The 121442-nt window shown below is 54.5% G+C and overlaps 3 protein-coding genes across 4 annotated transcripts; 2 read left to right on the forward strand and 1 right to left on the reverse strand.

The window, feature by feature from the left end:
• The first annotated feature begins 384 nt into the window (after nucleotides 1–384).
• Nucleotides 385–18277, forward strand: BSG (basigin (Ok blood group)). 2 transcript variants are annotated; one of them, XM_038772036.1, is made up of 9 exons: nucleotides 385–509; nucleotides 6741–7088; nucleotides 8926–9082; nucleotides 11235–11317; nucleotides 13408–13544; nucleotides 13682–13958; nucleotides 16494–16518; nucleotides 17246–17313; nucleotides 18171–18277. In XM_038772036.1, the coding sequence occupies exons 1-8, from the start codon at nucleotides 443–445 to the stop codon at nucleotides 17304–17306; spliced, it is 1155 nt and encodes a 384-aa protein (XP_038627964.1). In that variant the 5' UTR covers nucleotides 385–442; the 3' UTR covers nucleotides 17307–17313; nucleotides 18171–18277. The 2 variants fall into 2 exon arrangements, with proteins under 2 accessions (XP_038627964.1, XP_038627963.1); XM_038772035.1 differs by lacking the exon at nucleotides 6741–7088 and having other exon boundaries at nucleotides 391–509.
• Nucleotides 18278–19228: 951 nt separating this feature from the next.
• On the forward strand, nucleotides 19229–74307 carry HCN2 (hyperpolarization activated cyclic nucleotide gated potassium and sodium channel 2). The gene is made up of 17 exons (XM_038771813.1): nucleotides 19229–19248; nucleotides 20825–21092; nucleotides 21352–21447; nucleotides 22436–22516; nucleotides 38177–38307; nucleotides 38925–39041; nucleotides 39571–39644; nucleotides 41999–42237; nucleotides 46494–46556; nucleotides 46649–47292; nucleotides 61038–61461; nucleotides 65618–65779; nucleotides 67841–68059; nucleotides 70535–70681; nucleotides 71194–71434; nucleotides 71763–71927; nucleotides 73125–74307. The coding sequence occupies exons 1-17, from the start codon at nucleotides 19229–19231 to the stop codon at nucleotides 74030–74032; spliced, it is 3999 nt and encodes a 1332-aa protein (XP_038627741.1). The 3' UTR covers nucleotides 74033–74307.
• A 4236-nt stretch (nucleotides 74308–78543) lies between these two features.
• Nucleotides 78544–106970, reverse strand: POLRMT (RNA polymerase mitochondrial). Its single transcript, XM_038771815.1, has 21 exons — nucleotides 106862–106970; nucleotides 104702–104797; nucleotides 103616–104304; nucleotides 102565–102695; nucleotides 100021–100207; nucleotides 96700–96849; nucleotides 95871–96035; nucleotides 89572–89742; nucleotides 88702–88941; nucleotides 86190–86978; nucleotides 85884–86006; nucleotides 84919–85041; nucleotides 84622–84798; nucleotides 81920–82006; nucleotides 81064–81177; nucleotides 80918–80970; nucleotides 80611–80709; nucleotides 80454–80526; nucleotides 80043–80134; nucleotides 79730–79800; nucleotides 78544–79065 (listed from the first exon to the last, which is right to left on the reverse strand). The coding sequence occupies exons 1-21, from the start codon at nucleotides 106968–106970 to the stop codon at nucleotides 79016–79018; spliced, it is 3789 nt and encodes a 1262-aa protein (XP_038627743.1). The 3' UTR covers nucleotides 78544–79015.
• Between the last annotated feature and the right edge of the window lie 14472 nt (nucleotides 106971–121442).

Consider the following 121442-nt stretch of genomic DNA (forward strand, 5'->3'; position numbering starts at 1 on the left):
TGACAACTGGCAGAGCGGGATTTGAACCCACGACCCCTGACTCCAAAGCCCGTGGCTCTTTCCACTGAGCCACGCTGCTTCTCTACCCCGGCACTGAATACAGTGCCTGGCAACTAATCGGCGCTTAACGAACGGCATAAAAAGAAATCGAAGGATTACCGGGATCTTAAACTCGGAGGGGTGGGGGCCAAAGAGGCGCGGGCCCCAGGGGCTGCAGTGGGTGCCAGTCTGTCACGTGACCCCGACTTCGGTTTAGGCCCCTGCTGCCGCCGCCGCCGCGTGCGTGCGTACGTGCACGCACACGCGCCATTACGTCCCTCCCCCCGCCTTGTGCGTGCGCGCTCCCGCCGCTCCAGGCCGTTGGCTCTTATAGCGGCGGCGGAGGCGGGAGCCCGGAAACGGGAGCCGGGAATCGGGGCGTAACGGTCGCGGACCCGGAGAGATGGCGGCTGCGGTGTGGTGGTTGCTAGGGGCCGCTCTGCTCTGCCGGAGCGGTGTCCACGGAGCTGGTAAGGGGAAGTGGCCCCGGGCGGGGTGGCGGTGGGAAGCAAGGAGGGGGCGAGGGAGAAGCAGGCCGCAGGCCTCGGTGGGCCCCGGGCTCGTGCGGGGTCAGAGGTCAATCAGTCATATTTATTGACCACTTACTGTGTGCGGAGCGCTGTCCTAAGCGCTTGGGAAGGCCAAGTTGGCAACATCTAGAGACAATCTATAAAAAAAACCTGAGGATTGACTGTGAACCCCACGTGGGACAACCTGATCACCTTGTATCCCCACAGTGCTTTGCACATAGTAAGCGCTTAACAAGTGCCATAAAAAAAAATCCCTATCCAACAGTGGGCTTGCAGTCTAGAAAAGAAACAGGGAGTCGGGGGCGGGGGGGGGGGGGGGGGGCGTTTCCCCAAAACGATTTATTAGCGTAACAAACGTGTGAGATGGCCGCAAAGGCAAGGCCCGACCGGCGCCCCTGTGAAGAGGGGTCCCTTGTCCTTGGCGGGGCCCTGCGGTGGACCCGAGGCCTATTTAGGGGAGGGGCCCGCGAATGGGGGCGAGGAGAGCCACGGTTTTGTTCGGGGGTCTCCCCACCTCCCCGATTCGGGGCTTTAAAGTGGCCGGTGAGGGTCGGGGGGGCGCCTCGAGCGGCCCCGTTTCCCTGGAAGAGGGGCACAAGGATCGGGGTACATTTCCATTAAGCCCTCCCTCCGCCCTAAAGCCTGCTTCACCATAACAACCGAAAGTCGGAGGCTCCTTTTAGCCCTTTGGGGGAGGACAAGAAGGGAATGGCGCTTTATGTTGCCAACTTGTACTTCCCAAGCGCTTAGTACAGTGCTCTGCACACAGTAAGCGCTCAATAAATACTGCAGATTGATTGATTGATAAAAGCACTTTCAGTTGTGTTTCAGCCGCCTGCCAAGTAAGAGGCCAACATTCTGGTTCTGATCTAGGATCCGGAGAACCCTAAAGGGAAAAAAACAACAACCTGGGTTTAAAATTTATCTTTCGGGGAATAGGTGGTTGGATCCCCGCCCCCACCACCACTTTAATCAATCAATCAATCGTATTTATTGAGCGCTTACTGTGTGCAGAGCACTGTACTAAGCGCTTGGGAAGTACAAGTTGGCAACATATAGAGACAGTCCCTACCCAACAGTGGGCTCACAGTCTAAAAGGCTAAATTTTACTTCTGTGTAAAAGAAGATCATTTCCATACGTCTATCTAGAGTGAGCGTCTTTGGTTTAGAGTTAAAGATTTATGGTAACTGAAATGTAAAACGTTGCACAGACCTGAACGTGTTCTGAGGCACTTCGGGGACTGAGCCCAGTTAAAATGGTATTGACTTTAACTCTTACTTCGAGGGATCCTGATTAGCGTTTTTGACTAACATTTGGTGGGTGGTGGGCCGGGGGTGGGGGGGAATGAGTGTCTTGTTCTGTGAGGTGTGGGGTTCTTTTTCTTCAAGTTTAAAAATAAAAACGAATTAACAGTAATACAGAAACAAAATAAGAAGTAACAAGCAATGAGTGTTGCGATGGTTCCCCAACAGGAAAGCATTTATTGATGTAAAATGGTTTGTGACCTGACAATACCTTAGATCTGTGGTTTTGAATGCAATCCACCTTACTGCTTTATTCCTTTCTTCCTTAAGACCCCTCATCAACAGATATTTATTCATTTCCCCCTTAAGGAGATGGCACAGTCCTAGGCATTGTGCTGCTTCTTCAAAGAGCTAGTAGGTTAAATTCAGAGTAAACACGTTTGCTTTTCCCTACAAAGACATTCTTCATTCATCGCCTTAAGATAGTTTGAGCTCTTCAAGGATGTACGTAATCCAGTGACTAACCTATCTGACTAATCTGTAACTTTTTCAAGCATTCCAAATTTCCTTACTTGAGCCAATTTGGGAACCAAGTTGCCAAGTGACCACTTCAGTTCCGATCTTGGGAGAGGGCTCTAATCAATCAATCAATCAATCGTATTTATTGAGCACTTACTATGTGCAGAGCACTGTACTAAGCGCTTGGGAAGTACAAATTGGCAACACATAGAGACAGTCCCTACCCAACAGTGGGCTCACAGTCTAAAAGGGGGAGACAGAGAACAAAACCAAACATACCAACAAAATAAAATAAATAGGATAGATATGCACAAGTAAAATAAATAAATAGAGTAATAAATATGTACAACCATATATACATATATACAGGATATGTATATATCCTGTATATTTACAGGATATATATATATATATATATCCTGTATATATATATATATATATATATATATATATGTATATATCTAATCAATCGCACACTTGTATAGGGGACACGGGTGGACCTGTGACCCTCTGGCTTTCTCACTCATATGCCCCAAGGGACGGGCCTTTCGCTTTAGTCTACTGTACATTTTACTTCTGGGTTTCTTTGACACGATCCGTTGTGCAACTTTTCCATCCGGCTAGATCCAGGGAAGAGTCTGCCTGTCATAAACGATGCCTTGACCCCTGGCATTTTCTAAATGTCTCCTTGAAGAGCATCCGTGCTTTGGATTTGCTCAAATGTTGCTGAAATGGAGGCCCCAGGTCATTTTCCAACAGGCTTGGTGGCTGATTTAGAGGCAGCGTGGGAGGGGTGCAAGGAGCATTCCTCCTGGATTTTTTTCAATAGGATGGTATTTGCCTTCCCGTCGCTGACTGATTCTTTGGCAGATAAAGTTACTTTTTAACTATGGTATCGGGATGTGAGAAGAAAGGATGGCAGTGGGCCATCTCTCAGTGAAGATCACGGGCCTGGGAATCAGAGGACCTGGGTTCTAATCCCGGCTCTGCCACTTGTCTGCCGTGTGATCTTGAACCAAGTTGCTTAACTTCTCTGTGCCTCAGTCACCTCATCTGTAAAATGGCGATTAAAGCTGTGAGCCCCCATGTGAGACTTGGACTGCGTCCAGCCTGATTATTTTCTATCTACCCCAGCCCTTAGTACAGTGCCTGGCACATAGTAAGCGCTTAACAAATATCATTTTAAAAAAAGAAACCCCAACAAAACAGGTGGCTGTCTCTGGTAAACACTGTTTACTGTGCAATGGCCTTCTGGTTCCCTCTCCCTCCGCTCAGGGGAGGCAGTCTGTTTTTAGATGAAGGTGACTTTAGTTGAGAGAACATTGCTCGGCCAGACACGTGGCTTTCTTGGGGCAGAAGGGTCCACTGGCCCTGGAGTTCGAACTGCTCCAAGGCCGCGGCCCAGGAGAGGTATTTTACAAGTTCTCGAGCCCTCTCGGCCCTGTCGCCACACTGGTTTGTTGGATTTGGGCCCCCGGTTGTCTGGGTTGGCATCGGAGGCACATGCTGGGTGGCACCTGCAAAGCCGGGCTTGAACCAGTGTGAATTCCTGCTTAGCACTGCAGGCTCCAGTGTGCTTGTGGGCCGCCGTCTCCGGTTGCCTTGGGTATTGATCCGTTCTTAATCTTCCAGTTCAAGGGAGATTTTTATTTAACTGGTGCTAGGCCTGCATTGGTCTGCAATGCCAGGGGGAAGCTGCTTTGTGAGCGGCGGTGGACTTTTTGGACTTCATTCATTCAGTCAGTCGTATTTATTGAGCGCTTACTGTGTGCAGAACACTGTACTAAGCGCTTGGGAAGTACAAGTTGGCAACATATAGAGACGGCCCCTACCCAACAACGGGCTCACAGTCTAGAAGGGGGAGACTTAGGGGACAAAACGGACTGATTGGCGTAGCCTGGGCGGAGAGCGAATGAGGGAGTCCAAGGGCTTCCTGCAAATGGACCATACTTGGCTCTTAAAGTCCCTCCGCCCTGACCACCACCCGAACTCGCCACTCTCAGTAGTCCCCACCTCGGACAAGAGAAGACTTCGACAGAGCGGTTCTGTTGTGTTTGTGACTTGCTGCCCTTTCAGACCAAAGAGGCCGAGAATGCTCAGAGCCAGTCCATCAGTGGGTATTTATTGAGTGCTTACTTTGTGCAGAGCACTGTACTAAGTGCTTGGGGGAGTACAATACAGTTGGTAGACACGATCTCTGCGCCGCCCCCCCCCCCCCCCCCGAGTTTTTTTTTTTCCCCTCCTCCTTCTGCAACTTGTTTTGAGTCTTCTCTACTGCCTTTGCCCGGGGTAGGGGGAGGAGGGCTTTTTGACCTAGAAGAAGCTTAAATGCTAGGTTGTCTTGCCCTCTTGGGAATTAATCTTGCAGAAATGCAGTCTATATGCCACCCCTCATTCCTCCACGAGCATCTAGGATTTCTGCCCTTCCCTGCCTTGGCTCAGTCTATATAAGGGTGAATGTCACGGACATTTTGCCGCTTGAATTTGATCTCTCTTCTAGTTCACTGCGGGTCAATGGAGCCATAGGCCAAGTGAGCAAAGATCACACTTTGCAGGACTGAAGCCCGGGCGACTTCCGTTTTTATAGGACTTGCTTGCCTTTTTGGGGCCTCAGGGGAAGCGGGAGGAGCAGAGGGCTGCTGAAATGCCGTCCAGTACAGAGGAGGAATCGTTCGCTTGAAAGTAGAACTTCTGATTTTCCACCACATTGAAGGGAGCAGGCCTCTGGGCAGCCGGGTTGCAGGGGATCGATTGGCCGACCGCGTGAGTGGGTGAAGAGAGCGAGCCAGTCGTGCTGGCGGAAGGCGGCTCGCTCTCCATTAGCGACTGGGAAGACGGCACCTTCCTCGGTGATTTACGCCACCGGGGTGTGGGCCGTGTCCACCCGTGGTCTGACGATCTCTTCCCATCCAGGCCGGTGAGGCTTTCAGCTTTTAAGGTGCCAGCAACAGCCCAGATCTCCACCACCGGAGTTGCTCTGTTGCGTTCGTTCAGCAATATTGGCTCCAGAGCCACTCTGCCTGTTTCTGAATTAAGTTCGGCTCCTGACCACAAATAGCTCGCTGCCATTTGGAGCTGTTGGAAGGCCTACTGATCTTGGCGGGGAAGTGGCAGACAGCAATGCTTTTTCATTTATCATGAAGCGAGTGCAGTTGGTTAGGCTCTGGCCGGCTCATATCCTGTAAGTAGATGTGAGACTTCTGAGGACTCTGCCATCCATGTTGGGCCATCTCTCCCCATGCCAGGGCATTGGACTACTGGACTGTGTTCCTCCTCCTTCTCCCTGCGCTTCTCCCCCCACACTTTGTAATGTTCAGCCAAACCATGCCCGGTTCAGGCCTCACCTTGCCCTTTGGGCGTTTAAGCTCTAGTGGGGCCTGAGATGCCTGGAGTCATCATCCTTTTCCAGTTGGGCGGGGGTGGGGGAACACAACAACGCACCTAGGATTCACAGTAGTTCTATATCCACAGTAGTTTACAGGAAGTTTTTCATCAATTTTTAACCACCATTTTGGGTCATGGAGGATTATTTGGCAATTCCAGGCTGTAGGATAATGTGCTGAAGTCGCCAAATACCTCAGGGGTAAAAAGGGAAAAGACTGTGTGGAAGTTGGGGCGGGGGGAACTGTTTCATGCCCTTTCCCCTTGTCTGAAGTTGGTTCTCTTCATCCCCCTCTCTCCCTCTCGCCCCTCCCTCTGTGAGGGAGGTAGGGGAAGAGAGAATGAGAGAATATGAATCTGCACTAATCAAAAGGAAGCCTGGCTGGCCTCTTCTGAGCAATTTTTCATACTTCGGTGTGGAAGTCCCTGGTGCCAGCCTGTCATCCTGTTGAACAAAATGGTGGCCACCTTAATCGTGACCGCGGCATACGACTAGGGAAAGGGAATTTGGGATGACTCGCTACGTAGCAGTGGCAGGTGTGTAACCTGCTCAGGAAATGATCCGGGGGAGAAACCAGTCTTCGTGGCTTCCACTGCCTCCATCTCACTAACCAGAGTCATTCGGAAGAGAAGGGTGATTGCTCCAGCCATCGCTCCTGAAGCCTTTATGAGCTTTGAGACGGGGAAATCTGGAGCTCAAAGTCCGGTTAACTCAGTCGAGGGTATCGCCGGGGTAGGGCGGGAGCAAGCGTGACTCCCATCCGTGGGGCCGAGGGCGAGCGGGACGCCAGACCCACGCCTGGTCTCGACTCTGCTCCGGGCTCCGCCAGACGGCAACTGCAGGGGACTGACCATTTGGGGCCAGGCAGCCCTCTGCGGCTAGTTGCCACCCGCTCCTGGGCCCCTGGCTTTGAAGAGGCCGCACTGCAGAGTTGGGTGGGGAGAGAGCAGGCCCTCTCTTCTCTTGCGTGGTCCTTTTTTTCATTTAAGCACTAACACTTGCACTAATACCTCTCCGACTCCTAGCTGGCTTTATCAAATCACCACTGTCCAAAAAGAAATTGGTGGAGGACAGTGTGGATTTGCACTGCGAAGCGGTTGGCAATCCCATCCCAGAGATCCAGTGGTGGTTTGAAGGCGTCGACCCCAACGAGACCTACTCCCAGCTCTGGGATGGCGCCCGGCAGGCCCGGGTCCAAATCAACGCCACGTACAAGCAGCATTCCACCAGCACCATCTCCATCTCCCGCCTGGAGCTCCTCGACTCTGGCACCTACGAGTGCCGGGCCAGCAACGACCCTGACCGCAATCACTTGTCGAAGCGTCCCAAGGTCAAGTGGGTCCGGTCCCAGGCTAACGTTATTGTCATCGAACGTGAGTGGCCAGGCCGGAGCCCCAGGCACAGCGATGTCTGGATGTCCTCCCCCACCTGTGTCCCGTGGCTTTCCGACAGTTCACCGCTCCTCTCCTCTTCCCTCCGCCCGGCCCGATAGTCCCGAGAGACTCCTTCCCGCCTGTGAGCCCGCCCTCCACTCCCTCACCCCCGTGAGTGCTTCACCGCAGCTGGCTCTGCTCAAAAAGGGTTGTGTGACTGACTGACCAATCGACCGACTGGCCCGTGGCTCTCAATCCCGAAGCCCCAGCGTGGGCCTCTCGGCCCGAGAGGGCATGGGGTGCCACGCTCGTCCGCGGGGGCTTTCTTAGTGCCGCTGGCGAGGCCCAGCCCTTTCCTCCGGTCCCCTCCCTCTGGGAACCCCCTCTGCCCGGGCCTTTTCAGGCCGGCAGTCCAAGCTGTGTTGGGATCGAATTCAGGGTTCCAGGTGATACAACCGTTTTTGAAATGGCCGTTTGTGCGTGTGTTGCCGTTTGTAGACCCTAGCGCTCCGTGTCTTCGCAAAGCAGCAACCTTGCATACAGAGCTGAAAGGTCAGAATTTGAGGGGGCCCCCAGTGTCGGGCACTTAGAAATTGGCGGGCCGGAAGCTTTGGCCCACCCCCCCGAATTGTCAACTGATCGTGTGAGCGGGCGCTTTGACACTCGAAGCCATTGGAAGGACCTGGGCATTCTCCAATTGGATCGGACATAGTCTGGCACGCTCATCACAGCGATGAAGTGCTGCTGGCCTCTTCCTGGGATGGCCCGAACCAAGAGCATCTTTCAGCCCTGTATGAAAAGTTCTTCCAGCGGACTAGTGAGCCCTGTCTGCCTTGGTGATACAAGAGGGTGGTCGTGGTTTCGGTGATGGTGCCAGTTTCTCGTGGGCTGGGGAGGGAAACGTTTGGGTCTGGTGGTTTAGTCTCCTAGAGGAGCTGGGGCGGGGCGGGACGTCTCTTCTCAGGGGGTTCTATGGGTTTCCCTGTCGCTGTCAAACAGCTGAACGAGCCTTTCACTTGGCGGCCGCCGCCGCCATCCAACCAGGTGGGTCCGGCCCGCCACTCTGCGGCCTCGCATTCTTCAGGACTCGGCTCCTGATTTGGGCCACGGCGGCCCTCCGGGACCTCGTCTCGCCCCATGGCTGACTAGGCAGCTGAGGGCAGCCGATGTGCCAGGGCCTAGTCAGTAAGTTGGGGGTGCTGGGCTCTCTGGTTCGTCCCAGGGATTGGAACTGGGGGCAGGTGAAATCCTTCAAGGGCGACGTGACCTTCTAAGGCGATCTTGGTATGGGGCAGATTTTCTCCTCTCCTTTTTTTTTTTTCCTCTTCCTCTTCCTCCTCATTCTATACAGGTTAATTTTAAAACTGCATCATTTCAAATGAGCAGGGTCGGGGGGCGGATCTCTAACGGGGAAAATATCCAGCCCTTTTAATGGCTGATAAGAGTGCATTTCTGCCTGCCGCAAGGACCCAAATGCCACCTGTCCGGTTGCTTCTCTCCCAGAGTCTTTAAGAGGTGACGAGGAATTTTCTCTCCCAGAGTCTTTAGGAGTTGACAAGGAATGGGTTCCAGCTACTCTCTTGACTCCCTACAGCCGACTTCTCACCTCCTGCTGCCGGGGATTGGGGTGCGGGAGTGAGGGTGGGCGCCTGGGTTGTCAAAGATTTTTCTGGTAAGTGGGAAGCTGCAAAGGAGCCCACTGCAGGTTTGGGAAAGGAGTGGTGGGATTCGTGTGGATTTTATTGTTTGGACATTGGATTACTATTGTTTTATTTTCCAACCCACCCACCGCGCGTGTTCTGTACTAATCTCTGCGTCTTCTTTTGTGATGATTCAGGGGGTGAAGTTGGACACCATATAGTACCTGCTGGCACCAAGATACAGCTGTTCTGTAACCTGACCCAACCGTCGATCTCCATTGAAGGCCACCGTTGGATGAAGGAAGGCAAAGTGCTGGCGGAGGATACTACTGATGCCCTTTCCACCCAATTTGAGTAGGTTTTGGGGGCAGTGTGTGTGTGTGTGTGTGTGTGTGTGTGTGTGTGTGTGTGTTTTCATCCCTTACAGTTCTCCAATTTCTTGCGCTACCGTGCACACAGTCATAGAACGAGTGAACCGCACAGTTGCGAAAGCAAGCTGTCACAGAGTAGGGAAAAGAACCCCAAACAACCCAAATCTCCTGTCAAATGAATCATCCACTCTAATCAGAGGTTGGGGAGAGAGCCAGCCTGCTGACTTGAGGGGATAAGGCGGTTCCTTCCAAATCAGATTGAGCAAGGCCAAGGTCAGGGGTAGTCTCATCCCATCCGAAAGCAGGCCTGGCCGTCAGGCCTTTGCCGTTAAATAAGCCATTGCCCGTCGATTCCATGGAGTGGCGGAAGTAGCATTTTATTCGTGCAGGACACTGTACTAGGTGCTTGGGAAACTCAGAATCCCAAAATGACCCTTTCCCTACTCACAAGGAGCTTCCAGTCTTAACCAGGGAGATATTTGCAGCCGGAGTGGCCTTGTCTAAGCAGGAAAGTTTAGCCAGCCATTCCTGGAGTCCCCACTGGATGTTGTGGTGCAGTGGATTTTGGGAAGAGCTGGAAGCAATCCCTTATTGCCAGTGTCCTGAAAGAGGACATGTGCCTGTCAGCGGGTCCCCACAGAGGGTGACGTGCTCCTGGGGATGCCCAGAATGTTTGGATTCCGCTCTATTAGTGAGCGCTCAATGAGTGTCATAATTATTCATTATTCTTACACTATGGGAACCTGTGAGGGGGTCTTGTCTCGGTTGTGTCTCTTCCAAGAGGCCCGCAGCCTCTCCTCTGCTAGACCTACATGGCTGTCCATTGAACTGGAACAACTTTCCCACTTTCTTCCCAGTCCTCAGTTGGCACCCAGCCCCTGGGTTGGGAAGATGAGGCCTCTGTAATGGTGCAGTGAGCTTTCTGTTTTCATTCTCCTCAGTGCAGGCTGGCGCTAGCCCAGCCAGCCTCCGAGGCATCACGTCCTTTGTGTAGAGGAGCCAACGTGCCTCTCTCCCCATAGCAACGGGGGCCTGAATGAGGATTAACGTATTTATAACCCAGCGCGTTCTTGCGTGACCTCAATTCCTTAGCCTGGTGGCTTTTGTGGGAGGTGGGGGGAGCCATATCAGACCCATCCTGTCTCCCTAACAAACAAGTCATTGTTGCCAGGGAGGATCTGGGAGTTTGCCTTCAACACCGGTCACAAAGTAGCAAACGACTGGGTGGCTTTTCCATTTGACTGCAGACTGGATAACCCGCCCCTGACATCCGGGCTTGTTAAAATCTCCACAGCACGTGCTGAAGCCCCTGGTTGTCCGGGCATCGGGGAGCAGCCCCCTACCCCCGTCTGGCCACCTGCTTGAATATCAATAATGATAATAGTGGTATTTAAGCGAGTACTTTGTCCAAAGCACTGTACTAAGCGCTGGGGTGAAGACGATAATCAGGTCAGACATAGTCCCTGTCCCACGTGGGGCTTGGGGGCTTAAGGAGAGAGAACAGGTATTGGATCCCCATTTTACAGATGAGAAAACTGAGGCCCAAAGAAGTGATTTGCCCAAGGTCGCGTAGCCGACGAGTGGTGGAGCTGGGATTAGAACCCAGCTCCTCTGATTCCCAGGCCCGGGCTCTTTCCGCTAAGCCCCACTGTTTCTCGATGGGAGTTGTGCCTTCCATAAAGTACGGAGACTCACAGCCTTGGAAATTTCCCCTGGGTTTAAGCCTCTAGCAGGGGCAGCGTCGTATTTACTGAGCGTGTGCCGAGCGCAGTGCTGGGCTCTCGGGAGAGAACGATACAGTAGAGTTCCTTGAACTTCGGACTCAACCGAGAGGATGGAGGGTTTGCCACGGCCCGCTCTTCCCCTCCTTCGGAGGAGAGGCTTTGCACCGATCATGTGGCTTAACTTAATGTTCAATCCAGCCCAGGTTTTAAAGGAGTGGCTCTTGCCAGATAATGGGGCAGCCCCGCTCCCAGACTGGCCCCATTGGCCAGCGGCATTGACTGGGCATCTGTCGCGGGTAGAGCCCCAGCAGAACTGAGCGTCGAAATCCCCTGGCACGTTAAGCCTGGGGCCTCTCTGTTGGTCGAATTGCTCGTGTGGCTGACCGCTTTTCTCTGTGCTTCTTGCTGCAGGGTCAATTTAGAGGACGCCCCCGGAGAATACCACTGCATCTTCCTCCCAGAGATAGCCGGGAAGGCCGTGGTCCAAGTGAAAGGTAACATTTGGCCTTTGGATCCTAGCACAGAGGGTGGCGTGGGGGTGATGATGATAATGGTGGTATTTCTTAAATGCTTACTGTGTGCCAAGCACTGGGGTAGATACAGAATCATCAGATCAGACACAGTCCTTGTCCCATCTGGGGTTCGCAGTCAAGTAGGAGGGGGAGCAATTATTGAATCCCCGCTTTACAGATGAGGAAGGTGAGGACCAGAGACATTCAGTGACCTACCCAAGGTCACACAGCAGGTCGGTGGCAGGGAATCCCAGGTCCTCGGACTCAGGCCAGGGATCTTTCCACTAATCATCATTGATGGTATTTATTTAGTTCTAACTGTGTAGAGCACTGTACTAAGTGGTTGGGAGAGCTTGATACAAAGGTCCGTAGACGTGTACCCTACCTTCAGCGGGCTTACAGTCTCTAGAGAGCTGGTCTCAGCATTTGTTCATTTGGGCCGCCCCCGAAGCCCATTCCCTAGGGCAAACCTCCCAGCAGGGCCGTGGGCCACCGGAGACCCCTAGCCCGACTCTCCAAAGTAGGACCAAGTCTGGGTCTGTCATTATGATTGATCGAGCACTCATTCTGGGCAGGGGGCTTTCCTCGGGGCACCAGGGAGTTCAAGGAAGCTGAACGCTCTCCTTCCCCCGGACAAGCTTCCCACCCCCACGCTCCAGGGAGAGCTGCTTTTTTGTGGGAGAGAGGCTTGACTTTCGCTTGGGCCTCTTGATGCCGGTTCCGGCAGAAATGGCACCTTGAGTCAGTCGTATTTATTGAGCGCTTAAGCACTTGGGAGAGTACAATATAACAATCAACAGACAACGAGCTTACACTCTAGATGGGGAGGTAGACATTAGTATCAATAAATTAAAGATATGTATGTAAGTACTGTGGGGCTGGGAGGGGGGTGAGTAAAGGGAGCAAGTCAGAGTGACGCAGAGGATGTGGGAGAAGAGGAAAGGAGGAAAGAGTGGGCCCTGCTCTTCTGGAGCCATTTTCAGGCCTTTTGTTTGTCCTGCTCCCCCCTCCTCCCCTCTCTCCTCCTGAACAAAGTTTGCTCCAGAAGTGAGATGAGATGGCAGGTGAACTCTCTTGCTTGCTTGGCCAGCTTCCTCTCTGGCACTGTCATTCTAGGGAACCATTCGATCCATCAGGGGTATTTATTGAGCACTTACTGGGCGCAGAGCAGTGTGTCCTAAGCGCTTGGAAGAATACAGTGCAACAGAGTGTGAGCTTTGTACTAGATTAGACTGTGAGCCCGCTGTTGGGTAGGGACCGTCTCTATATGTTGCCAACTTGTACTTCCCAAGCGCTTAGTACAGTGCTCTGCACGCAGTAAGCGCTCAGTAAATACGATTGAATGAATGAATGAACAGAGTTGGTAGGCCCGTTTTCTGCCCACCAGGAGCTTCCCGTCTAAAGGAGGAGAGAGACATGCAAATAATTATGGATAAGGACATAAGTGCAGTGGGTCTGAGTGTGGGGTGAATATCAAGTGCCTCAAGGGGACAGATCCAAGTGCACGGGTGACGCAGAAGGGAGAGGGAGAAGGGGAACTGAAAGGCCTCTTGAAGGAGATGTGATTTGAATAAGGGTTTGTAAAGGGAACTGCCAGAATAGTAATAATAATTAATAATAATGGTATTTAAATGCTTACTATGTGCCAGGCACTGTACTAAGCACTGGAGTGGATACAAGCAAATCGAGTTGGACAGAGTCCCTGCCCCACATTCGTTCAATCGTATTTATTGAGCGCTTACTGTGTGCAGAGCACTGTACTAAACTAAGCGCTTGGGAAGTACAAGTTGGCAACATATAGAGACAGTCCCTACCCAACAGTGGGCTCACAGTCTCAGTCCTCATTTTACAGATGAGGCCCAGAGTAGTGAAGTGACTTGTCCAAGGTCACACAGCTGACAAGTGGCAGAGCCAGGATTAGAACTCATGAACTTCCGACTCCCGGGCCCATGATCTATCCGCTATGCCACGCTGCTTCGATCATTTGTAGTGGAGTCTGGGGGCCAGCGTTTCCTAGACCGAAGTCCAGAATAATAATAATAATGATGGCTGACCTCTCTCGCCCTCCCCAGGTTCTCCGCGGGTGCTGACTGTAAAGAAATCTGAGCATGGAAACGAGGGGGACTCGATCACTCTCGTTTGCAAGAGCAGCTCGTACCCCCCTGTCGAACAGTGGAACTGGTACAAGGAGACCAAGGAGGGGGCTTGGGTGAGTGCCTCAGCCGACTGCTTCCTTCGCACTTGGCGGGGTGGGAGTGGAGGCGACAAGGCTTGAGATGGTTCCGGCGTCACGGGCAGCAAACCCCAGTCCCCCCAACTAAATGCCACCCCTGGCTCTCTCTTCAGCCCATTGTGAACGGCACCCATGAAAGATTCTTCATGCAGCACACGGTGAACAAAACGGAGCTGCATATCATCAAGCTGGACCTCGAGGTCGACCCTGGGAAGTACTACTGCAACGCTAGCAACAGCGACGGGACCTCGGGCCTCATCCTGACTCTGCGGGTCCGCAGCCGCCTGGCCGCCCTCTGGCCTTTCCTGGGCATCGTGGCCGAGGTGCTCATTCTGGTCACCATCATCTTTATCTATGAGAAGAAGAGAAAGCCGGACGAGGTCCTGGACGGTAAGAGTAGGGCTCGGGCGCGTTCAGGCCCCGGGCTGGCTTCTAAGCTGCCAGGAACAGAGCGGTTGCTCGGTCCGTGTCTTCATTGCTGTACCCGTGTCTCCCCCTACCCCCTCTAGCCACTGTTCCCGGGCCTTCTCTCTAGACGCCTCTCCTCTCTCCCACCCAAAGGATGTTGCTTCCAGTCTATTCTCTCCAGTCTCCCGTTGGCTCAGAACACTGTTCTAAACCCTGGGTAGATACTAGTTAATCAGGTTGGACACAGTCCCTGTCCCTCATGGGGCTCACAGTCTGTGGAGGAGAGTAGGATTTAATCCCCATTGTACCGATGAGGTAACTGAGGCACAGAGAAGTTAAGCGACTTGCCCAGAGTCATGCAGCAGACACATACCAGAGCTGGGATTGGAACCCAGATCCTCTGACTCGCGGGCCTGTGCACTTTTCACTGGACCACATTGCTCCCTGCATGTACTTAAACTGCTTTCCTGGGCGTTTTGATGGGAAACAGTGAGCCGTCCTGCCTGACCCCACTATGGCCATCAACTTGCCTCGTGAGACAGCTGGGTCCTTCTCACCCAGACCCAGGGAATAGCAAAACTAAAGGGTGAATACAGAGAATTGGTAGTGCATCTTTGGAAGCTAGAAATAGCTCATCTACCACTTGTCTGCTGTATGACCTTGGGCAACTCACTTCACTTCTTTGCCTCAGTTACCTCATCTGTAAAATGGGGATTGAGACTGTGAGCCCCACGTGGGACAGGGACTAGGTCCAACCCAATTTGTTTATCTCCACCCCAGTGCTTAGTATGGTGCCTGGCACGTAAGTGCTTAACAAATACCATAATTATTATTATTATTATTATTACTATAAATAATAAGTATTTGTTACGCTCTTACTCTAGGCCAAGAAATGTGCTGAACCTTGTGGTTAATATGAGAAAATCAGTTCAGGCATAGTCCCTGTCTCACATAGGGCTCCCAGTCTGAGAGAGAGGGAGAACAGGTATTCAGTCCTCTTTTACAGAAGAGGAAACTTAAGCACAGAAAGGTTAACTGACTTGCCCAAGGCCATTCAGCAGGCCAATGGCAGAGCTGGGCCTAGAGCCCAGGTCTCCGAGGCCCACGCACTCTCCACTAGGCCATGCTGCCTCTAGTTTCCAGTTTGGCTTCTGGCAAAGAGACAGGTACTGAGGTCTGCTGACAGGTAAGGTTTGAAGCCATGGGGACAAGATACCTCCGTGGTGGCTGGAGGAAGGTTTCGTCTGCCCACGTTGCTTCATCTTTTCTTTGTTTCTCCTCCCCCACCTCCCCTCTTCTGCTGCTAGCGGGTACCTCATGTGGTAAGTGGATGCCCCTACCAGCTGTCATTCTCCTTCAGCCTTTTCGTCAGCTGCTCGCCCCCCGCCCCGGCACGGCCCCCGAGGTTTGCAGCTTGACTGGCGGGGAGGCCTTGCCTTCCCTTCTCCCTCGGAGTCCGAGGCATCAAAGTGCCAGGTCCAAGTAGCTGCCGGCCTGCTTCTCTGCTTGGCCCCCTGAAACCGTGATGATCTTGGGGCCTGAAGGAGATCATGGTTGGCTGCTTCCCGCACTCGAGCCCCGGGTGGGCGGTTTGCACTCTCCATTGGCACCTCCCAACCTGTGCTGGCCTGATGGAGTGTGCACCAGCTGGATCAAGGTCTCTCCCTCTTCTCCCCCTGCCCCCCAACTAGAGATCTCTGTTGTAAGCAGCCGCCTGCATTGGGCCATCCTCCAGCTTGGCAGTGGCACCCTTGAGCGATGCCAGGTTATCACATTGAGCACAGTCCGTGTCCCAGGTGGGGCTCACGGCCCACCTTCACCCCCATTTTACTGCTGAGGCAACTGAGGCCCAGGGAGGTGAAAGGACTTGCCCAAGGTAACCCTAGGGCGCCTGCCTCCCAGTCCCAAGCACTGTCCGCTAGACCACATCGCCTCCCCGGGGGCGGGGGTGGGTGAAGAGACACCTCGGCCCCGTAACAGGGACGGCCACCCCCACCTGGCTCCTATGGGGAGTATTGGGCACAGGCTTGGGAAGTAAAGGGGCTCACTCAAGCTACAACAAAAGCTAAGCTGCCGCAGAGGGCTGCAGAGGCCAGAGGCGAGATACCAGAGAGTGTCCAGGCCTGGACCCGAGCAGTCAGGCTGACCCCCATGGGAGCCGGTGGGCGTTTTAGGTACCAAATTGGGAGCCTGGGGGCCATTCCAGGCTGCTGTCCCCCCCCTCACGACCACTCCAGCTCCTAAGGCATCTCACAGTCAAACCCTCATCCAAAAGCATTTGCCACTGTGGGGCCGGGGCCATACACCGAGCATGCTCCATGCCTTTGGGGCCCTTTCCATCGCAGCCATTCCCTGGGCCGAGCATCAGGTCAGTCTGCTTACTGACCCAGGGGTTCCCATGCTCGTCTTCTGAGCTAGTCTCGGTCATAGTTGTTGGAGGAGGGAACGGACCACCTCGGCAGGAACCTGTTCTGATGTCTTGTCTCTGTCTCTTTCCATGTCCACCTGTGCTTGAAGATGATGATGGAGGATCTGCCCCGCTGTAAGTATTTTCTTGGCCTGAACTGCCTCCCAGGCAGGTGGGGTGCACCATGGAAGGCCCTGGGGGTTGGGCGCGACCCCAAGACAGAAGAGATGAGCTAATAAACTGTGGGCTCATTGTTTTCCCTTAACCTTGGGCTGGAGCCCTCAAGGACTAATCTGCCTCAGGGATCCTGTCCTAGGGGTTGGGGCCTGAGCAGGGAGGGAGTCCAGCCCAGTTTCAGCAGGTTCCTGGGCCTGAGGACCCATGGCAGCCGCTCGATAAATCCCATCGATCGATTGACTTGGCCAGCCCAAATCCCCCAGGGGCCTTGGGTTTAGAGAGCCCCAGAATCACCCCCAGAACCAGGCCCTTTTCTGGTCCCTCAAACTGGCCAGAGCAGCTTCGGCTACCTGTTGCCACCTCCCGGGGCAGGGAACGGGGCTTGACCCAATTAAGCTCCTCTGGAAAGCGACTGAACTGGTGGATGGTGGCATGGGCGGGCACACGTGCACCTCGCCACGACTGTCAGATGGCTTTTTTTGGGCCCTGTCTTGCGGGGGAGTGTCCTGGCTTGAGCCGGTTATAATGGCCCTGGGGGACGGCCTTGGGCTCGAGGGGCTGCCTTGGAGCCCCACGATACGGGAGGGAGCCTGTTGCCTGCCTGCACTCCCGCCCTCCACCCAGGCTGCGGCCTCCTGACAGTGCCTAGGAGGTCTCCTCATGCCTTGTGAACTTCTCCTTCCAGGAAAAGCAGCGTGCCTGCAAATGACAAGGATAAAAACGTACGTCAGAGAAATGCCACCTAGGCAAGAGGTGAGAGACCAGCCTCCCCCTCGTCTCCCCAACCCACTTCTTCCTCAGAGACCGGGATTGGCTGGACCTGCTCTCCAGCCAACTTGGGTCCGGAGGGAAATGGGGCCGGAGCTCCAGCTGCTGCTCCCTCTTGGCATCCCATCTTGTCCTCCTCCTCCTCCTCTTCCTCCTCGTGGCCATCAAAGTGCCAACTCCCCGCATGTGGCCCATTGCCGCTTGGAAGTCATTCGAAGGCAGTCGAACTCCCGTTTGGAGCTTCCGGCTGAAAGCCCTCTCTCCCCCCACGTGACGGAGGCAGAGAACGACTCCATTTATGCTGCGTTGCCTGGGCCTGGGTGGAAGTGTTTGGCGGGGAGCGTGGACCCCCAAAACTTGCTTTCCAAATCCTGAAGCAAGCGTTCCTTCCCGGCCGCCTGGGAAGAAGTGGAGCCACAGCCGGTCTGAAGGCCTCTTCCACCTGACCACTTGACCCATGAGGTTGTTGGGCTCCAGGACTGACCCATTCCAGGCTTCACCCAATCCCTCTCTCCCTCCCGAGGAGGAGGAGGAGGAATCGGTGAGCCTAGGGGAGGCGGAAAGAGCACAAACCACGCAGGTTCCGCACCTCCGCACGGGAGGTTCTCTGTGGATGGTTGGAGCGTTCCTTCGTGTCCATCGGGCGCCTCCTGCTTCCCGACTGAGTTACAGGCCCCTCCGGGCCCGGGACCCGAGTCTTTAGGCGGTACGGCCGCCCTCAGCGACTCCCCACGAGGCACAGGACCATAGAGCGGCTCCGAGGGCCCCGGAAATTCACCGCAAGCCGATGGAGTTTGGACGGCTCTTCCCACTCTTCACTGCTGTCCCCTCTTTCTTTCCAGGTGACTTCAGCTGAAGAGCTCACCCAGAGGGATGCGTGTATGTGGGTGTGTGGGTGTGTGTTGGTTTGCAATGTAGCACAGAAAATACACCAGTGTACCTTGCAAAATGTGAGTTCTCTTCACCTTTTTAAGAAAGACAAAAGCAGAATCAGTCATTCAAATTATACTTTTTTTTTTTAAAGCTGTGGGAGGGAGTTTTCTACATGCAGATTTCCACCCCTTGGCTGCCATTTTGGGTCTTCGTGTATCTTTTATATTTAAGAGAGCCTCAGTGATGTGGGCTAGGAGGAACATGCTCTACTTGTCCTCTTCTGGATTTGCACCACTCCATGTTCTTGGCAGGGAAGCTCCGAGCCAGGGTAGGAGGTGCCTCTGCTGGTGACACGTTCCTTTTTTTAGCTGGTGTCCGCCCCGCCTCCCTTCCCATTCCCCGCCACCACCCCCCCAGGTTCTTCTCCTCACCCGCTGCTCCTCAGTGGCAGCACATCCTGAAAGAAAAACCAACTGCTGTGTGTAACCAACCCGTTCCCACTTTCCCCAGCTCATATCTTTTGAAAAGGGGTGCTCTCATTTGCCCTGTGAGCCTGCCTGTCTAAAGCAAATGATGCTGTGTCTTTCTGTCTCTCTCTCCCTCTCCCCCTGTCTCTGTGTGTGTGTGTGTGTGTGTGTGTGTGTGTGTGTGTGTGTGTGTGTGTGTGTGTGTGTGTGTGTGTGTGCTGGCCATGAGTGTGGTTCAAGTGACCTCTTGATGTGATCTGACCCAGAGAGTGGGGGTTCAGCTGGTAAAGAAAGGATATGCAGGCAGCAAGTGGGGCCCTCCCGCTACCCTCCGCTGATTGTGTGCCATAATTACCACCCCTGACTGCCCCTACTCACTGCCGTGGTCTCTCTCCCTGGGAATGTTTTTCTGCCACAGACCCTTCCAATGGGCCTGGGCTGATTGTAGTGTTAACTTATTGCACAGGTAATTTTTCTTCTCAAGTGTCACTGTAATACCATTGTACACTGGGAGTTGTGTATTAGATGACAGAACTCTGTTCTTTTTTTCCCCTGACCACATGCGTGTGTCCGTCCAGCAGTGAGTCTCTGACACGTACCCCGGGAGCCGCAGAACCTTTTTACTTATCTCTTCCCCGTGAGATGGAGGCGCTTGTGGGTGGCCAGTATTGTTCCAATCTTGTGTGATACCCCACCTATCAACACTTTACAAATAAAGGCTTCACTCTCCCAGTTTTCTGTTTGCTGTCATCTCTCTCCCCACCTCTCCTGTGGAGTACCTGCTGAAAGCAAAACCCCAGCTGCTCCCCACTTTTCTGCGATCGCTCCATCAATAGTAGTTATTGAGCTCTTACTCTATGCAGAAGTATTGGACCAAGCGGAGATGAGTGTGACAGCATCAGTAGATATGATACCCGTCTCTAAGGAGCTTACAGTCTAGCAAAGGGAAACAAATGGGTGCTAAAATAAATTGCACATTAGGGAGGTAACAGTTTAAATAAATGCTGTGAAAGTTGCGGGGAGGACTCCTGTGTAAAGGTTTTGCCCGAGTGCTTGCTTCTAGCAGAGATGAAGCTGCCCTAGAGAAGGCTTTTCCTGTTCTCCCCTCCACTATTTGCAATTGGGGGGGGGGGGGGGGGGGGGGGGCAGAGGTTTAATACTGGTATTTTAAGAAGAATGTGCCATTGTACTAAGAGCAGGGGTAGACACAAGATCATCACATCAGGCACAATCTCTGTCCCACATGGGGCTCCCAGAATAAAGAGAACAGAACAGTTGCCATTATTAATAAGTGCTTACTGTGCGCCAAGCACTGTTCTAAGCATTGGGGTGGATAGAAGTTAATCAGATTGGAAAAAGCCTAAGTAGGAGGGAGAACAGGCAGCAAGTCCCCACTTTACAGGTGAGGTAAAGGGCACAGAGGAAGTGAAGCGACTTGCCCAAGGTCACATGGCAGGCAAGCGGCAGAACAGGGATTAGAACCCAGGTCCTCTGACTCCTAGCTCTTTCCACTAGACAACACTGCTTCTCGAAGGAGGAAGAACTCAGGGTAGCATCACAGCTGGTTCTCTGGATGCCAGGGAATGTGTGTGGCCAGTTCTCAGAGGACAGCCACATCTAGAAGCAGTGTGGCTCAGTGGAAAGAGCACGGGCTTGGGAGTCAGAGGTCATGGGTTCAAATCCCAGCTCTGCTGCTTGCCAGCTGGGTGACTGGGCAAGTCACTTCCCTGTGCCTCAGTTCCCTCATCTGTAGAACGGGGATTAAGACTGTGAGCCCCACGTGGGACAACCTGATCACCTTGTATCCTCCCCAGTGCTTAGAAAAGTGCTTTGCATGTAGTAAGTGCTGAACATATCCCATCATTATTACTGTTTCCAGTTGTGATGCAAACAGGCGGTGAAGACATCCATTATAAGGAACCGAATGGGGCCTGGAGTTTGGGCAGGGACAGAGCCTTGCTTGGGAAATCCTGGCTCTGAGCAGGGAAAGAAGGCGTGGGATGCACGGTGCCCACCCGTTGCTCTGATGCTGCTTTTCCAAGAATTCAGCCCCTTCCTCTCCGGCTGTTTTTCCTAAGAAGTTAAAGAGGAGGTGGGGAAGGGAAGGGAAGGGAAGAAAACAGCCCCAGGCTTCCTTCTCAGTTCCCCGGCTGCAGCCCGCTGAGCCTCTCCTCCATCCCGATCCCCTCCAAGCCTTTGGTCGAGCCGCCCTTCCTCCCGTCAGCCTCGCCCCCGTGGTCGCCCGCTGTGACTGACAATGGTCCTGCAACAAAGCCAGGAAACCCTCGCCGGGAAGCGGGGCAGGCCGAGGCCTTCCTGCTGCGCTCCCTTCCCGAGCGCCGGTGTTTGGAAAACATTCCTCCCACGGAGGCGTTTTGCCTATTTACGGAGAAGCAGCACGGCTTCGGCTCCGAAAAGTCGGCTGTCGGTGTGACTAAAAGCAAGCCCCTTCCTTCTAGGCCCGGCAGTGGAGGGGGAGGTGAAAGTGGAGGGGATTTGGTGGAACCGGAATAGGTTGGGTGGGACTGAGTCATGTCTTTTATCCCGCTAATGGATGCCTGCTGCCTCCTCGGCGCCAGGTGAGTCCCATCTGCAGAAAACTATTTCCATTTGACTTGGGCATGTGGGTGGGGAGAGCCGCCTTTACCCAAAAGCTGGCGTTGGTTGTGGGCTTTATATTCAGATCCCACCCTCCCAACTGCCCAGCCTGAATTCCAGGGGTCCCCCTCCTGCCACCTTCTGTGCCACCTTCAGTAGCCCCTCCTCTAGAGCCGCGGTGGTCTGGTGGATAGAGCACAGGCTGGAGAGTCAGAAGGACCTGGGTTCTAATCCCAGCTCTGCCACTTGTCTGCTGTGCGATCCTGGGCAGGTCATTGCACTTCTCCGGGCCTCAGTTCCCTTATCTGGAAAATGGGGATTCATAATGTGAGCCCCACGTGGGACATGGGTGGATTGGGTCCAACCCGATTTGCTTGTATCTACCCCAGCGCTTAGTACAGTGCCTGGCACATAAAGCTTAACAAATGTCATTTTTACAAAAAAAAACCCACAAAACAATCAGGAGGCCTCTGCTCCGTTCTGGCTCCCTGGCCAACATGCGGTGTGACCATGATCAATCAACCACATTTATTGAGGACTTACATATCAATTATTTATATTAACGTCTGTCTCCCCTTCTAGACTGTCAGGTCCTTGTGGGCAGAAAAGTGTCTACCAGCTCTGTTGTATTGTCCTCTTTCAAGTGCTTAATAATAATAATAATAATAATGATGGCATTTATTAAGCACTTACTATGTGCAAAGCACTGTTCTAAGCACTGGGGAGGTTACAAGGTGATCAGGTTGTCCCACAGGGGGCTCACAGCCTTAATCCCCATTTTACAGATGAGGTAACCGAGGCACAGAGAAGTTAAGTGACTTGCCCGAAGTCACCCAGCTGACAATTGGCAGAGCTGGGATTTGAACCCATGACCTCTGACTCCAAAGCCCGGACTCTTTTCCACTGAGCCATGCTGCTTCTCACTGTCACTGGCCTTTCCCTCCCTCCTTCCCTCTTGCCTACATGGGTGGGGAGTGGGATGTGATGGGGTGGGTGGGGGGCAGATGATCATCATCAATCGTATTTATTGAGCACTTACTGTGTGCAGAGCACTGTACTAAGCGCTTGGGAAGTACAAGTTGGCAACATATAGAGACAGTCCCTACCCAACAGTGGGCTCACAGTCTAGGCACTCAACTCGGAGACACGCTAAGGGTTTTGACCGGCAGAATGCAGACAGGAAGCACATTCCTCGCAACGGGAAAATGGAACCCAGAAATGGAAGCGTCTTCACGAATGCTCTGCGCACAGTAAGTGCTCAGTAAATACCACTGACTGATAAAGAGTTTATAGTCTGGTGGGGGAGACAGACGTTAAAATACTACTACTACTAATAATGGTACTTGTTAAGTGCTTACTATGTGCCCAGCACTGTTCTAAGTGCTGTGGGGCTGAGGGTGGGGTGAATAAAGGGTACAAATCCAAGGGCAAGGGTGACTCAAGAGAGGGAATAGGGGAAATGAGGGATTAGTCGGGAAAGGTCTCTTGGAGGAGATGTGATTTTCAATAAAGCTTTGAAGGTGGGGAGAGTCGTGGTCTTCCTCCCGTCAAAGCCCTACTGAGAGCTCACCTCCTCTAGGAGGTCTTCCCAGACTGAGCCCCCTTTTTCTTCTCCTCCTCCCCATCCCCCCGGCCCTACTTCCTTACCCACCCCACAGCACTTGTATATATTTGTAATAATAATAATGATGGTATTTGTTAAGCGCTTACTATGTGCAAAGCACTGTTCTAAGCGCTGGGGGGATACAAGGTGATCAGGTTGTCCCACGTGGGGCTCACAATCTTAATCCCCATTTTACAGATGAGGTCACTGAGGCACAGAGAAGTTAAGTGACTTGCCCAAAGTCACACAGCTGACAAATGGCGGAGCCGGAATTTGAACCCATGACCTCTGACTCCAAAGCCTGTGCTCTTTCCACTGAGCCACGCTGCTTCAGTGTACAGATTTGTACAGATTTATTATTCTATTTTACTTGTACATATTTACTATTCTATTTATTTTGTTAATGATGTGCACATAGCTTTAATTCTATTTGTTCTGACGATTTTAACACCTGTCTGCATGTTTTGTTTTGTTGTCTGTCTCCCCCTTCTAGACTGTGAGCCCGTTGTTGGGTAGGGACCGTCTCTATATGTTGCCGACTTGTACTTCCCAAGCGCTCAGTACAGTGCTCCGCACACAGTAAGCACTCAATAGATACGATTGATTGAATGAATGAATGAATGAATGAATGAATGAATGAAAGGGAGTTCCAGGCCAAACAGAGGATGTGGGTGAGGGGTCGGGCGGAGAGATAGACAAGATCAAAGTACAGTAGTAGGTTGGTGTTAGAGGAGTAGTGTGAGCGGGCTGGGTTGTAGTAGAAAATCATCAATCGTATTTATTGAGCGCTTACTGTGTGCAGAGCACTGTACTAAGCGCTTGGGAAGTACAAGTTGGCAACATATAGAGACAGTCCCTACCCAACAGTGGGCTCACAGTCTAAAAGACTAGGTAATCAAGGTAAGACAAGAGGGGATGAGCTGACTGAGTGCGTTAAAGCCAATGGTGAAGAGTTTCTTTTTGATGCGGAGGTGGATGGTCAGCCACTGGAGTTTCTTGAGGAGTGGGGAGGTGTGGGCTGAATTTTTTTTAGGAAAACAATCCAGGCAGCAGAGTGAAGTAGGGGCTTTAGTGGGGAAAGACCACAAGTGAGCCACTTAACATCTCTAGGCTTTGGTTCCTTGTCTACAAAATGATGTCCCCAGAAGGTCACCTCCCTTAGGTCACTCATACTGGGAGGATAGCAGAGATCAATACTATTTTTTATGGTATTTGTTAAGTGCTTACTATGTGTCCAGCACTGTTCTAAGCGCTGGGGTAGTTACAAGTTAAGCAGGCCAGATACAGTCTAAGTAGGAAGGAGAACAGGTATTGAATCCCCATTTTGCTGTTGAGGAAACTGATGCAGAGAGAAGTTAAGTGACTTGCCCAAGGTTGCACAGCAAGCAAGTGGAGGAGCTGGATTAGAACCCAGGTCCTCTGGCTCCCAGGCCCATTCTCCATCCTCTAGGCCACACTGCTTCACCTACTCTTTGCAGAGCACTACACTACTGAGAACCTGGGAGAAAAATAGAGTTGGCGGACACTGTTCCTGAAGGAGCAGCACGGCCCAGTGGGAAGAGCCCAGGCTTGGGAGTCGAAAGACCTGGGTTTTAATCCCAGCTTCCGCCACTCGACTGCTGCATGACCTTAGGCAAGTCACTTCACTTCTCTGTGTCTTGGTTCCCGATGCTATCACTTCTCCCTTCCCCGCGGGACAGGGATTGTGGATCCGATTACCTCATGTCTACTCCAGTTAGAAGCAGCATGGCGTAGTGGGAAAAGCCCGGGCTTTGGAGTCAGAGGTCATGGGTTCAAATCCCGGCTCCGCCAATTGTCAGCTGGGTGACTTTGGGCAAGTCACGTCACTTCTCTGGGCCTCAGTTCCCTCATCTGTAAAATGGATGGGGATTAAGACTGTGAGCCCCCCGTGGGACAACCTGATCACCTTGTAACCTCCCCAGCGCTTAGAACAGTGCTTGGCACATAGTAAGCGCTTAATAAATGCCATCATTATTATAATGGATAGAGCATGGGCCTAGGAGTCAGAAGGTCATGGGTTCTAATCCTAGCTCCTCCACTTGCAGGCTGTGTGAACTCGGGCAAGTCACTTCACTTCTCTCTGCCTTAGTTACCTCATCTGTGAAATAGGGATTGAGACTGTGAGCCCCACAAGGACTGTGTCCAACTCGATTTGCTTGTATCCACCCCAGCGCTTAGTACAGTGCCTGACACATAGTAGGTGATTGATACCTTCATCATCATCAGTACTTAGCATAGTGTTTGGCATATAAGTGCTGAATAAATACCATTATAATTATTACCATTATTAGTAGAATCTCACTTCTTCTGCAACCCAGCCCACATACTTGGCTCCTCTGATGCTAACCCCACTGTGCCTCCATCTCGCCTGTCTCACCACCGACCCTGGCCCACATCCCGCCTCTGGTCTGGAACGCCCTCCCTCCTCAGATGCACCAGACAATTATTCTCTCCCCAGCCCCCGTCAAAGCCTTGTCGAAGGCCCATCTCCTCCAAGAGGCCTTCCCAGACTAAGCCCCACTTTTCCTCACCTCCCACTCCCTTCTGCGTCACCCGGACTTGCTCCCTTTGCTCTCCCCCGCCCCAGCCCCACAGCACTTATGTACATATCTGTAATTTTATTTTTTGTATTGATGGCTGTTCGTTTGTATTTATGTCTGTCTCCACCGCCCTAGACTGTGAGCTTTTTGTGGGCATTCATTCAATCGTATTTATTGAACGCTTACTGTGTGCAGCGCACTATGGACCGTGGGCAGGGATTGTCACTGTTCATTGTTGTATTCTACTTTCCCAAGCGCTTAGTGCAGTGCTCTGCACACAGTAAGCACTCAATAAATATGATTGAATGAATGAATAAATGCTTTGTCCTCTCCTAACTGCCCCCCACCAATCTTCCCAAACAGAGAGTAGGAGTTTCCCATTAATCCTCTGGGGCAGGGGCAGAGGGACTCAGCCTTTGACGCAGGGGCAGAGGGACTCAGCCTTTGACAAATTCTCAACTGGCAAAGGTGTAGAGAGTTCCAAGTGAGATAATATTGCCAGTTCTGCTCTTCATCTTTGGGAAATTTCTCTTCAGTTCCCCTGGATGACCTAACTAGCAAAGAACCTGATTTTTTACAGTGGCGTTGGGAGCTGTGCTCAGTAACAGTGGACCAGGAGGACACGTGGGAATTTGCGGCCAAGGAAGGCGCGTGGAGATATACATGAGATGCACCATTGCTTAGTGGGTAGGGCGTGGGCCTCGAAGTCAGAAGGACCTGGCTTCTAATCCTGGCTCTACCTCATGTCTGCTGTGTGACCTTGGGCAAGTCACTTCTCTGGGCCTCAGTTACCTCATCTATAAAATGGGGATTAAGAGTGTGAGCCCCATGTGGGACAGGGACTTTGTCCAACCTGATTAACTTGTATCTACCCTGGTGCTTAGAACAGTGCTTGGCACATAGTAAGCGCTTAACAAGTACCATTATTATTGTTAGTATTATTAGTCTGTTCCTCCACCACAGAAGGCACCCCTCTCTCCAGCCAGCCACAGGGTCACCTGTGGAAAGAACACGGGCCTGGGCGTCAGAAGATGGGTTTTCTAAACCCAGATCCACCACTGGTCTGCTGGGTGGCTTTGGATAAAGTCACAACTTCTCTGGGCCTCAGCATCCTCACCTGTAAAAAATGAGATAATAATATGAGGTCTTCTATCCTCCTAGATTGTGGGCCCCTGCGGGCAGAAACCGTGCCTAATCAGATTACCCGTGTTTAGCACATAGTAAATGCTTAATAAATGCCACCATTATTAAGTACAGTGGGGTGGCCTGGGATCATGGTCCCTGGTTGCTGAAGACACAGCAACACCTTTCAGCATCTGACCAGCCCTATCAGGGGACGGGGTTGGAAAAGGTAGGGGTTTCAAAAACTCGCTTGCTTAAGGACGGTGGTGTGTAGGCCTAAAGCAAAAACAAGCAGAAACCTCAACCACACGGGTAAAATCTGTCTCCGTGGCGTCATCACAGAGCCCCAGAGGACAGCTGTATAACTAAAGCCTAATAAGAGCAGTAAATTCCTATGTTAATGAGCCTCAAGGGCCCCTGCCTGTGGGTTAATCTGAAAATTGGTTATACTGGAATGAGTGTCTTTGTTTAGGGACACATACCCACACACTTAGAGCCTCGCTATGGAGGTGATGGTCGATCTACCATTAACCTAAGCCAATCGATCGGAACAGTGATTAAGTGCTGTCAACGTGTGGGATGGAAATGGGAAGGAAAGCATGTTTACTGCCCTAAGGGCTGGGAAGGATATGCTCCCTGGACCACAAGGGCCACAATCGCAAAGTGTGGGTGGGGGGAGGGGACAGACAAAATTAGACCTAAAGAGAAACCACAGCAGTAAAAGGGAATATTTCATTCTTTGCTCCCTGCTCCAAACCAATCCAATTGCCCCAAGGTTCTATATGGTGTTTGGTTCTCCCCTGTGTTGAGCAGGAGAATGGGGGTGAACCAAGTCTAAGGTTGCCCTCCCCGATGGGAACCCCATTACCCCGGTCCCCTAGAAAGACAGGGGAGGGACCCACACCCCCCCCGCCCTTTGGGCAAGCGTAAAGACAGTCCTTTAGCTTGTGGCTGCGGCTGCTGGTTGGCTTCGCCTCCGGCTTGAACCTTCTAGATCTTCCTGAAGCTCAAATCCATCCATCCTGTTCCTCGCTGCTGCCTGCCAAGCTGGTCTGTCTGCTGCCGTGGCCGGCAGTGTAGAATTGACCGTCCTGATGGTGCAATTTTCCCCCGTGGCCGTGAGGCATGATCTCATTTGGGTAGGGGAGAACGTGGGGCCTCGGGAAGTTACCTTTTGGGGTTTCACAGGTCAGCAGAGAGAACAGGAACCAGAGAGGAGAAGAAAGAACCCATGGGGAAGCTGGGCCTCGAGGCTCTCAGGGATGATAATAATAATAATGGCATTTGTTAAGTGCTTACTGTGTGCAAAGCGCTGTTCTAAGCGCTGGGGAGGTTACAAGGTGATCAGGTTGTCCCACAGAGGGCTCACAGTCTTCATCCCCATTTTCCAGATGAGGGGACTGAGGCCCAGAGAAGCGAAGTGACTTGCCCAAAGTCACACAGCTGACAATTGGCAGAGCCGGGATTGGAACCCATGACCTCCGACTCCAAAGCCCGCGCTCTTCCCACTGAGCCACGCTGCTTCTTGTGCTGAGAAGGGGCCGGGGAGGGAGGAGTGTTTCTTCCCACGCCTTTCAATCAATCAATCAATCAATCAATCGTATTTATTGAGCGCTTACTGTGTGCAGAGCACTGTACTAAGCGCTTGGGAAGTCCAAGTTGGCAACATATAGAGACGGTCCCTACCCAACAGTGGGCTCACAGTCTAGAAGGGGGTGCACAGTCCTCAAGGGAGGGGATCTCCCCCAAATATGTGTTTGCATTTGTACTTCCCCAGCGCTTAGACCAGTGCTCTGCACACAGTAAGCGCTCAATAAATACGACTGAATGAAGGAATGAATGTGTGTTGGGGTTGGGGGGATCACCCCAACGCTTCAAACGGACCTCGGGGTCCCCCAATTTGGGCGGGGGGGGGAAACAGGCATTTATTGAGTTGTGCTGCCGCCTGCTGGCCGACGGCGGAATCGCCAGCACGTGGCTCTGAACTTCCCGTGACTGGAGTCCGTCTGATTATTATTATTATTATTAATAATAATAATAATAGCATTTATTAAGCGCTTACTATGTGCAAAGCCCTGTTCTAAACGCTGGGGGGGTTACAAGGTGATCAGGTTGTCCCCCGGGGGGGCTCCCAGTTTTCATCCCCGTTTTACAGATGAGGTCACTGAGGCCCAGAGAATAATAATGATGATGGCATTTGTTAAGCACTTACTATGTGCAAAGCACTGTACTAAGCGCTGGGGAGGATATAAGGTGATCAGGTTGTCCTACCTGGGGCTCACAGTCTTAATCCCCATTTTACAGATGAGGTAACTGAGGCACAGATAAGTTAAGTGACTTGCCCAAATGGCAGAGCCGGGATTCGAACCCGTGACCTCTGACTCCCAAGCCCATGGTTTTTCCACGGAGCCACGCTGCTTCTCTAAGTTAAGTGACTTGCCCAAGGTCACACAGCTGACAATTGGCGGAGCGGGGATTTGAACCCTTGACCTCCGACTCCAAAGCCCGGGCTCTTTCCACTGAGCCACACTGCTTCTCGAGCCAACCTTGTTCACTTTAAGTTTATCCTTTCCTGCCTTAACTCTGCCCTCTCCTCTGCCAGGAAAAACTATTTTTCCTCTCTTATTGACACCCACGCCCATCATCCCCGTCAGCTCTTTCGTACATTTAACTCCCTTCTCAGGCCCCCTGTCCTTTTCCCTCCTCCATCCCTCACCCGCAGCGATGTGGCCTCCTACTTCATTAGTAAAATTCACTCCATCAGGTCTGAGGTCCCCAAAGTCCCTCCTCCCCCTCCTCCATTCCCTTGCTCTCAACCCCCTCTTCTGCTTTCCCTTCCTTCCCAGCAGTATCTTCAGAGGAGAGCTCCTCCCTCCTCTCAAGTGCCACCCCCTCCACTTGCACTTCGGACCCCATTCCCTCCCACCTCAGAAGGGGGATGCTCGTGGGGAGAGCTGCATCTCCTGGAGAAGAATAAAAACTGGCCAGGCTTGTCTGTCGTCTCCCGGCATCTTCCTGGGCAAGGCCTCCCGAACCTGAATTTCCCCTTTTGAGGAATCAATCAATCAATCAATCATATTTATTGAGCGCTTACTATGTGCAGAGCAATGCGGGGAGGGCTCAACGGGGGTTTAGATAATAACGATGGCATTTGTTAAGCGCTTACTATGTGCAAAGCACTGTTCTAAGCGCCGGGAAGGTTACAAGGTGATCAGGTTGTCCCACGGGGGGGCTCACAGTCTTAATCCCCATTTTACAGATGAGGTATCTGAGGCACAGAGAAGTTATGTGACTTGCCCAAAGTCACACAGCTGAGAATTGGCGGAGCCGGGGTTTGAACCCATGACCTCTGACTCCAAAGCCCGGGCTCTTTCCACTGAACCACACTTAGTCTATTTGTTCTGATGATTTTGACACCTGTCTACATTAATTAATTAATGATGGCATTTATTAAGCGCTTACTATGTGCAAAGCACTGTTCTAAGCACTGGGGAGATTACAAGGTGATCAGGTTGTCCCACATGAGGCTCACGGTCTTAATCTCCATTTGTCCCACATGAGGCTCACAGTCTTAATCCCCATTTTACAGATGAGGTATCTGAGGCACAGAGAAGTTACGTGACTTGCCCAAAGTCACACAGCTGACAATTGGCAGAGCTGGGGTTTGAACCCATGACTTCTGACTCCAAAGCCCGGGCTCTTTCCACTGAGCCACGCTTATTCTATTTGTTCTGACGATTTTGACACCTGTCTACATGTTTTGTTTTGTTGTCTGTCTCCCCGTTCTAGGCTGTGAGCCCGTTGTTGGGTAGGGACCGTCTCTATATGTTGCCGACTTGTACTTCCCAAGCGCTTAGTACAGTGCTCTGCACACAGTTAGTGCTCAATAAACGCGATTGAATGAATGAATCAATAGTATTTATTGAGCGCTTACTTTTAGGGGACAATAATAGAGGTAGAGATACGATCCCTGCCCACAGGAGTTTACAATCTAGCAGCGGGCCGGGGGCAGGGGAGGCGGCCACAAAAACAAATTACAGCTAAGAAGAAGAAGTGCTTAGGCTGTAAGACTGTACCAAGCTCCTTGTGGGCAGGGAATGTGTCCATCAACTCTGTTGTATTCATTCATTCAATCGTATTTACTGAGCACTTCCTGTGTGCAGAGCACTGCATTAAGCACTTGGGAGAGCACAATATAACAATAAACAATACATCGCCAAGATCCGCCCTTTCCTCTCCATCCAGACCGCTACCTTGCCGGTTCAATCTCTCACCTTATCACAACTGGATTACTGCATCAGCCTCCTCTCTGATCTCCCATCCTCCTGTCTCTCCCCACTTCATTCCATACTTCACTCTGCTGCCCAGATCATCTTTGCGCAGAAACGCTCTGGGCATGTTACCCCCCTCCTCAAAAATCTCCAGTGGCTGCCTGTTAACCTACAAATCAAGCAGAAACTCCTCACTCTCGGCTTCAAGGCTCTCCGTTACCTCTCCCCCTCCGACGTCACCTTGCTTCTCTCCTTCTCCAGCCCGGCCCTCACCCTCTGCTCCTCTGCCGCTAACCTCCACACCGTGCCTTGTTCTCACCTGTCCCGCCATCGACCCCCGGCCCACGTCCTTCCCCTGGCCTGGAATGCCCTCCCTCCACATGTCTGCAAAACTAGCTCTCTTCCTCCCTTCAAAGCCCTATGGAGAGCTCACCTCCTCCAGGAGGCCTTCCCAGACTGAGCCCCCTTTTTCCTCCCCTCCTCCCCTTTCCATCACCCCCCAGCCCTACAGCACTTGTATATACTTGTACAGATTTATTACTCTATTTTACTTGTACATATTCACAACTCTATTTTATTAATGATGTGCATATAGCTATAATTCTATTTATTCTGATGCTTTTGACACCTGTCTACATGCTTTGTTTTGTTGTCTGTCTCCCCCTTCTAGACTGTGAGCCCGTTGTTGGGTAGGGACCATCTCTATATGTTGCCAACTAGTACTTCCCAAGTGCTTAGTACAGTGCTCTTCACACAGTAAGCTCTCAGTAAATACGATTGAATGAAGGAATGAAAGTCACATTCTCTGCCCATAATGAGCTCTCAAGTGCTCTGTAAATGGTACGTGCTCAATAAATACCACCGATTGATTAAATAGTAGACTATGTAAGGCAGTACGTACAAAAGTGCCGTGAGATAGAGTGAGAGCTTAAGTGGTAAATGGTACAGGAGGACTGAGATAATAGCAGGGAAGTTGTGACCTGGGGAGTAGCAGTGGGGCCTAGGGGAAAGTTCTCATCCTGGCTCTGCCACTTGCCCGTTGTGTGACTTTGGCATTTCTCTGGGCTTCAGTTTCCTCATCTGTAAAAGTGGGTTAAAATATCCTTGCTCCTCCCACTTAGACTGGGAGCCTCATATGGGACATATCTTCCCATATCTTCCCATATCCCAATCTACATCTCTGCCCCTGCTCTCTCTCCCTCCCTCCAGGCTCGTATCTCCTCCTGACTTCAGGACATCTCCATCTGGATGTCTGCCTGCCATCTAAAACTCAATATGTCCAAGACTGAACTCCTTATCTTCCCTCCCAAACCCTGCCCTCTCCCTGACTTTCCCATCACTGTAGACGGCACTACCATCCTTCCTTTCTCACAAGCCCGCAAACTTGGTGTCATCCTCAACTCCGTTCTCTCGTTCACCCCTCACATCCAATTCATCACCAAAAACTGCCAGTCTCACCTCTGCAACATCGCCAAGATCCGCCCTTTCCTCTCCATCCAAACCGCTACCCTGCTGGTTCAATCTCTCATCCTATCCCTACTGGATTACTGCATCAGCCTCCTCTCTGATCTCCCATCCTCCTGTCTCTCCCCACTTCAATCTCACTGCTGCCCGGATCATCTTTCTGCAGAAACGCTCTGGGCATGTTACTCCCCTCCTCAAAAATCTCCAGTGGCTACCAGTCAACCTATGCATCAGGCAAAAACTCCTCACTCTTGGCTTCAAGGCTCTCCATCACCTCGCCCCCTCCTACCTCACCTCCCTTCTCTCCTTCTGCAGCCCAGCCCGCACCCTCTGCTCCTCTGCCGCTAACCTCCTCACTGTGCCTCGTTCTCACCTGTCCCGCCATCGACCCCGGCCCACGTCCTCCCCTTGGCCTGGAACGCCCACCCTCCACACATGCACCAATCTAGCTCTCTTCCTCCCTTCAAAGCCCTACTGAGAGCTCACTTCCTCCAGGAAGCCTTCCCAGACTGAGCCCCCTCTTTCCTCTCCCCCTCCCCATCCCCCCCCGCCCTACCTCCTTCCCCTTCCCACAGCACCTGTATATATGTTTATACAGATTTATTACTCTATTTATTTTACTTGTACATATTTACTATTCTATTTATTTTGTTAATGATGTGCATCTAGCTTTACTTCTATTTATTCTGATGACTTGACACCTGTCCACATGTTTTGTTTTGTTGTCTGTCTCCCCCTTCTAAACTGTGAGCCCCGTTGTTGGGTAGGGACCGTCTCTATATGTTGCCAGCTTGTAGTTCCCAAGCTCTTAGTACAGTGCTCAGCACACAGTAAGCTCTCAATAAATGTGATTGAATGAATGAATGAATGAATGAATGAATATCTTCTCCAGCACTTAAAACAGTGCTTGGTACATAGTTGGCACTTAACAAATACCACAGTGATTTTTTAAAAATAAGAAAAGTATCCCTTTCCACTCTCAATATTTCTCATCCCTTGTCCCTGGGAAATGGGTCCTCATTTCTTCCATCCATTAGGTCTTGTAAAGGTACAGGATGGGGATGTCCTCTAGACTGCAAGCTCGTTGTGGGCAGGGAATGTGTCTGTTTATTGTTGTACTCTCCCAAGTGTTTAGTACAGTTCTTTGCACACAATAAGCACTCAATAAATATTATTGAATGAATGAATAAATGAGTGAAAGCTAAGAGGGAAGGGAATGGTCGGTGGTGGAGGTGGGGGGGGGGGGATGAGAAACTGGAAATCAAATGGAATAAGGAGTAAGATGACAGAAGAGGAAATGACTAGCAGGAATACCATTGACACTTATCTGGGACCCACTGTGATTTGTGCATTTTGCCCTGGAATCAGGGGACTGTTCCATATGAAGAGCCCCTTTACGACCCCAACCTGAGGTCTTGGATTCTCCCATCCAGGCATAGCTCACAGTCTCACAATCATTTCTCCTCACGCTGCAGGAAGGCCTCGATCCCCAACACTTGAATCCGGTAGGCAGTTGTCAGAGATGGGGTTCAGTCAGGTTGATTTACCAGCTAGTGAGCCTGGTGGTTAAGAAGATAGCAGCTCATCCCGTAGGCCCTCCCCTGCCTCTGATGCTCTCTGCCCTTGGCCTTACAAACACTTCACCCATGGAAGAGGGTCCTGGGCCTTTCTTCCATGGGCTGGGTCAGATTCTCCTCTTGCTGTCTCGCAACATCAGTCTTCCCTAACCTGTATAATAATAATAATGATGGCATTTATTAAGCGCTTACTATGTGCAACGCACTGTTCTAAGCGCTGAGGAGGTTACAAGGTGATCAGGTTGTCCCACGGGGGGTTCACAGTCTTAATCCCCATTTTCCAGATGAGGTAACTGAGGCACGGAGAAGTGAAGTGACTTGCCCCAAGTCACACAGCTGACAAGTGGTGGAGCCGGGATTTGAACCCATGACCTCTGACTCCAAAGCCCGGGCTCTTTCCACTGAGCCACGCTGCTCCTCTTATCTCCACTCCAGGGACAGCGTGACCTAGTGGAAAGAGCCTGGGCTTGGGAGTCAGGGGACCTGGGTTCTAATCCCAGTTCTGCCACTTGTCTGCTGTGTGACCTTAGGAAAGTCACTTCTCTGTGCTTCAGCTCCCTCATCTGCAAAATGGGAATTCACTGCCTGTTCTCCCTCCGAGTTACTCTGTGAGCCCCAGATTGTCTGACTATCCTGTATCTGCCCCAGAACTTAGTACAATACTTGGCACATAGTAAGTGTTTAACAAATAACACAATTATTATTATTATTATTATGAGTTGTACAGTCAGTCCTGGACTTTTCTCTAAGTGCTCTAGGCCACGCAGCAGTCAAGGGGCAGAGCTGGGATGAGAAACCAGTCTTTTTATGGTATTTGTTAAGTGCTTACTATGGGCCAAGCACTATACTAGGCGCTGGGGTAGGTACACGCTAATCAGATGGGATGCCGTCCCTGTCCCACAAGGAACTCACAATCTAATTAGGAGGGAGAACATGGGTTGAATCCCCATTTTACAGATGAGGAAACTGAGGCCCAGAGACGTGCCCAAGGTCACTCAGCAGACAAGTGAGGGAGCTGCGACTAGAAGCCCCAACTCCAACTTTCAACTAGGCCATGCTGCTTCCAGAGATGATTAAGTCATCAGTCAATCAATCAATCAATCAGTGGTATTAATTGAGTACTTTTCTGTGTGCAGAGCATGATATTAACGGCTTGGGAGAAAACAATAGAGTTGGTAGGAGCTTATATTTTAGTGGGAGAGACAGGCATTAAAATAAATTACAGATAGGAGAAATTCGTTCATTCAGTCATATTTATTGAGTGCTTACTGTGTGCAGAGCACTGTACTAAGCGCTTGGAATGGCAGAGTGTAAGGAGTGGACATAAATGCGGTGAGACTGGGGCGAGTTAACAAAGTGCTTAAGGAGGACAGAGCCAAGTACAATGCCGAAGGGAGAGTAAATAGGGTGGGGAAATGGGAAGTTAGTCAGGGAAGTCTTCCTGGGGCATGGGAGATTTTAGTAGGGTTTTGAAGGACTGTGGCCTAGTGGAAAGAGCCCACGCCTGGGAGTCAGATGTCCAGGGTTCTAATCCCAGTTCCAACACTTGCCTGTTTTGTAACCTTGGGCACGTCACGGGATTTGTCTGAGCCTAAGAAAAATGGGGATTAAATCCTACTCCATCCTACTTAGACTGTGAGCCCCAGGTGGGATAGGGATAATGCCCAACCTGATGGTCTAATATCTACCCCAGTGCTGAGTACAGTGCTTGGCACATAGTAAGCGCTTATTATTGTCATCATCACTATTATTGCTATTGAAGTTATCAACGTCCTGATGACTCCCAGCTCTTGACAAAGCCCCTCCTGGGAATCTGAGCTGGCCTGGAAGAGCTTCCCAGGTGTTAACAGGAGGTTTTCTGGGTGTGTGTGTCCAGTTTGGGGGTCACCGCCAGGTCATCAACAGTCCATCTTCTTGTAGGACAAAGAGCCTCCCACATCTCCACAGTCATCCACCCATCCCCCTTTGGGGCAGTCTACACTGCAGATAATAATAATAATAATGATATAATAATGGCATTTATTAAGCGCTTACTATGTGCTAAGCACTGAGGTAGATACAAGGTCATCAGGTTATCCCACGTGGGGCTCACAGTCTCAATCCCCATTTTACAGAGAAGTAAAGTGACTTGCCCAAAATCACACAGCTGACAAGTGGCGGAGCCGGGATTTGAACACATGACCTCCAACTCCAAAGCCCGGGCCCTTTCCACTGAGCCACGCTGATGGGGACTCAGACCCAGAGAGGTCAAGGGGCCTGCCCAAGGCCACACAGCACATCTGTGGAAGGGCAGGCACTAGAACCCGATTCCTCTCTCCTCCGGACAGGGCCCCCAGCTCAGGGAGGTCCCCCGGGAACTCAGACCTCCAAGGAGCTGTCTGTAACCAGGCAGCTCTGCGCTCTGAACCAGCTGTGCCCTGGGGAGGGGGAAAGCGGGCATCAGTCTGCTTGGCTGCTTCCCTCCCTGGAGACCCGAGACCCACAAGCAGAGGACCTGGGAGGGTTTGGACCGGTCATTTCAAGGACCATGGAGCCCCATCCCCAGAGGAGCCTCATGGATCTGGAGGGGACCGACTCTTTCTGGGTCCCCGGAGCCTAAACGTGGGCAATGTTCTTGCTCGATAGATAGGCCCCCTATCAGGTCAGCAGAGAGCACTGCTCACTAAGAGAGCCACAACCTGGGGGGGCAGGGAAACGGTGGAGGGGAGGGAGGGAGGAGGAAAAAGCTCAATGAAAAGAAACTTCCTGAAGCCCAAAGCAAGAGGTCTTTTGTTCCAGAGCCGAAGACCTCCTGCCCTACCTTGGATGCCTGTTCCAGGATTAAATCCCTCCAGCAATCAGAAAGTTTCTCCTTCTGTCCAACCCAACTTTCTCTGGCTTCTAATGAGGCTGAGAGCAATATTAAGGGTCCCTGCCCTCTCCCAAAGGCAACTGGGCAGATTGGGAGGAGCGGAGGGGAAGGGGGAAACTAGGAGGTCATAGTTCCTTCTCCCTATTGGACCCATAGGGTGGAAGGTAGCTTGCCCAGAGTCACCTAGGGAGGGAGGAAGGGAGGAGCAGGACTGAGATCTCCACTCCCAGGTCTGGCCCGGCTGGGTCAGACCCACAGTCCATCCAACCCGGGGTGCCTGGAGGAACCATGTGCTGGTTGCCCTCCCAGATATCCACCTTCATGGGACCCAGGAGTTCCCGTCCCCTCTGGAGAAGCCCAAGGAGCGGGAGGAAGCAGCATGGTCCATGTATCTATCTTGCCCCGGGAGAGGGGAGGGGAAGACAAGGGAAGAGAGCTCAGGAGCAGTGGATAAGAAGTTCATTCATTCCAGAATTGTGAAATCGCCTAGTTCGTGGGCCAAGCAGATTGGCTCTCTGTGGTCCCTCGCCCAGGCCAGCTGTGGCTGCTGAACTTGGCAGGGCTTAAACTCCAGAATGTATCTGAAGCCTCTTCGGGCTCCAAACCCACATCAGCCTCCCCCTCCCCTTCTCAGGATTCCTCCTGCAGTATTCTTACAGTGGTGGTGGGGGGTGGGCGGGGACAGATTCCCTGCTCTCCCCCCAGATTCCCTAACCCTCGGGGGTTTGGGGGTCCTGGATTTGCATCCTGTACGCTTCCGCCTTCCCCTTGCCTCTGCCTGGCCGCCCGGCCTGGCCCCAGGGGCTAAACAGAGAAATGGTAGCAGGCTATTTTAAAAGCTGGCTGGCGTCTGGCAGCCAAAGAGAAGGGGCCGAGGGGGCAGGCGTGCCAACGGTGCTCCAAGGCCGCGGCCGCTGGTTTAAAAATAACCTGGGTGTATAAACGGATCCCAGGCCCCCAGCTCCTCCTCAAAAGGAGGCTGAGGGAGAAGCTGTGATTGTCCTGGGGCCTCCTCAGGGATGACCCTCCTCCTACTCAGCTGTCCTTTGGAGGGGGACGGTCAGCTAACTCTGAGTGGGCAAACTGGGGTCCTGGAGGGGTAAGGGTCAGCTCTGAGTGGGCAGGCTGGGGTCCTAGAGGGGGAAGGAGGCCTTTTACCCCAAACAACAAGAGAATTTGGGCCATGTGAGAAGCCGCTGAGTGGGCGGATGAAGACAAGCACCTGTGTTGCCAAGAGTGTGTGTAAGCCTGTGAAGGAGGGTACAAGGATGACAGGATAAGTGTACACGGGTCTGGGCACATGGGTGCACATGGAAGCGTGGAGGTGATTCTGTGCATGGATGCAAAGGAGGCTCTCTAGATGGGCCTGTGCAGAACGAAGACCAAGAGGTAGAACTGAGCCTCGTGGGGATCGGACCCACTAACCCCCTCACTGGGTCAATATCTGGCTCTGACCTTCAGCCTCAGCCAGAGTTTTCCCAGCCCTCCCACCAGACGGGGCCACCTCTCCCCTGGCCCCTGACTGACCAGAACTATGGGACCCAGGCAACCAAAAGAGGAGAGAGAGTCACTGACCACTTAGAGCGCCGAATGTCAGCAGACAGAGCTCAGGACCTCCTTGTGGGCAGGGAATGTGTCTATCAAGTTTCTTATATTGTACTCTCCCAAGCTCATAGCACAGTGCTCTGCACACAGTAAGAGCTCAATAAATACCATTCATTGATTGACCGATTGGACCAGATGCGGGAGGCCCAGGTGTGAGAATAGACATGATCCCTGCCCCTGGGAAGCTATCAATCTGATCCCGATCGTCTCCATCCACATGGGCAGGCAGGCGGGCAGGCAGACCCCATCAGACAGGGATAAGCTGAGGAGGAGGGATAGGGCACAGATAGAGGTTGGGGAGAGGGTGGGGTGTTGAGGGAAGGCTTCCTGGAGGACAGAGCCTGGAGCTACGACTTAGAGGAAGGGAAGGTGTTAGAGAGAGGGGCTAACGGTAGGTCAGTCTGCCTAGGAGCCTTCAGGTGACATAGTGCAGGCCTATGGGCATGATGGAGAGTGGGGATGCTGTTATCCTTCTGGGGCAGGGGGCTGGGGAGGGGGAGTTGTGGGTGGCACATTACAGGGGGCATTAAGTGGGATAAGGGTGGGATGCTTGTTGCCATAGTGATTTTGAGTTGCCACACCAGCTCTCCTCCACATCACCCAGGAGATTCCATCCCATTCCACCACCCAGGCTGGGAAGAGAGGAGCAGCTGCAACATAAGACCCCCACAAGAACTCGGTGGCTGGTGGCTATTGGAGCAATCCCTGCGGCTATGGCTGGGTTTGGGGCTCTGAGCCATGAGGAGTATGAAATTTTTCTTCTCTAGTCACAGCACCCTACTGACTTTTGTTTTTATTTTGTGTACTTTCTGTGTTTGTCCTTGTCTTTTATCCTCTTTTAGTGTTAAATTGTTTCATCACTCCCGGTGTTTCTGTCTCTAGTCCCCTCCCTCCTATTTATATATTTAGATTATGAGCCCCTTGAGGGACAGGGACTTTGTCTAATTCTCACCACCTGTGTATTCTCTCCCAGTACCTAGTACTGTGTTCTGCACATAATAAGCACTTAATAAACACGATTACTACAGCCACACGGCCAGATGGGACAAGGGAGGGCCAAAGCTCAACCCCAGGGAGTCCGGCATCAAACACGACATCGTGAGCAGTTCCAGGAATGTCGTGTGGCAGTAGGAATGTAACCCTAGGGATGGGGTGCGTTGGGGTGGGGGGTGGAGCACCTCCTCTCTTGGACAGTCCCCCCCTCCCCACCACCGAGGTATTGGATGCTGAGCTGTGGGGGTCCCTGGCAGGGGGATGCTGGAAGATGCCAGAGTCCTGGATGGAATCAGGCCCAAGGGTCTGGACTTGAGGAATCCATCCCGTGGTGAGCTCCTTCCCCACAGGGTTCTCCACCCCAAAGTCCTGGTCATGCTCTCTCTGGTCCCTCGCTCTCCTCTGTTGGGTCTGGGGCCCTTGAAGACCACCAAGGGAGAGGGAGGGGGAGGGAGAGAGACAGTCACAGAAATAAACTACAGGGAGGAAGCCACCCAAGTTTAAGCATATGGACCTAAGTGCTACTGCCGGTGGGTGGGTGGGGGGTGACAGGGGAGTTATGTGGAGTGCTGGAGGGACAGTAGTGGGGGAAATAAGGTGAAGAGATCAGATATTCATCAGGGAGGGGCCCTGAAGGGGACAAGATTTCCGAAGGGCCTTAAAGATGGGGAGAGCAGTGGTCTGCCAGCTGAGAAGGAGGAAGGCGTTCCAGGCAGCGGGGAGGGCTGGAGTAAGGCGTCAGCGGTGAGAGAGATGAGAGTGAGGCACAGCCAGTAGGTTGACTTAAAAGGAGTAGTGTGAAAGCTGTGGTATAGTGGGAGAAGAGTGAGGATAAGTAGTGGGGAGGGAGCTGATTGAGTGTCTTAAAGCCAAAGGGTAGGAGTTTCTGCTTGATGGAAAGAGGAACTGCAGGATTTTGAGGACTGAGGAGACATGCACGCAATGATCATTTGGAAAAATGAGCCAGGCAGCAGAGTGGACTGGAGTGGGGAGAGACAGCAAGGAAGCTGATGCAGTAATCAAGACAGGGCCTGACAGATGCTCGGACTAAAGTGGTAGCCATTTGGATGGAGAGGAAGGGGAGGATTCTGGAGCTCTGTGGAAAGAGCACGGGCTTTGGAGCCGGAGGTCATGGGTTCAAATCCCGGCTCCGCCACTTGTCAGCTTGTGTGACTTTGGGCAAGTCACTTCACTTCTCTGTGCCTCAGTTAACCTCATCTGTAAAATGGGGATTAAGACTGTGAGCCCCCCCGGGACAACCTGCTCACTTGTAACCTCCCCAGTGCTTAGAACGGTGCTTTGCACATAGTAAGCGCTTAATAAATGCTATTATAAGGAAGAACCAAGAGGGTTTGATGACTGACTAACTATGGGGGTTGAAAGAGAGAGAGATGAGTCAAGGATAAAACCAAGGTTACGAGCTTGAGAGACGGGGAGGATGGCGGTGTTGTCAATAGTGATGAGAGACTCGGAAGGAGGAGATAATTTGGGAGGGACTATGAGGAGTTCTGTTTCGATTTGGACACGTAGAGCTTGAGGTGATAGTGGGACAACCAAGTAGAGATGTCCTGAGGGCAGGAGGAAATACGAGACTACAGAGGAGAGAGGACAGGGCTGGAGAAGCAGATTTGGAAGTCATCAGTATAGAAATGGCAGTTGAAGCCGTGGGAGTGAATGAGGTCTCCAAGGGAGTGGGTGTAGATGAAAAATAGAAGGGGACCCAGAACTGAACCTTGAGGGACACCCACAGTGGGTGGAAGGCAGAGGAGGAGCCTGTGAAGGAGACTGAGAATGAGCGGCCAGAGAAATAGGAGGAGAACCAGGAGAGGACAGTGTCGGTGAAGCCCAGGTTACGTAGTGTTTTCAGGAGAAGGGGGTCATCCACAGTGCCGAAGGCAGCCAAGAGGTCAAGGAGGATTAGAACCGAGTCTAATCTGTTAGATTTTGTAAATGGGAAATCACCGGTGACCTTGGAGGGAGCAGCTTCAGTCGAACAGAGGGAGCGGACACCAGATCGCAAGGGGTCAAGGAAGGAGTTGGATGGGAGGAAGTGATGGGAGCAGATATAAACAACCTGTTTGTGGAGATTGGAAAGGAATGGTAGGAGGGAGATGGTGTGACATCTTGAGGGTGCAGAGGGGTCCAGGGAAATTTTTTTAGGGAGAGGGATACATGGATGTTTGAAATCAGAGAGGAAAGAGCCATTGGAGAGTGAACAGTTGAAGATGGCAGTCAGGAAGGGAAGAAGGATGGGTCATAAGTGTTTTTAGAAGGTGTGAAGGGATGGAGGCAGAAGCTCAGGGGCAAGGAAGTAGATTTTGAAAGTGGGAGATGTCTTGGGAAATGGCTGGGCAGGAGGTAGGAAGGAGCTGGGGAGGGGAGAGGGAGATGTTGGGGAGTGGGCTCCTGATGGCTCTGATTTTGTCAACAAAGGATTGGCAAGATCAGCAGCGGTAAGAAAGGATGGAGGTGGGGCCGGCGGGGGTTTAGAAAGGGAGATAAAGGTCTGGAGTACTTGTTGTGGACAGTGGGCATGGGAATCAGGAAGGCATCAGGAGTAGTTTGGCTGAGGAGAGGAGGGGGCAGAGTTGAGCGGGTGAGGATGTGGGCCCAGCTTCTCCTTCCCTCCCTCCTTCCCCTCCTCACCGCCCGACCTGGGCTCTAGGTCTCTGGCTTCCTGCCCAGGTGACAGCCTCCCGAAGAGAGAATCAAAGGCCCCGGAACCAGACCTCCCCATCAGCCCGAGCATTAAGCTGCTCCCAGGGAGTGATAGGTCTGGGGATGCCATGTGCAGACCAGATGCCACCTCTACTCCTTCATCCCTCTCAAATGAGCTGACAGGGAAATCCCAGTGGGCAGGAACAAGGAATGGAAGGATCAACCCCCCGACCCCCGGGGCAATACATTGGAATCTGGGGGTGGGCGTGAGAGAGGAGGGGATTTCTGCCTGCCCCCCCGCCCCAGCCTGCCCCCCATCTGCCGGCCTGGCAAGGTTAGATCAACACAATCCTTGGATGTACTTTGTGCCTGGGTTAGCCCTCCTTCATTTGAGGAGATCTAGTAGGGGTTGGGCATCAGGAGAGGGCTTGCCCAGTTCCCGGAGCTGAAAAACAAAGGGTGTCTCAACCTGGGGGTGTCTGGATGTCTGGATGGGGGTCTGGATGGAGGAAGGGGGGTGATTCAGGGGAAGAGTCCGGGATCTGCTCTCCCAGCTTTGGGAGTTTTGGTGCCAATCCCCAGATTCCCAGGGCTAAAGGTAGAGGTTGAGAGAGGTAAAGGATAGAGGGGCTCCAGGGTGGGGAAGGGTGATTCCCTGGCTCAGAAGCCCTGGGTTCAGATCCCATCGGCCACTACCTTGCTATGTGACCATGGGCAAGACACTTGACCTTACTGGGCCTCGGTTTCCTCAACCGCATAATGGGAGAAGAATCCTCCCTGCCTTCTCTTTCCCTCCGAGAGGCCTCGAGAGGATCAATAAACCAATGGTATTTATTGAGTGTTTACTGTATGCAGAGTACTGTACTAAGTGCTTGGAAGAGTACCACACAACAGAGTGGGTAGACATGCTCCCTGCCCACCGTAAGCTGATGGTCTAGAGGAGAAAGGGAATCATGTCGGTGATGGGTGCGGAGCTCTTTGAAAGAGAATTTCAGCAGAGGTCGTATTGACCATGATGGTGATTTCTAAGTCGAAGAGTGATGCCCGTCCTTCAGGTCTAGGTGGAGTGCAGTACTGCCAGGAAGTAGGAGGCTGGACCGGTTGACCCCTTGAGGTCTCTTCCAGCTATACTTCCCAAGCGCTTAGTACAGTGCTCTGCACACAGTAAGCGCTCAATAAATACGATTGAATGAAAGAATGAATAAGAGACAGCGACTCCGTGCAGGGAACAGCTGCATCTCGCTCCCGATTTCTCCCTGCCCTAACGCTGGAACTGTCCGTTTCCCAGGTTTCTGGCCCACAGATTTTCCAGTGCTAGAAGGGAGATCCCACCTAAGCCCCCTGGAGACCCACAAAGCTGGAAGCCCCCAGCTGGGCCCCCTCCAATGGCAGGCGACCCCCGGCCCACGTCATCCCCCGGGCCTGGAATGCCCTCCCTCTGCCCCTCCGCCAAGCTAGCTCTCTTCCTCCCTTCAAGGCCCTGCTGAGAGCTCACCTCCTCCAGGAGGCCTTCCCAGACTGAGCCCCTTCCTTCCTCTCCCCCTCGCCCCCCTCTCCATCCCCCCATCTTACCTCCTTCCCTTCCCCACAGCACCTGTATATATGTATATATGGTTGTACATATTTATTACTCTATTTATTTATTTATTTATTTATTTTACTTGTACATTTCTATCCTATTTATTTTATTTTGTTGGTATGTTTGGTTCTGTTCTCTGTCTCCCCCTTTTAGACTGTGAGCCCACTGTTGGGTAGGGACTGTCTCTATGTGTTGCCAATTTGTACTTCCCAAGCGCTTAGTACAGTGCTCTGCACATAGTATGCGCTCAATAAATACGATTGATTGATTGATAGGTGAAGGAGACAGGGCCCAGCTGGACTCTCCCATCCCAGAAGGCCTAGGCTACTGTGCCGGATGCCTTTTAGACTGTGAGCCCACTGTTGGGTAGGGACTGTCTCTATATGTTGCCAATTTGTACTTCCCAAGCGCTTAGTACAGTGTTCTGCACATAGTAAGCGCTCAATAAATACGATTGATGATTTTCCTGCTAATCTTTCCAGTCTTGCAGGGGAATTGAAAACTTGGAGTGCCACTCCCTCTCCCCCCCCCCCCCCCCCGCCAAGGGCCTGTCAAGGGGTCTTGGCCACTGTTGGGTAGGGACCGTCTCTATATGTTGCCAACTTGTACTTCCCAAGCGCTTAGTACAGTGCTCTGCACACAGTAAGCGCTCAATAAATACGATTGATTGATTGATTGATTGGCCTGTGCGCCTAGAGCCCCCTGGTGGCCGGAAGGAGCGGCTGCGTGCCTTTCCTGCCTGCAAATTTACTAAAAAGTCCGTCCCTTCCAGAGAGCCTTCTTAGATTAGCCCTGCCTGACTCCTGCCTGACTCTTTGCCCTCCACTCACTCCAGAAATCTCCCTGGCACTTATGTTTCTATATTCAAGAGTGAGTGGCGCTTTTACCTCTGTGTGCAGGTGAAGCGGAAAAGGCTGATGCAGGGCCTGACGTTCCCATCCCCATCCCCTCCATCCAATTCAGTAAACAATGCATATCAATCAATGGGTGGAGTTTACTGAGCGCTTACCTTGTGCAGAGCACTGTACTAAGCACTGGGGAAAATACAAATACAACAGAGTTGGTAGGCACGTTCCCCCAGCTCCATAATTCAGTTTCCACAGGGACACTGCTAGTCCTGTTTTCCCTTCCCCTGCCTCCTTTCCTGCTGTCCACATTCTCTCCTCTTCTTCCACCACCCCATTGCCCTGCTCTCCTCCACCTGTTTTCTTCCCTTTCTCCTTCTTGTTCTCTAAGCCTCCCCTCCCCATCCTCCTGCCCATAACCATCTCTCTGCTCCCAGGGCCCCTAGGCCCAACTCGGCTCCTCGGTCCTCATCTTCTCCTCTCGGCCTTGTCTTCCCTCTTCTTCCACCACCCCACTGCCCTGCTCTCCTCCACCTGTTTTCTTCCCTTTCCCCTTCTTGTTCTCTAAGCCTCCCCTCCCCATCCTCCTGCCCATAACCATCTCTCTGCTCCCAGGGCCCCTAGGCCCAACTCGGCTCCTCGGTCCTCGTCTTCTCCTCTCGGCCTTGTCTTCCCTCTTCTTCCACCACCCCACTGCCCTGCTCTCCTCCACCTGTTTTCTTCCCTTTCCCCTTCTTGTTCTCTAAGCCTCCCCTCCCCATCCTCCCGCCCATAACCATCTCTCTGCTCCCAGGGCCCCTAGGCCCAACTCGGCTCCTCGGTCCTCGTCTTCTCCTCTCGGCCTTGTCTTCCCTCTTCTTCCACCACCCCACTGCCCTGCTCTCCTCCACCTGTTTTCTTCCCTTTCCCCTTCTTGTTCTCTAAGCCTCCCCTCCCCATCCTCCCGCCCATAACCATCTCTCTGCTCCCAGGGCCCCTAGGCCCAACTCGGCTCCTCGGTCCTCGTCTTCTCCTCTCGGCCTTGTCTTCCCTCTTCTTCCACCACCCCACTGCCCTGCTCTCCTCCACCTGTTTTCTTCCCTTTCCCCTTCTTGTTCTCTAAGCCTCCCCTCCCCATCCTCCTGCCCATAACCATCTCTCTGCTCCCAGGGCCCCTAGGCCCAACTCGGCTCCTCGGTCCTCGTCTTCTCCTCTCGGCCTTGTCTTCCCTCTTCTTCCACCACCCCACTGCCCTGCTCTCCTCCACCTGTTTTCTTCCCTTTCCCCTTCTTGTTCTCTAAGCCTCCCCTCCCCATCCTCCTGCCCATAACCATCTCTCTGCTCCCAGGGCCCCTAGGCCCAACTCGGCTCCTCGGTCCTCGTCTTCTCCTCTCGGCCTTGTCTTCCCTCTTCTTCCACCACCCCACTGCCCTGCTCTCCTCCACCTGTTTTCTTCCCTTTCCCCTTCTTGTTCTCTAAGCCTCCCCTCCCCATCCTCCTGCCCATAACCATCTCTCTGCTCCCAGGGCCCCTAGGCCCAACTCGGCTCCTCGGTCCTCATCCTCTCCTCTCGGCCTTGTCTTCCCTCTTCTTCCACCACCCCATTGCCCTGCTCTCCTCCACCTGTTTTCTTCCCTTTCCCCTTCTTGTTCTCTAATCCTCCCCTCTCCCATCCTCCCACCCGTAACCATCTCTCCGCTCCCAGGGCCCCTAGGCCCAACTCGGCTCCTCGGTCCTCGTCCTCTCCTCTCGGCCTTGTCTTCCCTCTTCTTCCACCACCCCACTGCCCTGCTCTCCTCCACCTGTTTTCTTCCCTTTCCCCTTCTTGTCCTCTAAGCCTCCCCTCCCCATCCTCCCGCCCGTAACCATCTCTCCGCTCCCACGGCCCCTAGGCCCAACTCGGCTTCTCGGTCCTCGTCCTGTCCTCTCGGCCTTGTCTTCCCCGAGCCCCCGGACTCCCTTCTCTCCCCGACCCCTTCCTCTAGGGTTCTCGTTCCACTTGGGTCCCCGTCGTCGCCGTGGCACTGTCCTTTCCTGACTCCCGGCTCCGGGTTTTGGCTCCTTCCGACCAAGTCGGGCCCCTCCCCCGGCCCCCCCCCACCCCCACCCCACCCCGCAGCCCTCTCCTCCTGCCGGCTCCGCACTCGCCTGCTCCGCGCTGCCATGGACGGGCGGGCGGGTGGTGCGCGGCCCGGGGAGGGGCAGCAGCAGCAGCAGCAGCAGCAGCAGCAGCAGCAGCAGCAGAAACCACTGCCACAGTCCCAGCCTCCGCAGCAGCAGCAGCCTCCGCAGCAGCAGCAGCAGCAACAACAGCCGCCGCTGCAGCAGCCCCAGCAACCTCAACAGCCCCAGCAGCCGCCTCTGAGCCGGGCGGCGAGCGGGGGAGACGAGTCCGAGGGGCAGGGGGAGGCGGAGGCGGAGGAGGAAGGCGGCAAGAGGGGCCGGCTGCGGAGCCGGGGCAGCATGGGCGGCCGGACTAGCAAGACCTCTCCCGGCACCCCGGGCGGGGGCGGGAGCACCCCGGTGGGCAAAGGCAGCTCCAACGGGGAATGCCGCCGGGGGGACCTGCAGTGCAGCCCGGCCGGGCCCGAGCCCGCGGGGCCCGGGGGAGACGGAGCCGGCGGCCCCCCGCGGGAGCCCAAGGTCTCCTTCTCGTGCGGGGCCGGGGCGGCGGGCGGCTCCCTGGGCACGCTCAAGGCGGCGGGCGACGAGGGCGGCGGCAGCGAGGAGGCCGGGGCCAGCGGCGAGACGCGCGGCAGCCAGGCCAGCTTCATGCAGCGCCAGTTCGGGGCCATGCTCCAGCCCGGGGTCAACAAGTTCTCGCTGCGGATGTTCGGCAGCCAGAAGGCCGTGGAGCGGGAGCAGGAGCGGGTCAAGTCGGCCGGAGCCTGGATCATCCATCCCTACAGCGACTTCAGGTGCCCGAGGCCCGGCGGCGGCGGGGCTCTGGGTCCTGGGGGGGAGGGAGCGACAGATGAGAGAGTGGAGGGGAAACGGGGGAGGGGGCGAGGATGTTCAGAGGGGGTCGAGCCAGTAGAGAGGGGAGAAGAAAGGCTGGAGGACGGAGGGAGAGCCGGAGGATGGGGAACTGAATAAAGGGCGGGGGGGGGGGGAGAGAGGGGGCTGAGAAGGGGCGGGGGTCCGCAGGGATGAGAAGTGGGAGGTAGGAAACGCGGAGGCCAGAAAGAGGCAAAGGGGGAGGCCGGAGCTCGGCGACGGGGAGCGGTCGAGCGGGGGATGGGGACCGGGAATGGATGGGGCTGGAGCGCCGAGAGGACAAATAGAGGGGAAAGCGCGGGGAGCGGGGCAGCAGAGGGCAAAGCGGGCACCGCGGAAAGGCCGGCCGGCCCCCGGCGGCCCACGACTCGGGGCCTGGCTCGGCTCTTCCTCCGGGACTCGGCGGCCGCGGACGAATCGGGGGCGGGGGGCGGGGGGGGAGACGACAGAAAGGCCAAGTGGGGAGCGCTGGTCCCCAGGGACCCAGGCCGAGGCGGCGGCTGGGCCGGGACACCGTTGCCTTCCCGCCTGGAAACCGGGGACGCGTGTCGGGGACGGGAGCGAGGAAGACGGGGACGGAGGAAGGGAAGGGGTAGGGTTGTGTGCGGGGTGGGGGACGGAGTGTCCGCCTGTCTGTGCCTCTGTGTGTGTGTGTGTGTGTGTGTGTGTGTGTGTGGTGTGTTTGAGAGAGAGGGAAGGAGAGGGAGAGCTGCCGGATCCCCGAGACTCCCGCAGGTTCCTCCTGTCCCCTTAACCTCGGCTCCGGCGCGGTCGAGGTTTCAGCACTGTAGACAGCGACAACACAAGACCGCGATCTCTCTCCGGTCCGGCCGGCTAGCCCTCCTTTATCTTCCTCTTCCAAATGATTTTCTTTCTCCCTCTCCTCCTCCTTTCCTTTCTGTTCCCCTTCGGAGGAGAAGGGGAGGCTGAAGGCAGGGAGAGAGAGAGAGATGGCTCGGTTTGAGGGTTTGGTAGAGCTCAGGACCTGAATCCTCCTTGGGTTCTGTTCTTTTCCGCCTCATCTCCCCCTCCCCCGGGGTATGGCAGAAGAGCGGATGGGGACGAGAAGGAGAGGAGGTATAGAGATTGCTTTGAGCCCCTCAGAGTGAGATGGCGAGGTTTCTATCTGCCGCATGCCGGAGGAGAAGCTGAATGAGAGTCTGCCTCGTGTGTGTGTGTGTGTGTGTGTGTGTGTGTGTGTGTGTGTGTGTGTGTGTGTGTGTGTGTTGAGGGGGTGGGGGGAGGCGAACATTTCACTACCAACTGGTTCCCAGTCAAGTGTCCTCTAGAAGGGTCTCCACAAGAGACAGCAAGGTCTGGAAGAGAGGGCACGGCACAGGGTTGAGAGACAAGGATCCTTGAGATCTAATCCAGGCTCCTCCTCGGCAGGCAGTGGCATATTGGTCGAGATCTCTTTGGTCCTCAGTTTCCCCTCCTACAAACGGACAGCTCTCTGCTTCTCCCCAGCCATCTCTCCAGCTCCCATCACCATCCGTCGCGTGGGCGGGGCACAGACAGTCACAGACCCATCTCCTCGTTGGATGGGTTTGTAGGTTAAAGCGGGCTGGGCCTCGAGGGGAGGGGGCTTTGGCGAATCTGTATGTCCAGGCTGGACTCTCCTCCGCAGGATGGGTCCCTCCCCCCTATGCTCAGTGTCCTTCAGGGCCCCCAGTTGTCCCAGCCTTCCTACCCAGGGCTGGCGCACATCCTTCCTTTACATGAATGGGGTTGTTTTTAACCTGTCATGTGAGACGAGAGGAAAACTGGCTCTGTTGTCCTGAAGCCTCTAATCACACCGAGACTGTTGACCCTTGCAAAGCTGCTTCTGCTCCCGAGTCAGCACTTCTAACCCTTCTCTCTCAATTCTCCGGGCCTGACCTTTCTCTCTTCACTGGGGGGGGGGGGGTGGAAGGAGTGAGGGAGAAAGGAGAGCCGAGGCCTCGATCGGCAGCAAAGCGTCTGGCTTCGTATTCAAGCCTGTTCTCCCTGACGTGTCGGGTGACCTTGGGCAAGTTGTTGCATCTCCCTGGGCCTCATTTATTCCCTCGGTAAAATGGAGAGCCCGGTCTCTGCTACTTACCGGCTGGCGTGGGAGGGGAGGGCAGGGAGGCATGAGCAAGGAGATTATGTCAGGCCGAGCCAGGGGGCAGGGGGAAACAGAGAGGAAAAGGTTCTGGATGGGAATTGGGCTGAAACTCCGGACCCCACGGACAGGGCCCGGCCTCACCCTGCCCTTCTCCACTAGTGTTCTCTCTTCTTGCACTACTTGATGAGAGGGCAGATCGGTCCACCCAGCAGACTGTGGTAACGGCATTATTAAACACAATTAGTAATAATAGAATTTCAAGTGGCAATGCCGTTTATCAAAGCATTGCCAAGGTCACCCAGCGTTCACCTTCATGTAAAACTCTGGCAATTGGCCGGCCAGCATCACGGCCCCTCCTGTTGCTTGTCCACCCTAGGCCCCTCTCCCCTCCCATTTCTCACTCTCTTTCCCTCCAGGGTGGCTCACCCGGAATCTCGGTCTCAAGGGGGCAACTCAGCAAGATGCCTGGCTCCATCTGCACCCTACCCGCTCTGTCCCATATAGGTCCTCTAAGGGCGAGGGCTATTTCTGCAGCATCCTAGAGGGCTGTGCCTAGACGGCTGCTGTCCAGATGGGGACGAGCTTGGGCTGAAGACGCCGGCCCTTTGGTGCCTTCTGAACCAACCGGCCTCTGTGATGCCGGCTTTCGTTAGCCAGCAGACATCCCTCGAACTGGCCCGGCCCTCCAATCATCTAATAATAACATATTTAAAAAGCATCCACGATGGGCCAAGCACTGTGTGCTAAGCACTGGGGTGGATGAATCCATCAATCAATGGTGTTGAGCGTTTACTCTGTGCAGGGAACTGGACTAAGCCGTTGGGAGAATCCAGTACCACAGAGTTGGTAGATGTGATCCCTGTCCATGAGAAGCTTATGGCCTACAGGCAAAGCTGACAGTCTACATGGGTAGTAGACTGTAAAGTAGTAGACTGATGAAGGTAGTCGGATGGGACGCAGCCCCTGTTTCTCCTGGGGTTCAGAGTCGAAGATGGAGGGAGAGCAGGTTATCCGATCCCGATTTTACAGATGAGGAAACTGAGGCCCAGAGAGGTTAAGGGACTTGCCCCAGATCCCACAGCAGGCCTCACCTGGGGCTCGCCGAGCCCCCCATGGCTCCATGACCTCTGGCCTGCCTATGTGAGCTCAGTTGTGCCCTCTGCTTTCCACCCCCCCCCCCCCCAATCTGGGACGGGGCGGGGGAGGCTCTGACCTCCACTGTCTTAGAGGGGGCGGAAAGAGATGAGTCCTCAGGGCACTGGAAGAGGACCAGCCCTGCCTGCTGCAAATTGAATCTTGAACCCCCCCCCCCCAAATGCCACCTGCCGAAATGGGCTTCTGGGGTAGAGCTTTCTCAGAAGTAGGTAGGTGGCTCTGCTGGCTGGGTGAAGGGCAGGCCTGCATGGAGACAGGGGGATGGATGGGATGCTGATCTCTCCTTAACACCTGGCTTCGGGCCTTAGTTACCTCTACACAGCTCAGAGGATGGTATCCCTGACAGGTATGTCCTAAGTGGTCGTTGGCTCTCTGGGTTAGCAAGGTTCTTGATAGGTCATCCCATCCAATCCCCCCGTCTCCACCTAGGACCTCCCTTCAGCCAACCAGCTAGGCAAGAGCAAGCCCCCTAACTTGTCTCAAAAAAGATCCCTGGGCCAGAAAGTCTTCTGACTGTTTAACCTAGATCCTGGTGGCTGCAATTTACCTCCATTTCCTCTTGTTCTACTTTTAGGTGGTGGAGAGCAGGAGGGGAACTGGGGGGAGACGTGGGAGGACACGGCCCCACTGCTTCTGAATGCATTGCATTTTGAGCATGGGCTCGGCTGGGCTGATCTTGGCCAGCTAATCCCCCCCAGATGGTTCGGCGCTCAGGAGATCAGGGGTCGAATCAGAGGTCTTAGAGCAAATCCGGGGGGAATGAATCACGCTGGCTTCGTCCTGATAAACCGGGTTGGACAACAGGTATTAGGGATTTAATTCCCCTCCCCTTCTGTTCAGGGTGAACAGGGAAAGAGATGATTGCAGGAGGGATGGAACCAGAGAGATTTTTCTCTCAAAGCTCTCTCGCCACGAAACATCCCTGGAAAGTAGCTAGAGGGAGAGATCGGTCTCCCCGTTTTACAGCTGGAGAAGCCGAGGTTCTGAGAGGTTAAGTGGTTTTCCCAAGGGCACACAGCCGTTGGCAGAACCACAGCGAGAGCGCTCCCCAGCCCCTTCTCGGCTTCCTCCTTCCTCCTGTGTTGGTTCGTGGTAGGTGGGGCTGAGGTGCCGAGGAGGCTCTTGCCTCGGGTTTGGGGGTGAGGGGCGGGCTGGAGAGAGGGGAGAGAGGAACGAGGAAGGGAACCGCTGACGAGGTCCCAGGGGGTAGCAGCCATCCCTTTCCATGAGCCACGCCCCTGGCCTCAGCCCTGGCCTCAGCCTGCTGCCTGCTGCCAGTCTCCAGATGATCCCTGTAAAAGGCTCGGGCCTGCCTTTGATTTCCGGATCCTGCTGATCACGGCACCCACAGCTATCAAAGCCTCCTCAGTCCTGGCCCAGGGGCAAAATCCCCAGCGTTCTGGGCCTGAGCAACCGCCTCCCCCCCCCCCCCCCCCCCCCCCCGCCCAACCTCCGCAGACACGTTGCACCTCAAATAGGTGCTTGGGACTGGAATGCGTTGCCAGGTGGATTGCTGCCTGTTGCTGGGGCTGGAAGGAGATTCTAGCTAGGCTTTGGGAGGGAGGAGAGGGGGAGGACGGAAGGCAGAATTCCTGGGGTCGGGGGCAGGAGGGGAGGTCAGGCAGGGTTCTCCAAGCCATGGAAGCTCCTGGAGCATGGGCTGGTCAGCGGGGTTCCTGGGTCCTTTCCTTTCCCCTGAGCCATTGTCGTCCCCATCCCCGGTGTGTTAGAGAATAGATCTGTCCTTCCCCTCAGGGAGCTCCCAGTCGGATAGGGGAGACAGGACAGTTAACTGTCCCCATCCATCCATCCATCCATCCAGGCAGACAGACAGACAGACAGACAGACAGACAGAGTCATGACCAGTATGAGCTGAGAGGGGTGGAGAAGCTTCTGTGTGTGAAAGGGTCGAGACCCTTCAATCTGGAAAACACTCTTTCACCCAGTGGGCGAAACAAACAGAATTCATTCCTAGAGGAAATGCCAGCAGGCTCAAAAGAGGTTCAGCTCAATGCGTGGGCAAGCAGTCCATAATGGATCATTAGGGAGAAAGTTAAGGGTGTTGGATGTTCCGTTCCTCGCCCTGAAGATGGATGTCCAGGAGGGCAACCATCACATGGTGCCTCCAAGCATCTTGTTACCACGGAGATGAAATCCTGGATGTTCTTATGCTGGCAGGTTGGAGAGTGGGTGGGGTGAGTCAGGGAAGGCTTCCTAGAAGAGGCAGCCTGGAGCAACAATGGAAAGGCAGGGAAGGGGGAGGAAGACCAGAGAGGGAGGACCCTAATTCAGAGTCGACCCCAGACACCCTGTAATAATAATAATAATGGTATTTGTTAAGCGCTTACTATGTGCCAAGCACTGTTCTAAGCGCTGCAGAGTGTAAGCTACCTGTAAGCAGGGAATGGGTCTACCACCTCTGTTGTATTGTACTCTCCCAAGCGTTTAGTACAATGCTCTGCACATAGCAAACGCTCAACGCGGTCGTGGGTTCTAATCCCGGCTCCGCCACTTGTCAGCTGTGTGACTTTGGGCAAGTCACTTAACTTCTCTGGGCCTCAGTTACCTCATCTGTAAAATGGGGATGAAGACTGTGCACCCCACGTGGGACAACCTGATTACCTTGTATCTTCCCCAGCGCTTAGAACGGGGCTTGGTACATAGTAAGCGCTTAACAAACACCATCATTATTAGTAGTAGTAAATACCACTGATTGATGCGAGGAGCAGGAATTGCATTGGTCTCCAGGGTGTGGAGGGTGATCTGTCAGGGGCCCCGGTGAGCTGGCATCTGAAAAGGTGATCTGGAGCAGCCATGACTGTGGTGTCAGGGCCCGTGACCTGGGCGGGAATGGCGGAGAGGGAGGGCCCATCCCATTTCCATTTATGGCCGCGGAGGAAACTTGGGAGGCAGCAGAGCTAATCAATTAATCAATCAATCAGTGGTATTTATTGAGCCCTTACTATGTACAGAGCGCTGTACTAAGCACTTGGGAGAGTACACTATAACAGAGATGGTGAACACATTCCCTGCCCACAAGAAGCTTCCAGTCTAGGGGACTATAAACTCGTGTGGTTCTCCATGGGCTGGGAACTGTGGCCAGCGATGACTTGGTCTCAGCATCACCTGGATGACAAGAGCCCAGATAACGATTTCATTTGTCCTCAAGAGGGGCAGAGATGTCCTCCTCCATAGGAGGAACCTGAGGCCCAGAGAGGGTGGCCAACTTGTCCAAGATAACATAGCAGGTCAGCTGGTCAGGGGCTAAACCAGGCCCAGAATGCAGGTGGCTGACTCCCAGCCATAAATAATACCCGATCCCCATCCTCCCCTACCTCCCCCAGACTGGCGCGGGGAGGGGAGAAAAGCAAAATATTTCCCTCTTTCTCAATCGGAAGCCTCTTGGGGTGGAAGGGGCAGGGCCAGGGTGGGGGATGGAGTGGTGATTTGGAGACTATCCAGGCAGACAGGCATGGAGGCAGGCAGGAAAGGAGTAGCCTAGAGTGAATGATTGTCCCTCCACGGGGATAAACTCCCTGTGATAGTTCGTGTGTGATCCTGCTTGGAAGCAGGGGGATGAATGGATTTCTCCCTGAAGAAGCAGCACAGTCCAGTGGACTTGCTTGCTGGGTGACCTTGGTCAAATCACCTAACTTCTCTGGACCTCAGTTTCATCATCTGCAAAATGAGGATGATCTACCTCTTCTCCCTCCCGCGTAGACTGTGATCCCCTCGATGGGATGGGGACTGTGATCTGGTTGTATTGTATCCACCCCAGTGCTCAGCCCAGTGTCTGGCAAATAGTAAGCACTTAACATAATTCCACAATTATTATAACTAGGAGGTTAGGACTCGATGGTTTCTGTGGGCTGCCTCTCTTCTGTTGCTGTCACGTAGTCACATTCCACTCTGCTGGAGAGGCAGGAAAGGAGGGAGAGGAAGGGTGGGGGGTAAGGGAGGGGTAGAACAGGGCAGGGCAGGGCAGATTGGCTGGCCCTGGGGATCCAATGCCAATTCCTGGGTACGATCTTCCTCATGATTTTCCCTGGCAGGCACCCCACCTTCCGCCAACCCCGTCCCTGACTGTCAGGCATTGGCCATGCCACCTGGTCTCAGAGGGAAACTTGGGCTGGGAATGGGGGAACTGGGGTTCTCTGGCCTCTGAGAGGACAGACAGACAAACCAACAAAGAGACGGAGTTGAGCAGGGTCAAGTCTATGCTCCTTTCCAGCCCTGGCGGGATGTTCTGTCTGTGCAGGAGGAGGAGGAGGAAGAGAAAGGGCGCCCGGGGCCCGCTCCCTCAGCAGGGACCACCGCTGCCGGTTGCCAGAGGCCCAGAGATGCTGGTGTCTCTATAGTCTGGTCCAGCTGCCTTGTTCCCCGCCGACTCAGACGAATTGAAACTGGGCAGAGAAGTTAGTGATAACACCAGGATAACTGGTGCACTGAGCAATCCTGGCCAAAGATGGCGAGACCGTGGGGCCGTGAGCAGTGCAGCCGGGGCCCTCGCTGGGATTCTGCCAACTGGCGGGGGCGTGGAAAGAAGGCAGGGCTGTACCTGCTGGAAATCCTTTATCCATTCCCACTCCTGGACCCCTGGGACGGTACCTCCCAGCAGAGGTTTCCTGTGGCAGTTGTCACCGTGGCCCCACCTTTCCCACAACTCTGCCAAGAGGCTCTGCCAGCTACATCCAGAGGAGGGTGGGTGGGCAGTGCGTCAGGCACAGGGAGGGGCTCTCAGATTACCGGGCCCGGGAGGGAAGATGGAGAAGCATCTGGAGGTCACTTTGGGCAGGGAATGTGTTTTCCAGTTGGTTCTATTATATTCTCCCAAGAGCTTAGCACAGTGCTGTGAACACAGTAAGCGCTCAATAAATATGAATGACTGATTGATCGATTGAGGTGCCAGGCCCCACTCTACCCGCCTCGGCCCCTCGGCAAGAGGAGAGTTTTGCAGAATGGGTCAAGTGTCTAGATCCCCACTGCCCCCGGACCTCCACCCCACCCTCCTCACCCCCCACCAGAGGCTGGGGCCTGCTCCCTCCAGGACACCTGGGTAACTCTAAGCAGTTGGATTTCTGGGAGGTCAGCCAGCCACATCCCCGGTTCCTCTCCTGGTTGGGGGACCAAGTCCTGGATTGGAGAAGGGGGACCCCTGGGCTCGCATCTCAGATCAGCCACACCTCTAGCCTGTTGTTTTTCTGTGACTCAGTTTCCCTGGTGGGAGTTGGGAATTGTGGCAGGGTTGAAGAGTGACGGCCACTTGCCTGGAGGCAGAAGGATAGATGAGATGACCTCTCAAGGTCTCTTCTGGCCTGCTGATTCCATGATGTTGATCTGGTGCTCTGAGCTGCTAAAATGGACACCAGGTATCCCTCCCCACCCCCACCCACCCGTCCCTTCCCAGCTTGGTTCTGCCAGTAGCCTGGGTGGGGCAACCGACTGCCCCACCGAGCATGCCCATGGGGAGGTTGAGAAATTAAGATTGGCAGAGACACTCGCCTCAGTCCGAGCAGGTCCCAGCTAGGAGCTTCCCCCCCCCCGCCCCCAACCACGGGACAGCTGTGTCCGATAGGTTCAGGACCCAAGCACTGGCTCCCAGATCTACGGTTCCCCAGAGGAATGGGGCCTCCTTGCCCTTCCTCGGGGTGAGGGTGGGGAGGAAAGGGGAAGACGGGGTGGCCCCTGAGGGGCAACTCTGGGCGTCTGAGCGATCTCCAGGGAAGGGGGCCCCGCCTGGGGATGCCCAAGCCAGCTGGTCCCCTCGTGAACCGTTGCCACAGCAACGTCTCAGGTACCGACTTGTCATTGGAGGAAGGTCAGGGGGAAGCGGGCCTGGATGGTGGGGGCTCGAGGATCTGGGGTGCCTTAAAGTGACACCTCCTTGCCCCAGTACCTCTTCTCGCCCCTGAAGGGGGAGACACGTCCCCGAGACTCGCAGGCGTCCTCGCTGAGAGAGAAAAGGAGGAGGGGGAGGAGGATTGCGAGTTCCTTGGGTCCTGGCCCTCCCGCCGCAGTCTATTGCCTCTCTCTCCCGCTCTGCAGCGGCTCCAGCGGCGGGAGGGGAGGGGGGGGACAGATTCTGACAGCGAGGGGGGCGGTGACGCGGGTGACCCCCTCCATTGCAGGATCAACCTCTCGTTCAGGATCCTGGCCTTTGACCTTTGGTGGGAGTCAGGGGACGGAAGAGCAGGTCAGGGGTTTCTGATCACGGGGTCTCCGCCCAAGGCTCCATTCTTTTGGTTGGGGCCCGGGGAGGAGGCGATGGGGTGGGAGGGACGGACGAACGGACGGGGACGTGGGGGGGCGTGACTTTGCAGGGTTAAATCAAGGTCGTGAGCGGCTCCGAACTGCGAGGAAGAGGCAGGAGGAGGTAGGAAGAAGAGTTGGCAGGGGAGATTTTGATCCCCAGTCGCCCCTTCCCCTCTTCCTTCCTCCCCCCATCCCGCCTGCTAAAGGTTAATGCTGCAGTTGTACGTGATTGGTGCAGCTGTCTCCTCCTCCACCTCCTCCTCCTCCTCCTCCTCCTCCTCCTCCTCCCTGCAGCCTCTCTCTGCCATGCACCTGAATCACTGTCTGCTGCATGCAACAAGCTTCTTGCCCTCTCCGTCTCTGACCGGCTCCCCACTCCCATCGCCCGCCGAGAATTGCTTTCTCCTCCCCTGCTATCTCTCACTCCCAGTCTCCCTACCCCTGTTTATCCCCGCCCCAGAGGATTGAGAGGACGGATTGTCACTCTCTCAGGAATGGTGCCCTTCCCCACCTAGCCTGTCCCCTCCCCACTCAGATCTAGGAGATGTTCCAGGAGAAGAGAAGGCAGTAGGGTCTCCTGAGGAAGGACCGGTGGTAGTGATGGAGCTGGGATCTGTGGGCTTTATGGTGGACGACCCCACCGGCCTTGTTCAAGGTTTTAGTCTTCCGCTCTGTAAAACGGAGACGAGGCTCCCCATCTCCCCTACTCCTCCTCAACCCCAAGGTGGAAGGGAATCCTGTCTGGGAGGTGCTTTGGGCTCCATTAGATGACACGAGGGAGTCCGAGCTCGGAGCTGTCTGTCACTTTTAAGGGGCATGGTCACGACAACCTACCAAATTCACTCCCCCGTCCCACCTTGTGGGGAGAACGTAGAAAGGGGTGAAGAGTTCTGCCCTGGGGGGGGGGGGGGGGCGCGAGGATTTTTTTTATCGTACTTAAGAGTTTACTATGTGTCAAGCACTGTTCTAAATGCTGGGGTAGATACAAGTTTATCAGGAGGAGGGAGGAGGATTTAATACCCATTTTACAGTTGAGGAAACTGAGGCAGAGAGAAGTTAAGTGACTTCCCCAAGGTCACACTGCAACAGTTTTCCTGTTCTCCCTCCTACTTAGACTGTGATCCCCATGCGGGACAGGAACTGCATCCATCTTAAGTTGTACCTACCTCAATGCTTAGTACAGTGTTTGACACATAGTAAGCGCTTAACAAATACGATGAAAAATATGTGGCCGAGGTAGGATTAGAACCCAGGTCTTCTGACTTTCAGGCCCACGCTCTTTCCAGTAGGTCACGCTGCTTCCCCATAAAGGAGTTACAGAGGGGAACAGAGGTACAGTGAAGGTATAAAGCCATTTCCCAGAAAGCTTTCCGGGGGTGGGAGGCTTCTAGACTCTGCCCTGGCCAGGCCCTTGTTGAGCTTCTGAACCCAGACCCTAAAGAGGGCATGGAGAACAATAATCATAATTATAATGGCATTTATTAAGCGCTTACTATGTGCAAAGCACTGTTCTAAGCGCTGGGGAGGTTACAAGGTGATCAGGTTGTCCCATGGGGGGCTCACAGTCTTAATCCCCCATTTTACAGATGAGGTATCTGAGGCTCAGAGAAGTGAAGTGACTTGCCCAAAGTCACACAGCTGACAATTGGTGGAGCTGGGATAATAACAACAATGGTATTTGTTAAGCACTTACTATGTGCCAAGCACTGTTCTAAGCGCTGGGGTAGATATGAGGTAATCGGGTTGTCCCACGTGGGGCTCACTGTTTTACTCCCCATTTTTCAGATGAGGGAACTGAGGCACAGAGAAGCAGCGTGGCTCATTGGAAAGAGCACGGGCTTGGGAGTCAGAGGTCGTGGGTTCCAATCCCGGAAACGCCAATTGTCAGCTGTGTGACCTTGGGCAAGTCACTTAACTTCTCTGTACCTCAGTTCCCTCATCTGGAAAATGGGGATTAAGACTGTGAGCCCCCCCGTGGGACAACCTGATCACCTTGCATCCTCCCCGCGCTTAGAACAGTGCTTTGCATACAGTAAGCGCTTAACAAACGCCATCATTATTGTTACTATCAACATGCCCAAGGTCACACAGCAGACAAGTGGCGGAGCCAAGATTAGAACCCATGACCTCTGACTTCCAAGCCTGTGCTCTTTCCATTCAGCTACGCTGAAACGGGACAGTTCTGAGAAGAGCCCCAAAAGGTGAAAGGAATAAAAGTGGGTCTTACGGGGAGAGGGGAGAGAGTTGTCCTGAAGAAGAGAAGCCTGAGAATTCGGCCCCTCTAGGGGCTCCAGTCCCAAGCGCTTAGTACAGTGCTCTGCACGCAGTAAGCGCTCAATAAATACGATTGATTGATTGATTGATTGAAAGGCCCCCGTTCTAAGGATTGGAGAGGTGGGCTGGAATCCCTTCCTCCCACCAGCCCTCCCACCCATTTTCTTTCGATGACAATCCATTCCAGTCGGCATCCATCATCATCATCATCATCAATCGTATTTATTGAGCGCTTACTATGTGCAGAGCACTGTACTAAGCACTTGGGAAGTACAAATTGGCAACATATAGAGACAGTCCCTACCCAACAGTGGCTCACAGTCTAAAAGGGGGAGACAGAGAACAAAACCAAACATACTAACAAAATAAAATAAATAGAATAGATATGTACAAGTAAAATAAATAAATAGAGTAATAAATATGTTCAAACATATATACATATATACAGGTGCTGTGGGGAAGGGAAGGAGGTAAGATGGGGGGATGGAGAGGGGGACGAGGGGGAGAGGAAGGAAGGGGCTCAGTCTGGGAAGGCCTCCTGGAGGAGGTGAGCTCTCAGCAGGGCCTTGAAGGGAGGAAGAGAGCTAGCTTGGCGGATGGGCAGAGGGAGGGCATTCCAGGCCTGGGGGATGACGTGGGCCGGGGGTCGATGGCGGGACAGGTCCATGCGGTAGGGAGCCGTCGAACCTGGGGATGGAGCCAAATGCCACCGCCTGCGCCTTCTAATGGGCTTCTCCAGCTCCGTTCAGCTGCAAAACCTGTGTGCCGGCGTCCGGCAGTCCCTCCTCCGCGCCCTTGACTGGCCAGTACAGGCCCTTTCGAGGGGTTCATGCAATCGAAATGGCTCCTGGCCAGAGAACAAGGCGTGGGGCTACTCGCAGAGGAATCAGAGACATGCCCAATGCTGGGGGGGGGGGTGGGGGCGGGACTGGGGGGCACTGAGGGGAGAGAGGAGGCTTTCAAGTCCTTGAAGGAGGATCGTGACCAGCTGTTTTCCAAGACCACTAAAAAGCGACCAAGAGGAAACGGGCTTACATTGCAGTAGGAAAAAGGGATCGGTTGAACGTAAGCCAGAACTTCATGATGATCCGGGGATTCGACACCAGGACAGACGATCGAGGGAGGGTGTGGGGTATTCCATTTTTTAAAATGTGGTACTTTCATTCATTCATTCAATCGTATTTATTGAGCGCTTACTGTGTGCAGAGCTCTGTACTAAGCGCTTGGGAAGTACAAGTCGGTGACATATAGAGACGGTCCCTACCTAACAACGGGCTCACGGTCTACTTGTTAAGAGCTTACTCTATTCTAGGCACTAAGTGCTGGGGTAAATACAAAATAATCAGGGCAGACACAGACCCTGTTCCACAAGGGGCTCACAGTCTTAATTTGAGGGAGGAGGATTTAATCTGTTTTACAGATGAGGTAACTGATGCACAAAGAAGTAAAGCTACTTGCCCAAGGTCACACAGCAGACAAGTGGCAGAGGCAGGATTAGAATCCAGGTCCTCTAACTCCCAGACCCAGGCGTAGAAACATTGACGGTTGCCCATCTGTCCTTGAAGGCCGTGGGGTCAGAGGGAGGCTGAATGAGTCCCTGCAAGATTGGGGAGGATCTGGAGTACTGGTTGTCCATCAGCCCAGCCCTGGAGCAGAGAAGAGGTGTGAGTGGTTCCTCCGTCTCCTCCTCTCGCCCCTGTCAAAAAATCAATGGCATTTATTGAGCGCTTACTATGTACAGAGCACCATACTGAGCGCTTGGGAGAGTACCATGCTTTGCACATAGTAAGCTTAACAAATGCCGCTATTATTATTATTACCATCCAACAGAGTTGGTAGACACGATCCCTGCCTACAAGGAGCTTACAGTCTAGAGCCCCTCCCCTTTTCCCCCTGCAGGTTCTACTGGGACTTCACGATGCTCCTGTTCATGGTGGGAAACCTCATCATCATCCCCGTGGGCATCACCTTCTTCAAGGACGAGACCACGGCCCCCTGGATCGTGTTCAACGTGGTGTCCGACACCTTCTTCCTCATGGACCTGGTGCTCAACTTCCGGACGGGCATTGTCATCGAGGACAACACCGAGATCATCCTGGACCCAGAGAAGATTAAGAAGAAGTACCTGCGGACATGGTTCGTGGTAGACTTCGTGTCTTCCATCCCCGTGGACTACATCTTCCTCATCGTGGAGAAAGGCATAGACTCCGAGGTCTACAAGACAGCCCGCGCCCTCCGCATCGTCCGCTTCACCAAGATCCTCAGCCTCCTTCGCTTGCTACGCCTCTCCCGCCTCATCCGCTACATCCACCAGTGGGAAGAGGTAAGGGGTGGGAGGTAGGAAGGAATGGTCCCTGGAAGGGGCCGGATGTGTGTGTATGTGGGGGGGGGGGGGGTTGGAATTGAGGGATGGTTCCCCCTAAACTCCTAGAGGGCAGGGGTGTGTCTACCAACCCTATTGTATTCACCCAAGAGTTTAGTACAGTGCTCTACACCCAGTAAAGGCTCAATAAATACCATTCAGTGGAGGGAGCTGGGGGGCTGGAATTGAGGGACAGTCCCTGGAGGGCTCAGGTGAAGAGGGGATTAGAATTGGGTGTGAGAGAGAACTGAGGGGAGAGGATGTAGGATGTAGAAAAGAGACTTGGAATTGGGTGGTGGGCTGGAGCCCTCAGGTTTGGAATGGGAGGACTGTCCCTAGAAATGGTATGGCAGAGTTCTAGACTGGGGTAGGGGGGAGAGACGATAAGGTCCCTGCCCTTGAGGGGCTGACAATCTGATGGAAGAGACGGGGAGACACACCCACACACCAGCAGACAATGCGCAAAGAACAGAAACACATCGGTAACACATAATTGATGGAGGGGTATAGAAGTAGTAGGTGGGAGGTGGAGTTACCGCAGTGACAGGCACAGATGGGGCTACTTAATCTGATCAGGCTTCTTGGAGAGGGTGTGTTTTTAGTGGGGATTGCAAGGAGAGAGACATAATTGATAAGAAGAAAGGGGCGGGGGAGATCTGGCAACCACTCACTCACTAGCACCTGCTCGATTGTAAGCTCCTTGAGAGAAGGGATCATGTCTCCTAATGCTATTGGACTCCCCTAAGTGCCCAGTACAGTGTTCTGCACACACAAGTAAGTGTTCGATGAACATTACTGGTTGATTGGGCCAGAGATAGGCAGGACTCCATGCTGGTTCTACCTCCCCTTCAAGGCAAGGGGCAGGAAAGGAGGAGAAGCCCCAAGGGGAGCAAAGTTGGAGGGACTGAGCCCTTGGGGCTGGGGGAGGGGAAGGGCTGGTTTTGAGCGGCTGGCAGGATGAAGAAGTAGCCAAGGCAGCATTAGAGGAGCAGAGTCAATCAATCAATCAATCAATCGTATTTATTGAGCGCTTACTGTGTGCAGAGCACTGTACTAAGCACTTGGGAAGTACAAGTTGGCAACATATAGAGACGGTCCCTACCCAACAGTGGGCTCACAGTCTAGAAGGGGGAGACAGAGAACAAAACCAAACATATTAACAAAATAAAATAAATAGAATAGATATGTACAAGTAAAATAAATAAATAAAATTTATAAATAAATAAAGAGTTAGTCTTGGGCCTCCCTTCTGGCTCAGCTCTCCGCCTTCTGTCTAACCCAGGCTACACCCTTCCCCTGTCATCCATTCATCCATTCATTCAATCGTATTTATACGTCACCGTCCTCCAAGTCTCTCCTCAGAAACAGCTCCATGCCTCTGCTCGGGCCCTCCAACCTCCCATCCGCTCTGGCTCCCTAAACAGTGAGAAGCCCATGGCCTTCCCTGGCCTCCTCCTCAGCCAGCCAAGGGAGAGACCGGGGAATGGCCATGCCAAGAAAAAACCCACAGGCACCTTCTCTTCTCAGGTTCCAGGACAACCCCTTTGCCCTTCCGGGTTGGCTTCCTGGGATGGGGTGTTGGGGAAGAGGAAAGGAGGGATGGTGGGACCAGATGAGCTCAGGGTCAACCTCAGTTTGAGTCCTGCCCTATGATGGGAGATAAGATTTTTCCCACCCTCTGCCTCTCTGTGGATAAAGCACAGGACCAGGAGTCAGAGGATGTGTGTTCTAGTCTGAGGCTTGCCAGTTGCCTGTTCTGTGTCCTTGGGCAAGTAATTTCATTTCTCGGGGCCTCAGTTTCTTCATCTGTAAAATGGGGATTCAATCTCTGTTCTCCTTTCCACATCAGACTGAGACCCATTTGGGACAGGAACTGTGTCTGAAATGTTTCTATTATATCTACCCCAGCGCTTAGCATAATGCTTGGCTTATAGTCAGCGCTTAACAAATACTATCATCGTCATCATCATTCCCGGACCTCTTCCGTGGGGATCACCTTGATCTATCCCACTGCTGGGGATTAGCCCAGAGAGCAGTTCCTCGGGGATGAAGGAATGGCCCACCCCTCCCGACCATGCCCAGCCTCTCTTCTCTCTGATGGGGTCCTGGGAGAAGCAATGGGAAGGAGCCGCCAGAGGCCTTGCCAACTGGCACCAGCTAGGGCTCAGGGGAAATGAAACATCTCTACCCGGGGGTTAAATGAGACCTTGAAAGACCATCTTTAGTTCTTTCTCAGGTCTAACCTGAGTCCTTCCCGCTGCTCTGTCATACCCATGTCCTCTTTATCTGCCCTCCGTGGAGCTAAGACACTGACTCATCTCCCTGCCTCGGAGTGAGGAAGACCCTCAGCGGCAGACTCTGGTGTCCATCTTCCCGTGGTCTGGCTGAGCCCTGCAGCCTTCCTGGATTCTCCTGGATCAGCAGGGCCAGCCAGCTCCTTACCGCCTGCCCCCATCCCTTGCTCCTCTCCCCACCACCCCAGCCGAGCCCCCACACTCCCCATCCCCAGCACGTTGGCCCTTTACCTGGAGCTGCTAATCCCAGGATTGGATTGCCTCCTGGCCCCCTTCATCCTTTCCCCTGGCACCTTCAGACCCACACTGAGCTGGGTTCAGGGTAGGCATGGCTTTGAGCGAGAATAGATTCACAGACGAGCCATCCATGCTGGGTTGCAAGAGGGAAGATCAGGGATGTAGAGGGAAGAGTCTAGGATGTTGAATGGTCCATCCTGGACTAGCCTTGAAGCTGGGTATCTAGGAGGGCAACCGGGCCGTGGCCCCTCCATACATCCTGTTGCCATGGACACAGGATCCTGGACTGGATGGACCATTAGTGTGACCCAGGAAAAGCAGTGCCCGTGGTCCACCTTCAGGACACACACAAAGAGGACCACCCACCTAAGTGGCCATCGATGCTTCTTGACTGTCCTGTGGTTGGTTGGGTCTAGGGATGGGGTGAAGGGGAAGGACCCTTGCTGGGCTAGCTCCCTGGCAGTGCCCAGGGCTTGGCAGGGGGAAGAGGGAAGGGGTCCTGGGGGCTGAGAGTACACATCCCAATTGCCTATCTCGGGTGCTGGTAGTGGGGCTAGGGTGGCGGGGAGGGAGTGGTGGTGGCGTCTGGCCTCCAGTGTGAAGGAGAAGATGATGATGATGGCATTTGTTAAGTGCTTACTATGTGCAAAGCACCGTTCTAAGCACTGGGGGAGGTTACAAGGTGATCAAGTTGTCCCACAGGGAGCTCACAGTTTTAATCCCCATTTCACAGATGAGGTAACTGAGGCCCAGAAAAGTGAAGTGACTTGCTCAAAGTCACACAGCTGACAGTTGGCGGAGCCGGGATTTGAACCCATGATCTCTGACTCCAAAGCCCGTGCTCTTTCCACTGAGCCACGTTACTTCTCCATACTGCTTCTCTCCAGAAGAGGAGGGGAGGGGGAAATAATAACAGTAATCATTGTGCTATTTGCTAAGTGCTCATTATGTGCCGAGCACTGGGGTAGACACAGGGTAACAGAGGGGCACAGTCCCTGTGCCACATGGGGCTCACAGTCTAAGGAGGATGGAGAACAGGTATTTCATGTGCCCATTTTACAGATGAAGAAAACTGAGACCCAAAGAAGTGAATTGACTTGCCCGAGGTCTCCCAGTGGGTAACTGGTGAGCCAGGATGAGAACCCAGGTCTCCTGACTCCCAAACCTGTGCTCCATTCCACTAGGCCACACTGCTTCTCTGCCGGCCAGAGGACAAGAGGCTGAGCTTCCTCCCCTATCTCCCCAGTAGGCTCCAAGGACTGGTCTCCAATTCCCAATCCCTCCCTGAGACCTCACCCACTCACCCACTTCAGGGACAAACCTTCAACTCTTCTCCGAGGAGAGGGGAGAAGAAGAGAAGATTCCACAGGGTTTCTCCTCTCTCTCTGTCTTTCTCTCTGCTTGTCTCCCTTCCTTTTTCTTTCTGTCTTTCTTGCTCTCTCTGCATCTCGTTATCTGTGTGTGTCTCTCTCTTGCTCCATCGCTCACTTTCTGTGTGTCTCTCCCTTGCTTTTTCTGTGTCTCCCTCGAATCATCTCTCACTCCCTGTCCCTCCCTTTCTCTCTCTCTCCCTCTCTCTCTCATAGATCTTTCACATGACCTATGACCTGGCCAGTGCCGTCATGCGTATCTTCAATCTCATCAGCATGATGCTGCTGCTGTGTCACTGGGATGGCTGCCTCCAGTTCCTGGTGCCCATGCTGCAGGACTTCCCCAAAAACTGCTGGGTCTCCATCAATGGCATGGTGGTGAGTCCCCAGAGAGCACCCCCTTCCCAGCCATCTCTGCTCCCCGCTACCTGGTCTGCCCCTTTCCCTGGGTCTCCGTGTCCGCCCCTTCCCCTTCCATAGGACATCCCGGCTTCACCAGGGTTCCCCCCCACCCCCCCCTCAGCGACCCACTGATGAGTATGGGATTTGGCACAATTCCTCTTGCCCTCTTTAGGATGACCCCCGCCCCCCCAGGCCCAAGGGCCCCCATCTGGGCAGGAGCCGGGCCACGCCGAGGGTGTGGCAGCGGTGGTGATCTCCGTGGGTTTAGATGTCTGGGCGGGGTGAAGGAGCTATGGTCTGGGTGGGAAAGGCTTTGAAATTAAGCGAGGGGACGCGAGGCTCGGGACATGGTGGGGCGTGGGGGGGTGGTCAGGGGAGGGAAAGCAAATTACAGTTCTGCTCTTTCTGAGCCCCAGATGGCACCCGAATGGTCTGTATGTCTCCCCTGGCGTGACAGTCTGCCCATGCGTGGGCCTAGGTACCAGGAAGATCTCTGCCCAGGAAATGGTGCTCACCGATTCCCACCCCCACCCCCACCCCTTGGGCCTGTCTTTGGACTTGGACGATGCCAGCCGGGAGTGAGGAGGGCGGTGCTGGCCCCTGGGCCTAGCCCGCCCCCCCCTCCGCCCCCTCCCGTTAACCCTTCGTGGTGGGGCTGGGCCGCCTGCCTGTTCAAAGACAGTGATGGGCCGGGCTCTGAGGCACCCCTGACCCTGCGCCAGGAACAGCTGCAGCTGCCATGAGAGGCCGATTGTTTCCCGGGGCCCAGCCTGGCCGGCCGAGACAATGCCCCACACCACGGCAAGTTTTCCTGAATGGACTCCCCAACCCCCTCAGTCCCCATCTCCGACAGAGAAGAAAGGGTCAGCTGAGGTCCCCAGCCCCACCCCAGGGTGGGAGGGGAGGAGGGAGCCAGCTTGGGACTCACTCTCTGTCTCACTACATCTCTTCTTCCCCCAGACCTGTTTTGTTCTCCACCTGTTTCTGTCTCTCTGGGTCTCTGCCATCTCTGCCTGCCTGCCTATCTGTCTGTCTGTGTCTCTGCATCTGCTTGCCTCCTTTTCCTCCATCCCATAGGCTTCCAGCTCCCCCCCCCCACCCCGCCCATCTGCCGGGCTGCAGTCTTTTCCCCCCCACCTCCAACCCCACCTTTCCCCTTCCCCACGCCCCAGACAGCCTTTCCTGCCCCAAACCTGAGACTTCAGTTTCCCAGGATGTCTTTCTTGGGGTTCTTCCTAGAGAACCACGTGCTGTGCTCAGAGGACAGAAGGGAGGGAAGAAGGAAGGCAGGGAGGGAAGAAGGAAGGAAGGGAGGGAAGGAGAGAGGGAGAGGAGGGGATCTGGTTGGGGAAGGGATTGGTTAGAGGCCTCTGGGAAAACCCAGGAAACCACCTAGCCCGGCCAGGGTCTCCTGCCTCTTCTGATCCCGTTGTCCCCCTCGGAAATCTCCCTAGTCCCCAGGGCCAGAGCGGGGGCTACCCCCAAGCGGTCTTCAGCCCCCGCTCCTATCTCAGGCTGTGGGCACAGCGGGCCAGGGGTTGGGCCCGCGAGGGAGCTGCCTGGCTACGGCTTGATTGTGTCCCAGGGAGATGGAAACGGTGAGTTTGGAAATCCCTCCCTGGGGTTTCAGGTTGGCTCAGTCCCACCTGAACCCTTGGGGGTTGGAAGGAGACCAGCCAGAGACTGGTCGGTGGGCAATAGACCCGGGGCGTCTGCACGGACCCAGGCAGACCTCTGCCCCCTGAAGACCCCAGGGAGGTCGGGTTCCTTCTGGAAAGGAACATCGTCCCGCTGGTCATTTCTGATCAAGTCAAGCACCACAGCGGCCTGTTGGGGGAGGGGGCGGGGAGGGGGGAGGAGGAAGAGGGGGAGCCAGGGGACTGGGCTCTCTCTCGCTCTCTCTCTCCTCCATAGTCCCTTCCCACACTGCTGCCCCGGGAGTCCGGGGAAACGCTGCCTCTAGCCCCGGACCCCCCACTCTCCCCCGCCGGCGTCTCCTAACACCCCGTCCCCCCCCGCCCCCCGCTGCTGTTGCAGAATAACTCATGGAGCGAGCTGTACTCCTTCGCCCTCTTCAAGGCCATGAGCCACATGCTGTGCATCGGCTACGGGCGCCAGGCCCCCGAAAGTATGACGGACATCTGGCTCACCATGCTCAGCATGATTGTGGGTGCCACGTGCTACGCCATGTTCATCGGCCACGCCACGGCCCTCATCCAGTCTCTCGACTCCTCCAGGCGCCAGTATCAGGAGAAGGTAGGGAGGCCCGGGGTCTCTCTGGGGAGGGGGCGGCCGCCTCTGGGAGGGAGGAGGTTCCCGTGAAGGCTTCAGGGGTGGGGTACCTCAAATCCGTACCGGGGACTCAACCCCGTGGTGCGCTGGCAGCCAAAAGTTATCTTCCTTCTTGAGGTCGGGCGTCCTAAAAGTCAAGGGGGAACAAAGGTCACAGGCCAAGGGAATATGTGAGTGGGAGTCGGGATGGGAGCCCACTGTTGGATAGGGACTGTCTCTATATGTTGCCACCTTGTACTTCCCAAGTGCTTAGTACAGTGCTCTGCACACAGTAAGCGCTCAATCAATACGATTGATTGATTGATTGATTGAGGGGCCACCTGTTCTGCGACTCATGGAGAAGAGGCCGTGGCCACTCAGGACACTCCGGGTCCTCTCTCCCAGTGGGGGAGGCTAGGCGGGGATCGGAAGCAGGAGAGGTGACAAGGGGCTACCGTCTGGCACTTGCTTCTTGGATCCTTGCCAGCATCCCATCCTGTTCATCAGAGGGTTTGGGAGACACCTGTCATCCGAGTCCCCCTATTCCAGAGAAACCGAAAGAGCCCGGGCTTTGGAGTCAGAGGTCATGGGTTCAAATCCCGGCTCTGCCAATTGTCAGCTGGGTGACTTTGGGCAAGTCACTTCACTGCTCTGGGCCTCATCTGTAAAATGGAGATAAAGACTGTGAGCCCCACGTGGGACAACCTGATCACTTTGTAACCTCTCCAGCGCTTAGAACCGTGCTTTGCACATAGTAATCAATCAATCAATCAATCAATCAATCAATCGTATTTATTGAGCGCTTACTATGTGCAGAGCACTGTACTAAGCGCTTGGGAAGTACAAATTGGCAACACATAGAGACAGTCCCTACCCAACAGTGGGCTCACAGTCTAAAAGGGGGGAGACAGAGAACAGAACCAAACATACCAACAAAATAAAATAAATAGGATAGAAATGTACAAGTAAAATAAATAAATAAATAAATAAATAAATAAATAGAGTAATAAATATGTACAACCATATATACATATATACAGGTGCTGTGGGGAAGGGAAGGAGGTAAGATGGGATGGAGAGGGGGACGAGGGGGGAGAGGAAGGAAGGGGCTCAGTCTGGGAAGGCCTCCTGGAGGAGGTGAGCTCTCAGCAGGGCCTTGAAGGGAGGAAGAGAGCTAGCTTGGCGGAGGGGCAGGCCCGGGAATAGTAAGTGCTTAACAAATACCATTATTATTATTATTATTATTATTATTATTATTATTATTATTGTTATTATTTTCTCTCCACCCCACCCCACCCCCAAGTTCTCTCCTGTCCCCTCTCTAGCTTGATTTCAGGGGTTGCAGCGAGTCGGGGACCCTAGAGAGGAGGCGGGGAGGGAGACGGGGGTGGGGAGAGTGGAATGCCCGGGACTGGTTTTCAGAGCCGCAGACAGAGCCCCCCGCCCCTCCCGGGCCCCCAGTATTCATTCATTCATTCAATCGTATTTATTGAGCGCTTACTGTGTGCAGAGCACTGTACTAAGCAGTAGTGCTCAGCACCATGGAGCACAGGGGCTCTCTCTGCCAGGGGCACGCTGAGATTCCGGGGCCCCAGTAGGGGCTGGGGGCAAGGGGGTGGGTGTTGGGTGCCATTGTCCTATGACCTTCCTCTCATGGTGCCAAGGGGTGCCATCTGGCAGAGGCTGCGGACTGAACTACCTTCACGCTCCCCAGCACCCCGACTTTGGTACCTCAATAGCCCCCACTTGCCACTCGGATCTCTGCCCAGCCTCCTTCCGCTGGCTCCTCCCAGCAGGAAGCCACGCGGCCCCGGCACCCAAACAATTAGCTGGCGGCACCATCCGCCCGGCTGTCACGAGTTCCGGGTGACCTCAGGGCAGCAGCTGGGCAGGGTGAGGACAGCTACAGCTGGTGCCGGGGTCTGGGGGTGAAGTTGGCTCCAGGCGTCTCCCGGCACTTCCCAGTCACTGGCAGGGAGAGTGTCCTGGCTGTTTCCGGTTCCCACTGACCCCTTTCTCGCCTGCTCCTTGGGTGAAGATCCCAAGCCCCTGGAACTGGCTCTGGCTGATGGACGGTTCTTTCATCCTCCGGCCGATTATTTCCTAGAGGGACCTGTGGGCTGAATCCAGGACGTTCTTTGGGGGTTCTGGGTCAAAGGCAAGTCAGTCCGCGAGGCCCAGGGGTCGCCTCCGTGGGGTCTCTGAGGCACAGACCCGGTGGGTCTGGCCTCTTCAACCCTCCTCCAACCACGCAAGGACGGGGTGGAGGTGGAGACTGATGGAGAGAGGCAGGGCTCTAGGTTTCTCCCCGGTCTTCATTCTCCAAATGATAGGGTGCAGGGACTAGGGTGTGTGGGTGTTGGGGGAGGAATGGGGTGCTGAGGAGCTCGGGACGTGGCAGGGCCTGGAGGCCTAGAGGCGTCTGGCGGGGTCCCTCACTCCAATGTCCTCGGCCCACAGTACAAGCAGGTGGAGCAGTACATGTCCTTCCACAAACTGCCAGCCGATTTCCGCCAGAAGATCCATGACTACTACGAGCACCGTTACCAGGGCAAGATGTTCGACGAGGAGAGTATCCTCGGGGAGCTCAATGGGCCCCTTCGGGAGGTGAGAAGGCTTCCGGCTCCCTTTCCTGCTCTGGAGGCTTCCTGAGGCTTGAAGGCCCAGACTGATTTCTCGGGTGACCCGCGCTCCAGGCCCGGAGCTCCCGGCGGCGGGGTCGGGGTGGGTGGGTAGAGGGGTTCTCAATCTGGTCTGGGCTTTTGGGCGGGGGAGGGCGGTGAGTTGCTGAGAAACGGGACCGGCTTCGGGTGGTAAAAGTGGCATCTGCCTCAGGGTGCACCATCAAGGCGGTGGTAGGTGGCAGTATTTTCTGGCCTCGGGGCCGCCAAATCAAACCATCAGTCACAACGGTATTTATTACTCGCTTATTATGTGCAGAGCGCTGTACTAAGCGCTTGGGAAAGTACGCTACCACAGAATTATCGTGTTCCCGGCCCATAATGAGCAAGTGCTAGAAGCCGGGCCCTGCTGGGTGATCCAGAAATAGACCTTGCTCACTCCCCCTGCCCCCTCCCTGCCTCACTCTTCCCTGGTCCCTCTCCACCCCTATCCTGTAGGAGATTGTGAACTTCAACTGCCGGAAGCTGGTAGCCTCCATGCCCCTCTTCGCCAACGCCGACCCCAATTTCGTCACGGCCATGCTCACTAAACTCAAGTTCGAGGTCTTCCAGCCAGGGGATTATATCATCCGGGAAGGCACAATCGGCAAGAAGATGTACTTCATCCAGCACGGGGTGGTCAGTGTCCTCACCAAGGGCAACAAGGAGATGAAACTCTCCGACGGCTCCTACTTTGGCGGTGAGTGGCTGGGGCGGGGATAGAGAGCCAGAGGAAGGAGGACAAGAGGCAGGGGTGGGGGCATTCCTGGCTGGAGGGAGCTGAAATTCTGACTCCCTCTTGCTCCTCCACAATAAGGCCCTGGGGCTGAGGCCCTGGGAGATCTGGTGATGGAAATGGAGATGATCTCCACTGGAAAAAATCTTCTCCCGATGGTCCCCCCTCCCACCTCCCGTTTCCACCCTTGGGTAGATCTCTCCTCCAGTCCCGGTTGGTGACCTGAGGGAGGGAGCGGGGCGGAGGGAAAGGTTGTGTTGCCTGGGCATTGATGGGTGCTGGGCTCTCCCAGAAATCTGCCTGCTGACCCGGGGCCGGCGCACGGCCAGCGTGCGGGCCGACACCTATTGCCGTCTGTACTCGCTGAGCGTGGACAACTTCAACGAGGTGCTGGAGGAGTATCCCATGATGCGCCGCGCCTTTGAAACCGTTGCCATCGACCGGCTGGACCGCATAGGTGCGAAAAGGGGAGAGGAGGCTGGCTGGGTGTCGGGGAGGGGGATCCGGGGGCCCCTGAGGGTTGGAGCACAAGGAAACTCGGTGGGGTGGAAAGCTGAGAGGAGTGGGAAGACCAGGATCAGGGGTTTGAATGGCACGGGGAGCCCCAGGCTTACAGAACCCCAAGGCAGCAGGGATCTTTTTTAAAGGGTGTTTATTAAGCGCTCACTGTACTGAGCGCTGGGGTAGATACAAGTCGATCAGATCGGACACAATCCGTGTCCCCCATGGGGCTCACAGTCTTGATCCCCATTTTACAGAGGAGGGAGCTGAGGTCCCAGGTCATCCAGCAGGCAAGTGGCGGAGCCGGGATTAGAACCCAGGTCCTTCTGACTCCTAGACCCGTGCTCTATCCACTAGGCCACGCTGCCTCTCTGCTCCCGACAGGGTGCTGATGTCATTGAGCTACTGTTGGGCAGCTATTTCCCTCCCCGGTGTCCTCTGCCACGCCAGCTCCACCCAATCTCCCAGGGGATCTAGAACCAATCTGTCTCATTCATTCAATCGTACTTATTGAGCACTTACTGTGTGCAGAGCACTGTACTAAGCGCTTGGGAAGTACAAGTCGGTAACATATAGAGACGGTCCCTCCCCACCAACGGGCTCACAGTCTAGAAGGGGGAGACAGACAACAAAACAAAACATGTAGACAGGTGTCAAAAGCATCAGAACAAATAGCATTAAAGCTATATGCACATCATTAGCAAAATAAATAGTAAATATGTGCAAGTAATAGAGTAATAAATCTACGCAAATTTATATACAGGTGCTGTGGAGAGGGGAAGGAGGTAGGGCCGGGGGGGATGGGGAGGAGGAGAGGAAAAAGGGGGCTCAGTCTGGGAGGGCCTCCTGGAGGAGGTGAGCTCTCAGTAGGGCTTTGAAGGGAGGAAGAGAGCTAGCTTGGCGGATGTCTGGAGGGAGGGCATTCCAGGCCAGGAGAAGGACGTGGGCCGGGGGCCGACGGCGGGACAGGCGAGAACGAGGTACAGTGAGGACCCAGGGTCCCCTGCTGACCAGAGACCAAGTGGAAGGAAATGGGAAATGGACATTTCCAAGAATTAGGCTGAAGATTCCAGGGTGTGTGTTTGTGATTTGGGAGCGGGTCCTGGCCTCCTTCCCTTCACATCCCAACAAGCCTCCGTCTCCTCCTTCCCAGGCAAAAAGAACTCCATCCTCCTCCATAAAGTCCAGCATGACCTCAACTCGGGGGTCTTCAACAATCAGGAGAATGAAATCATCCAGGAGATCGTCAAGTATGACCGGGAAATGGTACAGCAGGCGGAGCACGCAGCCCTGTACCCGCCCCCCCAGCCCCAGGTCACCTCGGCCATTGCCACGCTGCAGCAGGCCGTGGCCATGAGCTTCTGCCCCCAGATGGCCAGCCCCCTGGTGGGGCCCTTGGCCCTCAGCTCGCCCCGCATGATGCGTCGCCTGCAGTATGCCCAGGCCATGCCCAGTCCCTTCTCCGTCTCACCCGTCCTGCTCCAGCAGCAGCAGCAACAGCAGCAGCAGCCACCGCCGCCACCGCAGCAGCAACCGCAGCCGCCACCTCCGCCCGCCGTGCCCACACCCCAGGGCCTCCCGGCCTCCACCAGCGCCTTCACCTCAGTGGTGTCCAGCCCCCCGTCCCAGAGCCCCAAGGCCAGCCGGACCTTCCCCTACGGGGCCAGAGGGGAGGCCGGCTCCCAGTTGTCTCTGTCGCAGGCCCGAGGCCCCGGCTCGCCCCAACGCCTGGCCGTCCACAAGAGCACACAGGCCCTGCACACCAGCTGCTTGAGCCAGGAGTCCCGGCCCCTGTCGGCCTCTCAGCCCTCGCTCCCCCACGGGGCCTCCCAGCCACCGGTCCCCAGTCCCCCTCCCTCGGCCCGGGAGTCTAGCAGCTCTGTTGGGGGGCCCCCCCGGCTGGGCCCCGGGGCCCCTCGCCTGGCCCTGCCCCACCAGCTGTCCAGCGGCTCCGTGTATATGCCGGGCCTGGCTCAGGACTCCGGGGTCCCCCGCAAGGATTCGGTGGTGAGCGTGCCTGACACAGACTCAGCCAGATCCCGGCTCTCCTCCAATTTGTGACCTTCGCAGCGGCCCAGGATGGGAATGGGGGCCGGGGACGGGGAGAGGAAGGCTGGGGACCGAGGGCCAAAGAGAGCATGTCCAGACCCTTCTTCTCTGGTCAGGAGGAGGGGGAGGGAGATGCCGCCCCCTCACCCCTCTTCCCAGGACTGACTTGAAGCCCACTCAAGCCGCCTTTCCCTTCGGCTCCCCGGGAGGAGCCGCCCTCTCCCTGCTCCCGACCCCCCCAGGCTCCAGGACCCAACAGGCCTCCCCACGCCCACCCACCCCCGCTCTCTCCACCCCCGCCCCCACCAGAGCAGTCGATTGTCTGAGGCCTAGTCTCATCTCTGCCGACATTTCTGGTGGGGGAGGGCACCAGCCATCCCGCCACACCATAGAAGCCATATAGATGATAAAGATACAATGTATAGGGGAATCTATAGCGTAATATACTTGGGTGTGAGTGGGGGGAGGGACGGCAAGACTCTCGCTCTAAGGGGGTCTGGGCCTGCGGGGTGGGGGGAGACACCTGGGGATGGGGGGTGGGCTGAGCTTTGTATATAGGGGTTCAGAATCCTCTACCGCCTCCCCGCCCTGGCTCGCTGCCCCAGCCTGGAAGTTTTCGAGAGCCCTTGGTTCATGGGGCGGTGGCGGGGGGGGAAGCCGTCTTTCTCTTCCCCACTCCATCACCCAGTCCAGGCTGTCCTGCATTTAGCCCCGGGCGGGGTTAGGATCCCTGCATTTCCCCCCCCACCCCCACCCCCAACTCCCTTTCCCGCCCAGCGGGTGTCACTTCACCTCTGTGCCTGTTTTCCCCACCTAAATGGGGGAGCATCTCACTGCCCTGCTTCCTGACGGGGAGGGGTGCTCAGAGACTTTTGGGCGGAGGGGGCGGTAAATTGGGGAGGTCCCCTGGGATGGGCCCAGCCACCCTCTCTCTGGCGGACTCTTCCCCCCATTAGGCCCGAGCTGGGGACCATTGTGAAGTCTGCACTGGTGGCCCCTGGACTTGGAGGGGAAGAAGTGAAAACAGTCTTGGGGGAGGGGAGGTAGGGTGCGTGTGCAGGAAGGAGTCGGGGGGTGGGTGGGTGGGTGGGGGAAGCGACAGAAGGGAAGGGGTAAGGGTAAGATAAGTAGGTAGAGGGCAAGTCGGGGAGATGAGCGAGAAGCAGGCAGGTCTGCTGCTGCATTCCCGACTGGAGTCCCATGTGTATCCTGTGTGCATGTGTGATGTGTGTGCGTGCGTGTGTGGTCAGTGTTCTGGATTTTTTGTAGCACAATAGCCAAGCCAACCACCCCACCAGCTGGCTCTGCGCTGCTCCCATCATGGCAATAACCTGGCATGTCCTGGAGCCCTGGAACCCGTCACCCTGTCCCCACCCCCGACGCTCTGGGGCCCGACGGGCCCCCGGGCGTGTGCATGCGTGTGGATGAGTGTGTGCGCGCGTGTGGCGTCCTGCTGCTGCGGTTCCCCTGTCCGCCTGTTTGTGCGTGTCTCCGTGTCGTCTGGCCCCCGTGTGCTCGTCTCTGCATGTGTCTTGCGCCCGGTTTTGGCGTCCACCCCTCCTCTTCCCTCCCGGGCCCTGCTGGACCTCGGGGGTTGGGGACAGGCTGGCGGGAATGGGGCTGCCCGCTCAGAGGGGATGACTCCGTGGGCTGGATAGGGCGGCCGGCTCTGGGGGGGCCTCCCCCGCTCCCTCCACTTGGGAGGGAGGGCTTCCCTTCCCGGGACTCCTGGGGGTTTTGGCGGAGTGAGGGGTGGAAAAGGAGCCCAGAGAGGAGGGGCAACGGCGCTGATGGGGTGGGGGGAGAAAGGGAGAGCCTGCCCCCTCCCCCCCGAAATCAGCTCTTTCGCCCTGGGGCACTGAGCCCCCAGGCAGGGCTGAACTGCCAAAGAGCCCCATCTGCTCCCCACCAGAATTTGGGGGCTCCGTGACCGGCCCGGCTCCTTCCCATCTCCCGGGGGCCGAGGGATCTTTTGATCGGTGGTCTGGGAAGTAATGGGGGGGAGGGCCAGCTGGGTTATCAAAGACCTCCCGGGGCCCTGCAGAGCAGGGCAGGATGGAGGACCCAGGGGAAATGGCCTGGGTCCATCCCTGCTCCGAGTTTTGGGAGGCCTCCCTCAGGCAGCGTCCCCCTTGCTCAGTTTCCGCTGGTTTTTTTTTTAATCAACGCCCTCCCTCCGGCCGCGTAACCGCACTAACGACCGCCTGCCTCTGTGCCCGTCCCCACTGCACTGCAGTCCCCAATCCCCTGCCAAGCCCTTTCCCCCTCCAGCCCGCCACCGCCGCCGCCACCACCACCGTTCTGTTGAATGTATAACTGATAATGGAGCTAAAGGCAGCAGCTTCCCTGGCCCGGCAGCGAGAATCCAGACTAACCAGAGACTGCGGGGCCTGCCCCTCACCGCTCTCCCTCCCCCCTCAACCTCCCATCCCGTGCAATAAACATGAAAGCATTGGCAGACGACCGCTGTGTCTGGCTTCTGTCTCTGCCCCACAGTGCCCAGCCCTTCCCCAGTGCCGGACTCCAGCTTCGGGGGGTCTCCCCCACGCCTCTTCTTGGGGCAACTCCTTCCCGAAACCCTCTCACCTTGGCGGGCAGCCCCTTTCGGGATCGACCTGCCCCAGAAGACGGTAGAAGGGCCCAAAGTGGCTGTGAACCACAACCACGGAGGGGTGGCAAGCGTTGGAGTTGTGGGCAGCGACTGGTGGGCACTCCTGCTCCTTCTCCCCATCCCACCCGAGCCCGGGTAGGACTTGAGAGCCTGCAAGGGGAGAAGCAGTGGTGGTGGTGGTGGTGGGATGAGAGAAGGGCAACAGCAGATTATGGCTCCTCTTCCTGCCCTCGCAACCACTTTTTCCCTTCCAGACAGCCGCGGGACACAATCCTGTCTCCCTGTCCCCACCCATCATGGCAGGGGGGTTGGGGGCCGGCTACCTTCTGACCCCCAAGAGTCCGGCTCAGGGCTCTGCTAGCTAAGGAAGGTGGGGACCCAGCAGACCCGAAGGATGGATTCATCCTTCAACCTTTCCCAAGCTTCCAGTTGCTAGCCTCCCCCTACCCTAGGGTAGAGATCTCACCATGGACAAAGGAGATCAAAGGGTGGCCACCCCCCCACCCCCTTTTCCTACTGGCGCTGAACTCCCTACCACAGCTGCATTTCAACGTCCAGCCTGCATTATGATGGGGCTGGGCAACTGGCCTGGCATCTCAATGGAGGGCAGGCCTCTCCCAGGAAGCTGGCACGGGCTCCACGGGCCCAAGCTGGCAACCTACTGTCACAGTCGAGGATGGGGAGAACAGCTAGGGACTTAAGTGTCACTTTGCTACGGCCCTGGTCACAGCGGGAGGGTGTGTGGTAGTGGGGGATAAAAATAATGACGGTATTAGTTAAGCACTTACTATGTGCAAAGCACTGTTCTAAGCACTGGGGGGGGGGGGGGTGTTACAGGGTGGTCGGGTTGTCCCAAGGGGGGCTCGCAGTTTGAATCCCCGTTTTCCAGATGAGGTAACAGGTCCAGAGAAGTTAAGCGGCTTGCCCACACAGCCGATGAATGGCAGGGCCAGGATTAGAACCCATGACCTCTGACTCCCAAGCCCGTGCTCTCTTCACTGAGCCACGCTGCTTCTCAGCGTGGATGGAGGCCCACTGGTCTCCAGTATTCTCACGGGACCCAGCAACTCCAAGACCTCAGATTTCGGTGCATCTTGGCACGGTGTCAGCTGGCTGGCCAGCCTCCTGCCCACCCCCCAAGCCCCGGGGCCCCGACGTGGGAGCCAGGGCCGGATGGAGTCAATGGAGGCCGAATGCGGCGGGGAAGTGCCGTAATTGCCCCGCACTGAGCTCGGCCAACCAGCTTGGGAAGCCACAACAGGACCCAGGAGCCCTGATGCCCAAGACCTGTTACGGCACCGCCAGAAGAAATGGGGAGCAGGTGGAGGAGGGTGGCAAGGTGCTACCCTGGCCTGCCCCAGCTCCTCCCAACCCCAGGAAACAAAGTCCTTTGGCAAGCCCCGCCTCCTCCGGGAGGCCTTCCCAGATTTGTCTTTTATAGTACTTGTTAAATGCTCACTCTGGGCAAGGTACTGTACTAAGCGCTGGGGTAGATAATAGCTAATTAGGGTGGATACAGTCCCTGTCCCATATGGGACGCACAGATGAGGAGACTGAGGCATGGAGTAGTTACCGGACTTGCCAGAGGTCAAACAGCCGACAAGTGTGGCAGAACTGGGACTCCCCGCCCTATTTCTTGCCAATTGCCATTTCAGCACTTTCCCCTCACCTCAAGCACACCCTACCCCCACAGCATTTGTGTCCACCTCTTTATACCTTACTACTTCTTCCTACCTAGAATTTATTTTGGTGACTCTGTCTCTCCCTAGGCTGTCAGCTCCTCAAGAGTAGAGATCACGTCTTCTGACCTATGCCCTCTCCCAAGCACTTAGCACGGTGCTGGGGCCCAGGAGGCATGCTCTATCTCTCGGATCGACCGATTGAAACCGCCCACCCTCTGTCCTTTCACAGTATGCTGGAGCTGTTTTATTTACGTCCTCATACTCCTCGGTGAGCTGGCTTCCCCATGCCCCCTGCCCGCCGGAGAAAGGCTCAGGACTCAGCATCCCTTCCCAGATAGGGGGAGCGGCGGGGAGGCTACTGGGAGCCAGGCCCGCCCCCCCAAACCCGGCTGGGCTCAGAGCGATCTACTGGCCCAGATGTCTTCGCCCGGGGCCCCGATTCGGTCCCGAGACTCAGGATGGGAGGGCACCACAGTGCGTCGCTGCTCCCTGGGCACCACTGGTGACCGGCCCACCCACACGTCCTCTGCGGCAGACCTGGGCGGGGAGGGCGGACGGAGGCCTGAGCGCCTGTCGCTGTTCGTGGCTCGACAGCAATGGGCCCCTGGTGCCCCGAGGTGGAGGGCGAGACCGATCCTTAGCCCAGGTATGCTAAGTCCACGCTGGGGGATGGCCACGGAGAGACGGCTTTTAGCGCTGCTTTCAGCTGAAGAAATAGACGGATTCTTTCACCTTTTGCAGGTCAAAGTCTCCTGGGTGGGGAGAAGAACAGAGAGATCACCGGGAGCTGTCGCCAGCTTCACTGGAGAAAAGCAGCCACGGGGCAGGGGCAGTGAGGGGAATGATGACTGAGGAAGGCAGGGTGCTCAGGCCCAGGATTCCTGGGTCCCGTTACCAACTCTGCCTGGCCTCCCCTCCCCTGCCAGCACAGAGCAAGGTGTTGGGTACGACTCGCCGCCCTGGGGCTGGGCCAAAAAGCCAGGCCCAAGCTAGGCAGGGCTATTCCGCTCCAGGTTTTCCAGTTGGCTGCTTGGATGGAGAACACCCGCCCCGCCGGCCCACCCGCCCTGCCAGCCAGCACAGAGGAGATGGGACCTAGGCCAGGATGTAGGAGGCAACAGGCTGGTGCTGGAGGGAGAGGAATTCATTCCAGGCTCTGGGCTAGTGGGGGAAGGAGGAGCCGGGCAGGGGGAAGGGGAGGAGGTCAGGGAGACGGCGGGCAAGAGAACCAGAAATGTCCCTCTCCACCACCCTGCCCTCAGTTAGCCAGCCACAACCGGGAGCCAGTGGAGCACCCTTAAGGAGTCCGACCAGGGGAGGGGAGAGTGGGTGGTAGACCGGAGGGGTGGGGAGATTCCGAGCGGACCTCCACCGCCGGCTGGGCGAGGCCCCGGGACCCCACCCCAACCCACCTACCTGTCGCGGGAACGTGAGACAGCACCTTCAGCATCTCCAGGCCCAGCTTGTCCTTGCTGCGGGGCTTAAGGCTAAATCACAGGAGGAGGGGACGACTTTACTAACTGCCCCCTTTCAATGGCGGGGAAAGGGGGTCCCGGGCCAGAAGAGGGCAGACCAGGGTGGGGAAGGGAAGGGAGAGAAGGACGAGGGCAAGTGGGAGAAGGGAAGCCTCCGCTCCCGACAAAGGACAGTGGCGGGGAGGGGGAGAGGATCTCAGGGATGAAGTCTCAGTTGGCGGAGGGCAAGGGGATTGGAGGCGCCAGCTACTCACAGGGTCTTGGAGCAGTATTTCTGTACCAGGAAGTCCGACAGGTTCTGAAGGATGGGCTGGCTGTGCAGGTTCACAAACTGTTCACGACAGACCTGGAGGGAGAGAGGTGGTAGGGAGGTGAGGGGCTGTGGGAATCCTCCCCCTGCCTGCCCGCCCTAAAGCATTCCTGACGGCTTGTATTTTTTTTTTGGGGGGGGGGGCGGGCGGGCGGGGAGGGAAGCAGATTTCCAGGATTGAGGGTCACAGGCAGCCCTGGGGGGCTGAATTCCGGGTGTGTGTGTGTGTGTTGGGGGGGGGGGGGAAGGGCAGCCCATCGCAGGTCGTTTTTCCTTGTTCATGACATCCAGTGAGGAATGTGTATATGTGTGATGGGGGTGGGGGGCCCAGGCAGCCAATCGCCGGTCAGTTTGCCTTGTTCATGATGTCCAGCGTGGAGGCGTGAGTCCAGAAGCAGTCGTGCACGGACACGAAGGTCAGCCCCTCGCTGGGAAGTCAAGGAGAGCAGGGTCAGCGTCTGCCCAGCTGGCTCTCCACCCAGCCGACCCCAGCGAGGCACCACCACGCCCACCTGTAGCAGTGTAGAGCCGTCAGCATCATGTGGGTGGAGTCGAGCGAGTGGATGAAGTTGGGGGGGAAGGCATTCTTCTGCTTCATGGTGTTGGGCTTCCTGTTCCGGGAACAGCAGTGGGTCGGGAGGGAAGGAACGGGCCAGCCGGGTCCGGCTGCCCCCACCCTCCCCACCTCAAGATGGACTGACAGGTCCTGTCCGGAACCCAAGTGGGTCGCCCAATACCCACTTGGGGATGAGGACGCAGAGGGGTGGTCCAGCACACCCCCTCTCCCGACCCCCAAACACCCATGGCCCAGGCACGCACTGGCCCATATCCGAGTTGACCCGCAGGCTAACTTTCTGCATGTTGCTGTTTACCTAGGGAGAGAAAAAAAAAAAAGCCAGGGTCACCCCAGGGCCCGCCCGGCCGGGGGAGGCCCGGGAGACGGACGGTAGGATGGACAGACTTACGACGACCACCCTGTCTTGGTGATAGGGCTGGATGAGGGGGAGGCCCAGCGGCGTGACCCACTCCACCGTCTGACCCGACTTGGAGATCAACCGGGCGCTTTCCGTCAGCCAGAGCTGCAAAAGGCCAAAGGGGTGGCGGTCAGGGGCCGGGTGGTCTCCGTGGGATGCGGATGGGCCAGAAGCCCGGGATTTGCCCAGGGGAACGGGAAGAGTCAGAGCCTTATGATCCCCTGGAGCCGGCAGACGGGGGGAGGGGCGGCAGCCCCCAAGGGTCGGCCCACTGGCTCCCGCTTAGCTGCGGCCACAACCTTTCATTCACTCAATTCATTCAATCGTATTTATTGAGCACTTACTGTGTGCAGAGCACTGTACTAAGCGCCTGGGCAGTACAAGTTCGCAACATATAGAGACGGTCCCTACCCAACAGTGGGCTCACAGTCTAGAAACCTGAGCCGGGCCCCTCCTCCCCACTGGGACCAGAGCCGTGCCCCGACCCGTCACGGGAAAATACACAGCGCGCGGGTCAGCAATAAACACAGAGGCGAGAGAGGGCTCTGGCCGTGGTGACGGAGGAGGAGAAGGCGGTAGAGGCGGGGGCGAGCATGGGCGCTCACTCTCGTAGTCTCTCTCTCTCTCCCCAATTTAGGAAAGACCAGAGCAGGCAGGCCCGGAGCTCGCACCCTCTCCTTCCGCAAGCAAAGCCTCCAAATGGTCAGCTGGGATCCCGGGCTCTCCGGGGGCCTGGGTGGGACTTGGCTGCTGGCTCAGACAATGACTGCACCCCCCCACCCCCACCTCCGGTTCCCTGATCTCCTCAGAATGGTCTGCACGACTGGTTTACCGCCATGGCCTTTACCTGGATCTCCCTGGTTCCTGTAAACATCTCCTTGAGGCTGTTGAAGACCTGGTGGACGAGGTAGTGTGAGGCCTCCCATATATAAGCCTGGAAAGAGGCAAGCAGCAGGGTCATGGGGTGAGGAACTCTGGAGGGGGAGAGAGGGAGGTCCCCACGGTTTGAGGCGCGAGGGAAGGGAAAGGAGGTGGAAAACTTGCCCCCCCCCCCGCCCCTTCTGATCTTGAAGGTCTCCTGGTGCTTAAGACAGGTGAAAGGCAAGTCATAGGCTGCTGCCCCCTCCACTTTGGGGAAACTGAAAAGCAGCAGGCAAGACTCTTGGGCAGCCGCAGCTCTCCGAAGGCACAGTCTGTTGGCGGTGGGGGGAGGTAGCTGAGGTGATGAGGTACCTGGGGGAAGGAGGGGCACCCCAAACAGGGCCTAGTTTCGGGGGAGCCGACCGACCCAGGAGACTCTGCAGAGCGACTGTGAGCCCGCCGTTGGGGAGGGACCGTCTCTATATGTCGCCAACTTGTACTTCCCAAGCGCTTAGTCCAGTGCTCTGCACACAGTAAGTGCTCAATAAATACGATTGAATGAATGAATGAATGACTGGCATGGCATTCCCATGAGCCCAAATGGAACGGGGGCAGAGGATGCCAGACTGTTAATTCTGCTTGGCCGAGAAGGCCCGGGGCGGGGTGGGAGGGAGGGAGATGGTGCGTGCGGAGAGCGGGTGCCGATCTGCTGGGGTAGCTCTCAGGGGGCTGGGAGGGACGAATGACGTATTGGCCGAGCGCGGTCAGGGAGGTGGATCGGCACCCATCGTTCATTTAGACTGGGAGCTTCACAAGGGTCAGGGACTGTGCCTGACCCTGATTAACTTCTATCTACTCCAGACCTTAGGACAGTGCTTGAAACACAGTAAGTGCTTAACAGATACCGGAATAATAACAGAACTCAGAACCCAAATGGGGCCAACAATGTTTCCGGAGCCGAAACCCCGTGCGTCCGGATACGGCAGAATCCCGAAAATTCAAGTTCTCCGGGCTCTACTGGGATAACTGCCATTCCTGGAGTGGAGTTAGGAATGAAGGTAAAACCTTACATGAGGGAGGGATGGACACGTTAGCTAATTCCTATAAGTGGCGATAAAATCAAGAAGGCTCCACTATGTCGTACCAGCTGGGGGAGGGTGGGGGACGGGGAACAGGACAGGACAACAAGGCAACCAGAGAACGGCTGTGACCCAATCCCACCCTGCCAGAATGAGGGGCACTGGGGAAAACGGCGTGGCCTAGAAGGAGCAGCGTGGCCCACTGGCAAGATCACGGGCTTGGGAGTCGGAGGATGTGGGTTCTAATCCCGGTTCCGCCACCTGCTGTGTGACCTTGGGCAAGTTACTTCACTTCTCTGGGCCTCAGTTCCCTCATCTGTAAAATGGGGATTAAAACTGTGAGCCCCACGTGGGACAACCCGATTACCTCGTATCTAACCTGACCCTTGGTGCTTGGCACATAGTCAACGCTTCACATATACTGTATTATTATTATTCAGCACTTAGAACAGTGCTCGGCACAAAGTAAGCGCTTAACAAATGCTGTAATTGTTATTGGGGGGTAAACATATGGAAGGTGAGCGGGAGGAAAAAAAAATCAGTAGGTTCAGGAGGAATACAGATAAGTTCAGGACCGAGAGTTGGGAAGATGGGGGGAAACCTCAGGGATGAACGGCAAAGGAGGGGAAAATGGGACAGGCCTGCCCCCGCCCTCATTGTGGGAAAGGATGGAATCCTGTAGAAGTGGCAATAGGATCCCTACCGCCTAATAATGATGATAATAATAATAATAACTGTAGTATTTGTTAAGTGCTTACTATGCGCCAGACTCTGTAGTACGTGCTGGGGTGGATACAGGCATATCGGGATGGACACAGTCTGTGTCCCACGTGGGGCTCACGGTCTCAGTCCCATTTTCGAGATGAGGTAACTGAGGCCCAGCGAAGTGAAGTGACTTACCCAAGGTCACACAGCAGACATGTGGCGGAGCCCTGATTAGAACCCACGACCTTCTGACTCGCAGGCCAGTGCTCTATCCACTACAGCAATGACGAGGCCCTCCGGGTGGAGCCCCAGCCCGGCTCCAATTGGGGAAGCCACCCGCAGTTACCAGAGCCAGGAAAAATGACCAACCGCCCGGCCCCGATGGCACACGTCTGCTAACTTCTAACTGTCCCCTGCTGGCAACTCTCTCACCGCCCCATCGCTCCCATGTCTCTCCAAGAGCCTGGAACATGCTTTCCGCACCCTGAAGCCACTTAGCTCCTGCAAACCACGTCCCTCCTCCAAAGTCTCCTCAAGTGTGGCCGCTTCCTTCCAGAGGCCTTCCCTGATGGCGTGCCCCACCTGAATGATGGTACTTGTTGAGCGCTTACTATATTCCCTGCCTGGCCCCATCCCCATCCCCCCCAGCCTTCACCGAGTGAATCCAGTTATTTGCGTCCCCCTGTACCTATTCTCTCATTCCACCGGGATCTGTTCAACTTGTCTACTGTCTCTGCCAGGACAGCAAAAGCTCCGCCAGGGCAGGGCCTGGGGCTCTGTAAACACCCGGTAGGCGATTGGGGGAATCGGGGCGGGCTTCTGGGAGGGGGCGGTTCCCAGGGTGGGTCCAGGCCCGGAGGGCGGTGGGAGAGGGAAGCCCCCACGGCCCGCCCCTCTGGCTCACCTTTGGGAACTCAATCTCCTTCAGGCGCTTCTCGATCTGCAGCCGCCCGCCGTAGCGCGTCACCCCGTAGACCACCGTCATGACCGTCTGCTTCACCAGCTTGCGGTTGACGTAGCCGTCCAGGATTTGGGCCGAGTGCACCCCCCTCTCGGCATCTCTCTTCCGGTACTGCTCCACCTGACGAGACGGGTGGGGTCAGCGCCGTGGGGAAGGACCGACGGCCCGACGGGCCGGTCTCGGCCCGCTCCCCGGGATCCGGAGAACGGCGGAGCGGGGAGGGCGCCGAGCCCACCTTACCTGCTGCGCCACGCCTTCGTACACGTCCTGGGGGGTATCGCAGGGCATGAGGTTGACGGAGGTGGCGCCGATGATGTCCCGGCCCAGAGCCGCGTAGTGCTGCAGCCCGTTGCAGGAACCATCCTGGAGGGAGAGAGCGATGGGCGCGGGGAACCTCAACTATTAAAAGGTGCCGTGGGGGAGCGGGGGGACCCGGCGAAACTCCAACGGCCCACTGACACCAGGCACCCGGGGGGAGAGGACGGTCCGGTCCCTGCCATTGGGGGGGGGCGTCTGGCCCGATATGGCACCCGGGACGGCTGGAGAATGGGCCGGGCAAACCTGGGAAAGCTTCTCGGAGGTGGCGGCTTTGACTGGCAAAGTAAAGGTGCCAGGAAAGAGGGAAGCGTGGGAGAGGGGAAGCTGCCCTGTACAGAAGGGACAGGCTGGGGGGAAGGCCGGGCCCGAAAGAGCACCAGAAAGAGGAGGAGCTGCACTGAGGCAAGCTGGGCTGGTGGGAGGGTGGGACCAGCTGACCAGAGCTTCGAGGGCCACAGTGTAATGCCACCGCCCGTTGGCCACAATGCCCACCTTGGGTGGCACCAGATGACACTAGCCAGATCCGCCGTCTCCTATGCGGGAGGGAAGCTGCGGCCAGAAAAGCTCATTCAACCCGAGGAGGGGGTGGGTGTGGCCAGCTCCACCCTCCAGCCCCTTTTCTGGCTCCGATCAGATCAGAGCCATTTGGCCTAGCCGCACGCAATCCTCACCACCCTCTGCCCCACGCCTTCCCCGCCCCGCCACCCCTTGAAAAGTATAACGGGATGAGGAAAATCCTCTGAAATGGACTCGTAAGCCCAGGCCAGAGGAGGAGATGAGCAGGAGCTTGTGGGGAGGAGGGTGGAAAGGGAGGGAAAGGGTTTCGGGGGCCTGAGCTGAAAGGGACCCCAAGTCCCCGCCTTACCACCCCCCCTCCCCAAACCCACCTGGTGGACGGGGAAATGCGAGATGTATGCCGCAGGGTCTGGGGAGCGGATGGCCTGGGCGATCTCCATGCAGCACGCCAGGACCTGCCAGGGATCTTCCATGTCCATCCACCACTTCTTTCCCTGGAGAGATGGGGACAGACACAGACACAGGCACACCCACACACACGCTCAGTCCCAAGGCCGTCACCCACCACGTCACGCTGCACCCACCGGCGCTTGGTACAGTGCGCTTACCAGACGCCATTCAAAACCCCAAACAAAACCCCCCAAAACCCACCCGCCCGCTCGGTGGACGTGACCTACCGTCATGGGGCGGTCGGCCGAGTCCAGGATGTCCTCCAGGATCTCGTTGGCGTAAGCCAGCCGGTCCCGCAGGGACTGCTTCTTCTTCAGCCCCGTCAAGTTGACGAGGTGGATCTTGAGCCAGTCCAGGCCATGGGGCCCCAGGGGCTTGCCCTCGGCAAAGAGCAGGAGGGCCCGGGTGTAGTCGCTGCCCAGGTGGTTGAAGTGGGGCGGGCAGGGGTAGGTGCGGCCCCGGAAGTCCATGTTGTGGGGGAACCAGAAGACCCGGTTCCGCAGGTGATGGGCGATGGACAGCTTGTAGAGGGCGTCCACACGCAAGCTGTACATCTCGGCGGCCACCTTGCGGCTCTCGGCGATCTCCCGCAGCAGCGCCGTCTTCTTGGACGGGGGGTCGCCCGGGGCCAGCTGAAACACGGGGACCGGCGGGGCTTCCGAGAGGGGTGGGGGCACGCCCAGCTTTTTGCTGCCTTTGGCGTTGAAGACGGAGATGATGAGGTCGAGCACGGGCTGGTTCACCTTCCAGGCACAGTTCCCTAGCTGGTTCAGGGCATCGAATATCGAGTGCAGGTTGGTCTTGGGGCAGCGGTCCAGCAGCTGCTGGTGCTGGACCGTCCCTTCCAAGCTCCGCATCAGCTTGGTGGGGCTCAGGATGTAGGCCCCGAAGTGGGGCGAGGTCCAGGGCACGGGAGGGCAGAGCATGGGCATCACGGTGGCGTCGAAAGTCAGGCTGGTCTCCCCCACGTCGGCTACGAGCTGGTTGTACGTTGGGTGGGGCCTGATGAAGCCGATCTGGGGGGCCGGAGGAAACGGGTCCCTTGACGCGCTGGCTATCCGCCCCACCCTCAAGCCCCACGGCGCTGACGGTCACATCCCTAATTTCTTTTCACGTCGGCCTCCCCGCTCTAGACTGGAAGCTCCTTGTGGTCAGGGAACAGGTCTACCAACTAGGCTTTACTGGACTCTCCCCCAAGAGCTTAATCCAGTGCTCTGTAAGCTCGCGTGGGCAGGGAATGTCTCCGTTAAATTGTTACACTGTGGTCTCTCAAGCGCTCAGTACAGTGCTCTGCACATAGTAAGCGCTCAAGAAATATGACTGACTGAACCCAGTCGGAGCTTAATAGATATCTCTAATTGCTTGAATGTGGGTAAAAGGTCACACTGGAAGCTGGGAGGGCCCCCGACACCGTGGCTGGGTGGGGGGCGAGGAGCCCAGTTGGCCCTAGGCCACGGGAGAATTGGGCTGACATCCCAGTTCTGCCGATGACCCGCTGGGGGATTTGGAGGCCATGGAATGGGGCTGTTAATCCTCACCTTCCAGGGATTCTGGCAGGACGCAGGTAACCGAGGTAGACGATAAAAAGCCGTCCGGAAATTGTAACTCCCACCCCACCCCTAACAGCACTTAGGCACAGGCCTTTAGACTCGGTTGCTTCTCCTCCCTGTCATTCACTTCAATGTCTTTCACTCCCCTGCTCAAGTTGAAAGCTCCTCGAGGGCAGGGATGGTGTCTACCACCTCTGTTGTACGCTTCAAGCGCTCATCAGCACAGGGCTCTGCCCCTGGGAAGCACTCCCCACATATCACTGATTGATTGATCGGCAGATACCCTAAAGACCCAGTTGGCGCTCATGAGTGGTCCCATGAAAATGGGGCTAGAAGTAAAAGGGCCCTAACCAATGTCCAGGTGTCCATGGGAAATAACGTTCCCAAGATCCAAAACACTGACCAGAACCCTACAAAGGCACTTCGAAAAAGCAATAAGACACAAACACCCTAACTGTCCTCCCCACGAGCTGAGTTGCCTCAGTCCCGACCCTTCAGTGCGCCTAGCTGAACGGCCCAGACAGACGCTCTTAACACTGTTCTTTGCAACCCTCGACTCTAAGAGCTATCTGATTGCGCGCTCTCCCCCTCTCCCCGCTGCCAGCCAAGGGCTACTCGTGTTCTGAGGTTTGCCTTGAGCTCACGGTGTCTTATAATACATCTTTCTGAGGGCTCACTACCTCTTCAACGCAAGACTACGACAAGGAGCCCCCTCCACTCCCTGGAAACGGTGGGGAACACTGGCCCCTCGAGGTCCCGGCTCCCTGCCAGGACTCGAGAGGTCTGAGCCGGGCAGGAGAGACTGCAGAATGGGAGGTGCTGACCTGTTTGTCAATCACACGTCCTTATTATCGCACTGGGGTAGATAGAAGATGATCAGATGGGACGCAGTCCCTGCCCCACATGGAGGGAGAACAGGTACTGAGAAGTGCTGATGAAACTGAGGCACAGAGAAGTGAAGCGACTCGCCCAAGGGCACACAAGCAGGCAACTGGCAGAGCGGGGAGGAGCACCTCCTGATTCCCAGGCCCGGGCATTTCCCACTAGGCCACGCTGCTCCTCGTGAGCTTACTGGGTGACGGGCCCTGCACTAAGCGCTTGAGAGCGCACGACTCAACCGGGAGTCCCGCCTGCCCCTCCAAACCCCCGCCCCTCAGAGTCTCAGTGTCCCCCCACCCGTGGCTGGTACCTGCCGGTTGCTGCGGAAGGAGTAGACGTGGTACAGGATGGGGATGAGCTTCTGCTCCCTCTGGGAGGTGAGGAGGTTGCTTGGCATCTTGATGGACTGCACCAGGATTTCCACCAGCTGGATCCCCAGTTGCAGTACCACCGGGTGGGGCCAAGACACGTTCCGGGGGCTGGAGGAGAGGCTGGAGGCCGCTTTCGACTCTAGGGCCTCCCAGTATTCCCGGGGGAGGTAGTGGTTCAGCTGGGGGACACGGAGAGAAGCGGGTGGGGGTGAGCTCAGAGTGCCAGCCTCCCTCCCTGTCTCATCACCAGAGCTGCCCGATCCCATCAAGGGGGCCCAAGACACCCTTCCGGGGACTATGCTATGGGTTTTTCTTTTTGAGAGTATTTCTTGAGGGCTTCGTGTGTGTCGGACACTGTGTCCAACCTAATTAACTTGTATCTACCCTAGCGCTTAGAACAGCGCTTGGCACGTAGTGAGCGCTTGTATTATTCCAAGCGCTGGAGTAGATACAAGTTAATCAGGTTGGACACAGTCCCTGTCCCGCAAGGGGCTCCCGGTCAAAGTAGGAGGGAGAACAGGTATTGTGTCCCCATTTTGGAGTTGAGGAAACTGAGGCGCAAAAAAGGGAAGTGACTTGCCTGAGGTCACCCAGCAAGCACTTGGCGGAGCCGGGATTAGAACCCAGGTCCTCCGATTCCCAGGCCTGTGCTCTTTTCACTGGAGCACGCTGCTTCTGCTGGGTTCCCTCTCCTTCCCTCTCCACTGATCCTCGTACCCTCCAGGCAGGTCCGGGAGGGTGGAGTGGGTGGGCGGGCGTGTGTCGGGGCGGGGGGGACGGGACACAGGACACGAAGGGCAGAAACTCACCTGAGTATCCCTGGCCAGCAGGTGGACGTACTGCTTGTAGATCGCCTTGATTTCGTGCACCATGCTGCTCTGAATCTGCTTCTGGATCTTGTACAGTTTGTGCACCTTCGTGCCCAGGTTGCAGGCTAAGGCAAACAGCGTGTCTCCGTGTGGAGGTAAGGTGGAGAGGGCCTGGTGTGGAGACACAGCCCCCGAGAGAGAAGAAATGTGTCCATTTATTGTTGTACTGCACTCTCCCAAGCGCTCAGTCCAGTGCTCTGCACGCAGAAAGCGCTCCATAAATACGACTGAAAGAAGCGAACGCGGTGAGCCACTGGCAGGCTTTACAAGCTCCTTCTCGCCAATCCCCGGTCCTGCTGTTACCCCAGGGCTGGGCCCCGGCTAATAGCAGTAATAATAATTACGGTACCTGCTAAGCACTTACTATGTGCCAAGCACTGTTTCTCAGCTCTGGGGTAGTTACGATTTAATTAGGTTGGACACAGTCCCTGTCCCACAAGGGGCTTCCGGTCTCGATCCCCATTTTACAGCTGAGAGAACTGAGGCCCAGAGAAGTGAAGCGACTTGTTCACGGTCAAACGGCCAACATGCTAATCCCGGCTCTGCCACTTGTCTAATGCGTGACCTTGGGCAGGTCACCTCACTTCTCTGGGCCTCAGTTACCTCATCTATGAAAATGGGGATTAAGACTGTGAGCCCTATGTGGGACAGGGACTCTGTCCAAACTGATGATCTACCCCAGTACTTAGAACAGCGCTTGACACATAGTTAGCGCATAACCACTACCATCATTATTACGTGGCAGAGCCGAGATGAGAACCCAAGTCCTTCTGACTCCCAGCCCTGTGCTCTATCCACTCAGGCACGCTGCTTCTCAGCTAGATGTAGCTGGGTTTGGGCCCCTGCCACCCAGGGCCCCAGCCAGTGGTCCCAGTGGCCAGAGAGAGGACGGCCACCACTGCCACACAGCAGGGCCCCCATGGACCTCAGCTGGCTCCCCGCTACTCGGGATGGACAAGGCGGGCTCTGTCCCGCAGCCCCCAGATGGCCTGGACCTAGGCCGTTTGGCTAGCTTGGGACCTGAAAGACCTGATTTCGTAACTGTAGTAAGCGCTGGGGTGGATACAAGATAATCAGGTCCCGCATGGGGCTCACGGTCTAAGTGGGAGGGAGCACGGGTACTGAATTCCCATTTTGCGGATGAGGGATCTGAGGCACCGAGAACTGAACTTCTAGACTAAGCCCACCGTTGGGTAGGGACCGTCTCTATATGTTGACAACTTGTACTTCCCAAGCGTTTAGTACAGTGCTCTGCACACAGTAAGTGCTTAATAAACACGATTGATTGATTGATTGAAGTGACTTGCCCAGGGTCACATAGCAGGTAAGTGGCGGAGCCGGGATTAGAACCTAGGGCCTCTGACTCCTGAGGCACTTTCCACTTTCCTAGTGGCTCTTTCCACTAGGCCACACTGCTATTCTTCTTAACGCTGGGACCTCCTTCCGAACCAGCCTGGGCCACCTTTCCCAAAAGATTCCCGAGTGGGCGTACAGTGAGGCTCCTGGGGAGGAACGGCCCGTGCGTTGGGCTGCCGGGGCCCAGCCCCGCCCTTTCTGTATTCATTCATTCATTCAATCGTATTTATTGAGCGCTTACTGTGTGCAGAGCACTGTACTGAGCGCTGGGGAAGTACAAGTCGGCAACATAGAGAGACGGTCCCTACCCAGCGACGGGCTCACAGTCTAGAAGTGGGAGACAGACAACAGAACAAAAAATGTAGACAGGTGTCAAAATCGTCAGAACAAATAGAATTAAAGCTATACGCACATCATTAACAAAATAGAATAGTAAATATGTACAAGTAAAATAAATAGAGTAATAAATCTGTACAAATATATATACAAGTGCTGTGGGGAGGGGAAGGAGGTAGGGCGGGGGGGGATGGGGAGGAGGAGAGGAAAAAGGGGACTTGGTCTGGGAACGCTTCAGTAGGGCTTTGAAGGGAGGAAGAGAGCTAGCTTGGCAGATTGTGGAGGGAGGGCATTCCAGGCCAGGGGAAGGATGTGGGCCGGGGGTCGATGGCGGGACAGGTGAGAACGAGGTACAGTGAGGAGGTTAGCGGCAGAGGAGCGGAGGGTGCGGGCTGGGCTGGAGAAGGAGAGAAGGGAGGTGAGGTAGGAGGGGGCGAGGTGATGGACAGCCTTGAAGCCGAGAGTGGGGAGTTTTTGCTTGATTCGTAGGCTGACAGGCAGCCACTGGAGATTTTTGAGGAGGGGAGTGACATGCCCAGAGCGTTTCTGCACAGAGATAATCCGGGCAGCAGAGTGAAGTATAGACTGAAGTGGGGAGAGACAGGAGGATGGGAGACCAGAGATGCAGTAATCCAGTCGGGATAGGATGAGAGATTGAACCAGCAAGGTGGCGGTTTGGATGGAGAGGAAAGAGCGGATTTTGGCGATGTTGTGGAGGTGAGACCAGCAGGTTTTGGTGACGGATTGGATGTGAGGGGTGAACGAGAGTGGAGTCGAGGATGACACCAAGGTTGCGGGCTTGTGAGACGGGGAGGATGGTAGTGCTGCCTACAGTGACGAGAAAGTCAGGGAGAGGGCAGGGTTTGGGAGGGAAGCTAAGGAGTTCAGTCTTGGACATACTGAGTTATAGATAGTGGGCAGAAAGACATCCAGATGGAGATGTTCTGAAGGCAGGAGGAGATACGAGCCTGGAGGGAGGGAGAGAGAGCAGGGGCAGAGATGTAGACCTGGGTGTCATCAGTGTAGAGATGAGAGTTGAAGCTGTGGGAGCGAATGAGTTCACCAAGGGAGTGAGTGTAGATAGAGAACAGAAGGGGACCAAGAACTGACCCTTGAGGAACCCCTACAGTAAGGGGATGGGAGGGGGAGGAGGAGCCTGCAAAGGAGACCGAGAATGAATGGCCGGAGAGATAGGAGGAGAACCAGGAGAGGACAGAGTCCGTGAAGCCAAGGTTGGATAGCGTGTTGAGGAGAAGGGGGTGGTCCACAGTGTCGAAGGCAGCTGAGAGGTCGAGGAGGATTAGGATAGAGTAGGAGCCGTTGGATTTGGCAAGGAGGAGGTCACTGGTGACCTTTGAGAGGGCAGTTTCGGTGGCGTGTAGGGGACGGAAGCCAGATTGGAGGGGGTCAAGGAGAGAGCTGGCGTTGAGGAATTCGAGGCAGCGGGTGTAGACGACTCGTCCTAGGAGTTTGGAAAGGAAGGGTAGGAGGGGGATAGGGTGATAAATAGAAGGGGAGATGGGGTCAAGAGAGGGTTTTTTTAAGGATGGGGGGATTCTGTACCTACAGGGATGTTTCTGGAAGCCTTGAGGACAAGTAATTGTGACCTACTCCCAAGACCCCTTGCGGGGGAAAAGATGTCAAATCACTCAACTGATGATATCAACTGGAGCACAGCCAATTTCAGGTGGAGGAATTGGGCAAATTGACTGATTCATTCATTCATTCAATCGTATTTATTGAGCGCTTACTGTGTGCAGAGCACTGTACTAAGCGCTTGGGAAGTACAAGTTGGCAACATATAGAGACGGTCCCTACCCAACAGTGGGCTCACAGTCTAGAAGGGAGACACAGAGAACAAAGCAAAACATATTAACAAAATAAAATAAATAGAATAAATATGTACAAATAAAATAGAGTAATAAATACGTAAAAACATATATACATGTGCTGTGGGGAGGGGAAGGAGGTAAAGCGGGGGGATGGGGAGGAGGGAGAGAGGAAGGAGGGGGCTCAGTCTGGGAAGGCCTCCTGGAGGAGGTGAGCTCTCAGTAGGGCTCTGAAGGGAGGAAGAGAGCTAGCTTGGCGGATGTGCGAAGGGAGGGCATTCCAGGCCAGGGGGATGACGTGGGCCGGGGGTCGATGGCGGGACAGGCGAGAACGAGGCACAGTGAGGAGATTAGCGGCAGATTTCCCTGCCCACGAAGATTTTGCAGTCTAGAGGTGAAGCGCTAGAAAACCTATAAACATCCTGGAAGCAGGAAATGAGGGGGCTTTTCCACCAGGGGATTGGAGGTCTGCAGGAGGAGCTATAAGGGACGTCCGGAGCGGAAGACCCTGTTTTGCATTCGAGGTGCCCCCTCCCCAGCAGCCCCCAACCAGGCTGGCTGAGGCCAAGGAGGGACCTGGGGATGGCGTGACCCTTTAAAGCCCTCTATCAGCTCGCCCCCTCCTACCTCACCTCACTGGGCCCCAATCTCCTCTTCTTGCCACCGACTCCTTTACCTGGTCCGCCTTCTGGCCTGAAACTCCTCCCCACCCATATATGCCAGACCACTGTCCTCCCCATTTCAGAGCCTTATGAAGGTCACAGACCCCCAAAACATCTCTCCTAAGAGGCCATCCCAGATTAAGCCCTCTTTTCCCCGGCTCCCTCTCCCTTCTGCGTCGTCTATGCACTTGGATCTGTGACCTCTGGCCATCTGATAATCGCCTACCCTCAATTCCGCAGCACTTGCGTACGTAACTTTAAATCATGTATTACGAACTGTTTATTTGTATTAATGTCTGTCTCCCCCTCTACACTGTAGGCTTGCGGGCAGAGAACGTGTCTGCCAACTCTGTTGTACCGTAATCTCTCAAGCACTTAGTACAGTGCTCTGCACATAGTAAGTGTTCAATCCCATTGATGATGATGATGGCCGGAGGGGAAATTGCTAAGGGGAGTAGAGTGGTCTCTCACGGGAGAGGGAGGTGGTGGGGATGCCTGCATTTATTCAAGGATCTGATTTGGGAGTTTGCTGCTTGCAAGCTCTATACAGAGTAAATACACAAGTTAAGAGAGAGTACCTGAGGATTCTGTATATGGTGAACCTCCCTAATTCAGTGACCCCGGTCATGGGAGGGAGGGATGGAGGGAGCTGGGCTTTAGGCATTTCTCTCAATGGCAGCTGTCAACCACATCAGCTGAACCCTTACCGCTTCCCGTGTGGGACCTGACGGGACGGCAAGCTGAACTGGCAGCAACCTACCCAGGCATGCTTAGAGGGCACCGGCAGGAAGCCCTAAGAGTGTCCCCATTATGTCAGGAAAAAGCTGTTTAATGTCACAGCCTCGGTGGATTCTGGGCTTCTGGTCCAAGGTAGGCAGTGGGGGAAGGGGAGTGAGTGATAGAGAGGGAGAAGGCCTTAGAAAGGACTGACCGTTGGGCCCGACCCGAGGCAGGCCCTACTAAGGAGTTCGGTTGGCCCCGACAAAACGGCATTTCACCTAAAACTGCATGGATCCCATGGCTGCTTAGACGTGCCCATCACACTGTAAGCTCCTTGAGAGCAGGACTCGCACAGGTCTACTAATTCCACAGCGCTCTCCCATTGTGCTTCGAACAATGCTCTGTACACAGTAAGTGCTCCATAAATCAACTGAGCAAGTAATCAATCAATCAATGCTATTTGTGGAGCACTTACTGTGTGCAGAACACTGTACTAAGCACTTGGGAGAGAGAGAAACAGAGACGGAAGACACGTTCCCTGCCCTCAGGGAGTTTCCAGTCTACAGGAGTGAGTTCTCGGTGACAGGGACATTGCAGCCTAGAGCAGGAAGAGAGCTCAGAATCAATCAATGGTATTTAGGCTCCTACTCTATTCTAATCCTCCTCGACCTCTCAGCTGCCTTCGGGTATCCATCCTCCAGACCGCAAGCTCATTGTGGGCAGGGAATGTGACTGCCAACTCTGTAGTACTGTACTCTCCCAAGCACTTAGTACAGTGCTCTGCACATATTAAGTGCTCAATAAATACCCCTGATAATAATAACGATGGCATTTGTTAAGCGCTTACTATGTGCAAAGCACTGTTCTAAGCGCTGTGGAGGATACAAGGTGATCAAGTTGTCCCACGTGGGGCTCACGGTCTTAATCCCCATTTTACAGACGAGGGAACTGAGGCCCAGAGAAGTTAAGTGACTTGCCCAAAGTCACACGGCTGACAAGTGGCGGAGCCGGGATTTGAACCCATGACCTCGGACTCCAAAGCCTGCGCTCTTTCCACTGAGCCACGCTGCTTCCCTGATGATGATGCTATCCCTCTGTAATGTTCTCCGGGGGTGTTCTGGAGGATCGACCCCAGTAGACTGTATGCTCCCTGTGGGCGGGGTTCGCCTCTACCAATTCTAATACATGGCACTTTCCCAAGCGCTTAGTCCCGTGCTCTGCACACAGTCAGCCCTCGGTAGATATCACCGACTGACCGATAACCCCCCCACCGCCCGAGAATCAGGAAGTCCTCCGTCAGGGATTCGCGAGTCGGCCGGGCCCCTCGGCTTCTCACCTCCATCATGGTATCCACATACTGCGTGTCCTTCAGCAGACACAGGTAGGGATACAGGTTGAACTGGTTGGCCTGGCTCGTGCTGGCCATGTAGGTTTTCGTCTGCCGCAGGGTCGTGAGCAGGGACTTCTTCCACTCCTGGCGGAGGGCCGTCAGGAGCTCCCGCTGCACGGGGGGCAAAGCTCCGGGTCACCCCACGGCCGCCCGCCCCACACCCTACCACCCCCGCCTGCCAGAGCGATCCAAACCCCAGGCCTCTCGTCCCAACTCGCCACTGCTGTGATTGCGCTGGTCGGTCCAGATGGATGTGGACTGGACGTGCGTCCTGCTCCTCCCTGTCCCCAGTCAGATTGGGAGCTTCCCAAGGTCAAGGTCTATCTTGGACTCTGAACACCCAGGACAGCGCTCTGCTCGCTACGCTGCCACCCTGGGCGGGGTGTGGGTTTGGCCTGCGTGCCCCCCACTTTGGTCCTCCTCCGGGCTCAAGGCACAATCGGCTCCTCTGCCAGGGTGAGGCAAGGCTGGTGTGCTTGGAGGGAGGTCTGTGAGGTACTGGGACTACAAGCCCCACAAGCCCACAGGGGACGGCGGCACATACAATGCTTGCGAAGCATCCAGGAATGCCCTGCCTCACACCTGCGACACCTGCCCTCCTTCTCTCCACCCTCCCTCCCACAGGATGAGGATGGAGCCTGTTCTTGGTGGGGGATGACTCCAGAGGGGAAAAAAAGACCATCTCCCTCAGGGGATTTCTGGAAACGGTCCTCCTTCGGAGCATCGAACTGCATAAGGACTTTGGGGCAAATAGGGGGCCCACCAGGGTCCTTACCGCTTGGACAGTCCGGTCTGTCAGAGGTTTGGCCTCTTCCACGGAACTGATGGTGACGGTGGTGGCCAGCTCCGCATTCAGTTGCTCCCGGAAGCCCTTCTGCAGCTCTTTCACGGACAAGTGCAGCTTTGGGTAGGACACCGGTCCCTTCTGCGGAACAACCAGTACAATAGGGGACGGGGGAGAAAAGGGGGTGCCTTATACTCGGCCAGGACCGATCGGTCAGGTAGCCCTACCCCCAGTCGCATCGATCATCTCCTTAAAAATAAGGAGGCACAGAGGCCTAGAGAAATTTTTGTTCTACGTCGCAAAGACTGAGGACCCCTACGCCTCCACCTCCAGGCAGTGTTCCCCGATTCACCCACATCAACTCACTCCCAACACGACTGTCTGCCAAGCTACATGGATGTGGGGAGAGTCTCTCTCTCTCTCTCTCTCCCCTTTCTCCCCTTTCTCTCCTATCAGGCTGGGAGCACCCCGAAGGCCCGGACCAGGTCCCCTCTCCAACGTGGATTCATTCATTCATTCACTCAATCATCATCATCAATCGTATTTATTGAGCACTTACTGTGTGCACAGCACTGTACTAAGCGCTTGGGAAGTACAAGTTGGCAACATATAGAGACAGTCCCTACCCAACAGTGGGCTCACAGTCTAATAAAAGGGGGAGACAGAGAACAAAACCAAACATACTAACAAAATAAAATAAATAGAATAGATATGTACAAGTAAAATAGAGTAACAAATATGTACAAACATATATACATATATACAGGTGCTGTGGGGAAGGGAAGGAGGTAAGATGGGGGGATGGAGAGGGGGACGAGGGGGAGAGGAAGGAAGGGGCTCAGTCTGGGAAGGCCTCCTGGAGGAGGTGAGCTCTCAGTAGGGCCTTGAAGGGAGGAAGAGAGCTAGCTCTCAATCGTATTTATTGAGCGCTTACTGGGTGCAGAGCGCTCTACTAAGCGCTTGGAAAGTACGATTCGGTACCAGAGACGGTCCCTACCCAACAACGGGCTCACAGTCTAGAAGGGGGAGACAGACAGAGAAACAGAACAAGTAGACAGGTGTCAATACCATCAGAATAAATAGAATTATATATGCACATCATTAATAAAATAAACAGAGTAATAAACATGTACAAATATACACAAGCGCTGTGGGGAGGGGAATGGGGTAGGGTAGAGGGAGGGAACCCCCTGGTGCCTTATACAGGGCTCAGTTCCAACGGGGGCTCACGCAAGAGAATAATAATGATAATAACGATAACAATAATGATAAAAACAACAACAACGGCACGTGCTAAGCATTTACTCTGTGCCAAGTGCTAGGGTAGATACAGGATATGGAGATCAGAATCAGTTTAGGGGGAAGGCGGGGAACAGGTATCGAATCCCCATTTTAGGCCCAGAGTGGTAGAGTGACCAGCCCACAGTCACGCAGCAGGCAAGCGGCAGGGGCCGGGACGAGAACCCAGGTCCTCTGACCCCCAGGCCGGTGCTCTTTCAATCAATCAATCAATCAATTGTATTTATTGAGCGCTTACTGTGTGCAGAGCACTGTACTAAGCGCTTGGGAAGTACAAGTTGGCAACATATAGAGACGGTCCCTACCCAACAGTGGGCTTCCCCCGCTCATCCCAGCCCGGTGCGCTCTGCACTAGATCACACTGCCCCAGCACTGATTCTCCATCTAGCTGCATCCCCTCGGTGCCGACGAGATCACGTGACCCGGGCAGTCGTCACGCCTGGGGGCTCGAGGACCTGGAAGGAGCGGAATCATCTCCCTTACACCCTGCGGCTCGGCTGCCCGGGTCGGCGCCATGGCAACCCAGTCCTCGGTTTCTCCCGGCCTCCCAGAAGCAGGCAGGCACCCACCCGCTGACAGGCCGGGCTCGAAGTCCTGGATCGGAGCCAATTCCTCCAAAGCGGCTTTGCCCAAGGGGGCCCCTCGCTAACCCTGGAGGGACGGGAGGGGTCGGGCAGCGTGGCGAAGAGAACTCCTCGGGCATGTTGCGTGCCTTGGTTTCCCCAGGGGAGAAGGGGAGACAGCGGGGCGGATTTGAGCCCAGGAACTCAGTAGCAAAATACGAAGCACGCCGAAGTAAAAACGAACTACGAAATCTCTCCAGAGGGGCCTAGGGCTAGCAGCCGAGCACGGGTCGGGAAGAGAGGGCGACAGGAGGGTCAGTACCAGCTCTGGGCCCCACCCCCGGCTGTGAGATGTACAACGCGCTGTCCCTCAGACCCTAGAGTGAAGGGTGCTTTCAGGGCTGTCCCAAGAGGGGCTGAGGGGTAGGACCCGGCTGCAATCAAATCAATCAATCGATGGCAACCCGTCTGTTCGACCTTCATGACATCACTAAAATCCACCCTTTCCTCTCCATCCGAACCGCTACCATGCTGATCCAAGCACTTCTCCTAGCCTGCCTTGAAAAGTGCATCTACCTCCTCGCTGACCTCCCAGCCTCATGTCTCTCCCAACTCCAGTCCACACTTCACTCTGCTGCCCGGATCACTTTTCTACAGAGACATTCAGACCATGTTTCCCCACTCATGAACCTCCAGTGGTTGCCCATTCACTCCACATCAATCAGAAACTCCTCACCCTTGGCTTTAAAGCACTCGATCACCTTGCCCCCTCCTACCTCACCTTGCTAATCTCCTACTACAATCCAGCCCGCACACTTGGCTCCTGCAATGCCAACCTTCTCATTGTTACCTCCATCTTGTCTATCTCACCGCCGACCTCTCACCCACGTCCTGCCTCTGGCCTGGAATGTCCTCCCTCCTCAAATCTGTCAGAAAATTACTCTCCCCCACTTCAAAGCCTTACTGAAGGCACACCCCCTCCAAGAGGCCTTCCCCGACTAAGCCCTCCTTTCCTCTTCTTCCCACTCCCTTCTGCGTCACCCTGACTTGCTCCCTTTATTTATTCCCCTCCCAGGTCCACGGCCCTTATGCACATATCTGTAATTTATACATTTTTAAGAATGTCTGTCTCTCCCTCTGGACTCTTAGCTCATTGTGGGCAGGGAATGTGTCTGTTTTATTGTTACACTGTCCTTTCCCAAGTGCTCCGTGCAGTGGTCTGCACACAGTAAGCGCTCAATCGATACGACTGACTGGCCAGGGGCCAGGGATCAGAAATGGCACTTTCCCCGTAACTTCCCCGGCACCAAGCCCGGTGCTCTGACCAAGTGGACGCCTGGTCAATACGGGTCACGGCTATGGCGTGGTGAGGCTGGGTGGCCACTCAACTAGGGCAGGCAGCGGTGGAAGGAGCACCCCGAGGAAGGCTCTGGGGGTGGGGGCGGGTTACCTTAGCATAAAAATCTCTGAGTAGAGGAGACGTGCACAACTCCGGCGGGGGAGGAGGGGGTGGGGTAAAGTTGGGGTCCATCTTCCTGATGGCTTTCAGCACCATTCTCCTTTCGTCCTGGACGTACCGCACATCTTGGAAGAGGTTTTTCAGGTGGTAGCCTCTATCTTTCAGCTGCTGCAAGCACCTGTGGAAAAGGAGGGGAAACGACTTAATTTGGGGGGGGCGGGGGGAGAAAACAAGGAGAAGAGTAGAAAAAGGAGGAGGAAGAGGAAAAGGAGAGGCCTGTTCAGTCAGCCAGCGTTGGGGCCTCAATTTCCTCATCTGCCAAATGGGGATTCACTACCTGTTCTCCCTCCCCGTTAGACCGTGACCCCATGTGGGTCAGGCTCTTTGTCCGACCTGATCATCTCGTAGCTTCCTCATCGCTGAGTATATTGCTTGGCCCTTAATAAGTGCTTAACATAAATCCCACCACTATCACTGCTGCTCCAGGTTCAATCTGTCACCGAATCCTGTTGGTTCTACCTTCGGGACATCGCTGAAATCCACCCTTTCCTCTCCATCCTAGCACGTTCCTGGCCTCGACTACTGCATCAGCCTCCTTGCTCACCTCCCCGCTTCCCGTCTCTCCCCACTTCCAGTCCATACTTCCCTCTGCTGCCTGGACCATTTTCTACAAAAACGTTCAGGCCAGGTTTCCCCACTCCTCAAGAACCTCCAGTGATTGCCCATCCGCCTCTGCATCAAACCGAAACTCCTTACCATCGGCTTTGAAGCACTTAACCACCTTGCCCCCTCCTACCATACTTCATTGCTTTCCCACTACAGCCCAGCCCGCACACTTTGGCTCCTCTAATGCCAACTTACTCACTGTACTTCCATCTCGTCTATCTGGCCGCCGATCCCTTGCTCATGTCCTCCCTCTGGCCTGGAACTCCCTCCCCCTTCAGATCCAACAGGCCATCGCTCTCCCCCACCCACAATGCCTTATTAAAATCCCATCTCCTCCAAGAGGCCTTCCTTGACTAAGCCCTCATTTCCCCTGCTCCCTCTCCCGCTGCGTTGCCCTGGCACTTATACCCCTTATCCACCCCACCCTCAGTCATACAGCGTTGATGTCGGTACCTGTAATTTATTTTAACGCCTGTCTCCCCCTCTAGGCTAAAGCTCTCTGTGGGCAGGGCACATGTCCACCAAATCCGTTATTTTGTACTCCCCAGCGCGGCACTTTACACACATAGTACGCATGGCCATGAGAAGCAGTGCGGCCCACTGGAAAGAGCATGGGCCTGGGATCTCGGAAGACCTGGGGTCTAGCCCTGACTCTGCCACTTAATAATAATAATGGTATTTGTTAAGCGCTTACTATGTGCAAAGCACTGTTCTCAGCACAGCACACTTGTCTGCTGTGTATCTTTGGGCAAGTCACTTAACATCTCTGTGCTTTGGTTACCTAACCTGTAAACTGGGGATTAGAGCTGCGAGCCCTACGTGGGACATGGACTGAGTCCAACCTGACGATCTTGAGTCTACCCCGGCACCTAGTACAGTTCCTGGCACTTAATAGATGCTTAGCAAATACCATAAAAGGATAAATAAATACAATTGTTGGATTACATTTCCCAGCCTGAAGTTCTGTTTGTCCTCCACCTGGTGGACACTGGCGGTAGTGCAGGTGAATGCAAAACCACAATTTGGGGTCCCCTTTGCCCCGGGGGGTGAACAGGGAATAATAATAATAAATCAATCAATCATAATAATAATATGAATAGGAATATGAATAATAATTAATAATGTGAATTATAAGAATAATAATAATGGCATTTGCTAAGCGCTTACTGCGTGCCAAGCACTGTTCTAAGCGCTGGGAGCACAGAGAAGTTAAGTGACTTGCCTGAGGTTACACAGCGGGCAAGGCGGGAATGTGGCAGAGGGGCAGGAGAGGAAGACGCTCACAGAAGACTGCATGCTGATGTGACAAGACAGGCTGGGCCGACGGGAAGCAGGGCACTGTCCTAGGCACTCGAAGAGTGTATGGAAGAAATATAAGGCCAAAGCACAGTCCCTGAGGATTCCCTGACTAAGCCTCACCTTTCCTGGCATAGCTCTCTAGACCGTAAGCTTGTTGTGGGCAGGAAATGTGTCTGTTATATTGTACTCTCCCAAGCGTTCAGTACAGTGCTCTGCACACAGTAAGCCCTCGGTAAATACGATTGACCGACTGACCGTGTTTCAGTTTAATCACACGTTTCTGTGATTTTTTTTAGCAACTATAGCTCTACACACTTACTCTTTTGTCTACTGTGCAATCGGCAATGTGTATCTGGCTTCCTCCAACTGTAAATGCCTCAATGGCGGGGGCCGTGTCCTCATCTTCTGTTGCTGTGTTACCCAGGTGTCCAGCACGGACTTTGTTAGGTGCTGTGGCTAACGCATTTCCTATCTTAGTGGTGGAGGGAACGGTCACCACCCTGTCCCTAGGCCAGCTGGGGCTCAGTGCTCTGACCGCGGCCCCCTCCGGGCCCCCACCCCTGACGTTACCTCGCGGTGACACTGGCGTCGGAGTCCCTTCGACCCAGGCACTCGAGGGCAGCAGCGTAGGATTCAAGGTCAGGGGTCAGGCTTGCCTCCCACAGCATGGTGAAGATTTGGTGGATCTGAGGCAAGGAGCCCTGCAGAACAGGCAAAAGCGCTCGAACGTTCTTCTGTCCGTCCGTCCCCGTCCCCTCCGCCCCCTCAGTGTCATTGAGTGAGGGGGAGGAAGGCGGCTAGACCCCTACACTTCCATGCAAATTGGAAGCAGTGGAAAGAGCCTGGGCCCGGGTTCTAGCCTGTGCTGAGACCTTGGGCAAGTCACTTCATCTCTCTGTGCCTCAGTTACCTCAAATGTAAACCTGGTGATTTGATCCTGTTCCCCCTCCCACTTAGACCGTGAACGCCGTGTGGGACAGGGACCGTATCTGACCTGCTTATCTTGTATCTTACCTAGGGCTCAGGACAGTGCTTGGCACCTAGGAAGTGCTTAACAAATACTACGATTATAATAATATTACATTGTGACCAAAAAGAACTTTCCAGGGAGGAAGCGGGCCCCTATGCTGCCACGACCACATGGCCACCTTTTCCCCCGGAAAGAGTGGAGCCACCGGACACCATCTCCCTCTAGGAGGACAGACGGTCCAGGCCGGCTCCGTTCCCGTCAGCACAGCAGCTGACGGACAGGAGGACCCTGAGCAGTGGCTGACAAGCAAGCCTGCACTGACTAAGAGAGAGTTTTACAGAAAACTGAACCCCGCAGACCAACCAAGCCTATTGCAAATCCAAGTCCAAAACCGATGGGGACGGAAGACAGCCCAACTAACTTCCAGGAAAGGAGAGGCAAGGGGGGGTCCCAGTTGGCCCCAGGGACTTTTGGGACTAGTGGCCCGCAGGACCTCCAGGCAGCGGCTTCCACGGCTGCTGGAAGGGAGCGGTCCCCTTCGGGCCTGCCAACAGGAGGCTTGAAATGAGGGGGCGGAGGGGATGGGGCAGGTGGGCAGCCCAGACCTCCGCGCTGGGGCTCCGGCTTCCGGGTGGGCCGGGGAGACGTTACCTTCTTGGCCCAGCCCCGCAGGAGGGTGTTATACATGGGGAGGGTGAGCAGCTTCTGGCGGCTCTGCCTGCAGTGCTGCTGGTGCAGGACGGTCTGGGCCTGCTCCAGCTGGCCCGTGAAGATGCAACACTCTAGGTAGGCCAGGAAGTTCTTCTGGAAATTGGTGTGGCGGAGGTTCGGGGGCTCCCGCTGGGCCGGCCCCCCGGGGCTGGCCTCCGCCTCCAACTCCGTGGATTGCTCAGGGAAGACTCTTCCCAAGAACCCCTCCCGCGGCTGGTCGTGGGCCAACTCCGTAGCGTCAGGAGACGCCCTTTCCGTGTGCCCGGAGGGTCCGGGGGGATCCGGCGAAGTGTCTTTGAGGGGAGCCAGCAAAATGTCTTTGGGAGATCTCTTGATCACTTTTATCTTAGTCAGCGGGCCTAGCTGGTGCTGGGCCCTGAGCTTGGCCTCCAGTTTCTGCTGTCTCTTCTGCATGACCGTCTTATCTTTGTTGAGCTTCTTTTCCCAGCGACCGGGGAGACCGGAGCCCACCTGGGCCCCGCTTCCTCCACCCACCTCTCCTTTGTCGGCCAGGCCCGGAAGGTGGAGGGTGCTTTCTCTGCTGCCCCTCAGCGGGGCCAACTCCACTCGATTCACCGTCACCTCTGACACGAACTCTGCCTGCAGCTGCTTCACCCGGGCCTCCAGGACTGGGAGGGGAAGGCAGAGTGAAAACCCCTCACCCCGCCGTACCTAGCCACATGCGGTTCAGCCAGCTTCCCACCCGACATCCTCCCCACCGGCAAATCGGATGCGGAAGAGGATACGGGGAAGCCCCGGGAACGGCCAGAGCTCCCTCGAGGGGGCCTGGAGGCAGGTCAGTGCTCAGAAGGGTCCTGGTTCAAGTCCAGGGGTCTGGCCTGATCCTGTTCTCCTCGAACCTTGAGGTCAAGGAGTTGCTTGGTCATCCCCCGGGGTCAGAGACCGAGCAGTCCGGTCTCCTTCGGGACCCGGGAGGGGAAGCTCTGGGAGCCATCACCCAAGTTCTCTGGTGGGGGCACAGCGGTGGCTGTTCCCCGACTGACCCCAACCCTGCAAAGGACTCACCCTCCAGCAGTTCCACTCGCCCCCCATCTCTCCTCCTGTCCTGCTCTCTGGTGTTCGCCGACGAGGATCTCCTGACCCAGGCCCATACCCTTCCTGCTGAAAAAGGCAGAGGGCTTAAACAGTACCAGGCCGCGATTAGCTACTTCACTCTCCTGGAACCCCCGGCGTGCTAGGCGAAGGGGCCGGGGGTAAGGCCATCACGACCTTTCGGTTTGGTGGGCTGGGATCCCGTCAGTGCCCCTGCTGAACTGAACTGTCGGCGGGTCCCCTGACCCACGGAGACCTTGGGGCCGGTCGGTGGAAATCTGAGGAAAAATCACGGGCCTCCAGGGGCTGAGGGCAAACTGGTGTAGTGGACAGAGTCAGAGGGTCATGGGTTCTAATCCCGACTCTGCCACTTGTCTGCTGTGTGACCCTGGACAAATAACTAAACACCTCTGTGCCTCAGTTCCCTCACCTGTATAAGGGGATTAGGATTGTGAGCCCGACGTGGGACCTTGTCTCTACCCCAGCATTTAGAACGGTGCCTGGCACACAGTAAGTGCTTATTATTATTATTATTTTCATTTTAGTAATCGGAGGTCGGCGGGACACCCAAACGCTACGGGTACTTGGCGAGGGAGGCGCAAGGGACGGAGGTCTTCGAGCCGGGGAGGGGAGGCTATGGCCGGGGAAGCAGCGTGGCTCAGTGGAAAGGGCCCGGTCTTGGGAGTCGGAGGTCATGGGTTCTAATCCTGGCTCCGCCACCTGTCAGCTGGGTGACTCTGGGCAAGTCACTTCGCTTCTCTGGGCCTCAGTTCCCTCATCTGTAAAAATGGGTTTTAAGATTGTGAGCCCCACGTGGGACAACCTGATCGCCTTGTATCCACCCCAGCGCTTGGAACAGTGCTTCGCACATAGTAAGCGCTTAACGAATACCGACATCATCGTCATTATTATTTTTTAGAGAAGCAGCGTGGCTCAGTGGAAAGGGCCCGGGCTTGGGAGTCAGAGGTCGTGGGTTCTAATCCCGGCTCCGCCACTTGTCAGCTGGGTGACTCTGGGCAAGTCACAGCCCACTGTTGGGTAAGGACTGTATATGTTGCCAACTTGTACTTCCCAAGCGCTTAGTACAGTGCTCTGCACACAGTAAGCGCTCAATAAATACTATTGATTGATTCTCTGTGCCTCAGTCACCTTATCGGTAAAATGTAAAATCGGTAAAACCTCATCTCTCCCCCTCGTCTCCCCTCCTTCCCCCCATCTTACCTCCTTCCCTTCCCCACAGCACCTGTATATATGTATATATGTCTGTACATATTTATTACTGTATTTATTTATTGATTTATTTTACTTGTACATATCTATTCTATTTATTTTATTTTGTTAGTATGTTCGGTTTTGTTCTCTGTCTCCCCCTTTTAGACTGGGAGCCCACTGTTGGGTAGGGACTGCCTCTATATGTTGCCAACTTGTACTTCCCAAGCGCTTAGTCCAGTGCTCTGCACACAGTAAGCGCTCAATAATAATAATAATAATGGCATTTATTAAGCGCTTACTATGAGCAAAGCACTGTTCTAAGCGCTGGGGAGGATACAAGGTGATCAGGTTGTCCCACGGGGGGGCTCACAGTCTTCATCCCCATTTTACAAGATGAGGTAACTGAGGCACAGAGAAGTTAAGTGACTTGCCCAAAGTCACACAGCGGACAGTTGGCGGAGCCGGGATTTGAACCCACGACCTCAGACTCCAAAGCCCGGCCTCTTTCCACTGAGCCACGCTGCTTCCCTGCTTCTCAATAAATACGATTGACTGATTGATTGGGAGTCAGAGGTCGTGGGTTCTAATCCCGGCCCCGCCACCTGTCAGCTGGGTGACTCTGGGCAAGTCACTTCGCTTCTCTGGGCCTCAGTCGCCTCATCGGTAAAACGGGGATGAAGACTGCGAGCCCCCCGTGGGACCACCTGATCGCCTTGTAACCTCGGCGGCGCTTAGAACAGTGCTTGGCACATAGTAAGCGCTTAACAAATGCCCTTATTTTTGTAGAGGGAGTCGAGGGTCTGTAACTCAATGGGGGGGGGGGGGGGGCAAAGCTGAGGTGCCCTCCGGGTCAAAGGTCAAGGCGTCGACGGTGGCCTGGGCGAGTCCCTCCCCCTCACCCTCCCGGGGGGGTCTCGTTACCTTCTTTCCTGAGGGGGCGGCGGCAGCAGGGGCAGCTGTCGATCCGCAGGATCCACCCGAGCCCCGCCGCCCCTCGGCTCAGCGCCGCGTTCAACCGCAGGACCGACATCACCGTCCCCCCCGCCCCCGCCGGCCTCCACGAGGCTCCCTTCAGGCCGCCATCCCCCGGATGACCCCTGCGCAGGCGCGCCCCGTTCGCGAGGGCCGCCGGGAAGTGTAGTTTGCCGGGAGGAGGCTCCCCTCGGGCGGGGGGACTTCAATTCCCATCAGGCCCTGCGCCCGGCCGCTTCGAGCTCTCTGATTGGCCTCTCCCCCTGCCGGGGCGAGATGGGAAAATGGGGGAGGCGGGCCCAGTCGCCTTGACAACGGAGGGGGCGCGGGGAATGGAAGAGACGGTCGCCAGGGCAACAAGAGCCTCGGAGGAAGAGGGAATAATAATAATAACAATAATAATAATAATAATAATAGCAATAGCATTTCTTAAGCGCTTACTATATGCAAAGTATCATCATCATCATCAATCGTATTTATTGAGCGCTTACTGTGTGCAGAGCACTGTACTAATCAATCAATCGTATTTATTGAGCGCTTACTATGTGCAGAGCACTGTGCTAAGCGCTTGGGAAGTGCAAATTGGCAACATATAGAGACAGTCCCTACCCAACAGTGGGCTCACAGTCTAAAAGGGGCTCACAGTCTAAAAGCACTTTTCTAAGCACTTGGGAGGTTACAAGGTGATCAGGTTGTCCCACGGGGGGCTCACAGTCTTCATCCCCATTTTACAGAGGAGGGAACTGAGGCCCAGAGAAGTGAGGTGACTTGCCCAAAGTCACACAGCCGACAAGTGGCAGAGCGGGGATTTGAACCCATGACCTCTGACTCCAAAGCCCGGGCTCTTTCCACTGAGCCACGCTGTGACACCTGTCGCCCCCTTAATAATAATGATAATGATGGCATTTATTAAGCGCTTACTATGTGCAGAGCACTGTTCTAATTACAAGGTGATGAGGTTGTCCCACAGGGAGCTCACAGCCTTAATCCCCATTTTCCAGAGGAGGGAACTGAGGCCCAGAGAAGTGAGGTGACTTTCCCAAAGTCATACAGCTGACAATTGGCAGAGCGGGGATTTGAACCCATGACCTCTGACTCCAAAGCCTGGGCTCTTTCCACTGAGCCACGCTGCTTCTCTTTATATGTATATATGGTTGTACATATTTATTACTCTATTTATTTTACTTGTACATATCTATTCTATTTATTTTATTTTGTTAATATGTTTGGTTTTGTTCTCTGTCTCCCCCTTCTAGACTGTGAGCCCACTGTTGGGTAGGGACTATCTCTATACGTTGCCAAATTGTACTTCCCAAGCGCTTAGTACAGTGCTCTACACACAGTAAGCGCTCAATAAATACGATTGATTGATTGATTGACTGATTCTCTTTGAGCCCGTTGTTGGGTAGGGACCGGCTCTAGAGCCCGGCCTTGGGAGTCAGAAGTCGTGGGTTCTAATCCTGGCCCCGCCACTGACCAGCTGTGTGACTTTGGGCGAGTCACTTGACTGGAGAAACGGTGTGGCTCAGTGGAAAAAGCCCGGGCTTGGCAATCAGAGGGCGTGGGTTCGAATCCCAGCCATGCCACTTATCCACTTAACTGGGCCTCAGTGACCTCATCTGTAAAATGAGGATTAAGACTGTGAGCCCCACGTGGTGTCCTTGTATCTACCCCAGCGCTTAGAACAGTGCTTGGCACATATGTTTGTACATATTTATTACTCTATTTATTTTACTTGTACATATCTATTCTATTTATTTTATTTTGTTAATATGTTTGGTTTTGTTCTCTGTCTCCCCCTTCTTGACTGTGAGCCCACTGTTGGGTAGGGACTGTCTCTCTATGTTGCCAACTTGTACTTCCCAAGTGCTTAGTGCAGTGCTCTGCACATAGTAAGCGCTTAATAAATGCCATTATTATTATTATTATTGAATTGTAGTTTCCAAGCGCTTAGCACAGTGCTCTGCACACAGTAAGCGCTCAATAAATATGATTGAATGAATGAATAAGGAGATCTGACCCCGCCACCCCAATGTTGAAACCACACTGCCCACAAAATGCCCGGTATCTAAGGGGCCCGAATCTGGTAGGTACGGCGGAAGGAGGGAAAAGGGTGTTATGATCATTGTTCCCCCTCCCCTCGAGAATATCCAGGCTGGTCATTCATTCAGAGAATAATAATAATAATAATAATAATAGTGGTATTTGTTAAGCGCTTACTGTGTACAGAGCACTGGACTAAGCGCTTGGGAAGTACAACTTGGCAACATCTAGAGACGGTGCCTACCCAACAGCGGGCTCACAGTCTAGAAGGGGGAGACGGACAACAAAACAAAACATAGTAACAAAATAAAACAGAATAAATATGTACAAGTAAAATAAATAAATGAGTATCCTCTTTATCCTCTTCCCATCTTCCCTGCTGCCTCGCCGGGCGGCCCCTGAGAAAATCGGCCCCTTGTCTGTTTCCTTCCCCCTACCCCTTGCATACCTCCCTGTCCCTGAGTGGGGGGCCCAAGCAGCGTGGCTCAGCAGGAAAAGCGTGGACTTGGGGGTCAGAGGTCATGGGTTCTAATCCCAGCTCTGCCACTTGTCAACTGTGTGACTTTGGGCAAGCCACTTAACTTCTCTGTGCCTCAGTTACCTCACCTGGAAAATGGAGATTAAGACTGTGAGCCCCCCGTGGGACAACCTGATCACCTTGTATCCCCCCAGCGCTTAGAACAGTGCTTTGCACATCGTAAGCGCTTCGCAAATACCACCATCATCACCCTCATTCTCTGTGCCTCAGTTACCTCGCCTGTAAAATGGGGATTAAGACTGTGAACCCCCCGTGGGACAACCTGATCACCTTGTGTCCCCCCCCCCAGCGCTTAGAACAGTGCTTTGCACATCGTAAACGCTTCACAAATACCACCATCACCACCCTCATTCTCTGTGCCTCAGTTACCCCACCTGTAAAATGGGGATTAAGACTGTGAGCCCCCCGTGGGACCACCTGATCACCTTGTGTCCCCCCCAGCGCTTAGAACAGTGCTTTGCACATCGTAAGCGCTTCACAAATACCACCATCATCATCCTCATTCTCTGTGCCTCAGTTCCCTCGGCTGTAAAATGGGGATTAAGACTGTGAGCCCCATGTGGGACAACCTGACCACCTTGTAACCTCCCCTCCGCTTAGAACAGTGCTTTGCACATCGTAAACGCTTCACTAATACCATCATCATCATCCTGATTCTCTGTGCCTCAGTTACCTCGCCTGTAAAATGGGGATTAAGACTGTGAGCCCCCCGTGGGACAACCTGATCACCTTGTGTCCCCCCCCAGCGCTTAGAACAGTGCTTTGCACATCGTAAACGCTTCACAAATACCACCATCACCACCCTCATTCTCTGTGCCTCAATTACCTCACCTGTAAAATGGGGATTAAGACTGTGAGCCCCCCGTGGGACCACCTGATCACCTTGTGTCCCCCCAGCGTTTAGAACAGTGCTTTGCACATCATAAGCGCTTCACAAATACCACCATCATCACCCTCATTCTCTGTGCCTCAATTACCTCACCTGTAAAATGGGGATTAAGACTGTGAGCCCCATGTGGGACAACCTGACCACCTTGTAACCTCCCCTCCGCTTAGAACAGTGCTCTGCACACAGTAAGCGCTCAATAAATACGGTCGATTGATTGATTGATTGATTGTAACCTCCCCTCCGCTTAGAACAGTGCTTTGCACATCGTAAGCGCTTCACAAATACCATCATCGTCATCATCATCAATCGTATTTATTGAGCGCTTACTCTGTGCAGAGCACCGTACTGAGCGCTTGGGAAGTACAAATTGGCAACATATAGAGACAGTCCCTACCCAACAGTGGGCTCACAGTCTAACATACTAACAAAATAAAATAAATAGAATAGATATGTACAAGCAAAATAAAGAAATAAAGAAATAAAGAATAAAGAAATAAATACCACCATCATCACCCTCATTCTCTGTGCCTCAGTTACCCCACCTGTAAAATGGGGATGAAGACTGTGAGCCCCTCGTGGGCCAACCTGACCACCTTGTAACCTCCCCTCTGCTTAGAACAGTGCTTCGCACCTAGTGAGCACTTAAGAAATTATTATTATTATTATTATTATTATTATTATTATTATTATTATTATTATTATTATTATTCCCCTTCCCTGTCCAAAAGGAGAGAGAGGGAGGTCACAGGTGGTCCCCAAAAGGGCCATCTGGACCCAGTAGCGGGCGGTCACATCCCACGCCACGGGCCCACTAGCCATTCCGGGAGACAGATCGCCCTTCTCTTCCCCTCCCCTACCTTCCAGGGTTGACCTCCCACCCTGAACCTCACCCTCCAAGATGAGACCACCCATCAATCAATCAATCAATCGTACTTATTGAGCGCTTACTGGGTGCAGAGCACCGGACTAAGCGCTTGGGAAGTCCACCACATATAGAGACGGCCCCTGCCCAACAGCGGGCTCACGGTCTAGAAGGGGGAGACAGAGAACAGAACCAAACATATTAACGACATGAAATAAGTAGAATGGATCTGTACAAGTAAAATAAATAAATAAATAGAGTAATAAATATGCACAAACGTATTAACAACATGAAATAAACAGAATGGATCTGTACAAGTAAAATAAATAAATAAATAGAGAAATAAGTACAAACATATTAACAACATGAAATAAACAGAATGGATCTGTACAAGTTAAATAAATAGAGTAATAAATATGCACAAACGTATTAACAACATGAAATAAACAGAATGGATCTGTACAAGTAAAATAAATAAATAGAGTAATAAATATGCACAAACATATTAACAACATGAAATGAACAGAATGGATCTGTACAAGTAAAATAAATAAATAAATAGAGTGATAAATCCGTACAAACATATATAAAGGTGCTGTGGGGAAGGGAAGGAGGTAAGGTGGGGGGGGGGGGTGGAGAGGGGAAGGAGGGGGCTCAGTCTGGGAAGGCCTCACATGGGGTGGCGGGGGGGCTTTTGCTATTCTATTTATTTTATTTTGTTATTCTATTTATTTTATTTTGTTATACTAATAATAATGATGATGGCATTTATTAAGCGCTTACTATGTCTCTAGGTCTCTTATTAGGTCTCTATATGTTGCCAACTTGTACTTCCCAAGCTTAGTACAGTGCTCTGCACACAGTAAGCGCTCAATAAATACGATTGATTGATTGATTGATGTGCAAAGCACTGTTCTAAGCGCTGGGGAGGTTACAAGGTGATCAGGTTGTCCCACGGGGGGCTCCCAGTCTTATTCCCCATTTTCCAGATGAGGTAACTGAGGCCCAGAGAAGTGAAGTGACTTGCCCAAAGTCACCCAGCTGACAATTGGCAGAGCCAGGATTTGAACCCCTGACCTCTGACTCCAAAGCCCGGGATCTTTCCACTGAGCCACGCTGCTTCTCTGTTATTCTATTTATTTTATTTTGTTATTCTATTTATTTTATTTTGTTTGTATGTTTGGTTTTGTTCTCTGTCTCCCCCTTTTAGACTGTGAGCCCACTGTTGGGTAGGGACTGTCTCTATATGTTGCCAACTTGTACTTCCCAAGCGCTTAGTACAGTGCTCTGCACACAGGAAGCGCTCAATAAATACGATTGATTGACTGATTGATTGATTGCAAACCTCCAGCCCACGCCTCGCCCCAGTGAAGGGTATGAACCCCAGGGATGCTGGAGTTTTTAGAGGAGATGAGGACATCCTGAGTGGGAAAATTAAGGTCAAAATACGTGGGGCTCTGCCAGGAAAATCCTTGGGTTCCTGTCATGTTTTCTGTCTTCACCCTAAGCGCTTAGTACAGTGCTCTGCACACAATAAGCGCTCAATAAATATGATTGATTGATTGATGATTGTAACCTCGTAAGCGCTTAATAATGGTTCCTTGAAGCCCTCTCCCCACTAAGGCTGAGAAACAGACAGATCACCCAAGGAATCCCCGGTAGCTGGGGGTTTGAGTTAGAGAAGCAGTGTGGCTCAGTGGAAAGAGCCCGGGCTTGGGAGCCAGAGGTCGTGGGTTCTAATCCCAGCTCTGCCACATGTCGTTGTGTGACCTTGGGCAAATCACTTCACTTCTCTCAGCCTCAGTTACCTCATCTGTAAAACGGGGATTAAGACTGTGAGCCCCACGTGGGACAACCTGATCACCTTGTATCCCCCCAGTGCTTAGAACAGTGCTTTGCACGTAGTAAGTGCTTAACAAATGCCATCATTATTGTTATTATTATTAGGAATCTCCATCTTCGGGCTTATCAGACTGCAATAAGCCTCCCTAGCCCTAATGGGTCGCGTGTCATAGACGGCCACATAGTTTCTACTTGTCCATCTCAAGGCCCCTCCTTCCATCATCGGGCCCGCTTCTTGTTTCTCTCCCACCAGTCCCCTCAAGCCTCTCTCTAGCTCTTTCCCAACTCTAGCCCTCCAAAAACCAACACCCATGCAGATAAGACTGGGCCTATACCAGTCCATGTGCATTTTGTTTTCATCTGCACCACCCCTCGCCTTCCCTCTCCATCCTGCATACAGTAAGCACTGAGTAAATCCACCACATGATTGAAATCTTCAAGGCTCCTTTAGCAAAAAGCGTCGTCCGCATGAATGAATGGGCAAGGGACAATTTCTGTGGCAGAACAAAGCGGAGTAAGTCTGAAAGTTGCCCAATTTTCAATAAAGAATAGTTTAGGATGGAGAGAATCCCCCCTCCTCCAAAATCCGGAATGCCCTCCCTCCCCATCCTCTTTGAAAAACCATGACCCTTCTTGCCTTGTCTTATGTCGTCGAGTCGTCTCCTACCTAGAGCAGCTCCATGGACAGTCTCCTCTCCATCCCCCATCTTACCTCCTTCCCTTCCCCACAGCACCTGTATATATGTATATATGTTTGTACATATTTATTACTCTATTTTACTTGTACATATCTATTCTATTTATTTTATTTTGTTAGTATGTTTGGTTTTGTTTTCTGTCTCCCCCTTGTAGGCTGTGAGCCCACTGTTGGGTAGGGACTGTCTCTATATGTTGCCAACTTGGACTTCCCAAGCGCTTAGTACAGTGCTCTGCACACAGTAAGCGCTCAATAAATACGATTGATTGATTGATTGACACGTCTCTCCCAGAATGCCCCACTTTCCATCTGCAGTCATTCTGGTAGTGTATCCATAGAGCTTTCTTGGGAAAAATACGGAAGCGGTTTACTTTAGCCTCCTTCCGCGCAGTAAACTTGAGTCCGCCCTCAACTCTCTCCCATGCCTCTGCTGCCCAGCACAGGTGAGTTTTGACTTGCAGCAGGTTGCCTACCACTCTCTAGGAATGGAATAGGTATGCCTTTGCTTGACTCTCCCCTCCCCCGGAGGAAGCCGAGACTGGTAGGGTCCTGGAAACTCTCCAGGAGGGTTCTGGAGAGGGGCCTCCTTGACTAGCCTTTCCAAAAAAAATAAAAATAAAAAAATCCCATCCTCTCCAGGATTGGCCCCACCTAACTCTCGTCCCGATCCCTTCAGTAATCCCATAACACGTGTATAGCTCTGGGAATTACATTTAAGATCTTGCCTTTTGTTGAGGTTTCTTTTTCTATGTTTTTCTGCTTTTGTTCCTTGTATTTTATGTCTTTTTGACTTTGTGCATCTCTGTGCCTGTCCTCTCTCCCCCATCAGACTGTCAGTGACTTGAGGGCAGGGACCTTCTCCTTCTCCTTCCTTTGACCCTCCCTGCAGCCCCTAGTCAAGACAGTCCTGTCTCCCCCAACACACTGTCAGACCCTGGAGGGCAGGGACAGTGTCTTCTCCACCACCTCCATATACACCAGACAACCATTCTCCCCACCTTCATAGCCTTATTAAGGTCACAGAAGCAAAAGTAGCATAGTTTAATGGCTAGAGCTTGGGCCTGGGTTCTAATCCCAGCTCCACCACATGTCTGCTCCATGACTTTGGACAGTCACTTCACTTCTCTGTGCCTCAGTTACCTCATTAGTAAAATGGGGATTAAGAGTGTGAGCCCCACTGTTGGACAGCGTCCAGCCTGATTAACTTGTATCTACCCCAGTGCTTCGAACAGTGCTTGGCACATAGTAAGCGCTTAACAAGTACCATTATTATTATTATCTCCTCCAAGATGCCTTCCCCAATTGAGCCCTCTTTTCCCCGACCCCCCTCTCCCTTCTGTGTCAACTATGCACTTGGATCTGTCCCCTTTAGGCGTTTAGTATTCACCCCACCCTCAGCCCCACAGCACTTACGTGCCTATCCGTAATTCATTTATAGTAATGTCTGTCTCCCCATCTAGGTTGTAAGATCACTGTGGGCAGGGAACGTTTCTACCAACTCTGCTGTATTATACTCTCCCATGTGCTTATTACAGTTCACTGCCCACAGCAAGTGCTCAGTAAATACCATTAATTGATGGATTCTCCTCCTGACATTCACACAGCTCCAGGTGCCATGCTCTGTTGACTGATTGACTGACTAGTGGGTTATTAATGAGGAAGTTTTTAGACTGTGAGCCCACTGTTGGGTAGGGACTGTCTCTATATGTTGCCAACTTGGACTTCCCAAGCGCTTAGTATAGTGCTCTGCACACAGTAAGCGCTCAATAAATATGATTGATTGATCACAGGGGGAGGGATTTCTTTTGCGCCTGGCCTGCCCATCTGACTCCCCTATAACTAGTGGTTACTGGACCATCACCAATCAATCAATCAGTCGTATTTATTGAGTGCTCACTGTGTGTAGAGCACTGTACTAAGCACTTGGGAGAGTACAAAGTAAGAGTTGGTAGATACGTTCCCTGCCCACGAGAAGCTTTCAGTCTAGACAGGGAGACAGACATTAATATTTATTATGGATACGTACATGAGCGTTGTGGGGCTGAGGGTGGTGTGAATAAAGGGGACAGATCCAAATATAAGGGCAATACAGAAGGGAGAGGGAGTAGGGGGAATGAATGCTTAGTCAGGGAGGAGGCTGATGCAGTAGTCAAGGCGGGATAGGATAAGTGCTTGGATCCCAGAAATGCCTGGCGTTTAAACCATCCCCTCATGGGCTTGCGTTCACAAATGTTGGGATATGGGGCCGTGTGTGCATGTGTGTGTGTAATAATAATAATAATAATAATAATAATAATAATGGCATTTATTGAGCACTTACTATGTGCAAAGCACTGTTCTAAGCGCTGGGGAGTTTACAAGGTGACCAGGTTGTCCCACGGGGGGCTCACAGTCTTCATCCCCATTTTCCAGATGAGGTCACCGAGGCCCAGAGGAGTGAAGTGACTTCCCCAAGTCACCCAGCTGACAATTGGCAGAGCCGGGATTTGAACCCATGACCTCTGACTCCAAAACCCGGGCTCTTTCCACTGAGCCACGCTGCTTCTCACGTTGTGTGTATGCCCCGGCTGTGGTTGGGTGGGCAGATTGGTGGGTTAGGGCGGAGGGAGTTTGCCATGGGCTTGGGGCTCCAGTCGATGAGAGTTCACAAGAGGATCTGAGGCCCAGCAGATAGAGCCCGGGCCTGGGAATCAGAAGGACTTGGGTTCTAATCTCGGCTCCACCACTTGTCTGCTGTGTGACCTTGGGCAAGTCACTTCACTTCTCTGTGCCTCGATTACCTCATCTGTAAAATGATGTGAGCCCTATGTGGGACAGGGACTGTGTCCAGCCTGATTACCTCGTATTTACCCAGTGCTTAGTACAGTGCCTGGCACAGAGTAAAAGCTTAACAAATACCATTATTGTCATTAATAATAATAAATAATCAAATGATAAATAATAAATCAATAAAATAATAATAAAAGAGGGACCATGTGATACTTAAGATCTGGGATCCCAGTTGGGAAAACTTCATTTCATTCATTCATTCATTCATTCATTCAATTGTATTTATTGAGCGCTTACTTTGTGCAGAGCACTGTACTAAGCGCTTGGGAAGTACAAGTTGGCAACATATAGAGACGGTCCCTACCCAACAACGGGCTCACAGTCTAGAAGGGGGAGACAGACAACAAAACAAAACATGTGGACAGGTGTCACGTCATCAGAATAAAGTCAGGGTGACGGACAAAGGAGTGGGAGGAGAGAAAAGGGGGGCTTAGCCTGGGAAGGCTTCTTGGAGGAGACGGGCCTTCAGTAAGGCTTTAAAGCAGGGAGAGAGTCATTGTCTGTCGGATTTGGATTTTCCACTCCTTGATGGGAAAGAGACCCTCTCTTCTGTCCAAGCAGGCAAGAGTTAGGCCTGGGGTGGAGAAGCAGAGCTATCATGGATGCGCACCCCCAAAGCTGCTTCTGCAAGGGCTGGGGACGCAGGCTGTCACTGATGCCAGCAAGTCCTCCCGCTCCCAACTTGCCCCATGTAGGGCAAGCGGGCTGGGCGCCACCCCCCTACCCCTTCAACAGGCAGCCCGCTCCAGCATCATCCCTTTAAGCCTTGGCACCTCTTCCTTCCCAGAATCCAGGATCCCCGGGCCCAGCGGTCGCTGTGGGCCACACCCCCTGGAGACTGGACTAACCAGGTTGGTACTGCCCTGGTCATTAAGAGGCCTGTCACCTGGGGCTGGCCTGGCTATTTATACCACATACTTGGAGCCACACGCCACCGCCCGCCCCAGCTGGGGTGATGCCATCCGTGGGGTATGTATAAACAAGAGGTGACAGATGAATCCTTCCTGGGGAGCCCGTGGCCAGAGGTAGTTGATTTTGCCGAGCTACAACCATGCTACTTCTCCCCATTCATTCATTCAGTCAGTCGGTCATTCAATTGTATTTACTGAGCGCTTACTGTGTGCAGAGAGCTGTACTAAGCACTTGGGAAGTACAATTCAGCAACAGAGATAATCCCTGCCCACAACGGGCTCACAGTCTAGAGCCATTCTCGGTGTCCCAGACCCAACCCTCCCACCGCCCATCTCCCTACTGGCCTGGGCACAACTGCCCAGGAAATGCCAATCTAGATGCCAGCTGTGAGCTCATGAATGAATCCGACCAACCCCCGCTCAATTGATTTTCCTCCTCCTCTGCCTCGGGCGGGGAGAGGGGGCATTACTGGTGCTGACTCAGCTCCCGAAGGGTCAGTCCTGTGCTTGACACATAGTGAGTGCTTAACAAATACCATCATTATTATTATTATTATTATCATTACTATTAGAGGTGGGGTGACAGACGTCTGTGGTGGGCGTCCCTGGCTCTCACATCTGCTTTCCCAAACCCTCCCCCCCAACCCGGCCCAGTCACCTCCTTCTCTCTGCACTGGCTGTTGCAGAGAGAAGAGACGTCAACTGGCAAGACTTGGGGATGAGGGAGGGACTACCTCAAAGCTGTGGCTCCCAGGGGGGCTTCCTGGAGTGAAGTTTGGCCATCGACTCTACCTTCACATCGGTCAGGGTGGAAAGGACAGGGGCTGGGGGGTAGAGGGAAGGGCGTCGGTCCGCGTAGACACTGCTCAAAGCAATAAGTCTCACTCCCGCACAAGAGAAAACAGCATGGGAATCGAGTCCAGCCGCCAGCCCCCGACTTCGAGGAGGAACGTTCAGCGGGTTTGGTTCAGGCTCCAGTGTCAAGTTCAAATCTCGTTTCCATCTCCCTCCCAGGCCGTGACCCAGGCCACCCTTGCCCAGCCCTCTGCCTCAGTCTCCCCACCAGGGAAAGCAGCCAGTCATCGGTCTGTATTAAGCAGCCTCTGAAATGGGCCCAGGGACAGGAGAAGGAGTCGACACGGTGGATAGTGGGAGAGGAGGGACACACACATATCCCCACACACAGTTCTGGGTACCGGGAGAAGGGTCAGAGGGAAGGGAAGGCACAGTTCCTAGCCTCAAGGGGCTGACAGTTTGATGAGGAAAACTGGATAGACAAGTAGACGTGAAAAATCAATGACCGGGTAGAGATTGGAAAAGACACGCGAGCAGAAAAATGACAGTAGCGCATGAACGTAATCATAGTTCTTCATAAGTGCCTGAGTCAAGTTGTGTTAATCTAGGAAGGCTTCCTGGAGGAAGTTTTTTTTTAAATATAGTGTTTCATAGGGTGGGAGGTAACCTCTTCCTCTGCCCAGCCCATGGTGTGAAAACCCAGGCCATACCCACCAGGGGCAAACCTAACAACAGATTGAAAAGAATTCACAAAACCTGCTCCTGCCTTGAATTGCGTTCACCATCCTGCACTTGTTAGCTGACACGAGGCAAATATTTTTGCTGGGAGAGCCTGCTCTCAAACGAGTCTCCTAATTGGTCTGGCAGTCTATCTGATTGATAGCTGTTGCCTGAGAAGGCCGTGGTCCCATGATATTCCCCCTCCCTCTTTTCCTTATCTGCTTGAACTCTGAGGCAGGGCAGCAGTAGGATGAGGGCAACCCAGGAAGGAGTATGGAAAAAGCTGAGTGGCTGACAATCGCGGTGATGGGCAAAGAAGCCGTAGTGTGGCCTAGTGGAAAGAGCCCGGGCCTGGGAGTTAGAGGATCTGGGTTCTAATCCCGGCTCTGCTACAGGCCTGCTGTATGACCTTGGGCAAGTCACTTAGCTGCTCTGGGCTTCAGTTTCCTCATCTGTCAGATGGGGATTCAATTCCCGTTCTATGTCCTCCTAAAAGTGAGAGCCCCGTGTGGGACAGGGCCTGTGTCCCACCTGATGATCTTCTATCAACCCGCAGGGCTTGGCTCTATGCTTGGCCCATAGTAGGTGCTTAACAAATACCCCCATGATGATTTTTAGGCATTTAGACAGGACCATCCCCTTGGGGCCCCAAATTTGGTGTAGCCGGGTCCTGACTCTGGACTCCGAGGGAACCCCAAGCTGCAGAGGCCCGGACCGGCGGTTGAGTACTGAGATCGGGGTCCAGGGTCAGGAGCAGAAGTCAGAAGCGGCAGCCAAGGGGACAGAGACTGGAGCGGGGATGGGTGGTGGAGAGGAACAAGAAGGGGCGGAACAGCATCGGGCAGATTCAGCTCCCAAAGGGTGCCCAAGGTGGAGGGTTTCCTTTACAGCACCCTGCCAAGCGCCCCCGCCCTCCCTGGGCCCCAGATTAGATTAAATCCCTCGAGTTGACCACAGATGGCTGCTGAGTTGTTTACGAGCCTGGAATGCCCGGAGTTTTGGGGGGGTTAGGGGGACAGCATTCTCTGGAACTGGGAACCTGACCCAGAATGACTTTCCCTCTCTTGTTTCCTGACATCCCTCTCCTTCCCGCTGTCCCCAGTCCAGAGGCTCCACTCCCCCTTCCGGGGGGGAACGGGGAACCTAGGACTCAAGGGCACAAGGAGAATCTCCCTGCTCCCTCTCCCAAGCCACGGCCAAAGGCGTCGGAGTCCACAGCCCTAGGTTGTGACCCCTCCGTAAGGCAGGGGTCAGGGACCCGGTGGAGACGACGGTTGCGGGGGCTAGTTTAGAGATCCCGGGTCGGTCCATGGCCACCAGATGGGGTCCTGGGCACTGGGTGCGATGTGCTGGCCGCTGGCTGTCTCCTACCATCCCATCCGACCGGTTGGGCTGCCCATGGGTGTCGCCAACGCTATTGCCCGGGTGTCACTTCATTGCTATTTAAAAGGCCGCCCCGGGCACTGCCCTTTCATCCCCCCCATGACTGCCCGCAAAGCCACGGGGTGGGAATGGCAGATCTGGAGCGGGCTTGGGGTTCGGGGCTCCGGGCTCCAGACTAGACTGTCAGCTCCTTGAGGGCAGGGACTGTGAAGGGACTGCGACGCTCCTCTGCACCTCATACAGTGCTCTGCCCACAGTAGGAGCTCGATACATACTAGCGACGGTTTGATAGGGAGAATGGATGGAGGGGTGTGCACCCCCTCTTTTTCTCAGGGGTTCCTGGGAATGAATACACGTTAAGTGCATGTTAAGCAGAGAAGCGGCATTGCCTAGTGGATAGAGCCCGGGCCCGGGAGCCAGAAGGACCTGGGTTCTAATCCCGGCTCCGCCACTTGCCCGCTGTGGGACCTTGGACAAGTCATTTCACTTCTCTGGGCTTCAGCTACCTCATCTGTAAAATGGGGATTAAGACTGCGAGCCTCATGAGCAGCAGCGTGGCTCAGTGGAAAGAGCACGGGCTTTGGAGTCAGAGGTCATGGGTTCAAATACCGGCTCCGCCAATTGTCAGCTGTGTGACTTTGGGCAAGTCACTTCACTTCTCTGGGCCTCAGCTATGTCATCTGTAAAATGGGGATTAAAACTGTGAGCCCCCCGTGGGACAACCTGATCACGTTGTTACCTCAACAGTGCTTTGCACGTAGTAAGCGCTTAATAAATGCCATTATTATTATTATAAGGGACAGGGGCTGTGTCCAACCTGATTAGCTTGTATCTACTGCCGTGTTTAGCACAGTGCCTGGCGCATAGTAGGCACTTAGCAAATATAATAATAATAATGATGATGGTATTTGTTAGTTTGTTAATGTATTTATCATTAATAAAAAGTGCTTGGAGTACCTCTGGCGTTGCCGGGTGCTTTGCTGCTGGGTATGGAAGGGGTGTGGGGGAACCTATGTATGTT

The sequence above is a fragment of the Tachyglossus aculeatus genome, chromosome X1 (genome assembly GCF_015852505.1).
Source record: "Tachyglossus aculeatus isolate mTacAcu1 chromosome X1, mTacAcu1.pri, whole genome shotgun sequence".
Taxonomy (NCBI): domain Eukaryota; kingdom Metazoa; phylum Chordata; class Mammalia; order Monotremata; family Tachyglossidae; genus Tachyglossus; species Tachyglossus aculeatus.

Excerpts from the sequence above, each read along its gene's own strand:
- POLRMT (XM_038771815.1), bottom strand. The coding sequence starts at position 106,970 with ATGTCGGTCCTGCGGTTGAACGCGGCGCTGAGCCGAGGGGCGGCGGGG. Across the intron at positions 100,208-102,564 it reads GACGCCAGTGTCACCGCGAG|GTGCTTGCAGCAGCTGAAAG; the intron begins GTAACGTCAGGG and ends CCTTTTCCACAG. Across the intron at positions 82,007-84,621 it reads AGGAGATTGAGTTCCCAAAG|GCTTATATATGGGAGGCCTC; the intron begins GTGAGCCAGAGG and ends GCCTCTTTCCAG.
- HCN2 (XM_038771813.1), top strand. The coding sequence starts at position 19,229 with ATGCGTGTGTCCGTCCAGCA. Across the intron at positions 21,093-21,351 it reads TCGGCTCCGAAAAGTCGGCT|ATCCCACCCTCCCAACTGCC; the intron begins GTCGGTGTGACT and ends CTTTATATTCAG. Across the intron at positions 71,928-73,124 it reads CGACCGGCTGGACCGCATAG|GCAAAAAGAACTCCATCCTC; the intron begins GTGCGAAAAGGG and ends CCTCCTTCCCAG.
- BSG (XM_038772036.1), top strand. The coding sequence starts at position 443 with ATGGCGGCTGCGGTGTGGTGGTTGCTAGGGGCCGCTCTGCTCTGCCGG. Across the intron at positions 9,083-11,234 it reads GCCCTTTCCACCCAATTTGA|GGTCAATTTAGAGGACGCCC; the intron begins GTAGGTTTTGGG and ends TTCTTGCTGCAG. Across the intron at positions 13,959-16,493 it reads GCCGGACGAGGTCCTGGACG|ATGATGATGGAGGATCTGCC; the intron begins GTAAGAGTAGGG and ends CTGTGCTTGAAG.